Raw genomic sequence first — 143640 nt, 5'->3', positions numbered from 1 at the left:
GCAAGTGCCCTACCTGTAAAGATGTTGAGGTGTCTTTTTCTTTTTCTTTCTTTCTTTTTTAAAATTATCTCTTGGCAGATGGACTCAGCAGAAATAGTACTGGACCAAGAATAAAGAGTTTGGATTGCAGCTTTACCTTTCCTCTGACTCTGAGACTATCCATCTTGTCCTTCCTCTGGATCTTACCTTTCCCATTTTGAAAGCTAGAGGTGGCAGTGGCATTTTAGATGCTTACCAATTTGTCTTTTTTCTTTTCAGATGAATCACTGCAATTTGAAGTAAAACTAAAATAGTCACCTTTCTAGGATATGATTAGGGAGATGATTGCTTTCTCAACTTGTGATGACTTCCAACAATTTCATAAAAGAGAGAATTGAAATTTGGAAGGTTGAGACATCCATAGTGGTCCGATGTTTGTAAACAGACAAATCCTTTGGAAAAAGGAGTGGGAGGGGTCAGGTAGAAATACCGCTATGGTAGTGACAGAGCCTTTAGCGTAAGGGTTGCAAATAAACTCTGGGTGCTCTCAGTCATTGCTGGTGAAAGCATATATTGAGGCATCTTTCTGGAAGGCAGTTTGGCAACATGTACCAAAAAGACAGAAAATGTGTACATCCTTTCACAAAATAATTTTGTTTCAGCATTTACAGAAACAATCTGATGTTCACAAGGATTTGTTTATTCAAGTGTTCTTTGCTCTGTTACTGACATTTGCATGAAATAGAAATATTCTGACTGTAAAAAATAAAGGAAATAGTAAAAAAGTTATGTTATAGGCATATGTGTGGATATCATTAAACCACTAAAAGCCATGTTTTCAAAGAATATTTAGTGATCTCCTCACTAGATGCCAATGGCACCCTTCTTCCAGATGAGACGACCAAAAATGTCTCTAGACACTGGCAGATGTCCCCTTGGGGACTAAACCACACATCTCCTCCTCCAGTTTTGTGGTTAGCCAAGTTTGGTGATTATTCAACTCTTCTTGCCAGTGAGAGGTGGAAATTGAAGATACTTCCTGATTACCACCCCTTCCCCCAGCTGTCTCCCTGTCTCTCTCTCTCTGTCACACACACACACTCACATGCACCTTCTCTCTCACACACACCCCGCTCCAGCACATCCTTATATGCTCATATTCACACAAATAGTAATTCACTAAGACGGCTCCGTCTGTGTGCACACTTGGCATTTCCCTCCATGGAGCATTTCCAGCATGATCTCTTTCCACCATGAAAGTAGAGCACTCTTGGAGCACTCTTTGCTCTCTTGGTTCATCCTCTGGTTTCCAGAGTAAACAGAGAAACTCACGCTCCTAGAGCTCAGTGATCGGAAAGTGAAGCTGAGGCCCAAGGTGACTTTACCATTCGTCTCTGGAAATTCTTGTCCAAGCAGATAAAGCTGTAAACCAATAAATGACTTCATCATTAACCTCAGGCACCTCATTAAACCCATTTATCCTGCTCTGGACAATTGGATACTCATCTGGACAAACATCATCCTTCGCAGAATAATAGATTGCTCAGCTGGGCAAACCTTCTTGCTTATCAAACAGCTGTTTACTCATCAACATTTCGCTCAGGACACTAGACTTTCCATGTCCTCTAATCCTAAACTGTTAGGACAATCTACTTGAAACACTCAAATCTGGATCCCCAGACACTTTTATAAATGTTACCCTTGACCTCCCCTTTCGAGACACACAAATACTCCCTCAAGATGGCGTTCTCCCTTATGCAACCAGTAGAAACTGAGCTTTGCCCGATAAATGAAAGTCTCTTTGGGGGAAAAAGCAGTCCTCTGGGGCCTGTTTACTTTTAAAGAAGGGGGGGCCATCATAAAGCATGGACCCAATGATACTTACAAAAAGCCCAGGGGGAAATTTTGACCTAGCAGCTTCCCTGCAGCTTTGGTCAGATAAGATTCCTAAGCGATGGTGTTGCACTGCACTCCACGAGTAGAGAGAAGCCAACCGGAAGTTTATGGTCTTCCTGCCCATGGCATGTGAGTGCAAGTGGAACAGAGTGAGGGCCACAGGTTTCAGAAGCAGAGAAAAGAGAAAGCACAGAAACATACAGACATACCGTGGAATTACTGCTGATTTCATTTTTGTACTCTTCTGTATTTACAATTATGATCTTAATGAAGATGTCTTCCTGTTCATCAAAGTAATTACTCTTCTGATTTTATTTTATTCATTTATTTGTAAAGATTTTATTTATTTATTTGACAGAGAGAGAGAGAGACAGAGAGAGAGAGAGCACAAGCAGGGGGAGTGGCAGGCAGACGGGGAAGCAGGCTGCCCGCAGAGCAGGGAGCCCGATGCGGGGCTCGATCCCAGGGCCCTGGGGTCATGACCTGAGCCGAAGGCAGACGCTTAACCTACTGAGCCATCCAGGCGTCCTACTCTTCTGACTTTAGATAAAATAATAGGTTAATAGAATTCTCTCCTAGAATATTAAAGAGAGATACAGGATATTGGCTTCAAGGAGGGGCCAAAGAAGTCAGAGACTTAGTCCTGGAGATTTTCCTTTTTCTGCATGGTTCAGAAGAGCACTAGTAAAAATAACTATAGGCTTTGGGGGTGTGTCATTTGGACCAAGAATTACTTTGAAATACGAATGAAAAAGATTGCAATTACTTCCCCCCCCCCCCCCCATATTTCTCTAATCACATCATGGCTACTAGGAGATGCACTCAGCAGTGAGATGGGATAGGAAAGCCATGGGGCATATGACAGGATATAGTGACTAGGCACTAAAATAAATCCTACGGCCGATACCCAGGGACATGGACAGATGTATAAACTGAGAATGCCCTTGACCCAGTAAGTCCTTATAAAGAAGAAGCCTCTGGGATTGGCTTCACTCCTACTACTTAGTATTTTGTGACCATGAGCAAAATGCTTCACCTTTTGACAATAGTTCCTTCACCTGCAAAGGTAAGATACTGGACCTTGTCCAGGGAACCTCATGAGTTTGTTACAGAGATCAAGAGTGAGAACAGATATATAAATGTTTAGGAGACAGTTCAAATGCAAGGCATTATGAGAATATCTCTCAATGTTTCAAATGTCTCATTGATATTAACATAGATTAAGATATTCAGCCCACACTCAGTGTAAATGCCAAAGGTAGTTAGCTCTATGGGACTGCTTGAGGCAGAGATAGAGGCATTTGGGCATCTCCACCTTATCTCGGAGCCTGGCCTGGCATGGCACCAGAGACCTGGCTAGAGGCCCCCAACTTGGAGCCCGGTTCCCACAGGGGGCTGTGTGGGGACTGCGTATGCCCGTCAAGAGCAAACCTGGAGGAAGGCTTAAGTTCTTAGGAAAGCTGGCCACAGCTGCCGCCCATCCATCATTAACAATTCAGGCCTAGCATGTAATCCACAATTCAGATTTTCCAGGGTGGAGTCCAAGAAATGAGAGGAATGAGGAGGAGCAGAGGGGGAGGCACATCTCCTGCATCTGCAATTTATTTATTGTGTGTCTATCAAGGCTGAGTATGTGTTATCTCATAGAATACCCGGAACCAACATGCCGATAAAGTCCACGTGGTGCTTGTACTGATCACAATCTTCAAGAGTTTAAACAATTTGCCACAGGTCACAGAGCTCACCGAGAACTGAGCAAGAATTCACACCCAGCTGCATGAATCCCCTTCTGCCTAACTCCAGCTGAGCCACCGGAGGGTAGGACAGCGTCACCACTAGATTTCCTACTATAAATTCTCTCCATCACTTACACACAGCCAGAGGGCAGAGCGCAAAAGAAGGTATGAAGAAATGAGACCTCTAATGTTTAGCGCTCTTATTTCTCCTGCATAAGCAGAATTTATGCCTAACTATGCAAAATGCTTAACTATGCAAATCATCCCAGAAGTGGGTTAGGTTTTTATTGGGCAGGTCCTCGGGCTAAATGCTTTTGACTTTTTTTTCCTCTGCCACTCTCCACATTTTGATTTTAAGGATCAGATAATCCAAGAATGCCATAATCCAATGTTAACTGAATGACATATGCATGACATTTCACAAAAAGAGACTAAATACCTTTTTAAGAAAAAAACTTAATTTGGGGTGGGAATGACTTGAGGCAGTAACTTCCCACTTTCCTTTGGCTTTTGAAATACAAAGTGGGGAAAGTCTGTCAAAACGGAGTTTGATAGGTTGGGGGAAAGATTTTTCAAATCCTTCTGACATGCTCAGGATATGAATGAGGTCGTCACAGTCATCATTGCTTGTGAACCCACATGCCCACTAGAAGGAAATGTAGTATTTCTTTTTTTTTTTTTCAGACTCCCCGAATTCTCCAGATTTTCCAAGAACCTTAGATGCTTATGCAATTCCAATAGGATTAGTTCTTTTTCTAAATTCCAAGCCCTAAGGAACAGCTGGGTTCTCAGCCCCTGCTTCTCCCCATCTCACGGTGACACTGCGGTAGCTCAGCCGTGCAGAGCCTGGTGGCCCCTTTCCCTGTCCCCCATGAGGTGCTTGCTGGTCCAGCTCCTTGTCTGGGCTGCAGATCTTACGTGGTCTTCAGAAGGAATCGTTCTCTTCGGTGACATCCACAAGCCTATCGCTATGGTTTTCCCCAAGGGCTGTCCTCCTGTTAACTGCGACTGTGGTCTAGCTTGTGTCTCACTGTTCTACGGAGAGCTTTATTTCTGGTGCCTGTTGCTTGTCTCCGAACCTCTGATGAGGTTCCTGGCCTTACCTCCCTCCTTTTCGAGTTCTTTCTCACTTCAGATCTCAGTCCGCATACCCCCCCACTCCCAGGAGACCTGCTCTGTACTCCTCAGATGAACTGACCCCTCTCGTTCTTAGTGAGCCGCTCTGTGGACAATTAGCCTCCATAAGGAGCAGCTCTGATGCAGTAATACAAGATTCTGTCCCGATGCCCCTTACCCCGCAGTATCGTCTACATTTATGAAACTCAGGGAGCCCAGAACACATTTCTTAAGTGATTCCTTTTTCCATATCTAAATAGAAGAGTGACTCATTTTAAATCCATCCCTTCTGATGGATTCAATCCATCTTATACCCTGTGTGATGTCCTGACAGCACTATATTGGTGATGTATTATTCCATGACACTGTGAAAAAGCGTGGCGTTTGCAGTCCAAGCGGTCCACCTTTGCAGGCCGGGTCTCCGTCATCACTTAGGTGACTGAGTCATTGTTACCTCAAAATGTTGTTATCTCAAGGATTCCTTCCCTTGCCTCCTGTTTCCCCATCACGGATCCAACCTCCACGCTGCAGCCAGATTGATTTGTCTAAATTACTGCTCTGTGTGACAGGCTTTAAAAAAAAAAAAAAAAAAAATCCCTTCCCTCTATTTCAAGTTTTCTGCACTGATCGTGCATTCCTTTTGTGCTTTAGAAAATAAAGCAGGGAATGCATAAATAAACCATGAGGGCATACATATGGCAGTTAAAATGGAGCGAACTAGATGTAAATGCAACATCAAGGATAAGTCTCCAGATCTTTTGGATGAGTGAAAAAAGCATGGTGCAGAGACATTCTGAATGGTTCTGTGTATGTTCCGTTTTAGACACACAGAGAGTACAATGAGTTGAGATTTGAAGGGTCCAGGAAATAGCACCACCCTTCCCTGCCAGAGTTCAAAACCATCCCGCTGCAGGGGCCACAGGTCAAGCTCTCTGTGTAGCCTCTTGAAGGGCTCTTTTTTGGGGCCGAGGTGGGGGAAAGGGCATCCTCTGCCCCTTCCCTATGATGGGGTAAGTGTGAAGAAAAGCAGAGCACCCTGGCAAATTCTTTCTCAAAAAAGTCCCTAATTGTTTGATTTCTTTTTCCCTCAGGAGAATTATGAGCTCTTTCATAAAGCCTGCAAGTGAGTCATGGGCCTTCCTGGCCAACTGTCCTCAAGTCTTAATATAGAATTGCTACGCTTCAGAATACGGGGCATTTAATAGGCTTGACAGGTTATTGCATTATAGGTGGTCTTTCGGATAGGTATTGCATTATAGGTGGTTTCTGCACAAAGTCCCAGGTAGTAGGAGACAATCTTGTTAACCTTAGAAACTGCATTAAGGCCCAAAGTTTTCCCACCGGCGTTCATTCAGTACCCAGCTCTTCTGGGTCCAGCCCTATGCTGGGTGCTCAGACATGAACAAGATCAGACTCCCAGCTTTGGGGCCTTCAAAGCTGGTTGGAATTACCTCCCTGGTCAGTTCTCTGCAACTGGCCTCTACACACAAACTAAGCCCCCCAGGTGTGCTGGCACCTGTGTGGAAGGCACGGCATATGTCTCCACCTCCAGGCCTTTGCTAGCGGTTTCCCTCTGCTTGCAGTGACCTTTCTTCCCCCAGCGAGCATATGCTCACCCCAAAGGCCAGGGAACCTTTGCCAATGCCTGGTGCACGGCATTTCTCCCATCCTGACTCAAATCTCTCCTCTGTGCATGGCGAACCCTTCTCCTAGTTGGCCCGGGGTCATCCGTGTCTCCCCCATCAGACTAGGAGCTCCGTGACGGCACAGCCCTTGGCTTTTTTATTTCTGTGTTTTCTAAGATGCCAGATGCAGTGACTGGCCCTGGTCGGCTGGATGAACATCTAAGTGTGTCTTCTGGGCCACGAGCTGCTTGGCCCTTAGTCCACACAACTACCTCCCCTCCTTCCTGAGGGTGTCCCTTACCCTGAAGGCCCTGGATTCTCAAGGGGTCTCAGGAGGGGTGGCTGTCTGGACGTGTGGAAATAGCACTGGGCAGAGCATTAGGAGGCTTGGATTTTCATCCCTGCCCTGTGAGCTTCCTGCTCCAGGGACCATCACTTTCCATGTCTGGGCCTTGGTCTCTGCCTGCAGAGGGCCTGTGGCTCAGAACTCTGAACACGTCTCTTGCTATGTGCTGTGCTGCTTTCGGATCAAAGCTCCCCTGTGTCTCTGTCTCTCTTTCCCCTCTGTCCTTCCTCTTAGGTGCGTAATAAACCAAGAGTTTACAGTAAAAGCACAGGAAGAGCCGAATGATGTGTTCTCTTCAGGAAAGTACCTGGTCCCCCAGGGAGCTAAAGGCTGTCTCAGGAGCCCCATGCCTCCCGAGCTGTGGCTCCTGAGGGCTTTCAGTGTAGACCTGCCAACCCAACTCTAGCCTTTGATGTGGCTTTGACTGTGCATGATACACCAGCTGGCCTGATTCAGAGCTGCGGAAAGGCGTGCCACTCTCTGCCACCAATCCCAGGGATCGAGCGGTGGCAGTGGTGGTGGGGGAGGGGCGGGGTACAGACAGAAGGGCCACCCGGGAGACGGCAGAGATCCTGACTCTCAGCAATCACACCCCACCCGATCCCCAGACTCCACGCAGGACCAACCTCTTGTCCACCGAAGCTCTCAAGAGGAACACAGACATGCTCTTAGAATCTCTGTGCACTTTGAGAAGCCAGGCAGTGCTCAGAGGAAATCCCTGGAGACACAACACATTGAATAATCAGCCCCCAAATCTTCAGAAGTGTCTGTGCTCTTGTGAAGAACGGAGGAATCCCCAGTTTGTTTATTCATGTCTTGTTCTTAGTAGAAATGAAGGTGGTGGAGCAGCCTGAAGATATGGTTTCAACTCATGGCTTTCATTCAACTCATTCATTCATTCACTCATTCACTTCTTAGCAAAGATGCGAGGCCCTCTGTTATACACGGCACTGTGCTGGGTATCGGGGGTACAAGGGTTTTAGAGAGATGCTAGATAGAGAGAGAGATAGATGAATACGGACACAAATAACAGACATAGATCCACAGACACGGATATAACGGGGCCCTTGCCAAGCTCAGAATCTGGTAAAGGACACAGCATTCTACAAACAGGCACAAATAATTGTGGTAATTGCCCAGAGGGAACAGACTGGTGAACCACAAACCTATAAAATGGGGGAATTGTGATTTATCTCGGGGGTCAGGCAAGGTTTTCTGCATCATCATTTGCTTGCTGAGCTCCAAAGAAAGGAGGCGGCCAGCTTCCCACCCCCTACTACAAACACCTGTCAAACTAATTGTCCTGTGGCTTCTGAAGTCAGACTGCTTGAGTTTCTCATTCTGTTTCCACGCCAAAGTAAGTAGTTTAACAGAGTCATGGACCGGGAGTTCCTTCGTTCTCCCTTCCCAGCTACAGCCCTGGAGCACTGCTTTGTTTCAGGTGAAGGGAATGTTGCTTCTCCAGGTGTCACGACTGTTTTGGGGTGCAAAGAACAGAAGGACCAGATCCAAAAGGGGGCATTTCCTTTCCAAGAGGCTACCCAGGGGCTCCAGCCACTGGATTCTGCCTACATCTCAGTGGCCAGAACTGGACCTTACCACTACTCCTAGGGGAAGCGATGTCTAGGGGGAGGCAGGAGGATTTTACAGTGGACGCTTTGCCTCTTTGAGCCAAATCAGAGGAGACTGGGGGGGACACCAACTGTGTCTGCCTGAGCTTGGACTTCTTTTTTGGTAATCTGTATCTTTTCTGCTCTTTTGGCAACACTGACCAGATTTTCTTTCTGGAAATGAACCTCCTCCCAGGATAGAAGTTCCTGATGTTCTGCCTTCTTGAAACCAAAGAAGGGACGAGCCCAAGATGGAAAAGAGTTGTATGTTTATTCTAAGGCCTGGTCAAAATGACTGGTTATCTCCTGCTACTCAGAACCCTGGAATTGCCCAATTTCTGTTCTTTTTACATTGGGTTTTCCAGTCTTCTCCTAGATTCAGTGAGCCAAAGCCTCTGCTCCCTCTTCCTGGAGCAGAAGCGCCCTTTCCCCCACCCCCGCCTCCTCTCCACCTCCCCCCACCCCGACCCCCAGCCCCCAGCTCTCCAGCTCTTCACTCGAAGCTCATCCTAGCAGTCAAGTAGGTTGGCACTTTAGGTCATTGCCTGTATGTCTGTACCCTCCCCTGCCTCCACTCTTTTGACTGTAAGCTACTTGAGGGCAGGGATGGGTTGAATTCACTTTCAGGTCTAACACCTAGCACGGTGATTAGCGTGTGGGGTCTCTTGATACGTGCTTATTATAGCCGCAGCAACGTACTGGGAACTATTACAGAACAGACAAAGCAGGAGGCAAGAGTCTTGGCTATGGAGAGATTCCTGACCGTGTCTCCAGAACTTTTCCAGAATCCTACTAGCTGTACAGACTTAGTGACTCCTTATTCTTCAGTAAGTTTTTTTTTTTTTTAGAGATTTTATTAATTTATTTGATAGAGAGAGACACAGCAAGAGAGGGAACACTAGCGGAAGGAGTGGGAGAGGGAGAGGGAGAAGCAGGCTTCCCGCAGAGCAGGGAGCCCGATGCGGGGCTCGATCCCAGGACCCTGGGATCATGACCTGAGCCGAAGGCAGACGCTTAACGACTGAGCCACCCAGGCGCCCTCTTCAGTAAGTTTGACTCCTGGAGTCACCCTCCCCTCTGTATCACAACAAATTCTCCTCCCGCTCCTCCCCTCCTTTGTTGTCATCTTTACCTTCATCATCATCATCATCATCATCATCGTAGACTTATATTAAACATTTACTATGTGCCAGGCCTGTTCTAAGTGTGAGGTAAGAGGATGCGCCTCTTGCCCAAGATTATAGCTAAATCAGGGCAGGGTTAGGACGCAAACTCAAGTCAGTTTGACCCAAAACCTGTGTTTTTGACTCCTCCTTCTCTCAGCTGCAAAGGAGCGTCTCTAACTTCTCTAGCCATGCTCCACTTTAAAATCCTCCCATGAGCTCTGCAGGGCCAGCTGGGTGGTGCACACAGACCCGTGAGCCCGAGGACGGCGCTCCCGCCCCTCAGCGCAGAGCCATCCTTCACCCCGCCCTGCCTCTGTTCCACGTGACTCGCCTGAGGTTCTGACCCAACCACCTGCCCCGCGCACCAGGCATGCGCTGGGTGTGCGCGCCGCGTTCTCGCTGCCCACAAACGCCCTCCCCCGATGTGCTTATAGAAATCATACCCTTCACTTAAGATCTCTGTCAAGTGGTAGAGGCACGTGAAATCCTCCTGGATTCATGCTCCCTTTCAAAGTTAGGCTTCTCTCTTTTCTAACCCTGCACAGAACGTCTTGCTTTCCTCTTGGGTCTAAGGAAGCCATGCAGGGGAGGGACCAGGGCCTGGGGAACAGACACGCTGTTGGAACCCCTTACTAGCTTGGTGAATTTGGGCAAGTTACTTGGCCTGAGTCTCTTGGTATCTGTAAAAAGGAGATAATAGTATATACTTTGAGACTATGAGACACTTTTCATAAAAGGTCTCATGCCCTTGCCCACCTCACCCCTTCTGCTACCTCTGCCACCCACCCTCTCTCTGAGGCCAACTTCCTAAGCAGCCCCCAGTCCTGACTTTCTCTTATCTTCCAGAGAATAGATCATCTTGATGATAATGGCATTAAGAAATGACACCCCCGACTGTTAATCACTTCTGTCTCCTTTGCGAGGGCACTCATTGACCTCAGAGTAATTTCCTGGCCTCCTGATATCTTGGTGTCTCAGTGGCTGGTGAGAAGCACCCTGGACATGATTGTCTGCCCCACTGAGGGTGGAAATCCTATCTTGATGGCCTTGCCACTGGTTTATCGGTAAGTCTGATAAAGGGCATTACAGACCCTATGTGGAGGGGGGGGGATGACCTGGGTTTAGTTATGGGGCTTTCCCTGATTCACTGTGTGCTTACATCAAAGTTCTGCCCCCTCTGGCCTCAGTTTCCCATCTGTACAAGGGGACGGAGGGACTCAATTCCTAAGCAGTGTCTACCTTGATCAACTCATTAGGGTCTGTCCATCCGTTTCAGGGCACAATGCCTGGCTTTAGAGGCCCCATGGCTTTGGAGGAGGGGTGATGATTGGTGGTGGAGGGGTGATGAACTAGAGGAGTCCAGGATGTGTGTGGGGGTGGGTGGGGGGACTATGACCAATTCGGGGGTCTGCTAAGGGACATCTACTTAATGACAGTTCCTGGGAATTCAGTACCACTTTGAATTCTTGAAGATACTCTAGATAGCCTTTGTATATCACTCTAAAGGCAAGCAGTTGATATTCATTGAGTATCTACTGTGTACCTATGTGATACTGATAGGAACTTTACATTTACATTTATATTTTTTATATGGATAGTTGAGTTACTCAAATATTTTATCTCAGCACAGAATGATCTTTGGTCCAAACAGCCTTTCTTATTTTAATTTTTATATTATCAATATTATTTTTCTTCCCTGCACCCTCACTCCACTCTCCCATCCTCCCCACACCCATCCTAAAAATGTGTGTATATTTTTGAACATGTGTAGGGTTTATGAATGGGTAAGCTTTTAATTTTTATATATGGTGCTGTGATAGGTATCTCAGACAGTTTCTTCTTCCTTCACTCAACATTTTAAGAGTCTATCCAAGTCATTGGGTAGCCTTCTAAGTTGACATTTCTCACCGCTACATGAGATCTCAGTGTGGAACACCACTTTGTAGTCTTCATTCCCCTAGGGACTGCAAATATATCATCCCTAATTTCCCTAAATTCCCAGAAGCAGTGATGCAAGTCTTTCCTGCTAGGGTACTCAGCCTTTTCCCAATGCTTTCTAAAGGCGGACACTTGTTGCTGATGGACATAGTTTTAGGGGCCTGCATAGTGTGGCTATTCATCACATGGGATTATGTACTACATTGTATCATGAAGATCGTATCAGTTTGGTGCTAGTAAGTTATTGGTGACCCTCTTACGCTTGCTAAATTTCCCCTTTTTTAATAGATCAGGAGCAGACCTCAGGCTAACATATTTTCAGGCGGCACACTCTAGCTGAAATTTAATTAAAATGTAATTTAAAAAATGTATTTATTTAAATGGCTTCTTCTATTTTTAATAAGCAACTCTGGTTTTCTACTTAAAGAAATGACATTCCGTATTTAATAGAATCTAAAATGTGGCTGATTATAAAAACAACATTATTATATATTCCATTAAGAAAGGAAAATAGGGGGTCCTGGGTGGCTCAGACGGTTGAGCGTCTGCCTTCGGCTCGGGTCATGGTCCCGGGGTCCTGGGATCGAGCCCCCACATGGGGTTCCCTGCTGAGCAGGGAGGCTTCTTCTCCCTTTCCCTCTGCCTGCCGCTCCCCTTGCTTGTGCTCTCTCCCTGTCTAATAAAAAAATAAAAAATCTTAAAAAAAAAAAGAAAGGAAAATCATTCTACTAATTAAACCATCATATATCACTCAGGGTAAGAAATATGCCTGCTTTCAAAGATGTTAAAATGTGAACAAACGTGCATCCACTTTTGTTTCCTTTAGCAAATAAAGTTATTTAAGCAAAGAAGAGAATTGATTGAATGAAAAAAATAGTTAATAAGTGACAATAGCCATGGTAAGTGAATTTTGTAGAAAGGAGGATGCAGATGCAGGAGTGACTGGAGTCTGGGAAACAATGAATTGTTAATCCCCAAGCAGACTCTCTGCTGAGTGCTGAGCCTGACGCGGGGCTGGATCCCAGGATCCTGAGATCATGACTTGAACCGATGTTAAGAGCTGGTCACTTAACCAGCTGAGCCACCCAGGCGCCCCTCTTTCTCTCTCTTTTTAAATTTTTTTAATTAAAAAATTTTTTTTAAATATTTTTTATTTATTTAAGAGAGAGAGCATAAGCAGGGTGAGGGGCAGAGGGAGAAGCCGGCTCCCTGCTGAGCAGGGAGCCCGATGTGGGGCTCCATCCCAGGACCTGGGGATCATGACCTGAGTGAGCCGAAGGCAGATGCTTAACCAACTGAGCCACCCAGGCGCCCTGCTTTCTCTCTCTCTTTTTAAAATTAAACTTCTATTTTGAGATAATTATAAATTCACTATTGTAAGAAATGCTGATATAGAGAGATCCAGGAGATGTGCCGCATTACTGGATTTACCACTTTCTGCCATTAGTAACACCTTGTAAAACCGAAGTCCTGAATCACAACCAGGACGCTGACATTGATACAATCAAGATGCAGGACATTTCCATAATCTGTTGCCCGCCTGTGTTGCCCTTTTAATAGACACCCCCACCTCCTTCTCCTGCCCCACTCACCTCCCCATCCCATTCCTGACTCCTGGCAACTCCTGGCGAAACTTCTGTTTTGCATTTCCATAATTGTGTTGTTTCAAAAACGTTGCATAAGTGGAATCATACAGTATGTAACATTTTGAGTTTTTTTTTTTTTTTTCCACTCAGCTTAATTCTCTGGAGATTCCTGCAAGTTGTTCAATGGATCAGTAGTCTGTCCCTCTCTGTTACTGAGTTCCATGGTCTGGATGGACCACAGTTTAACCATTCACCTAGTGAAGGACATCTGCATTCTTCCCAGTTTCTGGCTATGACAAAGCTTCTCTGAAGAACCTTGCAGGTTTTTGTGTGAACATAGTCTTCATTTTTTTTTAAGATTTTATTTATTTATTTGACAGAGAGAGACACAGCGAGAGAGGGAGCATAAGCAGGGGGAGTGGGAGAGGGAGAAGCAGGCTTCCCGCCGAGCAGGGAGCCTGATGCGGGGCTCGATCCCAGGACCCTGGGATCATGACCTGAGCCGAAGGCAGATGCTTAACGACTGAGCCACCCAGGCGCCCCATCTTCATTTTTTTTTTTTTAAAGATTTTATTTATTTATTTATTTTGAGAGAGATTGTGTGCAAGCATGAGCCGGGGGAGCAGCAGAGGGAGAGGAAGAGGGAGAGAAGCAGACTCCTGAGCAGGACCCTGATATTAGGACCTGAGCTGAAATCAAGAGTCAGACTCTTAACCAACTGAGCCACCCAGGCGCCCTCATAAGTCTTCATTTTTGAGGGATAAATGCCCAAGAGAGCAATTGCTGGGTTGTATGGCAGTTGCATGTTTATTTCGTAAAAGAAACTGCCAAACTGTTTTCCCTGACCACCAATGTCCACCTGACCCAAATTCTCTGCATCCTCACTAACATTTGGTTTTGTCACTAATTTTTATTTTGACCAGTTTGATAGATGTGTAGATATATCTCACTGTGGTTTTAATTTACTTTTCCCTAATGGCTAATGATGTTGAGCATCCTTTTCATATGCTTGGTTGTTGTCTGTATAACCCTCTTTGGTGAAATTCTGCCTTTTTTAAGAAAAAATTCTTGAATTGTCTTTCATTCTTCCCCAGTATCCTTTCTTTTAAAAAGATAAAATTGTCCTGAAATAATTGTAGATTCATGTGCAATTGCAAGAACTGATACAGAGATCAGCAATAAAAAGATGAATAATGCAAGCCGTGGGCAAAAGATTTGAATAGGCATTTCTCCTAAGAGAATACACAAAATAAATGGGCAAGATGCACATGAAAAGATGTGCAACTTCATTAACCATCAGGGAAATACAAATTGAATCCACAATGAAATAGCACTTCACACGTCCTAGGGTGGTTATAATAAAGAAAAAGACACAAGATAGCAAGTGTTGGTGAGGATGTGGAGAAATCGAAACCCTCGTACACTGCTGGTGGGAATGTAAAATGGTGCAGCTGTTTTGGAAAACAGTCTGGCAGTTTGTCAAAAGGTTAAACATAGAGTTACCATATGATTCAGCAATTCCATTCCTAGGTATATACTCAAGAGAATTGAAAACATTTGTCCACACAAAAACCTGTACATGAATATTCCCACTAGCATTATCCCTACTAGCCCCAAAATGGAAACAACCCCAAATGTCCATCAACGGATGAACAGATAAAGAAAATGTAGTCTATCCATGCAATAGAATCTTGTTCATCAAAAAAAAAGGAAATGAAATATTGATGCATAAATGCTAAGTGAAAGAAGCCAGTCACAAAGGACCACCTACAGTTGATTTCAATTACAAGAAATATCCAAAACGGGCCGCTCTATAGAGAAAAGAAAGTAGATTAGTAGTTGCCTAGAGCTTGGGTCATGGGGGTATTAAGAGATGACCGATAAAGGGAGCAGAGTTTCTTGTTTGGGATAATTAAAATGTTTTAAAAATATTGTGACAAATGTACAAGTTTGTCCCATGGAACGGTACACTTTACGCGAAGAAATTGTGTGGTCTGTGAATTGTATCTCAATAAACTTGTTTCTGTTCTTTTTAAAAAAATTTTTTTAAAGATTTTATTTATTTGAGAGAGAGAGCCCATGAGAGAGGGGAGGATCAGAGGGAAAAGCAGACTCCCCGCCGAGCAGGGACCCCGATGCGGGACTCGATCCTGGGACTCCGGGATCATGACCTGAGTTGAAGGCAGTCGCTTAACCAACTGAGCCACCCAGGCGCCCCAAGTTCTTTTTTTTTTTTAAGTTTTTGTTTATTTATTTTAGAGCTAGAGAGAGCACACACAAGCAGGGGGAGCGGCAGGGGAAGGGGAGATGCAGACTCCCCACTCAGCAGGAAGCCAGATGCAGGACTCGATCCCAGCACCCTGAGATCATGACCTGAGCCCGAGTCAGACATTTAATGGACTGAGCCACCCAGGCGCCCCAAACCGGTTTTTTATTTTTTCTTAAAAGAAATAATACAGAGATTCTGTGTACTCTCTACCCAGTTTCCCCCAGTGGTGATATTTTGCAAAGCTATAATATGATAGGCCACTGAGACCAAGATGTTGAGATTGATACAATCCACGGATGTTATTTATTTATTATTATTATTTTTTAATATTTTATTTATTTGTTTGACAGCGAGAGAGGGAACACAAGCAGGGGGAGTGGGAGAGGGAGAAGCAGGCTTCCTGCAGAGCAGGGAGCCCGATGCTGGGCTTGATCCCAGGACGCTGGGATCATGACCTGAGCTGAAGGCAGATGCTTAACGACTGAGCCACCCAGGCGCCCCACCACGGATGTTATTTAGATTTCCCCAATTTTACTTGTACTCATCTGTGTGTGTGTGTGTGTGTGTGTGTTCTACACATTTTATCACATGTGTAGATTTGTGTATCCACTGTCACGGTCAAGACACCGAAGGGAATATTGCCTTTAAAGCCGGGGTCACCCTAGATTCTGTCTGAAGTTGTGCTCCAAAGACCTTTAGTTTGCCCTCCCTGTTACTAACCCAAAGCAAGGAAGCTTGCCTCCAAGCATCTCCTCCTTGCTTGTCAAAGGACAAGAGTCACAGAAGGCCATGAATTCTCACCCACACTGGAAGAATGGAAGGTTGGGATCACGGGCACCATTCATCTAGATTCTAGAATCACCCACACTTCTGAAAGAGTAGGAAATGATCTTACCAAAAGGAAGAATGTGAATTCTGGAAGGGGGGTACGCCTCCGTGTCTTCACTCCCCGCTTTCTCCTCCCACCAATTTCAAAAGCCATCTACCTCCCAGGCCTGGTGGGTAACTTGTCAGCGCTTTCGGAGATCCGGTATTTATCGGCTTGCCCCTAGCAAACGCTGTCAGGGAGAGGACTGGCAATGATTCATCTGTACTAATCCCTGTGTTTTCATCAGCCTTGGGCTGCTCGAGGGGACAGCCCCGGACGCTCTTCCACATCATCATCACTTTGGTTTCTCTCAAAATGTTTGCTCAGAAAAAGCCCAGAGTTTGGCCTCGGTTCTTTCTGGGCTTCCAGGGGGATTTCCCGTCCTTCTCGGACTCCAAGGGTGAATTTGCTAGAAGGTTTGCTTCTTACCTGGCAGGGCAGAAGGTGAAGTCTGGCTTCTGCATGGATTGTTGTTACTGTTGCTTTTAATCAAAGACAAGCTTGTTATGATCACATCAGTTGGGACAAAGAGCTGTGGGAAGACGTAGCTGGTAACTGCTCTCTGTCAACTGTGGTCCCACTGCCCCCAAATCGCCGGGCCTGTCACGGCTGACCACCTGCTAGTTCCAGCTCTCCCCTCCACCTGGATTTTATGACTCAGCCATGATTTGACATCTAGAACGTAGCTTATGCAGATCTGCTCCGTACAACCCTAACTGTGGCCCGCGAACACGGACTTCATTATCTGACCTCCACCCTTGCAAAGCCCCAAACTCTGACACTCACAATCTCTGTTAAACTTCACACTGTGACTGGATGTATCTCCAAAACTGAGTACTACTACTAATTATAATATCTTGATTAGTTGAGCAACTTTGTGAGACAGATAGAAGCTCAGAGATGCCAAAAACTTGTCCAAGATCACACACTGTAATGGCGATAAAAATTTATAAAAACAAAGGTAAATTTCTCCCCTTTAGCCATGGTTTCCTTGCAACCCCCTACTTCCTTCCAGTTCATTATCCCAGAGGACAGGTACTTGACCTCCTCAGTAAGACCACAGCCTTGCAAACTGGACCTTATGGAGAAGAAAAGGATGACCAGCAGGCTGGAGATTCAAGGAGGAGTTGACATTGAAGCTTGAGACTGAAGGTAGTCTGCTGATAGAATTCCCTCTTCCCTGAGGGAGGTCAGTCTTTGCCTTAAGGCCTTCACCTGATTAGATGCAGCTCACCCACATTACGGAGAGCAATCTGCTTCAGTGAAAGTCTAAATGTTAATCTTACCTGAAAAGTACCTTCACAGCAACATCTGGACTTGTTTGATCAAATATCTGAGTACTGTGGTCAAGCCACATTGACACATACAATTAACCATCACAGCAGCCAAGGGTTTTATGGAAAGAAGACTGGGAGGGAAGGAGAGAGGACTGAAACATCCTATGGGGGTATTTGGCCAAGAAAAGAAAAGCACTTTCGATAAATGAAAGAAACATCCAGAACAGAAGGTCGTTCTTGCTTCCACTCTCTGCTTGGGGAGCTACCCAGCAGAGCCACCTTGCAGGACATGATACCATCAGGGCAGCCATCTCAAAATAATCATGGCAGTGTAGTGCCTGTGAGGCCCGGGGAGGCTTATAGGGTTAGCCCTCTCCAGCTGCCTTTGGTTCCCGTGTGCTGCAGACAGCTGGGTGCCAGTTAGAAGGTCCATTGTATCAGGACCTTCTAACCAGTTCTGTACAGAAGGCTGCAGAGATAACAAACCATGTGGGCTAAAGCTGAATTGGATTCACTGCCAGGCCTCAGAAAGGTCTAGAGGAGGTGGCCCTGAATTAGCCAGGGAGCACCCAGACTTTGCCCAAGCAGAAAGAGACACAGACACACACACACACACACACACACACACACACACACACACACACACACACACAGCAGACCTCAAGTTTCACTGGTTGCAGACTGGAGATGCAAGCTCTAGGAGGTCAGTCTGCATTTAGGTGGATCAAGGGTGTTGCTTCTGAAACCAGCATTGAACTGGCTTTGTGCCTGCAGCCCCAGGGTTGCCCTTCCATCGTGAGGTTGCATAAGCCACGCCCAGGCGCCATCTTGGAGAGGAGTGAGGGATGGCAGGCAGAGAAGCATGACTTAGAGATTGGATCTGTTTCCCCCAGAGAGTCTGAGAAGTTCCTAAAGAGTCTACTTAAACTATTGGCTGAAATGAAGTATAAATTACATAGAATTTAAAGTCCACCTTATACCTGTTAGCTAGCATGAGGAACTAGCTTCATGAGAGACAGCAGTAGATTTCAGAATTGATGTGTGATTACAATTGTGAGCTTGTTATATCAGTAAGTGGTAAATCCAGGCATGAGGACCAGCTCTTCATTTCTCCAAACCAGAGTTTCATGCTGACTCCCAAACAGTGTCACCATGATCAACTGACCCTCTCCATGAACCTCTGCGACCACGGGCCAACTCCTGCCAGGCTTGATCTTGTCTCCTGGCCACCCCCTTCTAGCGTGGACTTACTCTGAGGTCAGCTTAGACTAACTGAGGGAAGGACATTTTCATCATGCTTAGTATAACCCACTGCTATATTCTGGTTACTTTTATTTTGATAAATTTAAAAAAATACAGAAAGGTATAAAGAATAATATCACACATATTAACACTATCCAAAGCAACAAATAAATGCTAAGGTTTATCATATTTGTTTCTAGTTTTGTTTTTTTTAATGTGAGTAAACCATTACAGATGAAATTACTGTCCCCTTTGACCTTTACCCCTAGACCCATTTCCTTCCTACCTTCCCCAGAAGCTACCAGGTTCATGAGTTTGATGTGGATTCTTCTAGTCCGTTAAAAAAAACAAAAAAAAAAAACCAAAAAAACTTTTATACATACAATTGCACACATCTGTGAAAAATACAGAATATTTGGTGTGTGGTTTTAAAATCCAACCAAAGGGTACCCAAATTATATATAATCTGATAACTACATTTTCCACTCAATCTGAATGAGACTCCATGGTATTGATTTATGTGCTGCATTTTATTTGCTCTTTTATTGATGGACATTTAATTTTTTTTTCTACTTTTTAAATTTGTAACCAAAATTTCAGTGGGCCTCTCTGTACATGTTTCCATGGGCACCCATGGATGTCTCTCTAGGGCATGTTCTAGAAGGGGTGGTGCTGGCTTTCTTATACATGTGTGAGGTAGTTATCACATTAGGGGATCAGTAACTTGTGTATGCATCTGTCTTTCCACCCAGACGTTGAACTCCTTGAGGTCAAAGGCTATGTTTTATTCATCTCAGCGCCTGACATGCCGTGTTGAGAGAAATGATTAGATGCATGAATGAAAGAAATGCTTCCATCCCTCCCCCTGCTTTCCCAAACCAGCTTCCCCCTCACCCTAGCATGATGACGATAAAGGGAACTCCCTGCCACAGCTTACAATGTCTGTTGCTTGCATTGTCTCATTTAATTACCACAACTTTGTGAGAAATGCCGCTTCACCGGTGATAACACGGAGACTTGGAGAAGTGAGCTCCTGCCAACGCACAGTCATTAGGAGTAAAGGCAAGATTTGAAACAAGGTCTTTCCAAATCAGAGCCTGTGGCCTCTCCATTCCCTCTGGCTACCTCTCAAACAATGGGATGGGCTCATAATGGAAAGAGTCTGATGTTTTGCCTTCACAAACATGATATCTGCCTCAACAATTCTCTCCTTTTTCACAAAATCTTTGTTCCCTTAGAGTCTGGGGAAATCACTGTCATTAATTATCCCACAGCTTTGAGTAATTAACCCCCATCTTTCTCTCTCGGGCCTTGAATGCACGTTAGAATCCTGAAGTGTGAGCGGTTGCTTTGGTATCTCTGAGGGCAACCCCACAGCTGAGGTCAGTACCAGGTTTTCTGTGACTGGGTCTGGTGCCCTTTGATCTGGCTTTTGGATTATCTGATGAGGCTGGCTCTTCTCCACCAGGGAGGAGACCTGGGTGGTGCTCAGCTCTGCTGCCTCGCTGATTTCAAGGGCACTGGGCAAGGACTGGGGCCAGGAACAGACATCACGTAAACCAAAGAATGTTCGGTCAGTGAAGTCCAGCTTGGAAAGCACCAGATGGAAGCTCCAAATGATGCTGAATCCACCGGACTGAGGTCAGAGGAGAAAACCGCCTTGACCGCAGAGGGACTCTATGAGCCAAGGTTAGCTGACTGCTGTCTCCATGAGCTCCCTGGCAGAATGCTATAAAAATGCATTGCTTGCTCACGTCATGGAACACTGCCACGGGTGGATTTGATCTCTGCTCTGTGTGGTTGTTCAGGGAATCAGGTTCCTTCCACCTTTGGACTCTTTCCTCTTCAACACACAGCCTGCAAAGGCAGTGTCCAAGGTGACTAGGGAACCAGGGGGGAGGCAGGGCCACTCAGGAGCAGAGCTCTGGCTGGAGCAGGCATTCCTGACCCGAGGCCAGTGGCTGGTATTTCCACCACACTGTCCTGTCTCTCAACGTCTCTGATCCTGTTTGCTCCTCTCTGGAATCGGAGTCATATGGCCTGCTCTCCCCATCCTTGGTATCGTGATTTCAAAGGAGTGGAGTATGTTTTATAAATGGGAGCGTGGCCGGTAGAGGTAAGCATGGCTCTAAGTTCTTTTCTAAATGACAGAAAACTAAGCATTCTGCCCACCTCAACCTGGAGTCCTTTCCCTTTGGGCCCTGAAAGTAGGTGACATGCCTAAGAAACGCTGTACACGAATGGAAGGGCAGCTACAGTGTGACCCCAGAGGACACGGTCACTGTCACTATGAGTCTGAGGCACAGGGGGCATCTCTCCCCAGGCAGTGCTGGTGAACCCAGGCTATGCGTGCGTTCTGACGCCTCTCCCAGCTCCTCCAGCCTGCAGTCCTCAGGCTTACATCTGCAAGGTCAGTTGTTGACCTTGAGCCTGGACTGCAGCACCGTTGGATCTCCGCAGGGTAGTTGGTTGGCCGAGGCCTGCAATTTGGAATCCAAGAACTCTGGATTCAAGTCTTGGTTCGAGTGCCCAGTGAGCTCACTTTCCTCATCTATAAAATGGGGAGAATGACTTATATGGTTGTTTTAAGAACGAAATGAGCTCATTATGAAAGCTGCTTAGCAGGTTGAAAATAGGCAGCACTCAGGAAAGCTGCGGTTATTTTCATGCCAAATCCAATGTGCTAGTGATGCGTTCTGGGCACTGGCAGAAGGGTTGAATCAGACCTTCACCTCGTGGCCTCCCTGGTGGCCCCATTTTGGTGAGCGGCCTTTTGCATCAGTGTCCCTGCCCATCCCAATCCTTTCCCTGAATCTTCGCTGGCTTAGCGGAGGCCCAAAGACTCCATCTAGCCCTGGTGAGGCCAGATCCCCGGCCACCACTGCCACCCCAAGGCCTGTTGGCAGGATTCCCGGGCTAGGCTCCACCATCTTGACTGTGCAGACAATGGAGTCTGAAATCTAAAGCTTTTCCGTGGCCTGTTCACCCTCTGGCTCATACTAACCTCACTGAGATGATCTTATACCGCACTCCCGATTCTCACTGTAACTATGATGCGTTTCTGTCTCGGCCCGATGCGTTTCTGTCTCGGCCCATCAGGCCTAAAGCGGAGCCTGAGGCAAGAGCTTGGGAGATGACCCCCGGATGCAGGAGTGCGGGGCGAGAGCAGGGTGAGACAGGGAGGAGGGATGCCCAACGTGGGCTTTGCTGCTCGGTTCCCGCTGTGGACAACCGTGGCTTAGTCCCGCTGGGGCCCCTGTGAGAAGGCATGCCAAACGTGCGTCCTTCTGTGAAAGGAGAGGGTCCTGGGGCATTCATCTGGTCATTCATTCCTGTCCTTCTTCGGTGGAGGGTCCCCAGGCCTGCCCCACCTCCCACTTGGAAAATGTCCTTGTGTGAGATGGGAGTGGCTTCCCAGGCTCTGAGGAAAGGCCCGAGTCAGAGAAGGGGAGATGCTGAGAGGCTTGCTTGCAGGAGAGCCCGTGGCCTGCAGCTGCGCTGACGTCAGGGACCAGGGAAGGCCCTGGAATGTCTGCTGAGGCCATGTCCCTTAGCAAGAGGTTTCCCATGCCCGGGCTTTTTGCACTAACAGTCACCCTGTGCCATCCCGAAGGGCGAGGTGCCAATGTCACCTTCCTAGCTGAAGGAGCCTCCCTGTGGTCCCTCCTTCCCAAGACCCCATGATATGTTTCTTTCCATGAACCTTCTCTGGCAGCCTGGCCAGTGTAGCGTAAAGCCTCCCAGCTCGTGCATGTGTCCTGGTGTTGGGATCAGTTCAAACAAGACCCGTACGGGACCCGGGCGGGGCTCATTACAGAGAAAGCGGGTCAAGTGTCCACGCCAGGCCAGGAAGCGGGCACCGAAGGCGTGCTAAAGCTTTGGTTGCTTGTCAGGTGTCGGGGTCGAAGGTGTCGGGGTCAGACACAGCAGGCAAGGCAGGCAACGAGCCGAGCGAACCAGGCCGCGAGACGGGGGCACTTCGGGGGAGTCAGCAGGTCCCTTGATTTCCGCAAACAGCATCAGGCAGGCGGGAGACTCTTCTGGGAACGGACGAGGTTCCCCTCCTGGTCCTGCTGGGCCATTTCAAGGGCGCTGCCGTGTATGTGGGTTCCACTCTTGCGGTGGCCACGTCGATGACGTCATTGAAGTTTGGGAGAAGGGGTGACTTCCCTGCACACCCCCCCGAGGATGCATTTCCACCGGCTGCCGCTCACTCCAAAACCCTGGTGGCAATGGGATTCTGGGACTTGGAAAGAGGTTCTTTTTGGGGTTTGGTGCAAAGGCAGTGCAGCCTGCCATGACCCCTGGTATTCTGGAGACTCCGGAGTGCGGAGTGGCTGGGCAGTACTTCTGCGGACCACGGTTTTCCAAGCCACAGGTGAGAGCAGCCACTTCTCTCTGAGACCAGCTCAGCAGGACCGGCTGGGCTGCACACAGTGTGAGTCACCCTCCAGCCCGTGGGCAGGACCTGGGGCTGCAGGTTTTCCCTCCTCACGATCCCCGTCTCCATTCTCCACACTGGGGGCGAGGCGTTAGGTCGGAGGGAGCCGGGGGAGTGATGTGTCTGCCTTGCAGGCAGAGAAAACATTAGGGTGCTTGCCCTTTTACCCTAATGGGTCTTTTCTCCTTCCAACCCAGTTACAGCAATAAGTAACCTCTTGGCTTGCTTTGTTTCTACCGTCAGGTTCTGCCCCTCTTGAGAGTGGAATGTGAAAGGTGGAAGGAACATCGGATTTACTCCTGATCATGATAGTTGGTGCCGGCGCTGTGTGGGCTGACTCCATCACCAGGATCTGTAGTGTAGTCATTAGATTCCGTCTGTCTTCCTGGCTCCCAGATTACGAGGTTCTGAATTAAATGTTCCATTTTCATTCTGATCACCTTCAATAAAGCACAACAGTGTGGTTTTGAAGTTCCCTAGCCTTCCCGTGCCTCAGTTTCCTCCTCTGTGTAACGGGTACACCGATATCACTTACTTCATGGGATTTCAGGTACTGTTTTCAGACTAGGAAAGTCCAAATTGGGAATCTGTGTCCCATTTTATATCTTTGATATTCTTCTCGCTTACCCTTTTTTGTTTGTTTGTTTTTTTCAGAAAGACGTGTGGATTAAACAGAAAGCAAAATCAGACCGTTGGGACAAAAAAGAGAACAGAAACCAGTGGAAGAAACTAGAAGGAATAGATTCGCCACAGACCTGAGCCACGATGATTGGAGTAAGTGGGCAATGAGTTTGCCCTTACTGTCCTGGCAGCTAAGGCAGTGAGGGGACACACTGGGTGACATGCATTTCACTTCCTGATTGCAGCGTCAAATACACATTCATTTGCAGAAATAAATTCTTGGGTGCAGTGAGGGGGACTAGATGCAGTAAGAATTTCTTATGTGGTCCTCTAAGGATAAATGGCTTTGAGTACACTTTACCATGTCTGTATGTTCAGTTTTACTAACGAGAAGCTGCTAAAGGTGTGAATCTTCTGTGAATCCTCTGGAAGGTCCGGGGACTTTGCCTTTAGCAGCTGAATGTCTAAGAGGAAATCATGGTGAAAATGAAAGACAAATGCGAGTGTTAGCTCTCTCTCCCAATTAGCAGAGATACACTTAATTTTGGATTTCCTTCTCTCCTTCTGCCCCAAACTCTTCCATGGGGCAGTCACCTGACCCAAGGCACATGACCTCACCTGTCTATGCCTCCTCCTCAATTAACTGAGTTCATTCATATTAGTTCCAAGTATTGATCAGCCAGGCAAATGTTTACTGATTATTTCCTTTGTGTGAAGGTGGGTCCTAGGGAGTAGAAGGGGCATGCGATTTTGCTGAGCACCTACTATATGCCAGACACTTTCTGGGACACTCTATTCCTTTATTTTATTTTACCTTTTATTATTTTTTAATTTAAATTCCATTAGCCAACATATAGTACCTCATTAGTTTCTGGTGTAGTGTTCAGTGATTCATCAGTTGTGCATAACACCCAGTGCTCATCACATCATGTGCCCTCCTTAATGCCCATCACCCGGCTCCCCCATGCCCTCACCCACCTCCCCTTCTGCAACCCTCAGTTTGTTTTCTGGGACATGTTATACGCATCATGGCATTTATTGAAACCATACAAGGTAGTTACTATCATTTCTGATTTATAGATGAAAACATTTCAAGCTCCGAGAAGTTCTACAGCTCCACCAAGGTCACAGTACTAGTTCTGTAACAGAGCCAAAGATTGAAACCACCAATCAATTGATTGATTCATTCATCGATTTAGCATAGCGCTATCTTCCTTGCCGGGGGCTGCAGCTCCAGAGCTGGCTAAGAGCTGATTCTGGTTCCAGCACACCCAGAGTCTGGTTGGGGAGGCACTCTCCCGCCTCCGTGTCTAGTGGTCTTGTTATAATCAATCTCCAGCCTCACCATGAAATGCATGAATCATACGATGTACATGAAGTCACTTACATCCCCCTTGAATGCTCTCAGCATTTAGATTAAGTGGGAAGAAATGGTTAAGCGGGAGTGATATTGGGGGCCAAATGATAACATGAGATCCCTGTTTGCACTTAAAATCTCCTTCCCAGAGACTGCTGCTTTGCGCGAGCCTCCTGGAACTTCCTAAGCGAAGTTAGGAAGGGGAATCTGACCCCCAGCAATCTCCTGCAGTCAATATCCCTGCCAAGGAGGCGCTGAGATTCTCCGGCAGTGGGTCATGGTTGCAGCTGCAGGTTTCTCTTTCTGTAAGGAGCTTGCTTCCAAGAAACTCTTTAAACCTTGAATTTTTAGGAGATTTAGGGTTTTGCCAACTTTCAAGTGTGGCTCCTCCCCGGCGCGTTCCCCAGAGGAAGGGCTTTGAGAACAGTGAATACTGTGTTTATCTCCTGTCTCCCCGAGGGGCTGCCTTCTTTCAATAAATCTGTGTTTTGTGGTCTCTTAACTTTGTCATAATGGGCATTCCTTTTGCTGCATTTGAGACTCAGGCCGGAGGCTGAAAACCTGGAGCAGAAGCTTTCGACAGCTTGGATGAGACAACTAACTGAGCCAGAGGGGAGAATAAGTCCATTTTGGGGCTGGAAGGGACCTTACAATGCTACTTTATTGAATATGTGAACCTCAAGACCTAGGACCCCTCCAGGGTCAGGAGCTTGCTGCTTCTCCGATGGCTTGTCTGTTCCCTGGATGGTTTTGGTCGCGACAAGCTCTTTTCTTACTTGGGTGCCTTTTGTCCCCGTGTAGATTTCACCAGGGGACCCTAGTTCTTCCTTCTGTCACCCAATAGGATGAGTCTGCTATCTCTCATCCAGGACGTGCCTGCAGAGATTCTGAGACCAAGGAGATGTCCCTGCTCATTATCCCATGTTTTCTCTTGAAAGACACGGTGTTTTCAGTCTCTTCACAATCCGATTGTCTAAGTGAGCGCCATTCTAAGGATAGAATAAGACGAATTAGACATCTATTAAGTGAGGGCAACTCTCTTTCATCCTGGGCCTGGTTGTGACCTGAGAGCCATTCCTAAGAACTTGCAGGCAGTTATTGTGAGTTGATATCTCAATAAAGAGGTCTTGATTGTGCAGCTACTATGCTCCCGCGCTTTGCGCTGCGGATGCGGTGTTGGACACAGCAGAACAAGCCAGGCTCTCGTGCAGCTTAAAGCCTGCTCTGGATCCAGCCCTGTGCTGCACTCAGATGAGAGTGCTGCCTTAGGACTGGGCTTTTGGGGGGAGACAGATGTTTTTTCCAACCCAAACTCTGATGCTCCCCTGCAGGGTATCCAGGTGGAGTGCGGTCCTCAACCTCTGCTGAGCTGGGTCTACTGTGTAGACCAGACCCCTCTTACCCACCTGGGGCCTGCTCCACCCTCTCCTCTGCTCACTGCTTAGAAGGCGTTTATTGTCAGGAGATAGAGATACTTCTTTTTGGAGAAGCTCTTGAACCCACAACTAGGTGAATTTCATTTATGATGCTTCTACCATCCCTGGAAAACTACTCTGTCTCTGTCTTTGTCTCTGCCTCTGCCTCTGTCTCTGTCTCTTTCTGTCTCTGTCTCTCTATCTCTGTCTCTCTCTCCCTTTTTCTCTCTGTCTCTGTCTCTCTCCCTATTATTTCAGTAAATCTTTAAACTCATGTAAATAAAAGGGTCGACAGGTCGCTAATTTTACATACTTCCCATCAACCCTTGTGAAATGATGGTTCTCAGTGTGGTGGTGGTGAGGAGGGCGCAGAGCCTCTGTCCAAAGTTGAGAGGATACCCTCCAAGGGACCACATGTGTGGAAAGTTCCTGGACAAGCAACTTTGGTTGGATACGCACGATGCTCTGCTTTTCAAATGCCTGATATTTTTGGTGATTTCCATTTAAATATCCTGCTGGATTTCTCCCTCCTTGGCTGTGAGACAGTCTCAGCCCCTAGCCTGTCCCTCCCTAGGAGAGGCTGCTGCCTGGGGCTCTCAACAGAGCAATTCCTCTGCTGTTTCTTTAAACCACATGCCAGGTTCTGACCTACTGTGGTAATGATGTGGGTGAGCAGGAACTGGATTTGAATCCATACTGGTTGCATGACAACTTAGAGAAAAATCACTTATCTGAGTTTGTTTCCTCTTAAAATGATGATCTGGGGACAGAGCGGACCCTCCATGAGTTAAACAGAAAATAAGGTGAGGTGGATACAGCCTGCTTGCCTCTCTTCCTAGGTCTGGTCATGTATTCGGTTGACACATAAGGACCGGGAGACCACAGAACGGGCTCTGTGCGAGGTGCTGGAGATACAGCAGGGGGCAAACACATATAAAGTCCCTATTGTCACGGAGCTTAATTTCTAGAAATCATACAACTAAGTAAGTAAAGCAGCAGTGAGTCAGGTGGAAATATGAGCTCTGGAGAAAGAGAAGAGTATGGGGGATGGGGGGGCTTGTGTGTGTATGCAGAGGTTTGCACATGTGGAGGGCATGTGTGTGTGTTCAGGTGGGGTGTTGAGGGAGAGTCTCATGGAGCGGACGACATTGGGAAGTTGCCTGAAGGAAGTGAGAAAGCCGGCTGTGTGCGTGTGTACCTGTGTGTGTGTGTGCTCGTGTGCAAGAGCATTCCAGGGAAAGGCTCTGCAGTCGGAGAGCGCTGGGTTTGAAGAACGGCCGGCGGGCGGCGCACCTGGATCGTCATGAAATGGGGCTGGTGTTCGGAGCAGTATTGATGGACAGATAGATCACTCCGGGCTTCCAAGGCCACTGTCACGTCTCGGGCTTTGCTCTAAGCCAGAAGGCAAGCTTGGAGGGTTTGCGACAGCGGAATGAAATGACGTGACTCAGCATTTTAAGAGGATCGCTCTACACCTCTTTGGGGGTATAGACTGACTCAAGGAGCTAAGCGTTGGGGATGCAGGATCACCGTCTGAGCCAGGCTTTTGAGGAGAGAAAGCCAAACAGTAGCAATGATAATAGGAAGTAGGTCCCATTTCCAGAGGGGCCTTGCTCTGTGCTGGAACGTTAAGCGGTAACAAAGGAGAAGTCCTGAGGCTGAAGGGCCAGGGACAAGCCAGAGGAACCAGCACAGGACAGTAGAAATTGTGGGGGCTTGCCCTTCACTCCCAACGATAAGGGATTCATAATGGAAAGTAAGTTAGTGAGGAGACATCACTACAGTGGAGCTGTTGAACGTTCCGGAGAAGGGTGGTGGTCCTGCAGAATCTGTGTGGGGACTGGACATGTGGGCCCGAAGCCTTGCTTCCCTGCCCCCCACGTTCCTATTCCCCGCACCCTGGTGTACATTTGCAAGAGGTGATAAGCAAGAGGGTTTGTGGTTGCTGACATAAGGTTTTGTGCAGCCGAGGGGGAGACAAGAACAGAAGAGACAGCCTGCCATGCCCTGCTGCCTGTGCGCAGGATTTGAACCTCTTATGGAGCAGGGGATTGGAGTGAAGGTGGAGGTTTCCTTGGAGGTTTCTAGGAGCCTGCGTCTCCAGCCACCTGAAACATCGCTGGGAGCGCCTCATTGAGTGCCCTCCTAAAGCCGGGGGAGACTGCCATCTGCTGGCTGACGTGAGTATTTTACCCTGATGCTCAGCTTTGAACCACTGTCTTATCTGCTTCAGAGAGAAATGCATGGTTGGCACTTTCTCCAGGCCAGGTGCTGTCCATTTTTCTCTTTCAGATCATCACGACTTCTCATCAGGGTATATCTTCTTATTTCTAATGTTTAGGGATACTCAGAAAAATGAAGCTGCTCGACCAAGATCAGTCGGTAATTGGAAAACGGGATTCAAGCTCAGCTCTGACTGCAAAGACGATTACTTTAAAGAAGTTATAATCACATCGGCTTTGCAAACTGTAAAGTGTTATGAGTGAACCAGCTTATGGCGTGTGTTCCTCGTGTACCGAATGGAAGGATGGATAAAAGGAGTAAATATGCCGAGAGAGGCTCCTCCAGGCACTTGGCCTAAGGGGTCAGAAGATCTAAGGTATCAGTCCTAGCTCTGGCACTTCAAGGTCAAGTGAACCTCAGAGAAGTCATTTCACTGCTCTCAAACAGTTCCTTTACCTGCAGCTGCAAAGGTACTGGGCTAACGTGGGAGCTGCTCATTTTGACTGAGTGTGTGTGCGTGCTTCTTTCTGTAACACACTGGAATCTATTTTCCAGTCTTGGTGAGGCTGGAGTGATTCTCAAGAGGAGAGCCTTTTCCTACTTCCTTCCTGAGCTTTAAATTCACTTGCGGTGCTGGCCGCGGAGGAAGGAGGACAAGGGGAGGGAGCCCTCTGCTGGCCACGAGTATACCACACGCCCCCCGAATCCTGGCGGCGGGCACCTGTGAAGAGGTACAGCATCCCACTGAGGACAGAGGACACGCTAGCAGGAGCAAATACCTTTCTAGTATGGGAGTGAGCCTTCCAAAGAGTAACGCTGATTTTGTCACTCCTGCCCTAAACACCATCAGCACCTCTCAGCTGCACTTACAGGACATAAAGCCTTCAGGGCAAGGCCCCCACCACCTTCACCCTTTGCCTTCTGCCACAGCCTCGCCTTGGCATTGATCCCATTCTAACCACAGTAACCTCCAAGGAGCTTCCCTGATTGCCACCCCCCCCCATCCAAAGTCCAAGGAGCGATGCCTAGTACTATGGGACCCTGCAGCCATCCGGGTTCCTGGGGCTCATGGAGCCTTGACTCCAGCTCCGCACACCCCTACTGAGACTATGGAGCCGCATCTAGAAGACACCCCTGCAGGAGCTGAGAGCAGTTCCGGAACTGGGGTGCGGACGTGGAGCAGCTCTCTGGGACCCCAAGTCCTATGGGTTTTTCCTTCTAAACCTTTCTCAGAACTGTATGCCCCATCTCCGTGACAACATACCTACTCAAACCCCATCACCTTTCCCCTGGGGCCCCCGAGGCACCTCCTGTCTTGCAGGCTGCAACACAAAGATGGTTTAGAGAAAAGATAGGATCATAATCCTTCCCTGCTTAGAATTCCTTAGCAGCTTCCCATTGCATTTAGGGAAAAAGATCAAAATCCTTATCCTGGACCAAAAGAACTGTCAAGACGGGATTCCTGGCTGGCTTTCTGCACAGCCGGGCCATTTCAGGGCCTCTAGAGATACTCTGCCCTCTGCTTCCCCTGCCTTCTTCCCTGATTAACGCTTACTTATCGTTTAGGTCACGATTCAGATGTTCTTTCTCAGGGAACCCTTCCCGGTCAGGGTCAGGTCCTCATTAGATATTCTTGTAGTGTCTCGGCTTTGCTTCCCAAGCATACCCTCAGGTGGCTTGTCCGATGTAGTGGCTGTCGCCAGCCTGCCCCTGGCATGGAAGCTGCTCGAGGGACCAGGGCCCATGGTTATCTTGTTCACCTAGTGCTGGGCCTATGGGGGGCATTCAGTACTGACTTTTAAACAGAAAGCGAAAAGAGAATCTTGGGGGAGAAGAGAGCCAATCAGCACAGCCCACAGGGGCCCCCACCCTGTTATGTGGAGTTGGCAAGGAATGGTGGGAAGAAGAATGGCGTGAGAGGGGCAGGCTGAGAAAGGGAGAAGGTGGGATGGATTGTCCCGAAGGACGGGGCTGTGTGGGCAGACACTGTGGTGGCCGTGGGGAAGCCAGTCTCTTAGGCTCTTGGATTTGCATTCCTTGTTCAAGGCTAGAAGTCCCTCTGCAGGTATCCAGTGGGCAGGGTTCGAGGTGTGTGCCCTGGCTCCCACGGGGAGGAGGAGGGAGTATTTTCCCCTGTGGCTTCCATGGTGGGAGGCCCGAGTGGAAAGAATGGGGTAAGGGCCAGCAGGCAGCGACAACAGGGGCGCCCGGAGAGTGGGCCTGTCTGTCAGGGTCCCCGGGAGAGGCAGGGGAGGAGAAACTGTTTCCAAAGGTGCAGGCAGGGAGGAGGAGAGCCTGAAGGGCTCGAGGGGGGGACAGTTACCTGACACCTGGATAGAGAGCTGAGTGGGCACGGTCAATGGACAGGTGCTGTGCCTCTGCTGGGAGGCAAACTGTCAGCCCCCCGTGATGCTACAGAGGTAGGGCTGGGGAATAAGGACCCTGACCCCCCCACCCCATCCCCCACTATCCCAGCACTTCCCATTCTGATAGCCAACCAGAAGCCTGAGGGCTTGGGGGTCCATTGGTATAATCCATGCAGGGTGGCCTTGAAGGGTACAAGCAGCGGGGAAGGGAGGGGAGCAGACGGAGGAAGGGCAAAGGGAAGACCAGACTCCCTGGAAATTCACTCTCAGTGGAGAGCTTCCCGGGAGAATGCAGTGGAGTAGAATTTCCAGGAGCCCTTTCAGGAGGGAGGAGGTTGTTTGAACAAAGCCAGAGCCAGCGACTGAAGGACATGTTTGAGGAACGTGAGCTCATGCTTTGACCAGGATGGGGGCAGCTTTGAGCGTCTCGGTGCGGGCCCTTCCGCCTGCCCATCCCCACATGGGGGCATCTGCAACCTTCCCAGCGCCCCGGGTTAAGGACTCCTGTTTGATGGGGAATTTGATTCTGGTGTGGCTTCTGGGAAGAACCTCACCCGCTTAGTTATAACTGCATTTGTGGGGAGGGGACAGCAGCGGGCCTCAGGGCCTCCCAGGGGAACCATCAGCAGCCAGATAAGCCTCCCACTTGAGGCTTGGTTGTTGCAGGAGCCCGTTTGCTCAGGTTTACACAGCAAGGCGAGTGTTGCTGTGGCGGAGGTGCAGAGGGTGAGTCTTATGATCTGGAACAGCCAATTGTGTATATGACGTGACAGCATTTATTAAAGCAAGATAAACTCAGCAGTGAAGGATCTGGCCCCAGCCGTAAATTCTTCTTGTCCTCATGTCTGAGCCATCACATTCCATTTGAATGAGGCCTATCAGTCCAAACATTTTCATTAAATAAGTCCCTTTGCTGAAAATCCCCTAGAGAATTAATTGGGAATTGCTCTCCCCCCACCCTCAACCCACCCTGTTTTCAAAGACAAATGTGTAGTGTGTGGTTCTAACTCAATATTTGCCAAGTACGAGCAGATCTGCTGTGCTGGGCAGTGAGGTCCCTCCACCACTAGATGCATTCAGGCCGAGGCTGGGGGACACGACAGGGGGGCTTCGAGTGGGGGAGGGGGAGAGCTTCCTAACAGACATTCTTTCTAGTTCTAAGATCTTGGGGTTGTAAGAAGCATCCAGCAGGACTTCCCCACACTCCATCATTTTGCAACTCACACATTTCCTCAGGGAAGGAGGGATTTTCATCGGGGTCCCGAGGGAGAGCAAGAACACTCGGGTTGAAATCAACACTTGAGTTGAAATCCTAGTTCTATGATTAATTGGGTGGGTAGCCTGCGGGCAAGTCATTCAATTCTGTGAACCCCAGTCTGTCATATATAAAGTGATCGTAGAGACAGCTAACACTTATTGGCACTTACTCTACACCAGGAGCCGTGTTAAGGGCCTTATCTGGAAGATATTTATTTTTTTCTGCAGAAATGCTATGCAGTTAAGCAGTGCGAGTATCCCCACTTTATTGATTGGGAAACTGAGGTACAGAGAGATTAGGGCATAAAGGGATGGTGGAGTCAAGATTTGAACTCAGGTAGTCTGCCTCTGGGCATGTTAATCTTTGCTGGATAACAACTGTCTCCTCACCTATATCATGGAATTTCTAGAAGATGGGTATAAAAGCATCTTTGAAACCACACACTGTTAGTCTTGAAAATATTGAGCAAGAAGCTGAATCTCAAGTGGTAACCTTTTCCCAACCTCGTTTAGCTTTGTTCAAAAAAGTTCTTTCTTCTCTCCCAACTTGTAGGCCCCCTCCCTTCTTCCCTTCCTCCTCACTGTGCCTTCCGTTCCTTTCCAGCATTCCTCCCTCTGTTCAAATACGTTGCCTTTGGTGGAATTCAGGCTCAACAATGAAAGGCAAAAACAACAGACGGATTTAAAAGTACTTGTGCTTTTATTAAAAAAAAACAAAACAAAACATACAATCAGGTACTGTCCAGATGTGTTTCGGAAAGGAAGATCTCTTTAAAAATTCTTAGTTTTCATTGTCATTATTATTATATTAATAATATTAATCGTATCCTTAACATCGAAACAGTATTGCTTTTCTGGTTTTTGTTGCATGAAATGTAAAAAAAAGGGGCGGGGGACGGCCTCCCATGACGCACACCGAATCATTGCAGACAATAATAATGATACTTATACAGCTTTGTGTAAAATACAGCTGGTTCTAACACAAACTACCACTGTACAGCCTACCCCTCTCCCATTCCCAGAGCCACCCAAGAGAAGGACAACCACCGTGATACCATCACTGGAAGATGTGTGCTGATTCAAACAACAAGCAGACATCTGTGGAGACTGTTGTCTTTGGTGCGAAGGAAGTACTCGCAGAGTAGGTGGGGCCAGCGCTCCTGCCATCGGCCTGATGGTCCACGGTCAGCTTTAGCTCCTGCCAAATGCCCGGGTGTGGCTTGATGGTTGGATGGGTTTGTACTGAGACTTTGGTAAAATCTGCTTCTTCCTCTGGGCCCTACTCCTCTCCCACCCAGTTAGTCGTTCCTGGAATTTATGCTCGCTTGCGCCTGCCTTCGAGATTTCGGAAGTTGCTGGGTCTCAACTTCATCTCAGCAAACTGGATGGAATATTCGTGGCCCTTCCAATGGAACCAGTTAACGCCCTGTGAAAAAGAGAAGACCTCAGATAGGTTCCCACTAGGCAAGGTGCTCACTGACTGCTGCTTGGTCAACAGGAACAAAGGGAGTTCTGTTTGAACCTGACCATTTGGGTAGCTCACAGCTGTCTCTTGCCTATCTGTCTGTTGATCTGTGTAGTGAGAACTTGGAAAGAAGCTGGCTGAATCTGACTCGATTTTTTAAATTTCAGTCAGAAGCCACCTGTCCTTGCTTTGAGCTTTGAGCTGCCATCGTGAAACAACATGGTGGCTTGTGAAACTTGCCATCGGTAGGAACAGGTGCTGAATGAATTCAGGTCATGATTGGAGGTTACAGAACGGACTCGCTAGATGCAGGGGAGTCTCTAATTCCCACGGTTCCTATGGAGTATTTTAATAAGGGTTTGTCTGGAATGGCAGGAGGAACGCAGGCGGAACACAAATCTTACAACCTGACATATAGGATTAAATCTTAAGGCTCTTATACTTGAGACATAAATGGTCTTGAACCATTTGAACCAAAGGTCATCAAACCTTTGTGGGCCTCAGTTTCACCATCTTCCACCTCCCCCTTCGGGGTCTGATAGTGCCAACCTTGAAAGGATGCTGTGAGGATTAAATGAGTTTGTAAAGGAGTGATCATAGTGCTGGGCACATTGTAGGTGCGAAGTAAATACGACTCCCCTCATCTCCAATAGGGAAAAGTATCCTTGGAAATTTGGCCAACGATTTTTTTTTTTTTCTCAAGAAAAGATTATATTTGGGTCTGGGTCCCCTAATTCCCTGTTTGACTCTCCCACAGAGTCTACAGATGGTAGAGTCTGCTGTCGAAACCCACAAGGCCCCTTGCTCCACCAGGGCCTCAAGGGGGGGCCACTTCTGCAAGAGCTCCTAGGAGGCCACCACCTCATTCTCTGACCCCTCCTCTCTTCAAGCGGCGTGGGGCTGTGAGGGGACATGGAGGAGTTAGTGGCTGATAAAATGAGGCAAGAAAATAGAGACACTTTATAGGATTCTAATTGTCTGGCGTGCACCGATAGCGGGCAGTCTCCGAATGTGACGGGCAGCTGAGGTGTGAGAATGGCTGGCTCACCCCATGGGCAAATGTGTCTGTAACTACTCAGTGCTGGTGAAGTACTTGGTCCCTGCGCTGCCTTCCTCTGTCCCCCTGTCCTCCCTCGGACAGAGGCGCCCAGTGGGATGCAAGCCCTTCTCGTTCTATGCTGGGGACGGAGGCCAGAGAGGAAAAGTGACATCACTAAGTCCACACGGTTGCCGGAGCAGAGCCAGAGCTCAGATGGGCTCCCATAACTCCTCCATGGCCTTTCACGTCAGCCCACATTGGAGGGGAGGGGAATGGAAAAAGAAGTTTCCTGCTGGGCATGCGCTTTTGTTTTTGTTTGTTTGTTTTCCAGAAGGACTTTATGTCACTCTGGTGGCAGGGGACGAGGAAAGAGAGGTGGTACAATAATGCTAGAGTGAAAGTGTCCTGGGGGCAACATCATAAGACACCCCACTTATGCCCCTGCGTCACCTAGACACCTCCACTTGAATCTGCTTTCCTTCTGGAGTTCAGACAAAGGCTCTGTCTGAGGAGAGCTTTCTGTGTTTGGAATCCACCTGACCAGTGGTCTCCCTGGGACATTCACGGGTTAGCATGTGCTGTCTCGAGGATTTCACCTGACCTGCAGTGTCCCCGAGGTTCCTCCTTGCCAGGAACAGATGTGACACCAGGTTCCGGAGGCTGCTGCCCCCTAGTCTCAGCCAGAACCAACGGGCTGGGGTGCCCGCCTGTCACCCGCGACTGGCTTCCCGAGCCCTGCCCCCGACCCTCGCACTTGGCTCACCTGACTGTGGTTGTTGTCCCCATACCTCCCCATCAGGTTGACACGATGACAGTTCTTGTACCAGAAAGCCCCCTTGTAGGACAGGGCGCAGTTGGTGATGGCTGAGTCCGTGTCCTTATCGAAGGTGGAGAAGGATCTGCCATTGTGGTAAGCCATGGAGTCACCTGCGGAGAAGAGATACAGATCTGAAGAGTCCCAGCGTGGGGAGGGGGGGTTTCCTTGTGGGCTTGGGAGGGCAGAACTGGGGTGGCGACTGAAAGATCCTGGGGGGTGGGCTGCCCTTGAACCCTGGACCCAGGATTAGTATCGAACACAGGACTGGAGTGGTCATGAGAGCTCCCCCAGCCCCCGAAGGCTCATTTCTGCTGGAAACAGTACAATGTGGAAGAAAGAGGCTTGTGGGTGGCTTTGAGGGTCCAGCTTTCACTCCCTAGCATGACCTGGCCCACGTCAGGCCTCTTGCTGAGCCTCAGTGTTCTCTTCTAGAAAATGGAACTAGCACACTGATCCCATCCACCTCAGTGTGCTGTTGGGACAATCAATGGATATGAAGGTAGAGGGGTATGCTATATAATAGCTGTGATTGTTGTTACTTTTATCATTTTCTTTTACATTCCTTTACATAACGGGGCACAGAGACGGAAAGGCAGGACTGATATTTTGAAGCAGGGTACAAAGGGTCTCAGATGCCTTTTTAACGACGAAGTGACCAAGAGCAGGTAGGGATGGATGAAACAAGATGCCCTCCTGTGGAGAGCTGGCTACCACCAGAGGATGCATCTCTACCAGGGTTACCTTAGTAAGGGGGCTTTGGAAATCAGTGCAGAGAGGCGGGTGGAGGCCACATTCCCACTGCTCAGTGACTGACTCCCCCTGGATCCCCACCCCCCTCCGGTAACAATATCCTTCTTGCCTGAAGCCACTTCACTCAAACAGATATTTATTGCCAGGTAATAAAATGTCAGAATTCTTTGAGGGACACAAGAATGAAAACAATTTTGGCCCCTGGTTCTCTCTCTTCACCACCGCCACACTGATCTCCAAAGAGCCTGATCTCTGCTTAGATGGCCAATCTTTCTTTGGAGACTCCCCATTATGGTTGTTTCCTCTCGGGGCTCAGAGAGGCTGGGAACGTACCATAGCTTCTGTCTTTCCTGTTTTCATAGACATAACTGGACGCCACCCCAAAGCAGGGAAGGGTAGTCATACCCTGCCACCAGAGTGACATAAAGTCTGATCTGATAAGCGGATGGATTCGAGAAGGAAGGAATGAGGAAGGAAGGAGCTAAAAACCCAAGGAAGGCTTTTGTGGTTTCAGAGGCGGGGTAGTGTGGCTGTCCCCTACCTGCGGTCCCGCTGTAACCCTCCACCTTCAGCTTGTAGCGGGTCTTGGCGTCCCCCACGCTGAACTTGTCATAGACGGCATACGCGGTCTTCCCGTGGTCGCGCAGGTCCACCCGGAGCTCGTACTGCCCTTGCGCTGTGATTTTGTGCAGGTTGTCCAGCCCTGTGGAGGACAGGCGAGGGTTACAGAAGAAGCACAAGTGACTGAGGCCGTTGCTTCTACTGCATCCACCCTGCAGGAGCAGCGGCTGGGCTCTTTAAAGAGGTTCCTCTCGCATAGACCGCGTCTGGAGGCCTGCGCTCCTCGTTGGCACAGACGTTTCTGAGCCTCAGGTAAAATCAGGGTGACACCACCTCCTAGGGCATTGTGAAGATCAAAGGAGATAAGGTGGAGAAAGCACTTTTAACCTCCAAAGCTCCTTGCAGGAGAGAGGCAGTGGATGCTAATGGGGTGGACATTCCCCAGCACAGGCACCGGAGCGCGGAACAGTGCCCCCTGCAGGGAGACTGTGGGAAAGTGCGAGCTACAGGGATGGACGGACAGATGGACGGACGGATGGATGGATGGATGGATGGTTGGATGATGGCTTTGTGGTGTTGTTTGGGGAGATTTCAAGTGGCAGCTCTACTGCTTACTGGCTAGATTGTTGTGAGCACGTGACTTCATCCCTCTTTTCCCATGTGCAAGGTGGGAATTTTGTACCTTGCATAGGTGCTGGGGGTCTCAAGGTTATGGTTATAAGGCCCATCTCAGCACCTGGAGCCCAGGACGGAAATAGTTAATAATATCAGTGAGGATGAGTCTGTAAGTAGTTCAGTGAATGACTTCAGGCTAGGCTCATTCTTCAGGTCTGGTTGTGGGCTCTCTCTGAACCAGATTTTTATTTTTAACGACCTAGGGACTTTAAAGTCTTTTCTGTGGAAGACTTGATATTCCATGTCTACTACCAGAGCTACTGTTTCCTCTTAGGCCTTCTCTCCCATGGGTTGCTGTGGGTTAGGAACGATGACAAGGAGGGCAGAAGTGGGCACTTGGGACACACACAGGCAAGGCTGCATTACCAAGCCAGAATTCTTCTCTGCGGTCCCCAAACCCAGCAGCATAGGCTTTCCAGTTGCGATAGAAATCTTCACGTCCATTCTTGCGTCTCAGGAACACCTGGAACATAACCAATGAATCAGGGCGCGCTTTAGCTATCGGAAGAAAGAGAATGCATCTTTCTGAGAGGAAGAACATCAGAACTGTGGGAAAAGCACCAGTCCCCAGCTCTGTCCATCACTAATTTGCTATGTATCTCTGGGCAGGCCACCTCCACCTGAAAAACAGGGATTAAAAATACCACCCAGCTTTGGGTGATTATGATGTGTCAAGGTCGGCTCATCACTTGTTCTAAATGCACCACTGTGGTATAGATGTTGATAGGGGGAGAGGCCATGCACGTGGGACAGGGGGTATGTGGGCACTCTCTGCACTTTATGCTCACTTTGGCTGTGAACCTAAAACTGCTCTAAAAAATAAAGTTTATGGGGCGCCTGGGTGGCCTAGTCAGTTAAGCATCTGCCTTCAGCTCAGGTCATGATCCCAGCGTCCTGGGATCGAGCCCCGCATTGGGCTTCTTGCTCAGTAGGGAGTCTGCTTCTGCTTCTCCCTCTCCCTCTGCCCTCCTCCCTGCTCTTGCTCTCTCTTTCTCTCCAAAAAAAAAAAAAAAAAAAGGTTTATTAATTAAAAAGAAATACTACCCAGCTCGGACAGTATTGGGATTGAAATAATTCACATAAAACTCTTAGCACAGTGTGTGGTAGATAGCAAATGCTAATTAATCCACATAACGGGCTCCACGACCACCATCATTTTTATGCATCACAGAGTTGTTTGAGGATCAGATCAGATAAATTACAAGAAAATTATTTTCTCTGGTTTTTATCCCCGGCTTCTTCCCCATTCCTTTGTTTCAGAGATGGTTCTTGAGTACCTCTGGATGACAGGCACTATCTTGCAAAACCTCCAAACATTGGTGTGTGAGTGCATGGGGAGGACGTGCCCACCTCCCTACCCCTGCTGTGCCCTCTGCCCCTAGGCCCCAGGCCTGAGAGCTCACGATACTCACGATCCATCCACCCCCATCAGAGGTCATGTCGCAGAAGACTTCCAGAGCCTGGGTCTTATCACCATTCAGGTAAATGGTGTAGAGGCCAGAGGCTGTGTCTCCGTTCAGCATTGCTTGGGAGCAGTCCCTGGGGAATGGGTACAGGAGTCCAACTGCGGGATAAGAAGGAAGAGTGGCCCTCTTAGAGCAGGAACACTGGTAGGTGCTTTCAGATTGCAGCTCCATTGCGTCCTGGCCGCATGCCAATGAGCAAGCAACTTAACCTTTCTGCAGCTCTGTTCTCTTGTGTGCAAGATGGGGGTAAAGCCTATTTTGCAGGGGTGCAATGAGGCTTTTGAGGTTATGGATATAAGGCACCCAGCTCAGTCTCTTACATTCATGGAAGTCGCCAATGATATCGGCGGGAGAAGAGCTGAGCTGCTGTGAGGAGCGAGTATCAGGCTGACCTTGATCTACCTCGAGCAGCCAGGCAGCACCTGGTGAAGACCCAGGTACTGGCAGGATGGCCAGGTCTCTAGCACCAGTCGGTGGCTCACTGTGGATCAGGGCACTCTATGGGGCATCTAAAAACCATGCGTCCTGACTTCTTCAGAGGATTTGGGAGCCAAAGACAAGAATTCTAGTCTTGAATTTGCAATCTCTTGCCTCGGGACACTGGAGAAGTCATTTAACTGCTCTGAGCCTGGGAGTCTTAGAGGGACCAAACAGAATGTCTGGAGAATCTCCAAGTGCACTAATATGATGTAAAAACAATGTAAAACTTGACAGAAATGGATGGTCTTGGGGCTGTGCTGAGCAGGTGGGACAGGGAGCTGGTAGTTCTGACCTGACCCCCTTCACCTGAGGCTGCGTCATGAGCTGTGCCCTTGTTTATGTCCCGGCTCTGGTCTGGGAGCATCTTTAGGGCACATTCATGTGTTTGTGCTCCCAGCATTGGCTGTGAGGTCTGGCAAAGGGCTTTGGCTTCTGCAGCTCCCTCAGCAGGGAGAGTGACTGGAGAGTACGCAGTGACTGGAGCCAAACGCAAAGGGCAGGAGGCGGTCAGGGATGCACGCCGGGTATCCTGTGCTCAGGGCTTTCCAGAGGCCCACTCCCCCCCTTCCTCAGGAATGCGTGCGTCCTCTTAGTTCACGAGAGAAACACCTCGCACGTTTGCCACCTGCGGACGACACCCTGTGGCAGGGCGCAGGGCTGCTTCCCAGGGCCTGGAACCCCTGAGCCCAGATCTGCCTCTCACTCATGCTAGAGCCTGGAGTTACTCAGTCTCTGGGAGCCTCTGCTTCCCCCGCAGACAATGGGGCCCAATGACCCTACCAGCTCGGTGGGAGGACCGGTTTTGATTTCAACTTCGGACAGGCTTTGTTAACAGGACCTGGCTTACAATGAGCCCGGTCCATGGGCCACACACCGGGGCTAGGAGTTCAGACACAGCACAGAGTCCTTGTGAGGAAGGGCTACTGTGAGTCCCACTGTATAGATGAAGAAACGGAAGCTTGCAGGGTGGCATTAACTTTCCTAAATCACTCAGAGCAAGTGGTGGAGATGGGGCTTGTATCCAGAGGTCTCACTACTGGTTCTCCTTTCCTTTCACCACGAGGCTCTTAACCTCTTGCACCCACATTCCTCGGGCTCTCAGGGAGTGGCAGGCACTGATCATTTTAAGAGATTTGAGGGAAAAATTCAGTCATGGTCAGAGAAGTGGAGGGTCGGTCTTGTCTCACAAAGTTCGAGCTCAAGGCCCCGCTGCACCCTGAGCCCCTTACTTGTGGTAAAGACTGTCTGGACCAGCTTGCTCCTCAGGGGCCCATTCAATGCCTGGATCTTGGCCGTGTAGTGGGTGGAGGGGCTCAGCTCCGCCAGGCTATAGGAGGTGGTTTCTGGACCCAGAATGACTTCCTAAGGGCAGAAGAAAGAATGTAATATATTTTTTTTTGCCACACAAATCCTCAGGGTACAGATGATACATTCATTCATTCACCCATCCATTCATTTCTTCATTCAAAAGAATCCACTGAGCCTCACTCTATGTCACGCTCCATGGTCATTTCTGGGACACCAGAGATGGGGGGAACGCAGCCTAAGCAAAGGTACCGAGGTCAGGAGGGGCAGAAGAGGAGGTAATGACCTACCTGAGCCACACTTGGTTTTGGGTGCTGGAATGGCGGAAGAAGTAGGCAAAAACCAGATTACAAAGGGCCTTAAGTGCCAAACTATGGAATCTGAAGTTTATCGTGATAAGGAAGGCAGATTCCCAAAAGGTTTTTGAACAAGTGAATGAAGTGAACCCAGCTTAACATGGTAGCAAGATGAACCACACAAAGGACAAAAGGTTTAGATTTTCAGACCAGTTGTATCAGCCACCTAATATGGCTCTTTTTCACAGGCCTCTGGGAAGCTTTAAGATAATACAATGCCTGGGCACCATCCCAGATGGGCTGCATCGTAAGAGCCAGAAGTGGGGCTCCGCCTGGTGCATATCAAAGAAGCTCCCCAAATGATCCGGATGCAGTCAGTGTGGGGATCTCGAGTCAGGGGATGACTGCAGTAACTCAGCAGGCACGGCGGAAGCCTGAGCTGACCTGGCTTATCTCTTTCTAGAACAGAGATGTCCAGGAGAGGCGTGCGTGTGTCTCTGCTGCCAGATCTCCTCTAACCCCCCCTGTAGTTTGTGAGTGCTCACTGTGTTACTGTCCCCAGAACATTCGTTTCAGCTTCCGGGAGGTCTTCCTCCCTTCCAAATCCTCTTTCTAGCTTCCAATGCCTGCAAATTCACCTTATAGCAGGTGACCTGGGTGTCTGGGATTGGAATTCAACCTACACTACTAGCAAACCCAACCCAACGGTGCCTGCAACCTGCAAACACGGCTGACAAGCTGTGGGCAATAGTGGGTCAGTGCGGAGGCCCCTGCAATGCTCTCTCGCATCCTCATGCTGGGCAGGTGAGGTTACCGTGATGCTTCCCATGAGGGGTGGGGGGCTGACTTCCAGAGAAGCTGAGGGACTCATGCTCATTCCATAATGTGTTGGTGGTAGAGGCTGGTCCTACCTCCTATCTCCCCACATCTTGTCCAGGACTCTTTCCTCCTACATCAGGTTATTTTCTTGAGTGAAACATACACAGCTGGGGACTGGACATGCAGGAAGGCAAGTCAGTAGGCTGACACCGGTGACCCGGTGACCTTTATGTGGCTCCCAGGTCTGGTCCCTGGGGAAGGATCAGGTATAAAGCTGGGTTCGTTGAATTACTTGGGGATACAATTACCGATCAGCTCTCTAGGCTGCTGGGCAAAGTCCTTTTCTAGGTAATCAGAGTAGACTGAAACGAGGCTCAGGACTCATGTAAACTCAGTCCTAGAATGCCTGCTGGGAAGCGACTTGTAAGGCTGGTGAGTCCAATGCACTCATTTTACAGGTGGGAACACGACACCCAGAGAAAGTAAAGGACGTGCCTCCATGCATACAGTGAGTTAGTTCGTTGTTATGCCAACTCAAAGAAGGGCCACGGGAGTAACTAGAAATGTGTGTCCACTTCTAGCTAAACACGGTGGATTAGACATGCCAGTTTAGCTCTACTTTCTTCTGAAACCCCCTGCAATGAGAGCGAAGGGATAGAAAGCACAAGTCCATGAGGATGAAGCGGATGACAGACGAGACAGACAGAGGCATGCAATGTCCACAGAATCCTGATGGATGGGAAGGGGTTGCGGTGGGGTGACAAGCGAGGGGGCAGGCTGGGAGATAGCTGGCTGAGTGGGTGGGGCCATTCCAAAGCTGGCTGATGAATGCTGCAGGGCCTAGCAAGTTCAGGAATGGAATGTGTACAAAAGCAAAGATGCCTTTGAAGGCCAGTGTGGGACATGGCTGAACAAAAGTTTGTTTAACAGCTTAAATAAGGAACAGATTCCAAGCTCTCCCCATCCCCGCCCTCCCCCCCGCCCCCCACCAAGTCTGGATGATTGTCCTTCCCAGTCCAGATGAAAGACTGAGGTGTACTCTCTGGAGACACTGAGCCAGAGAGAAGACTCTGGATTCAAATCCACCAGGCCCCACGGAGCTACACTGGAAACAGAAGGGAAGATGTGTACACAGCGGGGGCCCAGGCTCTTCCTTGGGCTACAATCCTGGCAGCTTGGTTTGAAGGGGTTGGAGGACCCTCTAGGGAGGTGGATTAGCTCAAGAGAAAAGGCTTACAGAACTACTACTTATGAGTCCCCAACAAAATTGCTGGGCACTTGCTTACTCTACGGTGAGCCTCATTAGTTGACAAGCCCCGTGTCTGTCATCGGAACTCCCAATAAGCTGTTTCATTCTTGGCTCGAGTACAAAAGGACCATCAGACATTGGGTGGAAGTCTCCAATATGAAAGATAAAGACCCAAACCAAACAATAGCAGTGAAACAGAAAGAAAGAAAGAAAAAAAAAGGAACTTGGAAGAGACACTATGCAGGTTGTAGAATAAAATACTGGTAACATATATTCTTAGAGATAAAGAGAAGTCGCGGAATACAAACAATACGCTAGAGAAAGGTGGATGAGCAGGGAATAAGGAAAAGTTCTTAGAAATGTAGAGTGCGATGACCAAAATGAAAAGTTCAATAACAAGTTCAGAAAATAAAGTTTAGAGATCAAGTTCACTTGTGTGAAAGGAAGGGTTAAGGTTATTTCAACTTGGAAAGTAAAAGAAAAGATGTTCACGGGTAGAGAATATCAGTAACAATTGCTGTAAATAGCATTAACAGTTGTTGTCATAGGAGCGTGGTGATGTATGTTTCAATATATAATGGAATGATGCCATCTGCGAGATTGTATATATGGCAAAGATGCTAAAGAAGCTTTTGGCTTTTGCTCAATAAAACATTAAAAGACCATGCATCCAGCTCCTAAAATGTCCTCAAATCTTGTGAGCAGTGGTTCTTGACCTTGGCAGGTGATCAAAACTGGAGTCTGGTTAAAATGAGACAGGGAGGCTGGAGCATATGATTCAGAAGGTCTGGCATGGCAACCCATCCCTGTTAATTTTTTTTATTTTCAGCTCCCTAGCTGCACTGAGATGGAGAAACAGCCCCGGGGTGATTCTTCTCTCCGCTGAGGATCATGTACATGTTTCAAACAGCAGTGGGGAGTTTATATACTTCAAGATACCTTGACTGGGCGCCTGGGTGGCTCAGTTGGTTAAGCGACTACCTTCGTTCGGCTCAGGTCATGATCCTGGAGTCCCGGGATCGAGTCCCATATCAGGCTCCCTGCTCAGCGGGGAGTCTGCCTCTCCCTCTGACCCTGTTTCCTCTTGTGCCCTCTGTCTCTCATTCTCTCTCTCTCAAGTAAAAAAAAAAAAAAAGATACCTTGACTGTACCATCGATGGATTCATACACCAATAGGTAGCCGGTGACAGATGCCCGGGGGGGTCTCCAGGTGAGGAGGGCAGTTTCTGACTGAACCTCAGTAGCAGTCAAGTCTCTTGGAGAATCAAGGTCTGCAGAAGATAAGTCATTTGTTAGCAAATACGTCAGCAACTCTAGGACAAAACTCCCTTGGCTGGGTTATCAGGAAGCCTGGCTTCAAGTCCTTCCCTACCATTGACCTATATGACCTTGGGCAGAACCTTCCCCATCTGTAGATGAGGGCGTTGAATCATGCGATCCCCAAAGACAGAATTCTCTGTGGTTCGTTTCATCCTAAGGGCCAGATTTTCCTGAGCCCAACACAGTCTTGATTGGCCTTGGGTGAATTTGGGGAGAAAGACACAGCTGTGAACACAATTCCCAACCCCTCTTGCTCCTCAATAAGGGGACAGATGAATGCTGATATTGGCATTCATCCCTACTGAGAGGATGCTTCTTCTCTTTCCCTGCCTGCTGCAGTTTGTAAAAAGATCTCAATGTATAAAAACCCAATGAACATCTGGGAAAACGTGCCTGAAAAATCCTTCTCTTAAAAATATTTCCCTGCCTAGAACAGGGATCATTAAATACTGGGTTGAGGGCCAATGGGGACTGGTTTTCCACTTTAAAAAAGCCCTCCTCTTAAAACCGTTTCCTAGTCCGGGGGGAGAACAAGGTCATTTCAGTTCAAAAGGAAATGGTGTGTTTCTTAAGGTCCCAATTGAGTGGGTACTGGTGAATTTAGCTGATGCTGATGTCATCACATTGCAAGGATCTGACTTAAGAAAGAAAGGGTTGGAGTTTAAGATGGAGGCTGTGGGTGGGCGTCTTCCAGCTCCTGGTGTCTTTGTACCTGTTGTGAACTTGGTAGTGATGACTGAGCTCTTCTGGGGTCCTTTCTCTGCAAAGATCCTCAGTGTGTACTCCGTGGCAGGCTCAAGGTTGGTCAGAGCATATTCCACCGTGTTCCCGGACACTGTGCGTGTGATTTCTGGCACTAAACATGAAACACACCGAGCAGTTACCGCTCCCCGTGTGAGCCATCAGCACACTTGGCACACGGCGCACACACCTACTTCTAGCAGCAACTTTCAGTGATCCTGTAGAAAAGCAGGTCTGATTTCTGAAATGACTCACACCCTGTTCTCTCTCTTGAGCACTCACCTCATACACAAAGGATTTATCATATGGAGACTGGATTTTTCCAGGCACCAAATCAGGAGGAAGGGGGCCTGGGGGTCAGGAGGTGTTTCCACATGGTGCTGGCTGGGGGGAGCTTTGCAGCGGAGGTGCAGGAACGAGCTGGAGGACAGCTGCAGCTAACGTCTCCAAGCCTCAGGCTGCCCAGATTTAATGTGTCTCGTTACTTGCTTTCCCCTCTTTTTCACTTACTCTCATGTCCTTTTATAATCTGACAAATGTTGTTAAATCACGAGGCTGGAGAACCACAAAAATTGGGCAGCTGCAGATGCACTAGAGCCTGGTTAGTGCCTCTCAGACCCATTGGGTCAAGTCCAGTGGTGGAAACCAAACCATGGCACCAGGTGGGTGTGTTTATTTCCTGATCACAGGTGACTGACCACCTTGGCTGGCTGGGGACTGAGAGATTTCCCAGGGTGTGGGACTTTCAGTGCTGGAATTGGGAAAGTCCTGGGTATCCTGGGATCAGTTTATTGTCCTGTTTATCATCCATGAAACCCCATCTCCTGCACCAGACCCCTTTCTAGGTCTGTATCTACTGATCCCATAATCCCTGTGAACTATGCTCTGGTTTACTGTAGATACAACACCACCAGCTTCCCTGACTCGGAGGAGTTTGGGGAATATTTAAGAACTGAAGAGATGAATGAATGAATGAATGAATGAATAGAAGAGTAAAAAGAATAAACCCCCAAATCTCTCTTCCCTCACCCTCCAACTTGCTCTATGCTCATAAAGAACTGTTTTAGGTAGTGGCCTGGGGGGGAATGCAGATTTTCAGAGGCCCCAGGCATCGGTATGGCATCCCTTCATGTTGTCACTGCAAGTAAAATAATCCTGAACCGCAAAATAGGAAACTTACACGTGCTTTGGGATTCAGATAGTAAAGTCTTTTTCTAGGGTAGCTCATTACAAAAGCATGAATTCATTCCCTGAAAAACAAATCTCTTTCTCCTCTCTCTTACTTGTACTTGATCTTACGTTTTGGTGGCCGTGATGTGTTGGTGCCCCAAACAAGTGTTTAATCGGCCAACTAAGTATATTAATTAGCACAGATGTCTGCAAAGACAAGGAGAAATAATTTCTGATTTCTCAATTGCATCTGTTACCTCCTCTGTAGCCTCTAAGAGGCCCAACCTCCCCAGTGCCTCCTGAAATAGCCTGTTTAAGACTCTAGATTCTGAACTCATTCTTTGTAAGAGATGGGAGCTGCTGCCTAGAGAGGGAAGCTCACGGTGAAAGGCAGGGAGACTAGCGGCGGGGCGGGGGGGGGCACAAGCTGGGGAAACGCATGCAGGCTGGAAATGTGCCCTTTGTTTTCCTTTAAATGGCCTACCGGCCTTCCTTGGTATAACCACAACATTGATGCTCTTCACTTGTCAACAAGCAGAGGAGGATGGGTGAGGCCTCCCTTGCCACCCTCCGGCCAGGCCCTCCGCACCGACCTACCCAGGCCCGGCTTCAGCCCATGAGTCTATTCTGAGAGCCCCAAGGACATCACTGGCCTTTCCAAGCTACCTGTGTATTTTTGCCGTCCTGGTCCAAAAGTGACAGGGAGGAGGGAGTACGGCATGACAGACACTCCGCCTGGTGGGGAGGGTCTTAGACATGGCCTTACCTTTCTCCCCTGTGTAGGAGATGACATAACTATCCACGGGGGCAATGGCTGGCTGCCACATGGCCAAGGCTTCTGTGTCGCTGATGTTGGCTGTCACCAGGCCAGATGGGCCATCCAGAGCTGCAAAGAAAGATGATGATATATTGGAGAGATAGGCAGTGGTGGGGTCAGACATCAGCCCACAGCTGTCTCACTGCTCCTGGACTCCTGGTGTTGGGCCACGGCGCCTGGTGCGCACACAGTTCCACGTCCTGGGTCTGGAGCCAGGGCGTCCTGGGTTTGAGTCATGGTTTCTTCCCTTGCTGGCTGGGTTCTCTTGGGTCTCTGTTTCCTCACTTGTACAATGGGGATCCTCATTCTGCCTGGCTTTATCCTCAGGGTTATTCTGATGCTCACATAATAGTATAGGTGGAAAGGAGCTATATAAACTGGAAAGGGCTGAACATATGATGAGGGTTATCATTGTAGTTCATCACTGTTCCCAGGGAAAGAACTTACAGAAACAGGGAGCCTCCCAGAGTCAAGGCTGCCCGAGGCTCTTCTGGGCTTTGAACGATAGCTCTGGTTAGGGGGCTGGTGGGCAACACGGAGCCAGGCCCCAGAGGCTGGCGGGCCCTGGTTCTATCGTGGCTTCTCTGCCTAGCGTCTGTGTGCTCTTCTCCAAACCTCATTTCTTCAGGTGTCAGAGGTCGGCTGCTAGAAGGATGAACGAGACCTCGCGTGCGTGAGATGTGCTGGGGCAGCGCTCACTCACGGTGGCTGCTATTAGTAACATGACTATTAACATTACTGGAGTCTTCGATATGATTGCCAAATGACTTGTACTGACAAAGGGCGCTGGCCCGTTTAGCCGACCCCTGTGACGACCCAGCAGCCCCTTCTCAGAAACTAACCTAAAGAGGACTATTATCCTCTTGCATTTGCACTTATGACTCAATTACTCCAGAACAATGGCCCTGGGAGGCTGGAGGTCAGCTGTCATCAGCTCATTTCAAAGATGAGGCTCCTGAGCCCCAAGAGATGTGATGACCGGCCAGAGAAGCAGAAGGAGGCAGAGTACTTTTGGGAGCCCACATGGTCAACTCCAAGCTCCTTCCTGCTTCAGCCTGTCTGTACAGAATCTCCTTTAAATGCCCAGGACAACAGGCCTCGGGAGGGAGTGCATCCAGCGTTTGCAACCGGAGAGTCCATGAATGAAAGGTTTCTATGGGGGAAATAAGGGCCTGTGTGGCAGGGCGGACAGGACTCTGGGTTCAGATGGGATGTTATAATTGCATATAATCAACTTTTTTCGACTATTAGGATATTTTTAAAATTTCCTATGAGGCCCATTCTTTGGATCCCTTAATGGATTAGACTGGATAATTGCTCGCCTATCAAAGGATAAATTGTTCAGAGACATGGCTGCCTGAAGAGAAATTTTCCACTTCATTCTCCTTCAATGAAATTCATGATTTCCCCCTCCTTACAGTATACTGTACAAATCAGGTTATAATAGGAAAACAATCCTCTATTTTAGAAGAACACAGGGTTTGGAGTGAGACTGACCTAAGTTCAAATTTGCTTCAGCATTTACTAGTTAGGTGGCCTTGGCCAAGGTATTTCATTTCCCTGGATCTCAGTTGTTTCCTCTGTAAAATGGGAACGATGTAGGCATTTGCATGGTTTAAATGCAAAGGGTTTCGGAACAGTGCCTGGAAGGCAGGAGCAGCCTAGTCAGGAGTAGCTACCTGATAGCTATCACCATTACACGTCTGTGTGCTGAGCATGCTTGAAAGTGTTTCCTCCGTACGCTGGGAGGGAAGGAGGTGGATTAACGTGCACAGTCATTTACATTTACAGATGTTTTACGTAAATCATGTCATGTGATTCTTATGGCACCCTGCAAAGAAAGCAGAATTGTACCCATTTTACAGAGAAGGAAACTAGGTCCTAAAGAAATTAACTGACAGCTCATGTATCTAAAAGTGGTAGACTTGGCATTTCAATTCAGGGCAGCATGACTCCCAAACGTGTGTTCTTTCTTCCACACTAACCCAAGAAATGAAGGCCCAGGGCAGTTAAGGATGAAATCAAGGGTTCCTGCCTATAAGAGGCCAGGGACGGGCCAGAAATGAGGTCTCTGGTGCTCCAAATTCAGTCCATTTTCCACTAGGATTTCCCAAATAAAGAAATTTTTTCCAGCTGCTGAGTCATGAGCAATAATGCGGAAGGTGAGAAAAACACCTGTGCTGAATGAGCCTGAGACTGGTTCGCTTTCCTCGAAGCCCTTCATGGCGATGACGTTGACAAGGTACTCTGCTCCAGGTAAGAGCCTCACCAGCCTGGACTGAGTCTTGGTTCCATCCACAGTTACCACTGACGGTGTTCCTGGAACATGGCAAAAGCAAGATCGGGAATGGTGAACCTCACTGAAACTTACTGTTGCCCCAAGAATGGGTGTATCCGATTTGGAAATGAAATTATATCTTGATCCAGTACCATTTTCTTGACTTCCTTTCATTTGCTCCTACCCTCTGGCATAAGAGAAGAGGTCTTACTTTTTGTATAATGCTTTTTTTCCATCCATGCAGATGCCAAAAACCAAGGAGGGGAAGAAACATGAAGTCACAATGTGCTAAAAACGGCAAGTTTCCGTTCAGTAGAGAGCTGGCATGTTTTTATTTATTTATTTTTCCCACAAAGAATATGAAAAGCTCACTATGTAATGGATATCTGGTCTATTTAACCCATTGTCTTAGGTTTGGGTTAAGCTAAGACAGAGATCCTTCCTAGCAAATATCCTACCCTTTAAGGAAAGAAGACGGTCATAGTCAAGATTGTACTCTTATATTTATTAAAAAGGCCACAATTTATATTTCCTAGAATTCCAGGGCTGGTGAGGAGCTTATATACCAGCTGGCCAAACTTCCGTAGAGCTGCTACAGCATCCCTCTGAAGAGGAATATACTTCCACCTGCCAGAATGTCTTTGGGCAGATCTGACGGTGCATCCCCCCTGCCCCCACCACGGTCTTTGCTGTGGCCCCTGTGCATTGAACTAGAGCTCCCACTTCTACTAGCAAAGTCACAACTCCCCATCTCTACTGAGACAGACGGATTTGAAGACCAAAGGATAAAACCTCACATACATCCAGGTCAGGATCAGCTTTTCAGATGAGTGTGCTCAAAGAGAAAAGCACCAGTGTATTTAGAGTCTCTGCCATTGTGTGAAAACAACACTGGGGTCCATTTCTCATAGGAGTCGAGGGTTTCAAGGCTGGAAGAGGGTCTTCATAAAATGACCCTTCGCAAGGCAGTTCTTCCAAGGATCCTACAGCACTTTACAAACGAAACCTACAGATATGGTCTCCGACAGAAGGAAGTAATTTTCTTTGGTCATATTTGGAAGGATGGGAATTATCAGAGTCTCTTCACTACCCCACTCAAACCCTCTAGGCTGCTCCTTCCAACGCCCCCTTCCAGTGCCCTACCTCCTGCAATGGGCACGTAGGTAATCCGGAAGCTCTCCACCTGGGCAGAGGGCGCCATCCAGCTGACAGTGGCCGAATCTTCAGTGATGTCTGAGAAACTGATCTCCTTTGGAGAGCCCATGGCTGTCAAGGAGAAAGCACAGGAGAAACCCAGAAATAGTCAACTATCTTGCTCATCAGTGATTCTTCCTGGATTCCTTATCTAGGAAAACTCAGCCTCTAGAGTTCGTGTCTGAGCCAAGCCTTTAGGATGGAGAATGTGGTGATCTGTGGTCAAGTTGTGACTTGATAGAGACAATTGTTCTCTCATTCAGGTACAGGGCCCAGGGCCATAGAGCTGCCATTAGGTTTCATTCAAGTAGAATGTTAACACCACAGCTGATATCTGAGGAAGTGAGGCTGGTGGTTTCATAGCTTGGAATATGCCATCCTATAATTTCTCAGTTTTAGCATTTTTTCCAAACCTTTGCTTTCTAGTTCCTTTTATTCAATGATACCAAGACTTGACCATTGTACGGTTCTTTGTAACTGGTAAGGATTAATCCTCATTTAGAAACCCCTGAGAAGAAAGTGTGGTTGTAGCCATTTTATAGAGGAGGAAACTGAGGCTTGGTTCTCCAAGGCACATTGTTGTGGGGTGACCTTTCTGGGCCCAGGACGGGGCAGCAGAGCCGGCCCAGCCGAGGGATCCTGGAAATAACATTGACATGGAAACTGACCTCGATGAACCCATTTCCAGAACTGGATGGAGGTCCAGAGCCGGGACAGCAAGAAAAGTGAACACGTCCTGTGCACTGGGTCTACCTGCGGGGAGACCCATGCCCACGGGACAGTTCCTGCTACATAAATACCATCCCCCCAAACCCAGGTTCCATTGGCTTTTCTCTGTGTATTTTTTGGCTTCACTCTTTGCCCTCTTCAGCTGACTATGTTTAACCAGTGAGATCAGGAAACAATTTTCAGGTCTCCAGGGAGCTCATTTCCTCATCTTTTCCCTCTCCAACCCACGCTGATCATTAAGTTTTAAAACCCACAGCCCACTTGGGGGAGATGTTTTTCCCTCTCTCCATTTCTGTCTCTCTCCTCTTTTGGCTTTCTCCTGTAGTCTTTCCTCCTGGTAGTCAGATTCTCTGGCTGACGGGGGTTCTGCCCTCTCCTTAGAACCAAGCTTTGGAAACCACAAGGGCTCTAGAGCCTGGAAGATCCCTTCACTTCTGTGAGCCCCAGTGGGAAAAGTGATGCCCACCTACAGGAATATTTTCAGGATTAGCAGAGCTAGTGGGTGTAAAACCCTTAACAGAATCTGGCAGATAGTAAGAATTCAGTAAACGTGATTGTTATCTCTTTATTTCCTTCCCCATATAACTCTTTTTACCATGGGCTACCCTGGATTTTGAAGTAACTCCCGGGAAAGAGCTAGATAAGGTTGGCTGAAAATAAAACCCAGTGAGGTGTGTAAATGCAGGCACTGTGGCTCTCCTGTGGCTAGCCTGGTCCACGCCGCCCTTCACTCTGACTGCAGACCTCAGCACATTTTAGATGTATCTTTGTGGCCACAGCTTTTTTCTCTAGATGCCAGATTTTCTCATCTACAAAACGGCAATATTATCTGCCCTGTCTTAGAGGCCGTAAGAATTAGTAGCGTCATACATCGTGTGCACCTGAGGGCCGTGCTTGATCAGAATGGCAGCAGGGAAATAGCTATGCATAATAACCTGACGGAATGGCCCAGTAGTGATGGGAGTCCAGGCTTAGTGGTGTGCTATTTTTGGACGATAGGCTTTCCTCCGTGTAGAAGACTATTTATTATTTTAGCGTATCTCCTTCTGTCATAAATATAGTGCCCATAAGTCTCTAGCACCACAGTAGAGGAGATGGTCAACGGGAACCTGAAGATAGAGCCTCACAAAGCAACTAAATCATACTATTGAAAAGTTGAGAGACACAAGCAAGGCGATGCCTCTATCTCTTTTCCCAAGTGGACACCTGGTTTTCAATAGACTCCATTAGGGAAACAATTGGATTTGCTAATAACTCCCAAGGAGGTTGAAGAGGGCTTTGATCAGCAATTTGCATAAAAAGTTGCCACCCCAAATCTGGACCAAATGTCCATGGCTTTAATTATATGGCCATGGACAGTCATTTTAAAAAATGTATTCTCCCTTCAACGTGTTTTTATTGAATACTTCTTATGTCCCAGGTCCAGTATGAAGCTCCAGGGACAGCTACTGGAGCCAGTATGGTTTAAGAGCAAGGATTCTGGGCTTAGACTGACCTGGGTTTGGATTCCATTCTGGCCTTCCTAACTAAAAACACCTTACCCCCTTAGGTCTCAGTTTCCACATCTGTGAAATGGGGCTGAATGCGGCGCTCCCTTGATCTGGCTGTGTCACGGTGACCGACGGAGATAAAAGGGTGTCAGTTGCCCTGCTCATGCTGCATGGAGCTCATGCTTTATAAATGGTGGTTACTGTCTTTATGCCTCATGGGAGTCGGAGCCAGAGGAACCGAGCATAAAGGGCCTGGTTCATATAGAAGGGAAGACTGCCAAGCAAGGTCTCTGCAGACCTGCACCAGACACAATGCCATTGCAACTTGGTGGTGTGTGGTTTCAAGTGCATTCTGAACTAGAACCGGGCAGGGGAGTTGCGAGGTCGTCTGGCTGGGAAAGGATTGGTGGGATGGGAGGGGGGCACCTTCTGGGAATTGGGAGGAGGGGCACTGACTACCCCCACTAGCCTCCGGGGTGGAAAGGAGTACCCAGGGTGTGTGTCTGGGGGCGGTGATGGGGACAGGTTAAGGAAGCATTTCAGGCTCCTCACTAAGCACTATAACTCCAGAAGAGAAAGACAAAGTCATCATTCTCTGTGGCTGGATTTTTAACTATTTTCTGTCTATTTCGGGGCCCCTCCATTTGGTGCACAGAGGCACACTGGCGTTTAGCTCCCCGGAGGCAAAAGATGCTCCTGGCAACTCTGGGCTTTCCAAAGAGGGACCACGACTATTGGGAAGTGGCTCAGACCACAGAAGGGAAGAGGAGCCATTGCAAAAACAGGGATCAACCTAAGTGTCCATCAGTAGGGGACTGGTGAAGTAAATAAGGCATATGGGATTATCTCTCAGATTTAATAAGCAAGAAACACACATACACCAGAGTGTGGAAGAGTGCTCCCCGCAAAAAAATTTAAAAAGAGTATAGATTTAAGTCTAATTTTGTCTATTTGTACAGACAAGAAACTGGTAATATTGACTACCTGTATACAGAGCAACTAGGGAGCAGGGAGAGAGTTGAATAGAGACTTTGCTCTATGTCTTTTTTTAATTTTTGAATTTTGAACCAAGTGGCCCACTAAAAAATAAAATTGACATGAAATCACCCAAACATAATAACAGTTAATATTGTTACAATGGGCAAGGAAACAAAGTACTTGACATTGATGATCTTATTTAAACCTCGCGGCTGAATTCTGAGTTAAATTCTACTTGCCAGATGAGGAAACTGAGGCTCAGAGAGGAAAGGAGATTTGCCCAAGGCCACTCAGCTGGTAGAACAAGGCTTAGACTCCCAGGAATCTACCCAGAGGCTCCAGACCAACTAGGTGCACTGCGCTTAACTGCCCTCTCTGCCCTGGGCACCTCAGGGCAGGCAGCCTGTGCTCAGGGAGTGAAGCAGACCCTACAGCAGCTTTTATGAGGTTAAAGAGGAACAGAACATCTCAGAGAAGGGTTTACAACTGTGCAAGGAAGGAAAGAGGAGGAAGGTTGGAAAAACAAGAGGGAAACTTTATAAGACTGACGAGGTGACGGTGGAATTAGACGTATGCTGTCTAATGGAGTCACCTGTCCTGTCCTCTCCAAGTACCGGAGCAAGGGGTGCAGGCACACATGTGCACACGCATGTGCACATACATGCACCTGCGCACATGCACGCGCGCGCACACGCGCGCACACACACACACACACACTCTTGCTCCTCTCTGGCTGTGAAATACAAAGCCCCAAAATAAGAAATCAAAGAAAAGGTTTTCTGAAAGAGCAGGGTCTTTCTTTCTTATCTTTCCTTTCTCTTTTTCTTTCTTTTCTTTCTTTCTTTCTTTCTTTCTTTTTCTTCTTTCTTTCTGTTTTTACAAAAAAAAAAGCTCTTGATTATTCATTGTTTTTTTGCTTCAGAACTGCAAGGCCTCTGGCAAAAAAGATTGGCAAAACAAAATCAGTAATCAGAAGTAAACTTTGAAGGGCAATGTTTATAAACCAAGGTCAAAATCAGGCTCTGTCTGTGATCTGAAGTTGTTTATGCCTCCTCCACAGGGAGGAGGAGACAAGGACCCGCATCCCAGGGGTAGGGTGTCCAAGTTAGTAAGAAACAGGGTTTTTCCTCTGACTGGACTGCCCTCTGCACTTCAGCGTTTCCTCCACGCCCACAGATACTGATTACAGTTTCTGTAGGTGGCTTCTCTGAGCTCAGTGTCCTGCAACTTGACATGATCTAATATAGCCATCTCTGCACAAAGAGGTGGTTTTGGCTAACGTGCGCTATGCCCGTCAGAGATGGCAAGTATGCACATTCGCTGGTTATCTGTCATCCAGCCTGCTTACATTTCATAGTATTAAAATAAGTATTAAAATAAAATAATAAAATAGTATTAAAATAACCACATTTGGGTTCTATACCAAACCTGGCCGTGCGACATGAGGCAAATCACATCTTTCTGGACCTGACCTCAGCTTCTTCCTGCGGGAGCAGAGGAGGCTGGGCTACACCCTTTCTTAATCCCTTTTACCTCTCTCTCTCTGTGCCTTTGATTCTTTCTTCTGCTTCCTCTTTGAAGCAGTCTGTCTCTAGGGAATGCTGTGTTTCTCCCTGTCCCTTAGTTTCAGGAAGGAATTCACCACACCTGTTAGAGGTCTTTGCCTCTAAAGAGTCCTATTACCAATTTTTTTTTCTCCTTGAAACAACTCATATGGAAAAGGGTTTGCACTTCCCCCTCCAGTGCTTTTTGGAGTCGCTATGAGTGTCTATCGTAGAAAATCATGAACTTTATGAAGAGCAGCCCTTGACCTTGCCAGCCCCCTCCTTCGATCCTTCCTGAGCGTGGTACTGATTATTCACACGTAGCAGCTGATATATATTCATCTTTCTAGGTGGAGGTGCCACTTCTCCATTATCCCCTGCACACTGTAAGGTCAAACACTTGCCCAGAGGTACTTCTGGATAAAAAAAAAAAAATGATAAGATAATAGGCCGAAAGAAGGGTCTTTGGAATTTAAAAATTGCACTAACTGTAATGATGATCATGTATTAATGAAAATAATGCAACTCTAAATAGCTTTAATTTGCCCAGCCCTTGCTATGCACCGGAGCCTCTGCTATGGGCTTGCCATGAATTATCTCATTCAATCCTCACAACTCCATCAACTAAATGGCATCAGGGTCCTCTGGCATAAAGACTCAGCCAAATCATCCACACTCACACTGTCTATAATTGAAAGAGCTTGGCTGCACCCAAAGCTCTTGCAATTTCCCAGCCCTGTGAAAGAAGACCCCCGAGTCAACGACTTTTCTTGCTTCTCTCCTGTTTATGTACGGTACCTGTGGTTGCTAGGGCTCGGACTGGTTGGGATCGCCTTCCACTGCTTATTCCATAGAGTTCAATTTCATACTCAGTGGCCTCTCTGAGACCAGTTATGTCCCTGGTTCGTTCGGGGGCAAGCAGGGTTATTTCCAGTGGCTCAGACTGCTTTTTGGTATCTCTGATTTTGAGAACAAAATTGTCGAAGACCCCTTCATCAGCTGTCCAGGACAGACGGAAACCATCTGGGGTGGCATCTGAAACCAGAAGGTTGTCCACCTCTGGCTCGGCTTCTAGAGGAGGAGAACATGGTGGGAGGAGGAGAGAGAACATCATTTCCCAGCCCGTGCAGTCTTCTTCTGCAGGGGGGGTTATCAGTATGCAGTGGCCCTGGCTCTCAGGGACAGAAGTGTCCTGAGATCCCGAAAATAAAATCATTCAACATAAACAAGTAGGTCCAGGAGAAGGGAAAGATGGAATTCACACATCCAATACAAGCCAAGTGGATGCTTGCATATGTGAGTTTTGTCTAAAAGCAATTCTATAAATCCACATCTGGACTCTGCTTTGGCCCCTCCCATGCATTATTAAACAAGTTCAAAGCCAGTAACTTGTTTACATTTGCTCTCTGTCTTCCAATGGCTGAGTGCCCATCCTCTGTGAGACCTTTTTCTTTTCCTTTTGAAAAGACAAATAAACCAGTATTAACGATCTGTAGAGTTGCCCATGATGATACTACTGATTATATTTCCCTTGATCCTGAGCAAAATGGCTTTTAAAATGTTACAAATGTTATGGTCTTTTTGCGTTTTTCTTGGAACTGTTGTACTCAAAGAAGGCTCCTACTCTTGACTTTGTTGCTTGCTTTTTAAACCATTAGACAAGAGTCCAGAGGGTAGAACTGAGGCTTGGAACCTCTTATACTCCATTCTTTGGACTCAAGGTATATGATTTTGGATTGCCTTCACTAGACAAAACTCATTGTCAAGGTAAATTTAGAGCTGAGTTTCCCAAAGTGTACTCAGAGCAAACTATTCCTGTTTGTTCTTCTTCCTTAAAAGGTATCCGGTGTCAAATAAGTTTGGGAAATACTGCCTGGGTAAGTCCCTCTCAGGAGGGACACATGCACGTTGGGATATTCTGTAAAGCCTTGTTGTCAAGGATCCTATTAAACTATGTTTCCAAACTTATTTGAACATGGAACTTCTTCACCAAGCAGGACCTTTGAATATCCTATAGAACTAGTAAAATCTGGAAAGACTTTGGGAAACACAGATTTTTGACTGTTAAAGTTGTTAATGCTATATGTCTGAAGGAATTATTATTAGTCTTGAGAAAATTATGGATTTAGTCTGTGTCAAGGAATCTCTATGACATTAGTGTTGACCAATATAATAAGTTTGCAGTTGGGTTTCCAATAACGAGCCCACCTGGTAAGTTTATCAAGGTCACTGTTGAGATGTTGAGATGGCAAATGTAAAAAATAAGTTTTTGAAATATACTCATTGGTATATTTCTTTTGAGAAGGCTGAAACATCGCTGAGGACCAGCCAGGATGTACACAGAAGAGAATGATGTGGAGTAAGCACACAACAACTATGGACAAGACATGGTCTAAAAGATTTGGGATGCTAAGAGGCAAACATTTCGACCTTCTCGTTTCTGCAGTGGGAGAAGAGGAGTGCTCAGTAGAGACACAAGACAAGGGAGAGTGTGGGGGGAAACATAAAAGAGCAGGCCACATCTATGGATTATGTAGAGAAAATGGACAAGGATGTTAAAACCATGGTGATGTGGTAGATGGATTACACGGAAGAGAACCAAGGAGGTGAGAAAATGGCTCACTTGAATCTAAGTACCTGTAACAATCTCAGCCCTCAAGGGCTTGGTTTGGTGCCCTTGGGTGAAACCAGAGACCACAACCTCATAGCCAATGCCAGTTATGAGGCCTCTAAGCTCCAGCTTCCTCTGGGTTCCTGAAAGTGTGAATTCCTGGGGGTCCAGCAGCTTCCCAGAATCCACCACCGTTACTAGGAAGCTGTCAAAGGCATTCTCCGATGCCATCCAGGAAACTGTGAACCCGTAGGGATTAATGTCGGAAATGGTTAGGTTTTCCAGAAGGGGCAGGGCCTCTGAAAGAAGGGAGGAGTGAAAATAACTCAGGTTAGCAGCTCTGACCCTGCTGAGATAGCACACGTCTCCACGAATACCAACAGATACCCAATCAACCACTAAATGTGTTAAATTCTGAGAAAATGAATATTTAGTAAAAGGTTATTGGGGGCCAGATGATGTTATCTCATGTCAATCTCTCAACAGGCCTATGTGATAGACATTATTCCCAATGTGCAGGCAAAACACCCTGAGTTTCAAAGAGGTTGACTGGCTTGGCCAAAGTCATCACAGAGCTAGGATGTGACAGAGCAAGGTTTTTAGCTGGGTCTTACTGCAAAGGCCATGAATTTTTCCCTATGAAATTGGATAGCTTTTGTTGGTTTTGGATTCCTTTCTCTGCCTCCCACTTTCTTCTGAAGGTCTTGAAGGAAATCAACTTTTTTCCTCCCAAATATACTCATATACTTCCTTTTTGGTACACTTCATATGTGTATCCCACTTCTAGTTTGCATTTTGAATCAAGTTGATGAGGCGCATTAGTGACATATATCCTCATAAGCTGAACTAGAGGGAGAGGGTAAGTTTTTTTTATGTGTCAGAATTAACAAATCATGGTTGCGGCCCAGTAAGGAATACTAAGATTCGTTAATTCTTTGACTGTTTGTTTTCCTGGATAAAGTCAGGAGATAAAGACATGTCCGGATCTTTAGCAAGTTCTGTTGTCATCTATTCAATCATTTACCAAACATCTGTGTTCCAGGGACCCTTATTTCTTAGGTGTCAAGGGGTCTTCACACACTGGGATTTCCAAAAGGACTGAGCTTATATCACTCAAGTTTCTAAGTGCCATTATTTCCCAACTGATCAGGCTTCGCATCCGTTTTCCTATTTAAATGACACGTGAAATAGCTATTGTTACCTGTCCCCTCGCCCCCATGACATCTAAGGAAATGGAGGTCAATAACTTATCCAGAATCACACATCTACTGGATGGCTAAGCTGGCCTCCCACCCAGGCCATCTGATTCCAAGCTCAATGCTCTTTCCACACCCTGAGCCAACGTCTAATTAGTCGACTCCATCAGGGCTGGCAAGTCTGGAGGTGTAAGTAGGATCGGTGGAGAAGGTCCAGTGCCTCTAGCAAAACAAAACGTGGTATTGGTGAATGTGATTTTCATTGGAGGGGGCATGGGGCTGGAAACTCCATAACCAAGGCTGCTTTAGCCCCACCTCATTTAGAGGCACCTTTTCCATTACTTCTCAATAGAAACGTTCAAAGAGATAAATGACCTTACACTAATACCCAGAGCCTAATCCACGGGATGTAAAGAAAAATGTTTAAAAAAAAGATTTTGGTGATTCAATGAACAAGTGAATGAATGCCCTCATTCTTGAAGCAGAGATTTAAATTTTGTTGCAGCTTGGACCTGTACTTACTTAACACACTTGCTGTTTGTTTTGAGGCTTTTTTTTTTTTTTTTTTACCATGCAAGGATCTCTCCCAGATCATAACTCTATCAAAGGCAGAGATGAAATCGCATATCCTGTGCAAAGAGGCCTCCGTCTGCAAGACAAGGGTCTCAAGTTCTGTTGCTGAGTTTTGTTTAGATAAATGGCACCTCTCTTGATAGCTAGCCCTTTTGCACCTCCGCCCCATCAAAGCGGCGGATTCTAATGAAAAGGAGAGCGTTCAGGCTAATTAGTCAATCAAGGGCTTGTTATTTATAGTCATTCATGTTCAGCTTTTTTTTTCCTTTTTCTTTTTAAAAAATATGCTTCTTTTAAAACTCAGGGTCTTTTCACTTCAGGGATTAGCTGAGACAATGCTGTAACCAGATCTAGGATTCCCAACACCAGCACTCCCAGCCTGCCTTTCTTCTCTCTGTTCTGTGGGAGGTCCTGCGGGACGTAAGGCAGGCGACAAGTAAGGGCCTGACTGACCAGGAGCCATTCCTCCCCTCCTGCTCATCTCATGGCTTTGGGACACGAGAGAATGGAAGTCCCCACCGCTCCCTCCCCCGCCCCACTCAGAAATGAGCATGTTGTGTATTTGAAGACTTGTCTGAACGACTGAATTCACAGTAGGCAACGGGACAGAAAATATAACCACTTTCTGATCTCCCATTAAAACATGTACGTGTTCTCTTAAAAACCATAAGAAAGTCAGGGTTTCATAACAATAGTTGCTGAGTTTCTGTCTAGACTTGTGGCTTATTTTTCAGAACACTGCTCCCCTCCTATTGCTAGGAAATGGAAAGAACCTAGCATCTGTAAGATGCCTGCTGGATGCCAGGACATTAAAGTTCATTGTATCCATTTAATTCCCGAGACAAGGGCTGCCCCCAAGTAGCTGTGGGTGTCCTTTCTTCATTCATAAGGAAATTGGAATTCAGAGCAGTTAAACACCAGCCAAGGTTATGCAGCTAAAAAGATGTGGGAGAAGATCAGAAACCACTCAGGCCTGATATCAAAACCCTCACGCTTCGAGGTCATCACGGCTGCCTCCAATTAAATATTTAATTGAACGTATTAACATATCTTATGGGCAGCAATTTAGATGCTGGGAGAGGCCTGGTTTAATGTGAGAATCAGTAGGCAAAGTCAGTCTCCTGAAAATTATCATTAGTGGAAGGCAAGAGACTTCTAAATATTTCCTGAGGTTTGTCAGGCTAGAGATTTGGTAAATCGACACCATTTGCAGTCTTTGCCATTGATTTGGGATAATCTCAGGCAAGAGAATGGAAGGCCATATCTTTATGCAGTTCTTACATAATTCAAAGAGAGGTTAGAGGTCACATTCAATAAATGCGTAAACTTTAATTAAGTTTGGATTTATCTGCTATCCTAGGTCAAACATTCAGTAATCTGTTATAGATGTTGATTTAAGACAAAGTATTTTTTTTTTAAAGAAAAAGATAAATTATTGCATTTCTGGGGCAGGTGTTTTATAAACTGCCTTACATAGCATGATTTATGGACAAAATTCCTGCTCTTAGCTGTTATTTAGAACTCACTCTTCAGCCAGAATCGCTAAAATATGGATCAGCCCATAAAGCTAGGCAGGGAAATCCCTGGAAACTTTATGCAGCTGTCGAATACATGGTCTCCATTTCCCACAAATGGCTGTGAAATACCCATCTTTGCCATAGGCTCTGCTCTCTCTTCACTTAGACATTTACATCCGGGGTGAAGACTGTATTTGGGGTTGAATTTCCCCTTAGAATGTCTGTCACCTTTCCCCTGCTCCCCATCTCAGAATTCTAAACAGACAAGCAAGAACCTCTGAATGAGTACCTGTCATGACAAAGGCAGTGAGGGGCCTGGTGGGGTCCCCAGCCCAGGTGGTCCCTGCCACACTAACGTCATAGCCAGTGTTCTCCACCAAGCCCGTGACGTGAGCGTGCTGTGTGTCTCCTGAGACCGTGAATTGCTGGGGCTCATACAGCGAGTGAGAATCGCTAACATTGACAACAATCTTTGCAAAAGGCCCGGCTCGAGCGGTCCAGGTCACGTTGAAGCTGTCAGGAGTAACATTGCTAAGGATTAGCATGCCCAACTGTGGCTCTGGCTCTGAAGGGAAAGGGACACGGGCGAAAGAGAAAGAGAGAGACATGATTAGATGAAGCAGTGGATTTTTCCAGAATGTAGCCATAGGACACGAAAGTGCCAATCCCTCCAAATATTTGCAGAAACGTAGTGTATCAGGCTGTGGCTACACCTGCTTGACTATAATGCTAGAGAATACATTGCTTTTTCTGCAGGCATGGATGTGCATTCTTTGTAAGGACAGACATGACCATTTGCTGGCCATGTATGAAGACAAGTGAACAATCCATTAGAATGGTAGATAGGAGTAACACAGAATATTAAGGGTGCATTTCTAAGGTTTGCAGTGGGCCATTAGCTCCGTAAGACGTTCTAAGAAAAACAGCTTTATAGTGAAGTATTTATGGATATTCTGTCTCACCCTAGAGGTTTACAAAGCATGTTAGCATTTTATAGCCTCTGAAATGCTGGTTCTATAAAGAAACCTACTTAATTTTGTGTAGCCAGAATTTCACAAACTTACTGATCAATGGATACCCGTTCTGAGAAATATTCTTTGAACATCTCAAGGAGTTGGTGCTCCACTGAGCACAGCTTAGAAAATGCTACTTTGAAGTTTCCTTGTTTAGTCTTCTTTTGATCTGTTTGGATTGTACAAATTAAAGGCTAATATCCATACAAGAGAAATTCTCCATAGTATTTAGAAATCTAAAGGTTTCCTATATGCCATAGGGAAATCTGCATCCTACCCTAAATGAAGCAAAGGTAAAATAGCTTTCATGAAATCATTCCTGGTGTATGCAGAAGTTAAAAGAAAATTTATCTAGGTGTTGCATTTTCTGCCTAGGAAATTCACTTACTGGATAATTTGCAAAGATAGCTGGTTCCCCTGGAGGTTAAGTTTCTCTTCTCCCTTAAGGACTAGGAGATCAGTGATGAAGGGAACTCATTTTTAATGTAGGGGGCCTGCACTGCTAGTTTCAGCTGGAATGTAGATGGTCTGACCTCCTCAATGCACACTTATCAAGTCATACTACCACTAAAATAAGTTCAACTCCAACTGTATTTTAGAAAGAGGCAGCAGTCCTGGAGGCTTGAGGTACCAGGGCCAGCCTTTAGGGTTAGGAAGAGAAGCAGACTATTTCCTCCAGGGACTTGGGAGCTGTGTGCCTGGAGCTCTAGGGTTAGGGGGAAAGAAGGGGCTCACCTGGAGAAACTTTAACTGGACAATTGCACAGTATAATTCGATGCCACAAAGTCTCCAAGGGCAACAAGGATCTGGCTCAGAAGCAGAATATAGCTGTAAGGGACAGCCCGGGATCTCCTCCTTAGCAACTCATTTGAGAAGCTAATGATGCTGTAATTTTTAGCCACAACGTTGGCAAATTACTTCAACCACACTAAAGGTAGAACCCTCCAAATAGGCCTCTGTTTGCTCTTTCCCTGTATTTTGCTGTGGGAGCAATCTCTCCAAGTAAGGATGCATGTTAGGACTCTTCTCATGCTCCCGGACAGAGACTGGCAGTGGGAACACATTCACCATGCAGAGTAAGACCTGGATTCTCATGGCCAGCTTGACCTCCAGCTCTCTCCCAAAGGGTGAGGCCAAGCTGAAAAGTGAGGAGCAAGAAGAACCTGAGAGAGACAGAGAGGGAAGGTAGGAGCAGTGTTCCATGCAAGCTGGGACATCTTTCCCTCCCCAGTTCTGACCCTTCAAAACAATTCCTGGACATGCTGTCTACTTCCAGGAAACACAGATCTTTTCAGAGATTTAATGCTCTGAACAATGCTCAGTTCACCACATGCACCAAGATTTGGACAAGATGACAGATGAAAGAAGACTGACATTTCGTGACAGGTGTCAGTAGATGACAAAGCATGCTTCATAGGGTAAATGTCAAAAGAGAACAGTCGGTTTGTAGGGAAGGCAAGCAAATAGAAGTCTCAAGAACACGATGAGACCACTGGGTCCTCTCACGTGTGTTAGGGTCTTTTCTCTGCATGCTACTGGCACTGCTTTTTAGAATCTTGGGGGAGAGAAGAGGGAGAGAAAGGGGTAGAACATTCTGATCAGGGGACCAAAACTGGCATGCATGCACCTCTTTGAATATGACATAGGCAAACTCTGATTAGACCACAGGCAGATGATAATGGGTGGAACTGGAAACGATTATTCAAGATCAGATGGAAGGATGATTTAAAATTCAACCAAAGCAAGTCAGGTTAACTCTATACAAACACACAGAGCAACTCCAGATGTGAGTGCCTATTTAGGAAAAAGAGGTTGACGGTGAAGTTCCGTAATTTGGGGTGAGAGCTTTTTTTTTTAAGTTTTAAGGCTCTGATTTGGGTGGCTCTATCAAATTTGAGAACGATCTGGAGGAACTAGGAGGATGAAAAATGGGTAGCGAGTGATTTTTCTTTTTTTTTTTTTGAATGATCCTCAGAGAAAGTTTAATGGAGAGAGAAGAAGCCGTCGTGGGAAATACCTGTGGTTGCCTGGGCCATCAGAGTCTGAACACGGTGCCCGCCAATCAGCCCGTGAAGGTGGGCAGTGTAATTAGAAGAAGCTTTGAGGTTGGTGATGACAGAGCTGCGAGATGCTGCAGGCACAGAATGCACCACCGTCTCCTGGTGGGGGTCAGAATTCCTAACTTCTATAAGAAAGCTATCAAAGGTAGCCTCCTGGGCTTTCCACGAGAGGGACACACTGGCCCAGGTCACATTTGAGATAGTGAGGTGGCTAAGGAGAGGTTCGGCTACTAAAGCAAGCAGAAAAAAAAAAAATAATGAAAGCGCATCAGTTTAAAACATGGTTACAGAGTCAAAACCCAAAACACGTAAGACTAAATCCATAAAGTTTTTAGACTTCATCCTTTGATAAAGGCACTGGTCCTTTGTTGAAGCCCAGTTTGAGCCATGAGAAATGAATGGCTGGGGTTGGGTGGTTTTCTTCCCTAGGTCTCAGTGTACTTGAATCTGGTGGGGCCGACCGCTCCATCACCCTGCTGACAATTTGTAGTCTCACGTAGAATGAGGACAGACCCTCCCTCTGCCATGGGTGGCTAAGTGATAGATGATTTTGATGCTATGATGTGAACTCTTTTCTTGGATTCACTGATTCACTGTCCAAAATGTGCTAAGAATGCTCTTTTGAATGGATAAGCTTCTCCTTTCTAAATTCAGTTAGAGAATTCTCTTTTGCTGCATGCCGGAGAGCATCTCGTGTAGTATGTATTACCACAGACACTACAAATTTAAGTAAGAGCAGCTTATGCTTTGGTTGACCAACTTCCTTATTTAAACATGACTACTTCCACTTTTGAAATCAACCATTCACTCTCTGGGGGCAAGACAGCATGCTCAGGTCTTTGCTCCCAGAGGTCGTGATGGAATCCAGGCGTTCCGGATGGTACCACTTCCTTGTGCACCCATCTGATTAGTAATCTGCTTTTTTTTTTTTTTTAACATTTTTGCAGTTGAAAAAAAAATACCACCAACACAATTTCATTAAATCATTGGGATACTTGGGTATTTAGAGGCCAAAGATACTAGGGTAACACAAAATATAATTTTTAAGACCTCTTTGACTGATGCAGACATCTTTCCAAATCAAGGACAACTCTGGCTTTTTAGGTACGGAAGGGCAGAATTTTTTTCTCCAGATTCCATATGGCAATCTGGACCAGACTACATTTAAGGCTGCACATGTCCTGGTCAGTAATAGATCAGGCAAGGGGCTTCATGGAAATCCACCATTTGGGCTGCTGTTGGAAGAGAGTTATGTTAAGCAGTGCTCCAGTCTCGCATCCTGGAGGGGTTCAATGCGTTATGGTTTGTGCCTCAGTGGGCAAGAAGGAGCGGCTTCACCTTGCAAAGAAGATTCTGGAAACCTGGAGAGAGGGTGTCAGACACGGGAGAAAGCAGATGTACCTGTGGTGGCCGTGGCACTGATGACTTGGGTCCGGATGCTGGGAGCAAGTCCCGAGAGGTAGATAACAAAATGATTATTAGGGTGTAGCCCTGAGATGTGGGCAGTTCGTTCAGCACCAGAGATATTATATTCCATCGTCTCCAAGAACCTATTGGAATCAACAATTTCAATGGTAAAGGTCTCGAAGGCCCCATCGGTGGCTGTCCAGGAGAGATTGAAGCTCTCAGGAGTTATGTCAGAAACAGTTAAGTTTCCAATTTCAGGTCCTGTGGCTGAAAAGGGAGGTAGGAGAGAAGAAAAAAAATCAGGGGTTAATGATTTGGCTTGTGTTTTAAGACTGAGGTTGTTAATAGAACCACAGCTAGGTAGAAGGATCTGCCGGTTCAGTGTTATGGTGAAATGCAGCAGGTGTTACCCAGCAGTGCTGATGAGAAAGAAAGAGGGGGGGTTTGTTAACAGGAGAAGACCAAAAGGAAGATTGGGCAGTTGGATTTCCCTGCTCTGGAGCTGCCTTACGTGATCAGGCTGGCTGAGATCCTGCATGTGAGAAGCCGTCTAAATGATGTCAGCAGGAACTGTGGTGCCTAAGCTCAGATGCTCCAGGGGAGCCCCACCGCAGGGATGCTGGCCATTGCTCAAAAGATGGGCACGCCGGCAGCTCCCAGTCTCTTGAATTGCACTCAGGAGACCCCAAGTTGGCTCCCTCCTGGGGTCATCCTTTGCTTCCAGGGAGCTCCCATCTATTTAAATGAAGACTAAGTAATTCTGATGCCATTACCCTCCCAAGGTGGTACCTTGAGGCTTCTGCTTTTGTGACTTAAAGGAAACTGGCAACTCGTCAGTGTGGTTCTTGGTATTGTCTTCATATTCCTGACAAGGGCCGGCTGTTTTCATATTCTGTTGGAATAGCTCGTTCTCTCTTAACTGCTTCTCCGTGAGCCAAGAAAGCCACTACTGCATTGCCAACCAGGAGAGCTGAGCCGATGCAAGGCATTCAGGTCACCCTGTTCGGCCAAGAAATAGCATTCTGTCTGGGAGACGGTCCTACCAGTGCATAATCGCTTTATCATGCAGCAGGAATAAAACAGTCGGAAGGCAGGCAGAAGCAGGGTGGGAAGAGCTAGTATTGCTTCTCTAGCAGGGAAGGAGAAGGCCTTCCCATCCCATCAGATGTAGTGACACACAGATCAGATGGAATTACAACCCTTCTCCCCTCCTACCAATTCATCAGAAACAAGACTGTTGCTATCATTAAAAAGAAACACACACACACACACACACACACACACACACACACGAGTACTAAGGGCACCCAAACCATAAGATCTGCAGGAAAGATCAGAAATGGCAGGTGATTTCTCTTGCCTTCTGGGAAGGGGTGATTTATGATCCCTATGTCAGATCAAAGGGCCCTGGATCCATCCAGGGCACCTCAGTTGCAATTTCTGGGCATTTCAAGGTCATCATTCATACAGTGGCTGTCTGTATTATGTTTATCTCGGCCAGAATGATTGAAATGATCGAGGCTAAAATGCAGAGCTATGCTTTTGCTAGGATCAAGGAGGTTGCATGGGTTTGTATGGAAGTTTAGTGGTAGTAATTATCTAAAAGTGGGGCAGGTCCCCGCAGAACCAAACATGACAGCTCTGCTGAGCGTCCACCCAGTGGAGGCATGTCGGAAGGGGAGAAATGGGAAACAGCGTTGGGGAAGGCTGCTCACTGTTGCAGGCTCCTGGGGGCTTCTGAATGCCTTGCCACTGGAGCGGCGGGACAGGTCAAGTTTAACGCACGGTCCTGGGTGGGCGCTGGGAGTGAACCACGCCAAGGCCAAAACTCCAGGGAGCACCTCTTGATTAAGAGAGCAAAAAAGGGCATCAAAGATTTGACATTCATAGCCTGGGACATTCCTTGCTTCAAACGCCGCTGTGTGGACTTCTAATGAATGGTTTTTTCTTTGGTACTGTCTCCAGTCATAATTGTGTGATTTTTTTTTTTTTCCTTTTTGGTCTAGCTATTTGCTAATTTGGGGTTCTAACAATGACTCAGTATCTCTGAGGGAATTGCCCAGAGGAGGGTAATTCAGTTCTCTCATTATACTCAGCGCATTTTAAAGAAACATTTAAATTAAAACATTTCTTTTAAATGCAAGAACCACAGTGCCCATACCCTTGAGGGATTTGGGATAGTAAAGCACCATTTCCAACTAGCAAAAGGACTCTCTAAAGTAAATAATCTGTGCTCAACCGGAACTCACACATGGCAAGGGGTGGCTTTTAGTTATATTCCAGCCCTGGAGAAGAGAATTAAAACCATCCGGCTGTCTCCTGGAACAGAAAGTGGTAAGACTAGGTAAAGGCTGGGAGAGGCTGAAGGCTGGAGGTCAGAAAAGGCAACATCTGTATCATTCATTCTCGAAATGGCAGAGGCTTGTAGACGAAGGCACAGTTCACAGGGACGTCTCTGAGCATGCACGCCAGCCACTAAGCGACAGAAGGAAAGGACTCAGACATGGAGAAAAGCTGACTTTCTGCACAGTCTCTTCTGCACAGACATGGAGAAAAGCTGACTTTCTGCACAGTCTCAAGAGGAAGCAGGGCGGCTTGGGGAGGGGCATCAGCAGTGGGGAGGAAGGTACCTGTGGAGGCCTCGGCAGAGAGCACCGGTGTCCTATAGCCCCGGATCACCCCGTATATGGTGACTCTATAAGGGGTGGCAGCCTTGAGGCCCGGGACATCCACAGCCCGCAGGCTGCCGGGAACCGTGAGGTTCTGAGCTGCCTCCACCCAGTTGGCCTCCTGCACCTGAATGACAAAGTGCTCATAGGCCTGGTCAGTTGTGGTCCAGTTGAGTTTGAGGCCATCCCAGCCAGCCTCGGTCACGGTTAAGTCCCCCAGCTGGGGGAGCTCCTCTGAAGAAGGACAGAGAGGTATTTGTCAGTTCCGCAAACCACAAAAGGAGGAAACCAAACGTCCCACAGCCCAGCTCTAGGGAAGACAGAAGAGGAGTGAGAATTTTTGTGGGTATGTGTGGTCCTTCTTGGTCTCTGGGCGTTTATTTCCAGCTTGAACAGCTGTAACCTGGCCACAGCTTTCTTCAGGAGTTGAAAATGGTCAGAAAGGGGAAGATCCGCATGGTTCATCCTTGAGATGGCAATGCTATCCGGTGGACCACTGAATAAGCCCACCTGGGAGGTCCCTGGGCATGCATGGCCAGAACCTAAAGGGCAGCTGGAAAAGTGGGATTGTGGGTCAGGGTAAGGGGGGTAGGGAGGGTTAAAAGTGCAGGCTTTGCAGGCAGCTGAGCCTTGGTTGGAATTCCAACAATATTTATCCCCCGGGTAGTCTTGAACCTATCACTCAGCTTGTTCCTGAGTCTCACTCTCCTCACCTATATAGGGAGCTGACAGTGCCCTATCATTGGACCGTGTGATGGCTAAATACCATTTATAAAACCCCTGAGTGTCATACCTGACCCACAGTGAGTGCCCAGTAAGTGGCAGCCCAACAAATACACCATTGTTTAGATGCTTCCCCTTGGCACTTCTCAGCCATATTGGAGACAATTATCTGTCTCTTTCATGACTTCACGCTGGAGGGACTGTCTTATTGCTGGCCACCTACTATCGGACTGGCTTTATAAAGTGTACGCTGTCTCAGTCTGGACAAGTCTGCTGTTTTATCTCTGGACTCTACTCGGCTTTCAGGGATCAAATGTTCTGTGCTGGATTCTTGGCTCGGTTCTTTCCCTCCCACCTTCTGCGAGGACTCCGTGCCTGGATAAAGAATGTCTGCATCATGAAGCAAAGCCATTTGTGCAAGATGAGTGCCCACTTTTAGTTAAAAGTGATTATGTTTTGCTCGGTAAATGGTGCATAGCAGGGCCCACTATTTATCTTTCTACCACGTAGGAAGGAAATTCAACGTAGTTCTTTTTGCTGATTTAGGAAGTCTGGATTCTGAACATGGCAAAACCCACTGCTTAGTGGAACACCTCTCAGGATTAAATGCAATCTCTCAGACTTTTCTCTTTAACGGGCTGAAGGGGCCATGGATTCGAAGTTAGAAAAGGAAGTATCTGTAGGGACTTCAGCCACAAAAAAGGTGCGCCCGAGGTACTTATTCTCAGGTATTTCAGGACTCAGTGTACTGTGAGAGTCTGAGCAAACTCAGCCTGTTAGAGGGGCTGATTCAAGCTGTACCACATGACCTTGGTGCTTTTGGGGGGTATCAGTGCAGGAAGGCCCCTCTGCCTCCCTAGCTCACCGAGAAGAGCTGTCCATTTACCTGTCATGAAGTGGGGCAAAAGGAGTTCTGTTGCTCAAAACAAAAGTTTACATACTATAGGTAGAGACCGCTAGCATCCCGCATCCAGATCACATGGGCCTCAAAAACCCTTTTTGCTCATTTGGTCTGCCAACTTTGGTGGATTGTGACATCGCTTTTCTCAGTTTTGGAATTGTGTGTAGTTTCTAGCAAGGACCAAATTTACTTGGTATATGCGAGCAAGAAGAACAATTTATTTGAATTAGGTTATTTGGGTGGTATTATCAAAACACAGGATGTATAGAGAAGGGTATGGACGGAGGGCCCAGCATAAAAACCCTACCAAAAATTTGGCCCATTTGCTCTTTTTAAGGCTGTTTCTAAACACCTCATAAACAGCATAGCATTTCCTATAACAGATGGAACAGCATTATTTCCAGGGAACAAATTGAGATAAATTGTTTTTCCTCCCCAAACTGAATGAAAAACATTGAAGTCAAATGTGGCTGTTCTTTCTTGGAAATGTGCTTGCTGCCCTGAGTATCTGTTAAGGGGAGAGAGGCTCGGACAGTTTCGGCCACAGATGGCCAGATCACTTCAAAGCTTATTCCATAGTGATGTACTACAAGTTGGACGGCAGTCAGTGACTCTGAGGCCACTCGTGATAAGATTTCTCTAGAAAGTTCTGACCTTATTCTTGTGCCACAGCCCTACTGTTTCTGCTATTTTCATTAGGATACGTTGCTACCTGATATATTTACCTATTTGCTGTTCAGTATTTACCACAGGATGGGAACTTTGCTAAGCACTTTTGGTCATGGTTTCATTCACTGCTCAGGACAATGTTCTGAGGTGGGGTATGTTCTCCAAATTGAAGGTGAGAAGAGAAGGCTGAGAAATGTCAAACGACAGACCCAAGAACATCCAGCCAGGAAAGTGGAATTCCAACCCAGACCTCCCTGAGTTCGAACTTGCGTTCGCACTGCCTGTCAGGAATATTGAATAAAACTCTGATGCATGGGGAATGTTCTCGATTCCAAAGAGAGGTTGGCTCAGTCACGTCCCTGGTGTGGAAGGAGGGTCCTATACCTGTGACGGCCTCCACAACAAGGGGTGGAGTGCTGCGGCCTCTGACCTGCCCGTGCAGGGTGGCCGTGTAAGGAGTTCCGGCCCTGAGGCCTGGGATGTCCACGGAGCGCAGGCTGCCAGGAACCGTGAGACTGTGAGCTCCCTTGGCCTGGTCAGCCTCCTGGATCTCAATGATAAACTGCTCACAGATCCCATCGGGGGCAGTCCAGTCCAGACTGAGGCCATCCCAGTGGACCGCAGTCACTGTGAGGTTTCCCAGATCTGGAACCTCCTCTGCATGAGGACACAGAGTTGCTGAGTTACTAAAAAAAGGTAATTGCATGCCGGGGTTCAGGTAAGATGACACTTTGGTTGAGGTTGGGATGAGTTGTCTGGTTAGTGTTGATTACAGATGCATGACCTACAGCAGGTGTTGAGCACACTCTCTCTGACTATTGGCACTAAAGCCAGGGTTTTTCTCTTCAGTCTCTGGGAATGAAAGATAGTTCTAGGAATTGTTCATAACTTCCATTCTTAACATATAAATGGGGCTTTGGGGAATCTTGGTGTGTTCTTAAAATGAGCTCAGACCCCTTTTTTTCCACTTGCAAACTGTGCTTTCCAATTCCTTAGCTATTATGACTGAAACTTGCTTTGAAAGAAAAGCCACCTCTCACTTTTGTAAGGGAAGAGTAGGTGGAATTTTCCATGGAATTGGCTACCACGCTAGACTACGACTTGGCCAAATAAGGGATGTGACATTTGGAGGGAAGCAGGGATGATTCACCGGTATTCCCCAGTGGGGCTGGGGCTGAGCCCAGCTTACAGCAGGAAGAGTTCTGATCTGTCCCAAGCAGAGACACAGGGAGGAAGCAGAGTAATGAGCTAGTCTGGAATACCTGTCAAGACTTCAACAGAGAGAGGAGGCGTGCTGAAGTCCTGCGTGACCCCACGGATGGTGACGCTATAATGAGTGGCTGCTTTGAGCCCGGGCAGGTCCACGGACCTCAGTCCCCCTGGGACTGTGAGGTTCTGGGCTGCCTCTACCGTGTCAGTCTCCTGCACCTGAATGAAAAACTGTTCATAGGCTCCTTCCGGAGCAGTCCAGTTGAGTCTGAGGGCATCCCAGCCCACCTCGGACACCGTGACCTCTCCCAAACTGGGAGCTTCCCCTGGAGAAGGACAAAGAATGGAGTTTAATGATCAAATCACGCACAGCAAGATTCAGGGAATCTTGGACACCAGAGTAGGCTTTAGATTACTTAAAAATATAGGACTGTCTTTAGATAAACATGCATCATGCAGCTTCCTGAATTCGAGAAATAGAGCAAAGAACATGAGGTATAGAAAAATATTTGTCATCTTATTTTATTCAAGAATTGCCCCAACCTTCAGTGGGCAGGGAGATTAATTTTCTGATTTTTTCCTTTCCTTTTAAATATAATGCCTTCACATCCCTTACCAGGAGGGAGTCTGTTTGCGAAGCTAAAGATCCCTGCCACTGGGGCTGTGTGGATAGTCCCCAGGCAGGGCTCTGCACAACCCCAAAGGGTGTGGTTCACATAGGGTGCAGTGTCAAAGGTGCCCCTGGAGTCGTACAGCCTGACGGCTCCCCTTTATTAGACACCACAGTGCTATAACTTGGGGCAGAAGAAGTCCATTCAAAAGTGAGTTGTGTCTGATGATCCGTGGGTAGTTTCCTGTTAGGGACAACAGAAGCTAGAAACGGAAGAGTGAGAGAGAGGTACCTGTGGAGGCCTCGGCAGAGAGCACCGGTGTCCTATAGTCCCGGATCACCCCATAGATGGTGACTCTATAGGGGGTGGCCGCCTTGAGGCCCGGGACGTCCACAGCCCGCAGGCTGCCAGGAACCGTGAGGTTCTGAGCTGCCTCCATCCTGTGGGCCTCCTGCACCTGAATGACAAAGTGCTCATAGGCCTGGTCAGCTGCGGTCCAGTTGAGTTTGAGGCCATCCCAGCCAGCCTCGGTCACGGTGAGGTTTTCCAGTTCAGGGGCATGGCCTGAATAATGACAGAGATGGGTCAGTTAAACTGTTCCTCAAACCCCTTTCCTTCTGGGAACCCAGAAATGGCAAACCCATTACCAGTGCTGAAAGGTCTGTGGTGGGGGCTGGGGCGGGGCTGAGCGCCAGGTTTCTCTCACTGCATCCCCTAGTGCTGCTGTCGACATCAAAACATCAACAGAAAACTCAATATAATACTTATTTTGCCCTGTTGCCTCTTTGGGTGTGTCTTTTGGAAATGGTATTTTCCTACTGACCAGTGTCCTGTGGATCTAGAAAACTCTACACATCCATGTTAGTAGTGCTCTAGGCTTCAGTTTCCATTTTGGAAAGTGTCTGTCATCATAAGGATGACATCATAAGGAACAGCCTCTGGCTATTCTCAGGATTTTTGGTCTAAGCTGCTCAGCCTTCTGTATTTTGAGAAAATTGGCTCTTATTAATTCCCTTCCTTTTCATGCTTCCTCAATCTCGTCTGGGAGGTTTGTTTTGTAGTCTCTATGCTGAGATTTTTGTCAGTTTCCAGGGCGCAAGTCAGTTTACATAAAACCACTTCAGGAAGAGCAGAGATAAATTAACACGGTCCAAGTAAGGCTGTACTGAGGAAGGGGAGGAGTCTTTGCAAAACCGTCCCTTACTGGAGAGAAAGACTAAGGCCTGGGACAAACAGAGCTTATCAAGCTCAATTAAAACCAAAGGTGCCATCTTCATTCATCTCCTGAACACACAAAGTACAGCAATAACACCTGTCTGCATATGCCTTCCCGGTGATAATTTGCCCAGGGCTGAGTTTAAGTGGGCTTTGCGTGACCTCAGAAGAAAGGATTTTCTCTGGAAATGGATCCTGTAAACAGAGCAAGAACTGCCTCGAGCTCATTTAAAAGAACAAATGTTTCTCTATTTATGCCTCCCATTGGCTACTGGTTTCAAAAGAGCCCCATGTGCGCGTTAAAGCACGCTCCTAACCTGAAAATCCTAGCTTGATTGGATTGAAGATATCCTTTCTGAGGGAAAAATGTTTCTTTTCAAGAATCTATTTAATTCAGACTTTTCCAAGTTCTGGGAAAAGTTCTTCCTGGGGCGCCTGGGTGGCTCAGTTGGTTGGGCGACTGCCTTCAGCTCAGGTCATGATCCCGGGGTCCTGGGATCGAGCCCCGCATCGGGCTCCCTGCTTGGCCAGAAGGCTGCTTCTCCCTCTCCCACTCCCCCTGCTTGTGTTCCCTCTCACGCTCTCTCTCTCTGTCAATTAAATAAATAAATAAAATCTTTTAAAAAAAAAAGTTCTTCCTTAATGTTTCATATTGACAAAGCTTGCACTCCTGCAAATCTTGTTTGATCTGGAACAGGGGTCTGCAAACTATGATCTGAGCGTCAAATCTGGCCTGCTCCCTATTTTGGTAAGGAACTGCTAACAACAGTTTTTATATTTTTTAATGGTTGGGGCAAAAATCCAAAAAGAAGAATGTTTCATGATATATGAAAATACAAATGAAATCCAAATTTTGGTGTGTAAATAAAGTTTTATTGGAGGGGCGCCTGGGTGGCTCAGTCATTAAGCGTCTGCCTTCGGCTCGGGTCATGATCCCTGGGATCGAGCCCCGCGTCGGGCTCCCTGCTCGGCCAGAAGCCTGCTTCTCCCTCTCCCACTCCCCCTGCTTGTGTTCCCTCTCTCACTGTGTCTCTCTCTGTCAAATAAATAAATAAAATCTTTTTTTTTTTTAAAAGAAAGTTTTATTGGAACATAGCCCATGCTTGTTCATTCATGTGTTATTGATGGCTGCTTTTATGCTAAAGGCACCCTTGAATAGTTGTGACAGAAAGCTTATGGCCTGAAAAGTCTAAAATATTTACTATCTGGCCCTTTACAGAAAATGCTGGCCATACCTCATCTTGAACTACATTCTACGGGCTCCTCATATAACCCAAATTCATGCCCTGAAGCTCACCCGAAGCAGTTCTTAACCATACAAATGTGATTGTGATGAGAAAGAGAGGACTCAATACATCTCATTTGGGGAAAAGAAGGGGAGAGTCAGCCATCCTTAAACCCACTGGCCCTTGTGAGGCCAAGAGCAGTGCTCCAGATGTAACAGTCATCATCCTTGACCTTAGTATTTAAGCACAACTAAAATCAGGAGTGTGTCCTTTTCAAATATTCTAGTAGTTCTCATGCATGATCTAGGACAAAAACCAATCTAGGCAACTCTTTAAGCTTAAGGAAATCAATCCTATCATCCACAAATGCCCCCTATGACTCATTCAACTTTTCTCTTTTTTTCTCCTCCCGCTGTCAGAACTGCTTGTCAGGAACTTGGATGGCATGGACAATTTTCCTCTTTATGTGAATTAAGTCCTTGTCTTTCCTTATCAGCTAACTGCTTTTTTAGCTGTCTCTCTAATTCAGACATAAAGCCTTTTTTTTTCCCCCTCATGAAAACAATGTCAAAAACCATTGTTGCAGGACAGGTGAGGAGAGTAACCTACCTGGGGCAGGGAGAAGTGGCTTATGGATGGTTTCTGAAAGCTCTTGCAGTAAAGATGGACAGAGAGAGAACAGGAGGGGATGCGCAGCGGGAACTATGTCTTCCTGAGGAGAACCATCTTTTCTCTTTGGATCGGCTTCTTTTTCTATGTCGCTGACACTATTATACGACACACCCCTCATGCCCTGCTTCTTCCGTTCTTTTCACAGAGTGATTTTCACATAACGTCATGTTGCTCAGTAAATAGTAATAATCAGGGTGATATTTCTACCAAAACCTTTGACTATTCTTCTATTTTTTTTTTTTTTTGATAAGCAGGTCAAGAAAGAGTATCAGTTTATCTTGAGTGAGCCGTGCTGTGACTGTTTCTTTCATGAGTGCTGCTGGTGCCCCCCCACCCCATCCTTTCACTAAACAAATGCTAGTCATTAAGTAAGAGGTGTAACTTAAATGAATGGAATTGATAGATAAATTGAAGGGAAAGAGATAATTATGAAATTAGAGGGAATGATATGAATAAAAATACAGTGGGCAATAGCAGAGGTGGGGACTAAGAAGTTTCACACAAATGCAGACTCTCCATTTCAACAGCAAATGACACACTGTTGGCCTTACCGTCCAGAAGCCCAGTGTTTCCGCTGTAGAGTTCCACGCTGCATTTCTTGGCATTTCTTTATGAAAAGGCTGTTGTCTTTTTCTTACAGCTGTGCACTGGCATCTACCCTCTGAACAATGTCAGTGGGCCTGGGAAATCAGAATTTGAAATCCCATTTCTATGCTCATGGGGGGTTGACCAGCTGGCCTGGAGGAATTTCTGGCTGTGCCAACTTTAAATCTTCAGATATGCCAACTTTAAATCTTCCACCATCTTGTAGATGGTAATTACCAAATGCTAGCTGATTAGGAATTCACTTTCAGTGTTCACTGATGGAAGAGAGTGATTCTCCGACAGCAGGTGGATGGCCAAATTCAAGCCTGAGGACCCCACAGGGTAGATTTAATTGCTTTGATCTCATCTTGTAAAGTCAAGATAATTAAAATTAAAAGCCTTGCCTGCCTGAAAACTTTTCAGTGACTCTTTATCACTGTCAAGAATGGAGTCCAAGCCCCTTAGCACGATATTCACTGCCCTCTGATGATGTCTCCAACCCCACACCTTGCTGTTCTCTCGCTCCATCACAGAGCAGGACTGGACAGCTTGTGTTTCACTAATACGAAGTTGCTCATGCCTGGGAACTTCTCACATGCTGTTCCTCCTGCTGGAAACGTCATTACCCCCTTCTGTACTTCCTTTCTTCTTTTCCTCTTTGAGGACTCAGCCAAGTGTCATGTCTTCCAAAAAGCCTTCTCTTATATCCTTCTTTCCCTTTGCTCAGGTCTGGAATGGGTCCTTGTTTCTGCTCTCATCGCTTCCCAAACTTCCCTCTAAAACAGGCCAGTTATGTTCTTATAATTTTGGTTTTGGTTCTCTCTTTCTCATTGCAATGTGCATCATGTGCGCCTTCCTGTTCTATACAGACACCAGCACTGCCTGACCCATAGCAGTTAAGTAACGAATATATGTTGGATGGTTAAATATTTGAATAAATTCGGTTTGCTCCATGAATAAATCAAAATGGCATCACAGCAGAATGTTCCCCATTACCTGCAGCTGTGACTATAAGCAAAATTACACCTCTCTGCTTCCCAAACTCATGAGAATTACTGGGGTATCACTGTTGAGTCTTATGCTGGTATGGAAAGATGCTTTATTGGCCTTGTGTTTTACATATTCTCTCTGCTTTATGTCCCTACTGCTCACAGCAAATTCATGGCCTCCACTTTAAGCAGGGTTTCATTGAGTTTATCAAAATACAAATGCAGGGGGTGGGGCATAGGGGAGATGCCTGGCACACACTAATTTTCCTCAACTTTAATGGGATTCTACCTTTCTCTCTCTTTCCTTCTCCCTCCCTCCCTCTCTTTATCTTCCCTTTCCTTTCTCCTTCCCTCCTTTCCTTCCTTCCTTTTCTATCTAGAGTAAGCTTAACTGAAGACAACAGAGTAACTTCCCTTCCCTTAGTCCTAAACAGAGAGAATTTGGGCTGTTAATGCAGAAGTAGAAGGAAAAGACCATGAGATTCAATGGAAACAATACCACTCTGGAGTAGCTGGGGTTCCCAAATCCTCATGAAGCACCTATCTTGTGCTTGGCTGTGTCTAAGGCACAGGGGATGACGCAGCACTGGATAAAGGAGAAAGAGTCTTTATATTCTGGTCAGTAGTAGGAGGCAGGTCATAGGTAAATAAATCAACTACTGAATAATATCAGGCCAGATAAGTGTCATGAGGAACTCTGCAGTAGCATGAAGGGGTAAATTGGGATGGAAACACCATTTCAGACTAGTGGCCAGAGAAGTCTACTGAGAAATCACTTGAGTGGAATAGAATGAGGGAGATGCCAATGAATAACTGGGAGAGAAGTGGTATTTAGATAGCAGGAATAGCATGTGCAAATGCCCTGAGGTAGGAGCAGGCTTGGCATACTCAAGGAACAGCAGGAAGGCCAGGGTGACCCGGGTGAAATGAACAAGGGGACAAATGGTGGGAGCGAGGTCAGAGAGATCGGAAGGGGCAGATTCTGTGGGGCCATGTAGGCTGTGGTAGGGTCTTTGGATTTTATTTCAGGTGTGATGGGCAGCTGGCTTACGCATACTTTTAATCTGATTCTGCGTCAAGGAAAAAGTTTGCCCGTTGGCTCAATTCCATGGCTAGAGCTCTGGAATTCCCTGGGGAGAAAATGCTTTGGGGGCAGCCAATTCCACATCTCTGTAAGACCCACGGATAATGAGCAGCACTTTGCAGACTTCTGCCATTAAGAATTTAGTGATGGGGGAGTGCCTGGGTGGCTCAGTTGGTTAAGCGACTGCCTTCGGCTCAGGTCATGATTAGGGAGTCCCGGGATCGAGTCCCGCATCGGGCTCCCTGCTCAGCAGGGAGTCTGCTTCTCCCTCTGACCCTCCCCTCTCTCATGTTCTCTCTCTCTCTCATTCTCTCTCTCAAGTAAATAAATAAAATCTTTAAAAAAAAAAAAAAGAATCTAGTGATGGGGCCACCTGGGTGGCACTGTCGACTGAGCATCTAACTCTTGGTTTTAGCTCAGGTCATGATCTCAAGATTGTGGGATCCAGCCCTGTGTCGGGCTCTGTGCTCAGCGTGGAGTCTCCTTGAGATTCTGTCTCCCTCTACCCCTCCTGCTCATACTCTCTCTCTCAAATAAATAAATAAATCTTTAAAGAAAAGAAATGATAAAAAAAAAGAATCTAGTGATACAGAACAGGGGAGTCCCTTTCTTCTGAGGTTTGAACATCTCAAACCTCAGGCCCTTTGGTTTGACATCTCGGGACTCAAAACCACATGGTACACTTGCCCAAGAGCTCCCATGGGATCTGTTTCTTTTTTCTTTCCATATGTACAAGGCCAAGTGCCTGTACTTGTACTTATTTCCATAATCCACAACACAGCCCTGTTTGCCTTTATGTGTTTGTGCAAAAGTTTCCACCCATTTTAAGCCTTTCCTGATGCTCAGAAATCATCCTGTGCTCCTGCTGCACCCTCTGTACCCCCAGCTCTGGCAAGCGGAGTGTAGTGTTGTTGTCTGTCAGTCTGTGTATCAGCAAGTTCCCTGGCAGCACAGATCTGTCCTAACTGATCTAGTGTCCACGGAACTTTGTGCACGGAGCTCAGCGGTAAGCATTACTGGTTAAGTAACGCAGAAGACTTGAAAAGATAGAATTCGAGAGACAGAAAGAGATGTCCACCTCACTTCTAATGAAATAAAACTGTCCTATGGAAAAAGCCCTAGGGAAAAATATTCTGGAGACTACGGGGGAAGAGCCAATTAAACGGAGTCTGCGTATTTCTCCTGAAATGAAGGACGTCTTTAAACAGACAACATGATTTTTTTGGAAACCGTATTAAGGATGTGTGGCTGGGGAAATGAAACCACTGAGTCTTTGGGATGCCAAAACTGGGCTCTTAGTCAGAGACAAAGTAATTCCAGCCTGTGGTTCACTTGAAAGCTTTCATCTTCCTGAGCCGCTGAGGCCTGGGGCTTCCCCACTGGAGATGGGAGATAACCTCGCTACAGCCAGAGGGTAAAATGAGTAGAAATAGGAAAGTCTTTGATATAGCATATGTCAAACTCAGGGAAAGGTGAAGAGAGAGAGAGAGAAGAGGAAGAGGAGAGGAAGTAGAAAGAAAGAAGAGAAAGAAATGTCTTCTGTCTTGTTTTTCAGATTCATGTGCTGTTCCTTGACACCTTGTGATAAACTTATGTTTATAAAGTGGAAACATTCAAATCTCTACCACAGACTTATTTCTTCTGGATTCTGTTTTGCCCCTCCCTTATCTAGGATTGAACTGTCCCTCCAGAACACCCTTGATGCTCATCTCATAGCCGGGTGGGAAGCAGTACATGCACAGAGGCCATCAAATTACCACTTGAACTCACTTTAGACTCCCTGAAGAGGCTGCTCTTTGTCTACCAAATATCCCTTCTCTCTCTCTTATAAACCACCACAATTTCATGTGGGCAGCAACAAGATGAGCCAGTAGACTACCTTTCCTAGACTTGCTTATAGTGTGGAGTGGCCCATGAAATATGAGTAGAAGTCAAAGGTGAGGTTTCCAGAAAGACTCATCTAGGAGGTACTCCTTCTTGGTTTTGGTTCTTCCTCCTTCAGGCTGCCTAGAATACAGATGTGAGGGCTGTACTGTGGCAGCCATATTGTGACAAGGAAGTGACTCTGGGAATGGAGCCGAGGACTAAGAATGGTGGAACAGAAAAAGAGAAGGAGCCCAAGTCCCTGATAACTTGAAACTGCTATGCCAGGCCTGGACCACCTGGCCTCAGATTTACCTTATGAGAAGAAACCAACTTCCATTTTGTTGAAGTGACTGTTTTTTGAGTTCTCTGTTATTTGCAGGGGAAGGTACTCATAAATGATAAAGAGTCTTCAAGGTCTCTCCAGATTTGCCCATCACCACAACCCCTTTTCTGCTTATTGAGATTGAGTTAGACTAACATCTCTGCCATGACACTTTCTCTGGCTGCCCTTGATTCTCCCAATCACCCCCTTTCCTTGATGGCGCTCCATCTAACATTCTGATATCTAGTCTTCCCCACGGACAGTGAGCAGGAGCACATGAGTGAAAATAACAATGCTAAGTACGTGACCCACTTTCCCCTCAAATACCAGCACACTATGTAGTCAGTGGGTTCTCAATAAAGACTAATTAAATTGAGACTAAAGACTATTACTTGTCAAGCCCTGAAGAAGTAACATTTTTCACCTATACCACTTGAATAGTTTGGGGCCACAATTCTATACACATATTTTTCATATTGGAAGAATGGATTTTTTTTTTTTTTGATTATTTTTTCAACTTAGCCACTGAGGAACTGGGGCAGCAGGTATGAGGAACAGGATATTTGGGCTAGAAGGAACACCGGAGATCAGAATTTAGCTGTCATGGAAAAACCACGTTCGCCTCTTAAAGTCTAGGAGAAAAGAGAAAATGAGGAGGGCGCTGTGCAAGCCTCAAAGGATCATGCAACTTTTCAGGCAACCTTAGAGGGAAGCAAAAGACCTGGAATAAAAACATTTAGTGGAATGGGTGCCTGGCTGGCTCAGTCGGTGGAACACGTGACTCTTGATCTTGGGGTCATGAGTTCAAGCCCCATGTTACGTGTAGAGATTACTAAATAATAATAATAATAACGATAAATAAACTTAAAAAACATTTAGTAGGAAATAACCAAAGAATTATTACCAACACATTGGTACTCTTGAAAAAAAAAAGAGGAAAGTAAATTGTTAGGCTAAAGAGGGAGGACAAAAAATAAACAATTTAAAAGACTCTGTAAAATGCACAAAATTAATTAAAAAAAAAAAAGAACCAAAGACAAATGCAAACCCTGATGCTTTAAGTTCTCCTAAGAAGAAATATTTTAAAAACGCTAGTGATTTCCCAAAAAAAGACTTTGCTGAATCAGTTGACAGAGGAAAAGAGAAGTAAGTAGCTCCTTCAAAGTGCTATGCAGAGAAAGTTGTGCGTATTCCCACCTGGCTTTCCCTCATGGAGACAGCCTGACTTACCGGTCTGCAAACCTCAGAATCAACAGAGAGTCTGGAGGGAGCTCAGAGGCTGACCTCACCTGTGGATGCCTTTACTCGTGCGGGTTTGCTCTTGTGCCTTCCCTTCTCCGCGGTGAGGAGGATGCTGTATTCCTTCCCGGGTTCCAGGCCTCTCAAGACATAGGAGGTGGTGTCTCTCGGAAGTTTCACCTCCACTGGCTGGCCCGAGGGCAGGCTGTAGTTGAGGCGGTAATGGTCAAACTTGGCCAAAGGCCTCCTCCAGAGCAGGGTCAGGTTGGTCTCCGTGGTTTCAGAAACCCGCAGGTCCTTGGGTGTGTCCATGTCTGGGAGGAAAGCAGAGAGATGAACAGGCCTCAGGCTGGGAGGCAGGGCTGCTTTTGGGGCTGAAAGGCAGCTCTGGACTAGCATCCCAGCTCTGCCCTACAGGGGCTGTGTGACTGCAGGTGACTTTCCCGTCTGGGTCTGTTTTCACCTCTCTAAGATGCCATGGGACAGTGCCTCATTGGAGTTTTGGAAGATTAAAAAGAATAGAGTGGTCTATATCCACACCATGAAATACTACTCAGTTAAAAGCATCTAAAAAGAACTGACTGTTGACACAGAAACAATCTGAGTAGACCTCAAGAGAATTATACTGAGTGAAAAATCCTATCTCTGCAGGTTGCATTCTCTGTATGATTCCTTATATGTAGCATTCTTGAAATAACATTACGGAGACAAAGATTAGGGATTGCCCAGGGTTAGGGAGAGGGGGAGGGAGGGAAGTGCCTGTGGCTATAAAAAAGGGGACAAAAGTGGCCTTAGTGATGGAACTATTCTGTGTCTTAACTGTACCAGTGGGTGAAAAAAGCTGCTTGGGGTAAAACGGCATAGGACTAAACACACACACACACAAACGAGTTGCATGTACCACTGGTGAAATGTGCATAAAGTTGATAGATTGCATCAATGTCAGTTTCCTGGTTGGGATATTGTTCAATGGTTACACAGTTGTTAACCATTGGAGGAAACTGGGCAAAGGGTTTAAGGGGGATCTCCCTGTATTATTTCTCACAACAGCACGTGAATTGACAATTACCTCAAAATAAAAAGATAAAAAAGGGTGTGTGGGGGGCGCCGGGGTGGCTCAGTTGGTTAAGCATCTGCCTTTGGCTCAGGTCATGATCTCAGGGTTCTGGGATCATGCCTGCGTTAGGCTCCCCGCTCGTTGGGAGTCTGCTTCTCCTTTTCCCTCTGCCTGCCGCTCTGCCTACTTGTGATCTCTCTCTCTCTCTATCAAATAAATAAATAAAATCTTAAAAAAAAAAGAGTGTGTGTGCAAGTGCTCAGCATTGGGTCCTGCATAATGAGGACCCATGAGGCATGATCTACATTCTCTTTGCACACCAGACCGCTTTTCTTCACGGTGCCTGGGGAAAGTAAGGAGGAGTTTGGTGGAGAAATAGAGGGAACAGTTTTCTTTTCTTTAACACATTTTCCAGGGAGGGGGAGAAACTTGAGGAAAGAATCAATGGCTTCAAATCAAACGGCTCCTCATCACTCTCATCCAGAGACTGGAGCTTCATGGGTAAGAGCAAAGTCTGTCTGAAACTGTTTCTGCTACTTATCCTCTGTAGGACAAGAGTACACTATAAAAGTCAGGTGTTTTCTAAAAGAAAACCTCCCAGATGTGTTTTGATTAGTCCAAGGTATGTGTGTATATATATATATATGTATATATATATAAAATGGAACTGATTACCAACTTAAGAAAAGTTTGCAGGTTTCTTATAAAATTTGGTTCCAATTTCTCCTAAAAAAAAAAATCTCATTCCCCTTGAGGATCATTTAGATGTGGCGTGCTTATGTTACTTTTGAATTAGACATCTGGGCTAGATGATCCTAGAGGCCCCTTTCTCCTCTGTGCATCTACTGTTTCTTTCAAAATAGGTTTTCTGCCTCCTGGGCCCCAGCACGTCTGTCAGCGCCAGCCCAGTGGTGGAGGGGATCCAGGGGTGTCTCACCTGTGGCCGCGTTGATGGTGGCTGGATCGCTCTCCTTGTCTGCCTTTACAGCAGACACTCCAATCCCATATTCAGTTCCTGGCCTCAGACCTAAGGGAAAACGTGCAGGTGGATATTTAGCCCCAAATTGGAAAGACGTTCAGAGGATCAACAAAATAGCCCTGAGCTGCCTGTTGCTGGAGGCTATGATTTCTCAGTGTCTGGTATGTTGTACAGACTGCCTTGCTGAAGTCCAAGTGAGAAGAATTGCTGGGAACTGCACTTTTTTCTCTACGTGGAGGGCTGCAAAATGGGGACACCCCGTCCCCGCCCCCCCCCGCGGGCGGGCTGGGTCTCGGATGCAGAGCTTACCTGTGAGTGTGGTTTTGGTGGTGGCTTGCTGGCTCCTTGGGACTTCGACCTCGGCATGGTCACCTCCAGAGATGGGTGCATACTTAATTCTGTAACTGTCAACGGCCGCCTTGCCGTTCTTCCATTCCAGGGTGATGCTGTTGTCTGTCTGGGAGATGCGACGGAGATTCCTAGGAGCATCCAGGCCTGTTTGGAAGAGGATGGGACATTTGCATCGAAAACACCAGGCACTAGGAGCCTGGGAGTCGGACAGTTCAAGCTGAGACATGAAAGGCACCTGCCATTGGAGAAACATGACAACATCTCCCCTGCCACCCACCTGAATACCTGATGCACAGATTTAAATAAATACTGCATATCGGGCACCTTTCCCCATTATTAATGTGTGTGCTATTCTAGTCATTCACACGCTCCTCAGATTTTATGCTTAAAAAAACTATACAGAAACTTACAAATAAGGTCTGTGAGTGTAAGAACTGGTCTGTTGTGCCCATCACTGTATTCCTAATAATTCATACGGTGCTTCATAAGGTGCTCTGAAAAAATATTCATTGACTCAAAGATTGATGGACACTTTGGGACTTTTAAGAGAATGCCACAGGGGTGCCTGGGTGGCTCAGTCAGTTAAGCATCCATTTTCAGCTCAGGTCATGATCTCAGGGTCCTGGGATGGAGCCCCATGTTGGGTTCTGAGCTCAGCAGGGAGTCAGCTTGAGGGCTCTCTCTCTCTCCCTCTCCCGCTGCCCCTACCCTCACTTGTACTCTTCTCTCTCAAATAAATAAATAAAATGTTAAAAAAAAAAAAAGAATGACACTGGCTAAGAGGTTATGGGCATCTTTGTCATCCATGCTTTCCATAAACTGTATTTTGTTATGAAAATATTTATTTGAATCTTATTTTAATCAGAACTTTTTTGTCTGAGATTATCAGACCAGCACCTTATGTTTTTGTTTTTTTTTAGAAGGTTATTCGGATATAGTTTTCTTTTTCTTTAAAAAGTTAATCAATTGCTACAATATATTTAAATAAACATTTAAAAGAATGAAATTTCCCTTTCTACTTTCCTACTGTCAAAGGAGCCTGGAAGATATCCCAGCATGGAGTGGGATGGAAGCCTCACAACCAATCTTTCCTGGCTGTCCACAGGAGATGGACATCTCCTGGACGGAGATCCAGGACATCTCCCTAATGGAGAAGGCCCATTACCCGTTGTGAAGGTCTCCTTGGCTGGGTTGCTGGACATGTCACCCCTGCGGGAGATGAGGGACACCTCATACTCGGTGTCCGGCTTCAGGTTCCCAATGGAGTACTGGTTCTCATCATGTGTGAGATCGATGGTGGTGCGGTCGCCGGGCACGTCTTTGATTCCATAGGAGAGCTCAATGCCATCAATCTCGGCCAGGGGCTTGAACCAAGTGATCAGGGCCGTGGTGTCCGTGACATCTTTCACCTCGATCTGGCTGGGGGCGTCCAAGCCTGTGACGGGCAGATGGTAGAGTGGTTTCAGAGATTGGGGCCGGGGCCAGGGGCTGAGCAGACAGGGGCTTGCAGCCATCCAGTTCCAGGTGTGGACAGTTCAGTGTCTACTAACCATCTGACCTTCTTTTGTCTCTCTGTGTCTCCATTTCCCATTTGACAAGCTCTAGATAGGGATGATGACAACTGCCTTGCAGGGTTTGTTGTTTTTTCGAACATGAAAGGAGAATGCTTGCAAAGCACCTAGAACAGAGCCTAGAGCATGGCAGTTACATGATAAATGATCATTGCCCTGTTATTATTATCACTACAGTTTTCATGAGTTGAAGAAAACATGCTTAGGGCCTTTTTCATTTAAAAAACATTGATTTACATCTGAAACTGATGATGTACTCTAAGTTGGCTAATTGAATTTAAATAAAAAAATAAAAAATAAAAAATATTGGTTTGGGCTCTCTGGCTTTTTATTAGGCAAAACTCCCTGGATGGATAACTTTTCCATCAGAATTATGGAGCCCAAAAGTGAGGCCACCCCTGGCTTGGCCAGGTATAGAGAGTTACTTGTGAGGAAAGAATTCAGGAAGAAAGTCATGGCTTGTCCCAAGCCTTGCCATCTTTGTGCCTCCGTCTCAGTTCTCCTCCTGCCCCACCCCCCCTTGTGTTGTCGTGTTGTGCATGTGTGTTGTCGTGTTGTGCGTGTGTGTTGTCGTGTTGTGCGTGTGTGTTGTCGTGTTGTGCGTGTGTGTTGTTGTGTTGTGCGTGTGTGTTGTCGTGTTGTGCGTGTGTGTTGTGTTGCTGTTTTGTGACAGGAAGCACGGCATGCTATTTCTCACCTCTTGGCCCCTGCACTTGCTCTTCCTTTGTGCCTTCTTCCCGAGATTGCCCCTCCCCCTCTAAAAGAAATCTCCTATTCATCCCTCAAAACCCCACTTACATATCACTTCCTAATGAGAGTCCTCTCTGACCCTTGTTATAATCAGGTGAACACATACACCCTCCCCAACAAGTAGGAAGTTTCAGTGTATGTAAGATGAGTAAGTTCTAGAGATGTGCTGGACAACACAGTGCCTGCAAGTAACTGTACTCACTGAAAGAGTAGATAGAATTTGTTCTAAGTGGTCTTTGCACAATCAAAAATAAGAGAATCCTTGCACTTTTTTCACTGTTCTGTAACATATTTCTCTACAGTTTGTGTTATTCAACTTAGATAAGGTCTCAATTCATTTATTTAGAGAGTGGGTCTTTGACCCCTTTTAATCTCCAGCATAGCGTCAGACTTTGTCATTGATGTCTGAATTCTTTTTTGCTAATTATAAAAACAATTTTAATGCAAACATTAAAACAGACCAAGAATTTGGCAAATGCCTAAAATTAAGAGATTAAGGCATTTAGCCAATGTTTATTTCTTCAATTTAAAAATAGCTAAGTTTGTGTTTTCAGCTTTGGCTGAGGAGACAATAACAAAGGAAAGGAACTTCAGTGTTACATACAGAACGGGAAGGAGGACGAAGTCCTCTCTGACTATGAGAAACCTGCAGAGTCTATTTTTTGAATTCTAAGTGTTGACCCATCAGTCTCAGCTTACAGACAATGAGCCCATAGAATTCACAATGAAAACAAAGCTAGAGTTCGACAGTGAAGCTGCCTGTCCCGTGTTCTTACAGGTGCCAGCAAGCACCCAAACCACATCTGCTACTGTCCTTAGCAACTCTTTCCTAAGAAGTTGGGATTGACTCAAGCTCACTGATTCTCCCCCCTCCCCAGATTTGGGACCCTTGAATAGAGGAGACAAGTGCTGCCGTGGCTTCCTAACATGCCAAGCACAGTGCTCTGTCATGTATGTCTTAACTCTCATGACAACCCGGCAAGGACACTATAAATCCATGTTCCTGATAGTAGGTCATAGGCTTAAAGAAGTAGAACTTCGCAAGGTGATGGTCAGTGGTGAAGCTGGAATTCACTCTCAGGTCTGTTTGGGTCCAAAACCCATACTCTTGCTCCATTAAATGTGAAAGCCTCTCAAAAGCATCCAGGTACCAGAAATGGTTAGTAATACAGCCTGATAGAGACAGATACCAGTGGGAAGGAGCCAAAAATGCTTTCTCACCCAAACTTTAAGGTCCTTTAAACCTGGATAAAGTTCGGCTATCAGCAAAAGGAGTATGTAAATGTCTGCCTTTCAGTGTTGATATGTATATGATTAGGGAACTTTAGGTGTTGGGATGTTTGTCCTGCAAGAAGAATAAAGCAGCTAATCCCCAGAATTAGATTAAAAAGCAAGGGGTAGATAAATTTTATTTTGTAGTTTTGGTGTGCCTTCTCTATAGCAGGTAAGCATTTGCTGGATCTTTTCTATGCCTTTCTGGTGATCTAATGATTTTTCTCCTGTCGATACCTGCTCTCTACCTACCACAGAGGGATAGTGTCAGAATGATGGAAACACTTGCCTATAGGGGAGACAGTCTAAGAGTTGGCTCTGAGCTAGGCAAAATGTGCAAATATTTAAATGCAAGATGTTCTTTCTTGTCATTAGTCAACAGATTGAACTTTTCCAACAATCTCCTGCCAAAAAGAATCAATTCCTTAAACAGTTGGCACAGATGCTATCTTGAAGAAGATAAAGAGGTTTTCCCAAATGGCAATGCAAAATAATTTTATTTATTTATTTATTGATGTTTAAAATTTTGCTTCTTGGTAGAACAACTCCAAATCCAGATTTTCTTTTTTCCCCCTCACCAAAGGATCCAGTAGGGCCAAATTCTACTCTACCCCCAAGAAGTTCTGACATCTTTATTATTGAATGACATTTAATTTATGTTCCTTTTGGAGATACAGGATGAACATTCTACATAGACCAGTTCCTCATCAATGCTAGTGGTAAAGGGGGTAAAAGTTATAAAACTGGATCCTCGCTGATAATTGTGACCCTGTGGAGGCCCAAGTGTTTACCATGTGATGTTTGTTAAACTGATTTCACTTCCCTGAGCCTCAGTTTTTACTCTTGGAAAAGTAATAACAATAGTATTTTCCCAACCTCTTTCACAAGACTGGTGTATCAGATTAGATGATATGGTAGGTTATTTCTAATGGTCTCTCTTATTGATCTTCCTGTATCTGTGCCCCTTTGAGATGTTACTTTGAGGCGCCTTTCATCAAGGGCTGGATCTGTTTCCCCACCCCTTAAATCTGGACTGGCCTTGAGATGCGCTTTGACAGAGTGATACAGTGCTCAGCTGCCATGTGATCAGGCCCAGGTTAGCATACTGAGGCCACCTGAGGCCAGCCAGCCCCCAGCCCACACAGATGCATCAGCAAGCCCACTCAAAAACAGAATTGCCCAGCTGAGCCCAACCCCAAATCACCAATGTGCAGAACTATAGTTTTAAGCCACTAACTTTGGGGCTTGTTTTTTACGTAGCAAAATCTAGTTGATGCAGAAGCGACAGAAGAGGAAATATTTTCAAGCAGAGGCGCTATGGGGTACAGTCAGCTTTATCACAGGGGCCGTGCTGTTAAAGGTGATACTCACGGGTGGTGGTCACCCTCTTCAGGCCCGGGCCGCGGGTATTGTTTTTCACGATGTGCAGCGAGATCTCATATTCTTGCCCAGGAGCAAGGCCAGTCTGCCGGTATGTGGTCTCTGGCCTCCTCAGGCTTTTGGTGATCTCTCCCTCATCCTCTTTATTCTGAAAGACAGGAGCACCTTGGTAAGACCTAAAGGAGGTTTCAGCCTCTTCTTCTCTGTGGCTCGCTCCTTCCACATCCACTCCTTCGCTAAGCTCTCCCTTGGCGGCAGATCAGCATGGCAGGTGCTGAGGACGCACAGAGGATCAGTACATTTCTTGAGTTGGCTTCTCCCTCTTGTAAACCTCTCTACTCACTCCTTGGACACTCAAGTCAAGTGCCAGAATGTGAGAGCTAAAGCAGTCTAGAGCCACAGATTCAATCCTTCCTTTGATAGACCAAGAAGTGAGCATCAGAGAGGTTGGGTGCCTGTCCCATTGGCACCCAGCTAGTTAGTGACAGTGCCTGGGCTCGGACTCAGGAATATACTTCCCTGCCTCTTATGAGCTCTAAGGCCCAGATAGAAGGGATACTCCATCTCAGATATGCCTGGAGGCATCTGGAGACAGAGCTTGTTTGTTCTATTCTGAGTAGAGATTTGCCAGACTATGAGGAACAAGGCGACGGCTCAGCATCTATTTGAGCTCACAGCCCTAAGGGCTATGCTTACGGACTTATTAAAATCACTTAGAATATATATGCAAACATGTAGGGGCTAACGATCCACAGCCGGGTTCCCCACCAGAAGCTACGGAAAGAAAGTTGATATAAAAGTCTGTAGAGCCCTCAGACCATCGTTCAGATCCTTGAGGTCAAATATGCCCACTCCTCTGTGCTCCTTACCATATTCCGGAAGATGATCTCCCATGTTTCAAAAGCGATGTCCAGAGGATCCCACTCCACTTCCACAGATGTCTCCTTGATGGACTTGAACTTTAGGCCTTCAGGCGCAGGCAAGTCTGTCAGGAAGAGCAGACGGAAGGATGGCTGCATGTTGCGGGGGGGCGGTGGACACAGAGGTGATTCCCCCTAAACCCCACTGGTGGGTGCCCCACCCCCGTCAGAGCTGGATTCTATTTCCGACTACTTGTGGGATGCTGTTTACTGCGAGGCAGTGTGACAATTAGCATTAGGACCCACCATATGATTAAATCCTGGCAATTTCATATGGTGAAGCCATATGAACCCAGGGTTTGGAATCAGATGGACCTTGGGCTCAAATCCAAGCTCCACATTACAAAAGTTTTGTGTGCATGGGCAAGTTGCACAAAGTGCCCCAAGCCTCAGCTTCTTCACTCGGGAGGAAGAGGTAAGTACGCCTGTTCCTAGGAATGTTTTGAGGACTGAGTGATACGTTGCATGTCGGCCGCTGGGCACGGGTCCTGGAGCACAGCACATTTCAATACGTGGGAGCCAGGGGTGCCTGGGTGGCTCAGTCGGTTAAGAGGCTCCCTTCGGCTCAGGTCATGATCCCAGGGTCCTGGGATTGGGCCCCGCATCGGGCTCCCTGCTCTGCGGAGGGTCTGCTTCTCTCTCTCCCTCTGCCTGCCACTCTGCCTATCTGTGCTCTCTATGTCTCTGTCAAATAAATAAATAAAATCTTTTTTAAAAAAAAATACGTGGCAGCCAATGTTATATTTGTTGAGCAAAAATAAGGACCAATTTCTAGCCACAACTTGCTTTTTTAGGTATGAAGGGAATTATACTGTTGTTGGATTCCTAAAGGAATAACTTGAACCCTAATGTTTCTACTTTTTTTTTTTTTTTTAATATGTGGACAATGAGCTCCATAGAAAGGAAGTAGTAGAATAGAATGAGCAAGAGCATAAACCTGCAACCAGACTTCCAGGGTTAAAATTCCATCTCCACAACTTATTAAGAGTCTGATTTGGGAGGAGCTGCTGACCATTTAGTCGCAGTTTTCTTATCTGTAAAATGGGTTAATAATTGTCCCTATCTCATAGGGTTATGGTGAGTTAAATGAATTACTAGATGAGGGGTTTCTTTTAAAAAAATTCAGTGGGCTTCACTGGATCCCAGGGTCTTAACTGGTGCAACGATGAAAGGACAGCTACGCAGCCATGGGGGCGAAGGTGAGGCGGTGACCCGTGGGGGCAGGTCATGAACTGGGCAAGCCGAGGGCAGTAGAGGCTGTGGGGGTGGGGATGGGTTCTGGGCACTCACACGTGGCCACCCTGGCGCTGACGGGGATGCTCTTCTTGTTTTCCAGGATGGCAAAGACACGGATAAAGTACTCCACACCAGGCTCCAGCTCCCGGATGGTGGTGGACGTCTGGTCCCCAGGCACGCGGAACTGCATTTCCAGGCCGTGCTCGTGGGTGGGTGTGTACATGACCAGGTACTCTGTGACCCGCATCTCGTTGTCCCAGGCCAGGTTTACGGTCTCTTCCGTCACTTCTGTCACGATGAGGTCTTTGGGAGGGGACACTGGCAGGAGAACGAAAGGACAGCTTGGGTCAGGTGGTGTCAGTAAGGTCCTCTATAAATTCTCTCTCTAGGCTGTTTCCCTTCACCTGTCCCCCTGTTACCAGTCACAGAGCCCTAAAATCGGGCTTCCATTTCCTAAAATAAAAGACTCGTCAAGGACCTTCTGCTTTGATCCAACTTGAAAACCTCTGGTGACCGTCAGGCTAAAGTGCTGAGTCTGCAGCGTGGCCGTTAGGCTTCTTTGTGACCTGACCCCTCCGACTTCTCTACTCTCTGGACCTTAGTTCAGATTCGGGCCATTTGCATGGGCACAGGCAGCCTGAACTTGGCTCCCTGCTCTGAACTTGAGGTCATACATCGTTAGTGCTGGAAAGGTATCTGGGGCTCATTTGGTCCCATTCTTTCATTTTCTAGATGTGAGAGAGGCAGAGGGACTGGCCCAACTTTGCTTATCTCATCAAATTTGGGACTCACACCTCCTCCCTGCCAGCCTGGTGTTCTTTCCAACCAGGCTTCCCTGCCTTGGGCCCATTAAACACATTTATTTATTCATATCAATGATACCTTCAATCGGGGCAGAAATTCTCTATTACAACAGATACAGTCTGGGTGGATGAGAGGAGTACAAAGAAGACCCTCAGTGAACATGAGCATTATCATTCTTTGTTGTATTTTCACTCAATCCATGTTTATTGAGCACTTACCATATACTGTGCCTCGTGCTGTCAGATTAGCGCTCCTTGAAGGAGCTCATAATCCCCGGGATCAAAGACAGTTACGAATAAATGAGTTAAGAGATGGGTCCACCTCGTATGTGATTAATTAGCATTTACTCTCTGAGTGTGCATGTAAAACTGTTTTATGTAATCTCACTGTCCATTCAATTGAGCTGAATTTTTGCTTCCCTTCAAATGGAGATTTAGGTTATTTTTGGTTCCGCGTCAGTGGGGAGGAGATGAGAGGGCTCATATTTAGCAAAAAGGCTGTCTTCATTTCATCTACCTCACCACAGGTGTTACACTGGGTGTAGACCAGATGGGTAGACTCAAATAACAGCTCTAGAATGTACGAGCTAAGTGTTCTTGGGACAATTCTATGACCCCCACTGAGCCTCCGAGCCTTCCAATAGTTAGCCCTGTGACAGCTGAATAACCAAGGGCCCCTGCTAAGGTGTGTGTGTGCGCCGTGCGCGGGCGCAGGTGTAATACGACACCTAGCTCTCCAACCCGCACCAGGGCCTGCTCCTGAACCAATGGTCAGTGGACTCACCCTCCGAGCAGTCGTCCCCGGAGTGGCCCTCGCTGCAGATGCAGCGGCCCTCCACGCACTGGCCCCAGCCACTGCAGTCGTTGAGGCAGGAGCGCCGCCCGCAGTCGGGGCCCGCGAAGCCCTCCTGGCAGATGCACTGCCCGTCCTCGCAGCGGCCCCGGCCGTGACAGTTGCCGGGACATCTCCGCTCCTTGCACGCGGCGCCCATGAAGCCCTCGTGGCACACGCACTGCCCGTTCACACAGCGGCCTTGACCATGGCAGTCGCCGGGGCACGCGAGTTCCGCGCAGTCGGGGCCGGTGAAGCCGTGCTCACACTCGCACCGGCCGCCCACGCAGCGGCCGCGGCTGCTGCAGTCCCCGGGGCAGCGCAGGTCTCGGCAGTCCTCCCCGGTGTAGCCGTCGTCACAGACGCACATGCCGTTCACGCAGCGGCCGTGCTGGTGGCAGTCGCTGGGGCAGCTCATGTCACTGCAGTCGTAGCCCTGGAAGCCCGGCTCGCACTCGCACTTGCCCTGGATGCAGCGGCCCCGGCTGTGACAGTCGTTGGGGCACCGCAGCTGGCCGCAGTCCTCTCCGGTGCGGCCCCCGTCGCACACGCACTGCCCGTTGACACAGCGGCCGTGGCCGCTGCAGCCGTTGGGACACTGGAGCTCGCCGCAGTCGGCTCCCGCGAAGCCGGCGTCGCACTCACACCGCCCGTCCACGCAGCGGCCGTGCTGGTGGCAGTCGGCGGGACACCTCTTCTCGCTGCAGTCGGGCCCAGCGAAGGCCGGCTCGCACACGCACTGGCCCTGCTGGCAGCGGCCGTGGCCGGAGCAGGCGTTCGGGCAGCTGAGCTCGCCGCAGTCTTCGCCCGTGAAGCCCTGCTCGCAGTAGCAGGTGCCGTTGACGCAGCGGCCGCGGTCGAAGCAGTCGTTGGGGCAGATGAGCTCGCCACAGTCGTCGCCCGTGAAGCCTGCATCGCACACACACTCGTTCTCCACGCACCGCCCGCGGCCGTGGCAGTTGTTGAGGCACAGCGGCTCGGCGCAGTCCTCGCCCGCGAAGCCGTCCTGGCACACGCAGCGGCCGTCCACACACCTACCGTGCTCCTCGCTGCAAGCCGCCGGGCACACCTCCCGGCTGCAGTCGGCCCCCGTGTAGCCTTCGAAACACACACAGACCCCGCTCACGCACTTGCCCTGGTCGTTGCAGTCGCCGGGGCAGGCCAGCTGGCCGCAGCCCTCCCCCGTGAAGCCCTCGTCGCAGACACACTGCCCATCCAGGCACTGGCCTCGCAGGTGACAGTTGCCAGGACATTCGGGCTCCGAGCAGTTGGGGCCTTTCCAGCCGGGTTCGCACACACAGCCGCATCCTTCCGCGCTGAAGTTCCCACGACCGCTGCAGAAGGGCCTGGTGTCCAGGCGGCCTGCAACGAGAGCGCAGAGGCTGACCCCTGAGCCTAAGCTGCTGCTTTCTCTGTTACCACCCGCCCGACCCACATTCCAATGCAACCGGAAGATGGTGGCACCCTCAGCTCCCATCTGGCTTGAAAACTAGTGGCTTCATGTGTGAAATCAGAGGGAACTGACACCCCATTAGAGTAGGTGCAAATTCTTAACCTGTCCTCTCAAATGTACAGAGTGTGTACTTACGTGTGTAGCTGTGTGTGTGTGTGTGTGTGTGTGTGTGTGTGTGTGTGTTTTCCACCGCCCCTCCACCCCCCTCCCGGGAGAGGATCCATAGTTTTTATCGAATTTTAAGTATTCCCATGACCCCGGTGATTACAAATCATTGCCTTGTGGAATGTATTATGCTGGGCTACGTAATTTCTCCTGTACCTTGCCAAGGTCAGGCACATAAGAGAATAATTGTTTCACACAAGAAATATTTGTTGAACTGAACTCATTCTTATTCTGGCTTAGTAGCCGTGCTGCATTTGGAAAGGGAGTTAGATGCTTTGGAGATCAGTTTCTTCATTGGTCAGGTGGGACCAATCACCTACTTCCCTGGGGTGTATCAGGGCTAAGTGAGGACATTACAGACCTACTGTTGTTCTCATTGTGACCTTCTCTTGCAGTTTTTTGGGTTGACTCAAGTCGGTATGTGGGTTTACGTGACCAAACTTTCTAATTTTCCATTACTGAAATGAGGCAGCATAGGAATGGCTTTCTAATTCTGTCGGTACAGCTTATAATGTGGCTCTACCCCCACAACGCTCATGTGCGTCTAGCTTTTTCCCTCTCCATCCTGAAGGCTGCAGGGGTGGGTGAATCTGAGGAAGACATGGTCAGGGCTGACATGACTCCATCTCTTTGAAGTCTACATCGTGTGTTGGCTCAGCTTGCAAGAGTGACTGGTGTAGTCTCCATGGAGCCAAGGAGAAGAAACAAAGCTCGCTCCATTTTCTCTGCACCCAAGTACAGTTGTATTACTATGTTTTATCTCCTTCCTAACAGCAGGGAAGAAGGCAATTAAAACAAATAGTCTGAAAGGTGAGAATCATACGTTTTCATGTAGGGTAGCCACTAGACACGTGTGGCTACTAAACAATTGGATCGTGGTTACTCTGAATTGAGATTTGCTATAAATGTCAAATACATACAGGATTTCAAAGATTTGTTTAAAGAAAGGAATATAAAATATCCATTAATAAGTTTTGTGTTGATCCCATGGTGAAAAGTGGATAATTTAGTTACACTAAGTTAAATAAAATAGTTGATTAAAACTATTTTCACCTGTTCCTTTTTTATTTCTTTAATGTGACTATTGGAAGTGTTAAGAATATATATCTGGCTCATGTTATATTTCTCCTGGACAGCACTGCATTAAACAATTATTTCAACCCATTCTTTAGCATTAATCCTATTGTGTAACTCCCATCTGCATTTTGCCAGGAAGTTGATGGAAATGGAAGATAAAGTAATTTGTGCCTAAAGAAAACATTTTCTCCCCCCTTGTACACCTAGAGCATGTCCTATAGTCCTCTCCACTTACAGTGATTAGGTCTACTCTTGAAATAACTTATCAAAGTGCTTTCTGGTCATTTTGTCAGGGTGGCAGAAATAAAGATGTTCAGCTCTGATTTGAAGCTAGCCCTGTCAAGTGTAGGCAGTGAAGATGAAGACAATTCTAAAGTGGCAAAATCCCTGAGAAAAAGATGCACAGGATACAGGTTATCGTGGGGGTGGGGGTAGGGAGTGTGAGCTCTGGAGACCACAGGCCCACTCAGAGATCCTTTCTCTTACTACTCTTGGTGTCTTTTTGTGCCAACTGGTTAACTTCTTTGAGTCTCAGCTGTTAGATCTGTAGAATGGGAGTATTAAACCTTATCTCAAAGGGTTGTCGGAAGGGTTCAATCAGGTAATGAATTATACAGTGCCTGATGCATGAAAGAGGGCTCAATGTATATTGTGATGATGGTTGTTGCTGTCATAAGCTGGAACATTTTTTCCAGTTCCCAGACTTTGTAATACCACAGGCAGCACTGTGTCTTTGTGAGAACACCAGGGTGTGAGATACTGTGGTTCAAGTCCTAACTCGATCACTTGTGGCAGGACCGTGAGGAATCCCACCCTCCTTCTGGGCCTTAGTTTTCCTGCCTGGACAGTGATGTGATGAGGCCATATTAGCACCTTTCAGAGAGTGATCTTGGGTCAGGAATTTCATGATATGGTTCATAGGTTTTGGGGTAGAGAATGTGTAGATCTCATGGTCAAATAAATGTTAGAAACCGGTCATTAAGGTGAAACAAGGTTTTTCCAAGCAAGACTTCTCGGAGGTCTAAAACTCCTCTGAGAAACATTTGTCACCATGACTCTCCAAGAGCAGAACAGAGATGGTTTACATTCTGCACATTTATTTGACCATAAAATCTCTTCTCAAATGAACACTTTGTGAGGTCAGTTCCCCAGGGAACCTGCTTTGGAAACAAAGTGACGGATCTGGCCGGGCTCATCATTTCTCCCATCTGGACAGTGAGGGGCTGGGCGTACCTTCGGCGGGCTGGAGACAACAGCCGGCTCCTGTGGTGCACTGCTCCCGCAGGGAAGACACCAGATTCTCCAGATCCTCCAGTCTGCTCAGAAGCTCCTTGATGTCAGGAGCTGCAGCACAACCACAGGCCCGGCGGGGGATGTTGATGCGGTGTGTGAAGACGATCTGGTTTTCCCCGTCGCCCGTGTGCTCCTGGAAGCTCTCGCTGGGCTCTGATGGCGGCGCCAGGTCCTTCTCCCCACTGGCTGATTCCAGATCCACGGAGCACTGGGACCCGATGGGCAGCTTAATGTTGTAGATGTGGTTAAACACCACCGGCTGCTGGTCCTCCGGCAGAGTGACATTGACCCCACTCTGTCGCTTGTGCCGGATGACTTTCTTGAGGACCCCACCTTCGGTAGTGAGGGTGAGCGAGGCTAGGAGGATGCCCGCCAACAGCCGGGTCACAGCCTCCATGGCGGAGGTGGGTCTGGCTGGGGCGTTTCTGCGCTCTCACTCCTAGGGTGTCTCGGTCTCAGGCAGGAGTGCAGATGTGGAAGCACAGAGGAGAATCCAGATGAGTGTGATCCTGATATTCCTGAAGGAATTCTCTTCTGCAAGGAAAGGAGGGAAAGCAAGCTTGTCAGTATCCACTGCTAATCGACTCTATTGAGTATCGTCATTCCAAGTGAATTTTGATGTTCTATCTCCTGCGTCTGAAGCTCTCCTGATACTCCTTCAGTATTCACTGTAGTGTTGATACCAACTAGTCTCTCAAAGAATATTGCCATCTTGAAGGAATGATTTCACTTACTTTTCAACTTCTGGAAATACAGGGAGATGGCAGGGAATAGAGAAACGGGCAAAACTTTGGAACAGTATAGACCAGACCTGGATTTGGATCTCAGCTCTAACTCTGTGCCTTTGGGTAAGTCATGTAACTCTTCTTTGTCCTATTTCTCTTTCTGTATAGTGAATGGCTAATGTTGGGGTTAAAATAATGATATAAGTAAAAACATAAGTAGAAATCTTTCACAGATTTATGAATCCCTTCAATATTTACTCCAGCCCACTGAGTGAGTCATTGTAATGTTATGAGACCACAGTCGCAGTAGGTGTGTTCAGTAACTCCTGCCTCTTATTATTGGTCCTCCAGTCCATATTTAGCAGCATCTGCTGGTTTCCCTCCACTCCTGGAGGCAGAGGTTCAAATGACGAATGTGCTAGAAGGCAAGGTGAGCTTTAATTCCAGCCCAGCTTCTTAACTGTTGTGTGGCCATTGGAACAATACTCTACCTCTTTGAGACCCAGTTTCTTTTCTCCTTGATTTATTTCTAAAACCTTAAAAAGTCAAGTTTTTTGGAGAATCTGACAATGTTTCTAAACCCCAGTTGTCCAAACTATGATCGAGGGCAGGGGATGGCTCAGAAAGAATGTCAGTGAGCCTCTGAGGTCTTCTCCAATCTACAAGTACTTACACTATTCTCACTGGGCGTTAGAGACTAAATCCTGTCTTCTCTTTCCCCCGAATTCATATATTGAAGCCCTAACCTCCCATGGGACTATATTTGGTGATAGGGCCTTTAGAGAGGTAATTAAGTTTAAATGAGGTCATAAGAGTGGGTCCCAAATCTGTTTGTGCTAGTGTCCTTAGAAGAAGAGGATCACCATGTGACAGAACTCTCCGTCTCCTTCTCTCTCTGCTCCTGCACAGAGGAGAGGTCATGTGAGGACACAGTGAGAAGGCAGCCGTCTGCAAGCTAAGGAGAGAGGCCTCATAAGAACTGAATTTTCCAGCACCTTGAGTTGGAATTCTACCCTGTAGAACATGTAAGAAAATAAGTTTTTGTTGTTTAAGCCAAAATAACAGTCTGTGATATGTTTCTATAATAGCCTGAACAGACTAATACATTGAGTTTTCCACAATAATCAGAGCTCTGTGGAGATAGAAATAAACATAAGACTAAGTGCCTACCCTCAGAGGCCTTAACAATAGAATTATAAATAAAATGGAATCACACATTTAATAATGAAGGGATAAAGCAGGAAGGAAGGCAAATTACTGATTTTGTGGTATGGAATTTCAAAAAAATGAAAAGGATTGTCAAAGAGTGGTAGTTGGAAAGGACAGAATTTAAGCTGAGCCTTAAAGAGTGAAAGGATTAGATACCAACAGTATATGGAGGAGATTATGCTATTGTGAGGCAGTTCTTACTTGGTTAAATTGTCTTAGTCATCTCTCTTATGACTATTTATCAGTATGGACAATCAAGGTAGCAAGAGGCAAGGGCTGTTGTCGAAGGTGGTTGACAAATTTTTTGAGTAGATAGGAAGACATGGCTAAACCTTAGATGATTATAATATTGACCTAAATATGCTCTGGATGCATGTGGCAATGATATATACAGGGAATGAAGTCATTCATACCACTCTTTAGTTAGAAAATACACCAGAATATAGTTCAAGAAAATAGTTGAGAGGTATTCGGTTTTTAATCAGTCACTTTGCAAATTGGCGTTTTTCTATGCCCATGCTATTCTTATACTTGCTCCTTCAGAGTTAGCTACGTATGTCAATTAGATTCAGTATTTGGAATACTTATCCTATAGAGGTGCTCTTTTTTTTTTTTCCAGAAAGATTTTAGCCCAACGATCAAATGCATCAACATGATCCCACGTGATTGCCTCCTGCATGAGAACAGAAAGTCGTTGCGAAATCTGGAGAGGGATTATGGCAGAAATGAGAAACATTTCTGTAGGACTGAGCACGGGTCTGGGGACCTAGAAAGCACTGGCTATGCATTTAATCAAGAACCTCCTACCCACACATCCCCACCACATCCTAATTATATTCATACTTGATATTTTACCAACTCTCCATGCAACAGCTACCTAGGGCATCTACTCCCTGGTTAGGCAAAAACAAACAAAACCCCAAAACAACAGCAACAACAAAAAAAGGAAACAAACACTTCTTTTGAGTATGCTTTCTTATTCAAATTAGTTTCCTAAATAAGAATGTGTGAATCTGCAATGTAGGCCAGCGCATTGAATAAAAATGATTATGAAGAAGAGAAACTTGGTAAGTTCTTTTCTTTTAAACCAGCACAGCCCATCTTATTTGTTTACTGGGCAAATATTCATTAATTGCACACTCTATTGCGATCACTTTAACTCTCTTTGCCTTCCACAAAGTCCTTCCTTCCACCCTCTTTCCATCAATTCTTAGCTTTTTCTTTTCTTTCTTTCTTTTTTATGAGGAAGGGCCATGGGCCAAGCTTGAAATGCTTTGGGACTTCTATCCAACACTTTTTTGTGTGTTGCTAAATGACTTAAATTTCCATCTAAAAGGCCATTAGAGTTGCTGGTTGAGATGCTGAGGCAATGAGTCTAGGGTAATAATGACCAGAGTATGGGTTGAGTGAGGATTTTGCATTGCCGTATATAAGAGACTTACATTGGCACAGCCAAATGCTGCATTGTTTGGTGGCAGGAAATGTGATTCTTGAGGGTGGTGTATTTCCCATTGGCTCATGGTGGTCGGAGGGCAGGTGGATATTTTTTGTACTTTGGAAAAGACCCATTACATCTTCAGTGTGGAGGAAAGTGCCCAGGCTTTAGAATTAGACATACCTGGGTTCAATGCCTTTGACAAGTGACTTATCTTGTCTAACCATGACCTTGTTTGTAAAATGTGAGTCAAAGTCTTTCCAAAGGGAATTGTGGATTAGAAATCATTATAGAAAGCACCCAGCACAGTGACAGGCCCATAGCAGGCACACATTAAAAAGCAGCTGCTATTTTGTTGCACTCCTAACAACAAAAGATAGCCATGAGTCCAGGCAGATAGCTTCCCTTTGCTTAAGCTTGAGCTTGACCTCTGCATTGAATCCTGTCTTAAACTCTGTAGCAACCTGGGTCTAGATGAAAGGGGCACTGTAGAAATTACTGATGGGGGAGGAGGTAAACCTTATGAAGATAAATTTTCTAGAACTGGAAATATTCATGCCAGAGAGGAAAAAGATAGGGAGCAAATAATAACCTTTAAAAATGTATTCTCATGCAGACAACTGGCTGGTTAATGTCTCCCTTGAGGATAGACCTAAGGATAATTATTTTAGATTGTAGTTTGTGATAATTTAGGTAAAACATGAAGGGTCATGTTCTGACAGTAGGGCTTTTAAAATTTCAGAATGAATGACTTATTCTATAGAGACTTCTTAAAAAGCACAAGCAGATTCTTATCTTTATAGGAAGTGATCAGGCAATAGAAGGTCTGGAAACTATCTTGTAGGAGGAATGAGTGTGGACCGTGTGTGTTTATCCTGTAGCTGAAAAAGCCAGGGTTGAGAGGGTTAGGATGACCACGTATAAATCCTAGGGAAGTGGGAGCTGGCTAGTCCCTTGTGTCCTCAAAGGACAGAACAAGGGCTGACGCATGTTTATGTTGGGGGTGGGGAGGAGGGTTGGTTAAGAAGGCAAATTTCAGCACAGGAGGAGAAATATTTTTCTACTTGGAACTCTCCAACATAAAGGGCTTCTTTGGGAATATAGCACGGTCCAAGGCACTGGAATGTAGACTAGTGTTGAAGAACACAGCTTCTGTAGACACCCTGTGTTGGGTTTGAGTCACTGTTCAACTTCCTCTTTCTTGGGTAAAATATTATCTACCATCCTAAACCAGAGTCACGTCATCATTAAAATGTGATGCAGGGGTTCTCAGAAAATTGTTGTGAAAAGTACATGAGATAATGTGGGTCGTAGGGACGGCACAGACTTAGCAGAAGGAGCTCATCAAAGGGAAGCTTTTGTAGTGATAAGTATGGCCTTCAATTAATATTTTTTTCTAGAATTTTCTTTCTCCCAACTCTTGAAATCTACCGTGGCATATACAGATCTGCTTTTTAAGCAAGGATGAAAGTTCTGCAGTGAAGTAGAGCGTTCTTTTTCAGAGTTCCCAGACAAATATGCTTTGGAAGATATGGATGTAGATTTAGATCCAGGTCTGCCTATGTTTTATGATAAGATTAAAGGATCTAGTTGAGTACCAGGGTTTGTAAAAGAGAAGAGCAGGAAGAGACATAGCCTTTGTATTGGCTCAACACATAGATTGCTGGGGTTACACGTTTAGGACAAAAGGGCTGTTTCCAAGCTTTGCATGTTGCCCTGCTCTTTATCCTGTCTCAGCATGTATTCTGGGTGCAGAAAAGTAGTGCAGAGCAGACTTTGCTTTGTATCTTTATCAAAAGCAATTTTTAGGTCCAAGTGAACTGCTGTGCGGTGTTTTTTTGTTTGTTTGTTTGTTTTTTGGTGAGCCTCTTTAGGTCCCTCCATTCCTGTTAGTTTTTCAAAACAAAATTAACCTGGAGAGAAAAAAAATACCGTAAACATTTCCCCATGAGGTAGAAGGCTGAAGAAGAGGTAGAAAACTTTGAATTCATGGTCTAGAGCTGCAGTGTCCAATATGGCAGCCACTAGTCACAAGTGGTTGCTAAAATGAAAATGAATTAAAATTGAAAACAATGAAAATTTCCATCCTCAGTTGTACTATTCAGAGTTCAAGTGTTTTATAGTGGCATGAGGCTAATGACTATAGTATCAGTGCAGCTAAAGGACAGTTCCACTGTTGCAGGAAGTTCTGTTGAGCAGGACTGGTTTAGAGGAGTGCTTAGTGATATTAAATCCATGGTACAGACGAGGAAACTGAAGCTCAGAGAGGTCAAAGAGAGTCCGTTTGATGTTGCTAAGTGTCCTGTCTCATGAAAATGAGGTGAGTACCTCAGGTACCTATGGCATGGGACTAGTGTAAGATGATGTTATGTGGTAACTCAGCGAAACATAAGCAAATGTGTGCGTGCAGGATACTTACTCTCTGTTACGTTTTTGGACCTTACATGTTCAAACATATCCAGGTACAAGTGAGAAATTATCTTTACGGCTATTGTCCTCCTCAACTCTGAAGGGACATCCACCTTGCCCCAGGCCAGCAGATGTCCCCCCCTGCGCCCCATCCTACCCTTGGGATAGGAAACGTTTTCTTCCCTTTCTTTCTTTCTTTTTCTTTTTCTTTTTCTTTCTTTTTTCTTTCTTTCTCTTTCCTTTCTTTTCTTTCTTTCTTTTCCTTCCTTCCTTTTGTTTTTCTCCCTTTCTTTTTCCCTTCCTTCCTTCCTTCTTTCCTTCCTTCCTTCTTTTCCCTCTTTCTCTCTTTTTCTTTCTTTCTTTCTTTTTCATTCTTCATACTTTAGAGCCCCAAGTTCTCCATGAGTTTCTTCTCCTCAAATCAAACCAAAGATAAGCTACTTCAGGGACCACTCTGGCCATGCCTAACATCTTGTCCTGCTCTGCTTCACCCTTCTCTTGGAAGCTGGTAGAACTTGTCAAAGATAACTTATGGCTCTCCTTCTGTTGACCCATACACTACTTTTCTCCAGAGTTTTTGAGAGGACTCAGTCTCTTCCCTTCAGCAGTATAAACTATTCTGTTGATGAAGCAGCTGGGTGTGAGAGAAAGAGCCTGATCATTGGAAAGAAATAGACCTATGTTAGAATCCAGCTTTTCCACTTAGTAGCTGCTTTTTATGGCCATTCATTCACCCCCTGAGTCTCACTTGCCTGGATCCCCTACATGGCTATACTAACCTCTATTTCATGGTGTTTCGGGAGAATGGAATGAAGTGAGGTATCTGTTAAGCTACTAGCATAGTGTCTGGCATACAGTAGGTGCTTTATATATGGTGGCTAATATTAATATAGAAGCAATAATAACACTGGTCAAATAGAGAATGGATCAGAAAGAAAACTTTGCATCCAGAAGGGATGGGAGAATCAGGGAGATACATCATGATTATAACAACAATATAACAGATAACAACAGAGACTGGTCAACCTAAGTCTATGCCATGTTTAAAGTGGAGGGAGGCTGCATTCTTCTCGGGGGGGGGGGGCGCTTAGGAAAAACACATTGAAAGAGGTACCCTCTGAGATGGACCTGAAGGATAGGTGGCAGTTTTGAGAAGTGGATGGATACAACTGAAGTAAGTGGGCAGAATTCGAAGCCTGTGGAAGACTAGAAAGGGAGCGGAGAAAAGGCAAGGGACTTGGGAGTGCAGGGTTGATAAGGAGAATAAAGAAGATGGCACATGCATCCCTTTGCAGCTCCCTGCTAGAGGCAGAGGTGGGGGTCACGTGGATGGAATACTGAAGGTTAGTTCTCCTGGGGTGTCAAAGGCATGCAGGGGAGCAGAAAGGAGCACACAGAGTTGGTAGAACCATGGTAAGGGATAGGAGGGGGACATGCAAGGTCAACTTGAAGAGCCAGCCCTGAGCCCAGGAAGAGCAACGTTGTATCTAAGAATAGGCGTCTAATTCCTCAGCGTCCTCTGTTGAGAGGACTGGGTAGAACATAGGCTTCTGTCTGTAGTCCCTGGTCTCCAAATACCTGGCATATTTAGGGTTCCCCCCTCCAAATTTAAAAAGATTAAAATAATGGTCCTGAAGCCTTTTTTTTTTTTTTTTTTTAAGTGGGGGAGGGCGTTAAACCTTTGTTGCAAGATAAAAATTAGTTCTTGGTTCACCTTCTCCAGTATTAGATGTTGCCAGCGTAGGATCATTTTCCAGATCTTGGCATTATAGATTTTTATTCAGAACATGACTCTGAGGTAACACTTCATTTAACAGGTGAGGAGAGTACGGTCGGTATCGTGGCAGCCATTTTCCAAGGGTTTTCTAGTTAATAATTTTATACTTTAAGGTGCCTCTTGTCCGGTTATCAGATCTGCCCCCACCCCATCTCCAAGAAGAGCTGTTTAGTAGCTAACCTTTTGGAAGCAGCATGACATAAACTATCCGTTATTTTTAGGCACCTCACCACAGGACAAAGACCATTGCTGGATGAAGGAATCAACAATCTTTGAATTTTTTCCTAGTCACAGCTGGAGAATAAACAATTTCATTTTTAGATAAAGATAAAACTTCCAACTGGCTAGAATCATATTTCAGAATTAGTTACTTATGACTTCATTTTTAGTGGCTCCCAGAATATATCTATCTTGTTGACTTAGGCAAGCACATGAAATATCCTAGGTTGGGGGCAGTGAGGAGGATTCCAACTGTTTAGAAATGCAGATGAATCCCTTTCCACTGCATTTTGGCAACACATGAGGCAGCTCACACCAAATTTTTCTTCTTGCTTACAGGCAAGAGAATTTTATTGAACACAGTCATTTACGCATGGAGCTGCTTACATGGGCGTTCTTAAAGGTTCTAGAAATTCTTCACCCCTTGTCCTTCCCAACATCCATAAATTCCTTCTTGGAATGTGTCAGGAAGAGACAGGAGCCAGGAAACAACCTTAAGTGTGGATTTTTTCCGAGGACATCTGATCCTTACAGTTAGTGGGGCCAGCACAACCTGTCTTGAAAGAATTAAGAGAACTCTTGACTGCCAAACCGAAGCACCTCCAAGCCCTAGGTGTTTGAAATCCAGCACTGAAAAGCATTTATCCATTCATGTAGCATGGTGACTTAACTGGTGCCCAATTTGGATGCTACTGGAGCCAGTAATCATCCATCCCAGAGGCCTGAGAATGAATTCATTTGAAAAATTACTCATTCTTGCATTCAACACAGATGAATTAAGTGAGTGCTAAGATAGCCCACGGGATAGTGAGGTGTTTCAGAGACCCGTGACGGATCATTCTTGTTCTCATTAAATTCATGGGCCAGTAGAGGAAACAGACATATCAACAGATAATTACAGGGAAGAATGATAAATGCTAAAATGGACAGTTATCCAGGGAGAGTCTGGGCAATGTCTGAGAATATTTGTTCTAGAATCAGGCAAGTACTATTGAACCCTGGTTCTGCCACTTGCTCTCAGTTTGACCTCTGTGGAATTGCCATTTTTGTAGGTCAAAAATGGTTGGATAGAAGGCAACTTCACATGGTTCCATCTAGGAGCCATGACCTTCGATATGTAACATTGCCTCTCTGAGCCTCACCTTTCTTGTTTGTAAAACGGTAATATTAGTATCAACCCCACAATAAAGTTCTTTCAACTGCAAGTGGGAGAAAATGAGATTAAATGAGATAATATATGAAAATATTTAGGATAGTGCCTAACAGGGCAGAGATCTCAGTAACCTGTGGGTGTTGTTACTGTGTGACGGTTTGTGTCCTTGGTTTAGAGAAGGCAGTTATTGGAAGGCTAGTCTCTGAAGGATGAGAAATTCATAAGGGAGGGCAGGGGAACCCCCTCTTGCTGCTTTTTCCTTGGAAGTGTGTCATTGTTAGTGCTTCAGTTTGTCAAGTGACAGGGATACTCTGCAATCCACAGGGGAGTGAGGAGGCTGAAGCTACAGCCCTGGTTTTCCTCCTGGTTTATCTATTTTCGTTCAGTAGCAAGAAAAGGCAAATCTGTGAGGCTAGGGTGGGGCTCTTTTCTGGGAGGTCAGTACCCTGGCCAAGAGGCAGTGCTCCTTTTGGGATGGATGTCCATGCTGCTCTGCCAGGGATTTCTCCAGAAGAGGCTGCTTGTGGTTTAGTCTTTTAAGACATTGCTCCTGACGGGAAACGTTTGGCTCAGCTTCTCGGCACTTTCCACAGACACAGACAGACATGAGATGATAGAGTGAAAATCAGAGTTGAGCAGGGCTTAGAAGCAACTGTAGAAAATCCCTGAGTTGGGGGGTGGCAAATCTGTGGCACCAGCACACATCCTTCTAGTATACGTGGCAGGCATTTCTAATCAGGACCTATACAATTCCACAGAGCCCCACTTCAGAACTGGTATGAATACATTGCTCCAGCAGCCACATCTGAATCAGGACAGGTAGTACATGCCTTGAAAGGGAATTACTGAACTGAAACATCAGAGAAGGTCGGTAGCTAGTTAGTGGTAAAGTTGATATTAAAACCCAGAGATCCTCCCTCTTGGTCAATGAATTTGATTGAGGTTTATCTCTCCCCCCGGGCTACTGAGAATCCTTCAAAAGTAACGGCATAGGAGAGGCTTCTGGTAATTCTTAGTCTGAGGTCATTGTAAAGGTCCCCAGAAAGACGTATCAGCAATAGGATCTTGGAGAGACTCTGTGTTAAGAGATTTCCAGGTTTCTTGGTCCTGTAAGGTTTCTGCAGTTTTCCAACCATCCACCCACCCATCCATCCACCCATCCATCCATCCACCCATCCATCCATCCATCCATCCACCCATCCACCCATCCATCCATCCATCCATCCATCCACCCACCCATCCATCCACCCATCCACCCATCCACCCATCCACCCACCCATCCACCCATCCACCCATCCACCCATCCACCCACCCATCCACCCATCCACCCATCCACCCACCCATCCACCCATCCACCCATCCACCCATCCACCCATCCACCCATCCATCCACCCATCCACCCATCCATCCATCCACCCATCCATCCATCCATCCATCCATCCATCCATCCATCCATCCTTCCACCCATCCAACTTTTCAGTACATATTTATTAAATACCTACCATCTGCCAAGCCTTGAGTTAACCATGAAGGATACAACAATGAAGAAGATCAGCATGTTCTAATCATAAAGCCTACAATTTCCTCCTAAAAGTTCACAAACGCAGTTTATTATTTTGTTATTTTTTATTTTAAAAGAGAGAGAGAGAGAGCATGTGAGGGGGCGGGCAGAGGGAGAGAGAGAATCTCAAGCAGGCTCCATGCCCATTGATGGACAGATGGGAGCCTGACTCCAGGCTCAATCTCACAATCCTGAGATCCTGATCCTAACCTGAGCTGAAATCAAGAGTCAGATGCTCTACCGACTGAGCCACCTAGGCGCCCACAAATGTATTTGACTTTAAGTCCATGTACTATGGATTTAATATCTGTGGTATTCTTTTATTTTTATTTTTATTTTGTGTGTGTGTGTGCGTGCGTGCACGTGTGTGTGTGTGTGTGTGTGTGTGTGTGTGTGTGTCACTGCAGATTGGGAACATGGCACAGACTCTCAGGCTGATAGCAAGAGTGTGAGTGTTAAGATTCTTTTAAGGGCTGCTTGCTCTTTACTTACTATGGGCTGCACAGTGTGCTGTGTGCTAGGGAGACTAGGCAGTGGAAGGACTTACTCTCTGTCTCCAGAAATCTCAGAAACTAGAATATACATAGCAAGGTTCAGTAGCAGTGCTGGTCTGAATGAAGGAATTGAAGAAAGTGTCAGTCTGAGCATGGAAGTTCCCAGAGGGCTTCCGGGAGGAGGAAATGCTTAGAACTACCAAATATTGATTGAAAAGGTCTTGGAAGATAAAGAAGAGGTTGAAATCATAACAGTGATAATAAAAGTAATAAAAATGTCATCTATGACCATTCCCTGTGTGCTTATTTTGCCGGTAAGCATCTTACGTTTCCGATTTTAAAATCCTCACAAAATGATATGAGGCAGTATCTTTTTTTTTTTTTTTTTGAGGCAGTATCTTTATTCTCATTTTGAAGATGAGGAAACTGAAGCAGAGAATAATTATGTGGCTTATGTAAGTTCAGATATTTATTAAGTAGTGGAGTCAGGATTTGAACACAAGTCCATCTGAGTCCAAAGTGAAGTGTCCTGAACCACGGTCTTCTACAGCTTTTGGGCTGGAGGGCCAAGGAAAAAATTTATGGTTCAAGACCAGTCCCACGCTCTATCTCCGTAAGTTTCAAACACCCGGCTCAAAGGGGAAAATCTTTGGAGATGCTGCCATATCTCAGTTGTCAATGAGAGAGGGTACCAGAAGCCTCAAAGGCTGCTCGAGAGCCCCTCTGCCATCTCTGAACGGACACATCTATTTGTGCTTCAAGATAGAGCTCAAAAAATCATCTATTATTAGAAGTTTTCTCAGGTAATTTTTTCCCTCTGAATTCTCCAGGTTCTTGATTTGATATGATTTCCATCATGTGTCATTCTAAAATTGATTTTGAGTGACTTTATTATGTATGTATACCTTCCCTTTTTAGAGCATAAGCCAATTCTATCTTGTATTTATATTGGACTGTAAGGAGTTAGATTGTATGGACTATGTCAGCTCCATGAAGGCAGGAACTACATCTGAGCCATTCACCTAATACCCAACACCAAGCTCAGCGTCTACAACATAGTGAAGGCACAATATGTTTATACTTACATGAAATAAAGCTGAATATATTTCTTGATTTGAACTTACACATAGCAGGGTCTCATAGGCATGGAATGACTGAATGAACAAATACTCTTATTTTCCTGATAGCTCTAAGGTAATTAGTTCTCCAGTGATCTCTTCTAAGACAAGATGTATCAAGGAATTCATCATAGCTGCACTCCCGGCATTAGTTCATTTTTATTCACTCAGCTATTCAGTGAGTACCTACTATGTGCCAGAGACCACACTAAGCCCAGGGGTTACAAGAGTGGCCAAGACACGCTGGGCTCCTTCCCATGAGATTCCAGGCAACACCTCAAGGGTTCTTGAGGGCCCAGTACTGTCTGCTTTGAGATACATCTTCCATAGCATCACAGTAAACTCAACTAGACCATTGGCAGGAGGTGAACTTGACCAGGCCTGTGATGTCCTCAGTGTAAAATTCTGGTTTCCATGTGAATGAGGCCTCCTGGGTTATTAGTCCTCCCATGTCACTGTGGCATTTGTTGTGGGTTAGAGTTAGGTCACTCTCTCTCCTTTTGAATTTTGACTTTTCACTACTTATTTCTCAGCTCCCAGAGATCTGAGGCTCTCCTGAGACCGTGCAGTGGGGAGTGCAGTAGATCAAAGGGCTAGAAGATGAGCTCTGAGGCACAGTCCTGCCAACCACTCTCTGTGGGACCTTGGGAGGTCCCACCAACTCTCCTGTCAAATAAGCAAGAGTGTGTGTCCCCAGTCCTTGACTCTTGGGTTCTAGGGACCCGTGATCCATTGCTAATTTGGCAATATTTCTGCTGAACTTAAATTTGGACTTCATTTTAGACCCATGTCAAGTAGCCAGTATTAAGGACAGCCCCCTGCCCCCCAGATTATGTTTCTTTCTTTAGTTGTTTGGCTGAAGGGCTGGTGGTGCTTTGTGGCTTCCTTCTTGCCATCCCCCAAACAGAAGTTTCCTTACCAACCCAATTAAGCTCACAAATCTTAATCCATAAAATATTTCCATTCAGACACAATAATGAGATTCATATTTGTGGTTTTGTATACCTAAGAAAAGCTCAGATGAAATATGACTAGATCCATTGATACATTCAGACCACAAACTGCCCTGGTGTGGTCTGGTTTCAATTTTTGAAATAAAAGTTCTGCAGAGCACTTGCTTTCTCTCTCCTCTTTCTTGCCTAGAGAGAAAGGAAAAGAAAAAGTGGCAACAATATAGGTTCGACCAAGTGGCAACAATATAGGTTCTTGTAATGTTCTGGAAAATTGTTTCAAATGTAAATTTCAGTTCATTTCTTAATGGAACAATGACCTCCTCTTACCTTCATCCAAATTCCAGGAAATCTAGTTGACTCTACTGCAAGTAGGTTCTTGAGCTCTTGAGCCAAAGTGAAGAGATCAGAGATTTGTCTAGGAAGGATGGGTTACAGACTGACTCATACCTCAATGTTAAATAAGAAACCTTTTAAAAAGGGCACTGGGACATGGTGACCCCTGTGAAGCTGTTGTAAGCTACCCAATGCCAGAGATATAGCCTTGAAAGACTGAAAATGTTTAAGGAGGCACTGTGATAGGATAGAGAACATAGCCTTTAGAGCAGGAGATCAAATTCTACAAAATTCTACAAATAAATTCTATAACTTTTCTAAATTGTGGCTCCTTCAGCTGTAAAATCAGGATATTTCCAGGGTTGCTGGAGACAGAGAATAGAATGATAGAGTTATATATACCCCCCCCCAAATGTTAGTATCTGTTCTGCTTTTCTCTCCTCTTTCTCTGTGGCTTCCCTTATTGGGGAGCTCCAAAACATCGGACATACTAACAAGTAGACAGTAATATTGTAGAGGTGGTTCAAACATTGACTGAGAGGTTGAACTGGTTTGGGACGGCAACGGAGTTTCAGCTTACGTGTCAACCTCAGTGAGCTGATACGGCCACCTGGCACCGTGGCCTCGTTTGGACTCAGGGGGAAAAAAGTGCTGTGATGGCTTAGCAATGAACACCATGGGTCCCAAAGTGAGAGAGTATTGCTATGTGTGCCAAATATTTGGCATAGCAAGACTAGATGGCTTTGGCAATCTTTTCCAAGCCAATGTGCTGATATTCGAATGAATGGAATGCCGTTTGAGGCCTGAGTCAGAGGGAACCAGATGGAGTCTCTGACAATATAAAAGCCTGTATGAATCAAGTGCAATAAAGTTTGAAGCATTTTGATAGAAGTTGACTCCTGAAATGAAACTATGCCTCTAAGATTGGAAGCAGGAAACCGGACTCTCAGGGAAAACTAACACGGCTCCAGCAATTAATTTGTGTGATACCCATGCAAGGAAACATACTTTCATTGTCGGCTCTCTCTTTCTCAAATGGGGCCATTTCAATGCTTCAATAGTAGCGAACACTGAGTGAACACACCTGTGCCAGGAATCGTGCTACGTGTCTTACTTGGGTTATTTTGTTGAATCCTCTCCAAGACCGATGAAGACCTTTATTTATTTATTTATTTATTTGTCTGTTTGCTTACTTATTTTTCAGTTTAGGGATGAGGAAACTTGAGGCTCACCCAGCTCCAGCTCACAGGGCTCGAAAGGGGCAGCAGGGATTTAATTCAGATGGACTGACTCACGTGTCAGAGAGCCCATTCCTACCCTCGGCTTTGGGGCCATCCTTGACTGTTGTCAAAGTGCGGTCAGGGTCCAGAGTAACTATTGACAAAGAAAGACCTTTACTTCCAGAGAGAGTAGGGGAAGCTGCACATGAGCCTGAAAAATAGAGAGATTTCCAATAGCTGCATAACGTGAGGGGGCATTTTGCACTTGACCTTAGCCAAAAGGCCGAGAAGAGATTGAGAGGGCATTTTGTAAAGTGTAATCTACAACATGTTGGCAGGTATTAATGCAAGGGGAAAAAAAAGTTTTCCTACTTAAACATGTTTGAAAAATGCTGTTTTAAACCAAATGCTGTTCTAAACCAAACAAATCATACAGCTTTGTTTACTTTGGGGTTTTCCAGGGTCTTTAATGGGTTTGTGTTCATCAGAAATCTCCAAGAGGGGGAGAGTTTATAGTTGTTTTCCAAACCTATGCGATTATTTTGTGTTTGAAGTATGTCACGGGATTCGGTTTGGTGGCACACGATGGGGAAAGTGCAGATTTGGAACAAATCTACACCCTCCTCCTTCCATGTGATTACACATTAGATGAGAGTAATGGTATATCCGAGCACGACCAGTCTCTGTGTGTGAGGCTCATGGATGAAGACTCTCCACCAATGTAAACCATGAGTGAGACAGATAGTGTCCCATGTATTCTGTGCCTGGAACTTTACAGATGCCCTTTTTATTTTAAGGTTTATTTATTTGAGAGACAGAGAGAGCATGAGCAGGAGGGTTACAGGGAGAGGGAGAGAGAATCTCAAGCAGACGCAGTACTGAGTGGGGCTCAATCTCATGAACCCGGGATCACAACCTGAGCCAAAACCAAGAGTCAGATGCTTAACTGACTGTGCCACCCAGGGGCCCCTGCAGATGCCCTTTAATTGTGATGGCCACCTCAGGAGTTAGGAAGTGCTGTTCCAATTTTACTGTTATGAGAGTTGAAGGTTTCAGAAGGTGACATAACTTGCCCAGCCAGCAATTATTTGATTCAAAATTAAGAACTCAGTCCTATAATTCTAAATCCTATGCTCTTTCTGCTATACCAAGTTATCGTTTAAGCAAGATTCATTTTTTCAGTTTAAACAATTAATATTTATGCAACAAATATCAGAGGGATACCCAATTATCACTCATGCAAGTAGAATTGTTGGATCCCTAAAATGGGGCCCCTTAGGAGGGTGGGGCTGGGGAGCTGGAGTGCACATAGCCATTTTATGTAGTTTTGAACTTGAGGGGAGGCACAGAGCCAAATGTGCTATAATATCTATGTCTCAGGCAAATCTTTAAAGCCCCTGGAAACAGCCTACTCTCTTTGAGTCTGGCCTGGAGAGAAAGTGAGTAAGTGAGAGGAAGATAAAGTGAGAAGCAGCAGACAGAGGAGCTTAACAAATCTCTCCTTTCTGGAAAACTGGCCCTCATGCTATGTACAACCAAAAAAAAAAAAAAAAAAAAAGAGTATTGTTTCCAAAAAATCAGTCAAGGCGTGAGAGTCTTTCAGAGAGTCTAGAAACTATAATTTTCATTTTTGAAAGAACGGACTTATATGAACAAATAAACAAATAAGGAAAATTGGGGGGTGGAATCCCTTCTGGACAACAACATTTAATTCAGCATATGGCAGGGAAGTCAAGAAATTCAGCCTGAGAGAGCTAAGAGGCAGAGGGGGTTCCAGGGGAAATTGAGGATGAATCATATAAATGAATAACTCTTCTGTCATTCTTCGAAGTTTCTTTCAGCATTATGTTTTTGGAGGGGGACTTATTAGATGAGCCTTTATTTCTGCTTCAATCTCTTTATATGTATAAGTATAATAATATATACCTTGCTAGGTTGTGGTGATTGGAAATTACGTATCTAAATTTAGCACACTGGCAGGGGTCATAAATTTATTTCTAAGTGACAGACAGTAAATATTTTAGGTTTTGCAGCTAGACGATCTATGTCACAAAGACTCAACTCTACAATTGCAGAGAAAGTAGCCATTGTCGTGGCATAAAGGAATGAGCATGGCTGTATTCCAATAAAACTTTATTTATAAAAATAGGCTGCCACCTGGGTTTCCTGACCCTTGCTGGAATACAGTAGTAAAACCAAATACAGATTGAACTGGACAAGAAGGAAACTTAATATTTTGTTGAGAGTCTACTATATATCATTTTGTGCCATGCCTTATGCTAGAAGCTGTTTATACATGCTACCATTTATCTTGTCATTTGTCATGACAACCTGGTGAGATAGTGTGCATTATTATACACACTTGGAAGTCAAATCGAGACTCAGGGAGATTCAGTGATGGGTTTAGAGGGACAGCCAGCATTTGGACCATAACTTGTAACTCTAAAATGTGTGCTCTCAACTACTACCTTGGGCTGATTCATCAAGCAACTTCCTGTAGTTCATTTTAAGGTGAAAATTTAAATCAGCGCTGCTCAATAAAGAGAGAGATCAGAGCCCGAGCAGACACCTTCACCTTCCATTTCCTAGATCTTTAGCAGCAATCTGGTGGCTGTCTGTGTGTAAGCGCCGAAATATTTGACCTCTGTCTCTCTCCCAGAGCCTCTGGCCGGACCTCAAGTTTTGTACACTTCCCCTCTGGAGAAAGCTTAAGCCAAGGTGTACTGTTTGCAAACACTGATTAGTTTTTAGGCAGATGTTGGCAAGTTTCCTTTGGCCTGAGATGGGATTCCAGAGTCTGCTGCAGCCTGGCTGTGCTCATCGATCATCTCAGCCAAAAAGAGTTCCTAATTAGGGTGACACCCTGCTTCTCTTTACCTCTAGAGCTAGGTCTTCTTGCTCTGGGCATGCCTGTTTCAGCCCGAGTGGTTTGCTGGGCTTTTTACCATAGGTCTAGATGAGTGAGAGCAAATTTATAGTCCTTTTAAAAATCTATGAAGCCTTGTGCTTTAGTGTAGAATTTACCAGATTACATTCCAAGATGTTTTTAGGTACATGGTCAAATAACTTAGGAGACACTGGATTAAACGAAGCTGGATTGGTTAACTGCTACAGGATTTCTTAGATCATGTACTCTTCTCCCCCAAATCTCCCACTGGCTTCTAATCACACTCAGAATAAAATCTTAAGTCCTAGCCACTACCTACAGAGCTCATTTTCTCTATTCAGATCTCTGCTTAAATGTCATCTCCATGTCTCACCCTATTTAAAAGAGCACCCCACTTACCACCATCTCATTGTCTGCTCTCTTACTGTGTTTTATGTTTCTTCTTAGCAAATACTTGCCCGAAATTGTACTCACAAGTTTATTTGATTCTTTGTTATCATCTCTCTTCTTCCACCATAATATAAGCTCCATGAGGAGCTTAAAAGGATCTTGCATGTCCTCTTATCTACACTATATCCACCCTTGGAATATGAGCTAAGAATTCCCAAGAACAGGACACAGTGCCAAGGGTCCCCTAAACCCCTTTGTCCACAGAACACTTTTACAGTTGCATCTCGCAAGAATGCTGCTCCACAGGCCATAGTTTTGGGAACTGCTTGTCTAATGGAGCCTTATTACCCATGACCATTTCAATAACAGGTAGCAACAATGACAGTAAAACATTTATACCCATATATACAATGCAATATTGTGCAGCCATCAAGAAATGAAATCTTGCCATTTGCAACGATGTGGATGGAACTAAAGGGTGTTATGCTAAGCGAAATAAGTCAATCAGAGAAAGACAATTATCAGATGATCTCACTGATATGTGGAGTTTGAGAAATAAGGCAGAGGATCATAGGGGAAGTGAGGGAAAAATGACACAAGATGAAACCAGAGAGGGAGACAAACCATAAGAGACTCTTAATCTCAGGAAACAAACTGAGGGTTGCTGGAGTGGAGGTGGGTGGGAGGGATGGGTGGCTGGGTGATGGACATTGGGGAGGGTATGTGCTATGGTGAGCGCTGTGAATTGTGTAAGACTCATGAATCACAGACCTGTACCCCCGAAACAAATAATACATTACATGTTAATAAAAAAATAATAAAATATGTTAAAACATTTATACCCAAGTGTCAGTCTTGTGCTAAACAATGCACTCACCCTTACACCATTTAATCATCACAATAACCTTCTGGAGTAGGTGCTACTATTTTGCCTTTACTATGGATGAAAATGAGGATTAGAGAAGTTGAGTAACTTGGCCAAGATCACATTGATAATAAAAGAGCAAGCACTTGAACCCAGAACTAATGCCAAAGCCATACTCTGAACCATTAGCCGATCCTTCCCCTGTGCTGTGAATTTCTCCATGTCCTAAGATAGAGAGCTCTTTGTCTCCAACCCTCCCTTGAGTCCTTACCTTTCTCCCACTGTTTGTAGACTGATCCTTGTTATAACCTTCAGATACTAGGATCTCTTGTGACTCAGCCTCAAATCCCTAGACAGGCCTCCTCTGTCCTTGGTACTGGTTTTTCCAAATCCCAGGCAGGGCATGCTTTGATCCCAGAAGCCTCCTCTGAAAGCAAGGGCATTCCTCGAAGTCTGTGTCCTGAGATGTTTTCCTGTCCCAGAACAGAGCTGGCTTCCTGCTGTCATAAGTCATGACATGACTCTGCACAGTTGAAAGCTCAGAGGGCAAGACATGAAAACAACTTCAAGTTCTGGGCTTTCTAAATAAACTCTAGTGAGGAAGGAGAAGTCCAAATCTGGGACACAGCAATAACTCCTGTCTGTGGTTAAAGATTAATTTTATTCCAATTGTGCTCAATTTTCAGATGAACCAGATACAAATTCTCTTTTCGAGAACTTCATTGGCAGGAGCGGTTGATCTATGAGCAGACAGGCAGTTCCAGAATGATAAGGGTGATGACACAAAAAGATACGGGGTAGAATGGGATGACAATAAAAGGACATTTCATCTACCCGGAGGAGGGAGGTGGTTCCTGAACTGAATTTTAAAAGGAGATTATGAGTGGAGGAAAAACACAGGGAAGGATATTCTAGGAAAGAGGGAGTGGCATTTGCCAGGGCATGAAAAGCATGAAATAGTTGTTGAGAGTATGGATTACAGCTGAAGTACAAGGTCTGTTTGGAGGCCGGAAGCCAGATCATGAAAGAAACTGAATTCCAGGTTGGAGATCTGAGTTTTTCCTGTGGCCAGAAGAGAATCATTTGGAAATCTTTAAGCCTGGGAATGTTTACCTATAACCCAGGTTAAGGGATAGATTGAAAGGAAAAGCTGGTGGGATGGGAGCCAGTGGGAAAACCATTGCTATGGTCCATCTGTGAGATGCACGACCTGAACTAGGATGATGAGGGAGGGGGTGGGGAGGCATTGAACTGATTGACTTGTTAAGGCAATAGAATCCACAAGTTTAGAGTATGATGGTGTAGTAAGGACAAACTAGAAAGGGAGAAAGAATTAATCCTAAATTTTAGTCTTCATTATATCTGCTAAGAGAGGAATAGGTTGGGGAGGGGAGACAATGGATGAGTTTCAGATTTTGTCACTTCGAATGTCTTGCCTTTGAATGAAATCTATTTGAAGCCACTGCCTTGGATGATTCTGTCCTGAGATAGTCAAGAGGAATTATGGCTCCCCAATGAACTAGGATATCTAATGCAAAACACCTGGCTCCACCTTATAAATGGACGGAAAGCTTAAATAAAACACAGCCCACTCTAGTGGCTGCCATAATTGTTGACTGCCCATCAACAGCAGTGCAGGTGTGGGTTGGGTGAACTTGTTATTGATAAGAAGTTGTCAGAAATAGGTGACATTGGAGTGCTGGAATGGCAGAGAAGCTCTGAGATGGGCCCCAATGATACTGCCCCTCCTATTCACATCTTTGTGCAATTCTCTTCCCTTGAGTGTGGGATGGCCTAGTGGCTTATTTCTAACCAACAAAATATGGCTAAGGTGATGGGTATATCACTTCCACAATTAAGCTGTACAAGATTGTGATGTCTGTTTGCTTGCAGGCTCTCTCTCTCTCTCTCTCTCTCTCTCTCTCTCGTTGACTTTGATGAAACAAATGGCCATGTTGGAGAAGTCTGTGTGGCAAGGAACTGAGGGTGGTCTTGGGCCAACAGACCTCAAGAAACTGAATGTAGCCAACAACCATGTAAGTGAGCCTGGAAGCTAATAATTCCCCAGTTGAACCTTCAGACGAGACCTCAATTCTGACCAACACTGTGAGTGTAGCCTCAAGAGAGACCATGACCTAAAACGTCCAACTAAGCTATGCTCAGATTCCTGACCTACAGAAATTGTAAGATAATAAATGGGTGTTATTTTAAACCACCAAATTTCATGGCAATTTGTTATGCAAGAGATAACAAATATAGTGGACGCTTGCCTCAACCCCTGTGTGCTAAAGGTGTTCAGAGAGTAAGACTCTGCTAATTTTCCCTTCTTAAATAATATATTAACTCTGTCATTTTTTTTATATTGTCCCTGGCTTTCAAGAGCAAGAGTCAGAAGACCTCGGGCTGAGACCTGACCCTCTTGCCAACTGGCGTGAGATCTTAGGAGTTTTCCCTCCTCTGAGTCTCAGTTTTACCATCTTCCAAATAAAGGGAGTTAAACCAGGCCAGCAATTTGCAAAAACTTTAATTTTTTTTTTTTTTTTTGGCCTCAGAACTCTTTCATCAAATGACATTTTGTGAGGAAGCTCTGTGCACAAAACAGATAAAAGTGAAGGGGCTTAAATTAAAATAAGATTGAATGGAGCCCCTGCTTGGCCTCCCCATCTCTCCACGGCAGCCCCCAAATCGCCTTGGAGGAGTCTTTTCAATCCGGTCTCCAAGCCCCTTGCCTAGAAGCTGCTGAAGAGCCCTTTCAATTTCAACATTCTATAGGTTCTCAGGAAAAAAATTTTTAACAAACTACCTATAAGTTAAAACACTCTACTGTGACATCTCTGCATCAAGCCACCTCTGTATGACCATCCCAGGACCCAGCGCACAAGTTTCTCAGAGAGCAGCCAGCTTCCCTCGGGGGCAGCACCAAAGGTGCAAGTGCCCAGCATGAGCTGATTTTTACTTCCCTGAGCTCCCCAGCAGGTGGGTTCTCTCCCGCTCCTTGTGTACTTGCCTCTCCCAGACTGTTTCTTCCCTAAGTGGAAAGTCATGGCTTTCTTGTCTGGATGCATTCCCATGCTTTACTGGTATCGCTGCTGTTGCTGTTGTATCTTGGTGCCTACACTGGATGCAGTGTTTGGGAGAGGTTCTGCCTGGCAGAGAGTCCAGGGCTGCTTTAGGCTTTCTTGTTCTGGCTCTGGTGTGTCACTTCTGCAGGGAGGCCATATGCATTGCTGCTGGACTGCATGCCTAGAAAGTTCCCCAGTGCACTGCTATGACCCAGGAGTGCCTTATGCTGCACATGTAGGCTTAGAGTTGTGAACAAAAATATACTGACCTGCACTCAATGTTCAGTCCCCACCATCTTTCTTTCTGTCAAGTATGGTTTTACCCCCGAACACATCCCTGGGTGATAAAATTTGAGTTCTCCTACTCCTCCCAAGGATCCCCTTGCCTGAAGTCCACCTTTGGCAATTCTCTTATCGGTTAGGCATTGCCCTCTCTACTGAGCTACCCTTTAAAAATGTAAATATTCCTCTGGAAAGTAGCCTGCTGTCTTCAACCTCCTTCTTATCTGAAAAATGGGAAGAAGACCTGAAGGGCTAAGTGGCACAGGAAAGAGGCGCGGTTGCGGGAGATGGGCGCGCCACCACTTGCCACTTTGTGCAAATGACAACCTTTCTAGGCCTCAGTTTACCCACTTGTAAGGTTACCTATAGTTGCTGGGACAATCTGTGAGGCATGGAAAAGTCATTTTATACGTTTACAAATTTCTGTGCATCCTACTTTGTTAAAAACTGACCCAGCAGAGGAAAATGCTTCACAAGCCGTGGAACACAGTCCCGAAGTAAGGCAGTGCTGTGCTATTGTTCCATTTCCTTTGGGGCAATTAGAGAGTTTCTTCAACAGTAACTTACTGAGGGCCTGGTACCTGTCAGCAGGTGGCTAGACTCTGGGGAAAATGAGCACCAGCGAGACACAGTTGCTGCCTCTCTGATTACCTTGACCTCAGGGGTGTGCAGCCGGGTGGGGCGGGGGAGGTGATCATCAAAGTATTTATGAAACACGGATGTCAGTGGGGGAAGCAGACAGTTCCGCGGGAACCCAGGAGAGGGGTATTTGAGCCAGCCTGCAGGCTAAGCATGGCTTCATGAGGGAAAACTTGCATCTGTGTGTGCACCTGCTTCAGGTCTCAGGCTGGTGAGGGGCCTCGGGCCGCTTAGAGTCCAGGAGAGGAAACACATTGTATTAGGAATTATACACTAATTATTTAATTACAGTTTCCACAGGAAACGAAACCAGAAGGAGGAAGTCAGAGATACCACCAGCGGCTGCCATGCTGAAGAGAAGAACACGGGGGTCTGAAAGACAAGCTTTTGATTCTTTCTTAGCTTTGTGGTATCCAGCCCTCTCTGTTGTCAGAAGATGAAATAGAATTAAGGTGCGGAGCGTGACCTGCGTATCCTAATGGTTATAACCACGTGTTCAGGACTTGGAGCTGGGTTTGAGTTCTGGCTCCGACATTTACTCTCTGTGTGGTCTGGGGGAAGCTACTTAAATGTTTTTAGCATCAGGTTCCCTGATGCTAAAATGGGGGGGCAGTTACACTGGCTGAATGGTTGATGATTCAAAGGCAAAATGCCTGTAGAGTTGTTGGGAAATGTTAGCTATTACAGTCACCCCAAAACTCCAGCTAGAAAACCTTTTTGGACCTGTTCATGTAGAAGTTCGTAGCAGCCAACTCACCTCCTCCAGGGCAAGAGTTAACCACTGGTTAGTTCTGAAGCAAAGCTCTCAACTTTCAGAGCTTACAAAATCTCTCTGGCTCCTGACACAGGGCGTTTGGGGGGTGGGGGTGGGTGTTAAAGGACCAACCAAAACTATTCGAGTTACCATGGCTACATAATTAAGAACCTGTGAATTTCACAAAATTTCAAAAAATCTGAGACAATCTGGCATGATATTTTTTTTCATTTCCGTTCACAAATAGACTAGAAATGCACATGAAAGGGCTTTTCCTCACACAGGGTGCTTTCAGTATGGGCATTTTGCTTTTATTCCTTGATGGAGGGTCAGAGGATGCAATGATAGTGCCGAACGAGGTTGCTGCTAAATAGAGGCCAGAAATATGAGACAAGGCAGAAGGAACGAGAAGAACAATTCTAGGCTTAAGGGCATTACTGAAAGAAAAGTCTGGTCACCAGGGTTAGAATCAGGTAGGCACACAGACTCTTCCCCTCTACCAAGAAGCCACACGGAGTGCACAGCCCCTTTCCGGTAGGCAAGGCTACTGCTGCCTTTTGTTTGGATGGGATTACGGCCTGGAGATGGCAGGAGTTTGATGGGGTTTTCCCCCTTGGAAGGGAGCCTTTGTTTCCTGTTTTCCCACATGCTGAAGATCTTCAAATTGGCCGGGTTTAGATGCACGGGAATCCCCTGTGATCTTCTCAAAGCAAGAAGTGATTGAACCATCACCTTCATCTCTAAGACTTCAGGGGAATTGGGGGCTTGGAGCCTACAAACCTTTATTTCCTGATCGTCCTGAGATTCACTGCCCCAGGGCCGGGCACACTGATCTCACTCTGTCCCCCCATCAGCCCTTTTACACCAGGTGCTCGGTTCACCTGGCTCCCGGAGAGGGTGCAGGTACAGGGACGGTGCTGCTTCTCCAAGCAGAGTTCCAGCTTGCAGAGCACAGCAAAGTCTGTGCCTCCTTTCCTGGGATGAAAACCAACAGTAATAACCTGACCGCTACCTTTAGTGTCATTCTTCTCTCTCTCTCTCTCTCGGCTGAAATTCGAACTTTCCTGTTTCCAGGCAGAGAACTGCACCACTATAAGCTGACTTTTTCTGAGCACCAGGGAAAATGATATATGCAGGGCTATTCTGTCAGGTCAACAGATACCAAGGCCAGTCGGGGGCATTCTACGGTCTGGCCAGTCACTGAAAGAGATCATTCAAGGTTCTACATGGGGTCAGCCCTGCCCGACTTCAGGAAGCAATGCAGCACAGTGGAAAGAACAGTAGAGTTTTAGTCAGAGAGTTTGGGTTCAAAGCCAACCCTGCTCCTCACTTATGGAAAGCCCTCATGTGAGCCACTTACCTTCTTGGGGCTTTCGCTCTCTGTCCATAAAATGGAGTGAGTGATTTATAATTTGCAGTGTTAGAGTGAGAATTAGATGAGGAACGAGAGACAAACCCTCCTATCATGCATGTGATACACAGTTAGCCCTCAATGTTTATTACTGTGTGTATGTGTTTTATCCTCACCACAAGGAATTGTGTATTTGGGGTGAGCTCAATGTCTGGTGCCTACTTTCTACTTTTCAAACTAAAGTGACTTCAGTGTGGAGGGCCTTGTGCTTTACACCAGCTAGATAGTTTTCCCTGTAAGAAAACATGGCTGTGTGTCTACAGAAACCCAGGGGAAGGAGGGAATAGGTGTTCTTAGTTCATTGTGAGCCTCAGAAAGGGTAGGATTAAGGGGGACGTGTTTTTCATTCTGTCAGCTTGAATTCCCTTTCCAAATTCCATTCTGGTTATATGATCAGGCTACTGCTGTATTTATGGGTGGCCACAGTCTGGCTGGAGGGGTAGATTTAGTCAGAAAGGAAGTTTTTTTTCCTTCTAAAGGCAGCGAGCGCAAGAAGCAGCAGCATTCAGAAGGAACACGGTGGAATGTGCTTTGGGGATCATCAGGACCTGGGTCTCAAAACTGGCTCCATCACCCTGTGTTCTAGGGCTCCAGAAACATTATTCATCTTCTCTACTCTTCAGCCTACGTCTTTGCCCAATCGGCATGGTCCGTTTCTCAGAGATGTCCTGTGGATGTTTAGTAGTTGATGTACACAAGAGTAGACTCTCCATATATTTTGGCTACAGGTATCATTAAAATTAATTGAAATAATTGTCCTTTGTTAAGCATTTTATACTTCCCACATTCGTGGCTACTGTCCCACTCGGGGAATAGTATTGATTCCTGTTCCAGGTGGGCCCCGGAGGGGCAAACATCCCCACTGAAGTGCAAGATTGCGGCCTGAATGTACTCTGCCTTGCTTCATGATTTTTAACTGCATTTGTGTCATTCAAGGTTCTGTGGAAATGTCCCAAGGGCTGAGAACCATGGGGTGAATTTCAGACCCTCCCCTCCCACTTCAACCAAAGTAGCCCCACATTTACCGGTCATATTGGAGTTCTGCCATCAATTTCATTTAATGAATATTTCCACGGCTAAATATAAGTTTGAAAACCACTGTCTGAGAACATGAATTTCAGATAAGTCCTTATAAATTGAGAAGCAAGAAAACTAAGAAAAAATCTCCATTTACTGAGCCCCTACTATGTGTCAGGTACTGAGTCTGCTATATATGATCTCATCTGGACGTCACAAGAGTCCTGAGAGATACAGATTGTCATTCTCTTTATATGGACAACAACACTGAGGGCTGGAAGATCAGTAACTTCCTTGGGGGGGAGGAGACAAGCAGCTAGAAGATGAGATAGGGAAGCTAGGTTTTTCAAACAAAGCACAGACAAGAAAAAAATCTTTAAAGACTGTAGAGTTGGCAATACCCCTTTTCATCCTCATCTGATGCACACTGTTCTGAGCAAACCAGAGATTATTCATATAGTGCATGAGTTTCTTCCCCAAAACGCCATCACTTACCTGAAACACGTATGGTCAAAGCACAATCACATCTACGGCAGTGGGCTCAGATGCACACGAAGCCAGCAAACTTCCCAGAGATTTCTTTAGTGCTGAACCTGAAATTCCTCTCCCCAGCTCTCAGTTGGGCTTACCATATTGAAGGACAAGGCAGAAAGCTGGCTGGGGTGGGCAGCAGGTTTTATTTCTAAAGCACATATGGGAAAGCTTCATAAAAAAGGGGGAAAGGTCCACAAGACATGAAAAAGAGGCATTCATTCTTCAGGTGGGGCTCCCTGTCCCGCTCTCACTCTGGATGGAAAGCATTTCCAAGGAGTTCCCCGGCAGCATCGTACTTCATAGCTGACAGCTTTAGAATCTGCAAACGCCCAAACTCAAAACCTTGTGCATTCTCGAGTCAGAACTCGACATTTACATCCAGCCCTGGGCTGCTCCCTTTCCCCTAACTTGTGCCAAAACAACCTCCTGCTTATAAAATACAGCCAAGTCTCCGACCTGTCAGCCCACTGAGACACCCTCAGACCAGTGCGAGAGAAAGAAGGGGATTTGGGGTAGAGGGTGAGGAACACATGAAAAACAATCCAAGATCGCCTCTTTTAACTTCCAAGGTGATGGCAGTGTTTGACAAATAACAGTGATTATCCCAGCTTCTGCTTACTGAGCACTCACTCTCCCAAATGCGTTATGCCCCGTTTCCTCCTCATAATGACAACAGAAGTTATTGTCCCCATTTTAGATGAGTGGACACTGAGGCTCATAGAGGCTGCAGATTCTCATCTTTGATGGTGGTGGTGGGGACACCAAAATGACTGACCCTTGCTTTCAAAACCCGAGCTCTGAATCCCCTTACAACACCGAAGAAAGAGAGGAGCCCCTGTGCCCTTCTCAGAGTCTGCCAGGTAGAGCTTCCCAACCCTGGGGCAAGGGGTTTCTCAGGGCTTTCTGTGATGAGAGATGAGGAGGGGGAGGTGATTCTAGAAAGATTCGTGGTACTGCTGGCTCTAAGCACACCCAGACATGCACAGGTACCCAAGCCCAAGGATCAGTGAATCGGGAGATACCCACAGGGAGTCCCCCTGCCCTTCAGAATGGAAGCTGGTGTCCACCCCTCCCACCTCGTAGTCTGGCCCTAGGAGCCCCCTCCTCCCTTCTGTCCTCCAGCCCTCATCCCTTTCTGTGTCTTACCACAGGGAGGATGTGGTGGGATGAGGGATGGATACAAAACTTTTGTAAACTGCTAGGTGAGTGCTGTTTAGATATACAGTTTTATTGTTCTCTCTATCATCCTCTATCAACTTTCCCTTGACCTATCCCAGAGTAAGGCCATGAATGATCTCCACCTTCAAATTCTACTTCTCTCCCCGTCAAACAAAAATATTCACAGGTGAATCAGCCAGGCAGGGAGTTAAGAGAAGATTCTTACTTTTCCTCTGGAGAATGCAGAGATAAAAACTTTACAGAAAGTTCCTTCCACATGCGACTGTTCGCAGAACTCAAACAAACACCCCAAATCTACAAGACTGGAAGGGGTAAGTAGAAGACAGTCAACGTGCATCTGATCGTCACAAATACCCCATTTTGCCAGCAGCGAAGACACAGCAAAAGTTCAACAATTATGAACCCACAGCTCCTTTGGTACCAGGAATGCAAACAGTGTGCCATAATGATCTTTGGCGATGGGGTGAAACCCACTTACCTTTCCGGAGTTGGGAAGGACCTAGATCCTTGAATGAACCGGCTGCATGGAGTACCTGGCTGTGAGCCGCGGGGCTCCCACATGCGCTGCCCCCAGCGTCACCCCCAGCCGCGCAGTCTTTGTGCGGAAGAGAGGCCGGCCGGTGCGTGTCTGTGCTCGGCTCGCGGGACAGCGTGTGACAGTAGGCAGGCTGCGACCAGCGCAGCCAGCTTTGGCTGGCTTATATAGCAGCTCCTTCCTCTGTAATGGGACGCCTCGCCTCCAGACATCCTTTCCTACTTTTTCAGTTGGTGAATTAAAGGAACAGCCCTCCCAGCGGAACAGGGTTAGCTCATGAAAGACGCACTCACTCCCTGCTGCCTGCCAGGAAAGGAACCCATTTGCATACAATTTGTGGCAAAAGTAGGAATTCCAGCTCCCCCCCCCCCCCCCCCCCCCCCCGCTTCTGCCTCCTCCCTTTCTCCACCCCCAACCCAGACCCAGAGCAGCTGTTAGCTAGGTGTGATTTTTGCTTTGCTCCCCAAGTGGATTTTCTAACTGTGAGACAGAAGCCCAGGGAGTGAAGGGGGAGCAGGATCGGCAGCCCTGGCTCTGCTACTCAGGCGGGCTGGAAATGCGACCTGGGGCTCGCCTGGGCTCTGGGCAGCAGCTGCCCAGTGGCACCACCGAAAGGAAAGGGGCCGAGCCCAGTTCCTGGAAAGAGGAGATAAAGCCCCTCAGAAGCCTGGGGCTTTTGGGTTTCGCTGGGAGGGTGGAGAGATAACCCAGGATTAGTTCTCAGCAGGTGGGGCAGTGCGGGGAGCACAGATGTGGCCGGTTTGGTCTTCTGGGGGAGGGAGCCATGCCCAGCTGCCCAGAGGCTTCACCATCCCTGCCCCAGTGCCCTACCAGGGGCAGCTTTTTGGACAATGTCCATGCCCTGTGAGTGGGCCTGTCTTGTAAGTAGCACCTCCTGGGGAAAGCTCTCTCAAGTTTTCTTCTCGGTGCTCAGTGCGGAAAGGTGTCCAGCACAAAGCGAAAACAAACAAACAAAAAAAGGTAACAACTTAATCTTTGAGACATGAGCAGCGCCTTTGCTCTCCAGCCTGCTGAGGATTCTTTCCAAGCTCTGAGTCATCCATTCGTTTGGTGGTTAGCATGCACTGAGGATCTGCAGGGCACACACAGGCATCTGAGGCAGTGGGGAAGCAGCAAGGGCACGGCACCCGTGTTTCAGCTTGTCACAACACACAGTAGTTTGGGGATAGTGGAGGGAAATGACGAATCATGTAACCTGTGGCTATCGTTGGACCCACCCTTCTTAAGTCTATAGTAGGTGCTCCACGAGGTACTTGATGGATATTATTTCATTACAGGCTTACTCACACCAAGCAGGTGTCGAGCCCTTTTGACAGGCGAAGAAATGGGAGGTTCAGAGAAGTAATGTAAGTCCACTTAGGGAATACACCTGGGAAGGGTTTAGATGACACCACCGGACTCCATAGTTCTTTCTACTGTGCACCACTGTCCAGGAACATTGTCAGATGATGTTGAAATGTTTTATGCCCTACTGAATTATAACACTGCTTGTACAAAAATCACTGCCATATTTAAATATGGGAAATATATTTCTTTGTTCCATAAGAGCTAAAGGGGAGATCCTTGTGTTTTTTTTTTTTTTTTTTGGTTCATTACTAATAATGGTGGCTTCAATCATCTGCCTGTTTTTAATAATGAATGATATAATTCCCATACTTGTTATTATTATTGCTGTGGGCCTCAGTTTAACCATCTGGAAAAAGTGGCACGAGGTTAAGTCATCCCCATGGTTGCTATAGCTCTGGCATTCTAGGTTTCTCTGCTTAAGTGACCTTCCCAGACAGCAAGAAAGCCCATAAATAGTCATGTCATAAAACAGCTCATTTGAACTTTTGAACATTTTGGCTGATTCAAATGTTGGTTGTTTTAGAAGTTTTTAATTCTGTGTTTTAGCCAAAGTATGTTGCAGTAGCACGAGACTGTGTCTTTCAACTTGTAGTGAATGCTTCCTTGCCTCTTGGTTTCCCAGATTCGACTAAGTTTATCTTCCGGGTTAGGGAATAAAACATTAGAACAGTATGTAATACATTTCACATGGCATATAGGCTATATTTACATACAGCATGTAATCAATATATGTTTGCGATTATGTGCGTATTTAACTGCGATAAGAAAGCATGCTAGAAAACTGGGTAATAAATATGACTTCTGGGAATGTCCAAAACCTGACCCACCCCCCCCCACTATTCCACAGCCATTGACTAGGGGTCAACTACAGGTGGCTTAGACAATCAGAGGAAAAACAAAGCCAAATATCACCAGACTGGTCCTCAAGGCAGGAATAGGCCATTGGAGCAAACACATAAGAATATGACTACGCATTAAGTTACCATCATGGAAGTATATTCTGACAACATAGAAAAGAGATGGCTAGCTTTATTTATGTATCTTTAGAAGAGATAGGAATTTTAGGAAGTTTCTCCAAAATCCATGTGGCATCTTGAGCCACATCTTGGCTTTTGAGTAAGGGGGCGGGCAGACAAGGACTCCTTTCCGTTATCCATCCCTGGGCCTTTTGCTGCCTCCGTTCCAGGCAAATGGGTCTGCATACGCTCTCCCAGAGTTGAACCTTGGCTAATTCTGTACTCTACCTAGAATCCTCACCTCCACCTCCTCACATAGGCTTATCATCCAATTCTGATCCAACTTCACCATAGAGCTTTCTAGATTTCGTCCACAAGAAGTGCTTCTAAGCACCGTAGTATGTGGGACGTTAGGACATTCATTATCTGTACATGGTAGATGGAGGTCTAGCTTTTTCCGCCTTATACTCTAGGCTTCCAGAGGATGCGGATCACGCCTGCTTTTTCTGCGGTTAGCACAGAGCCTTGGGTATTGCAGACACTCAGGAAATACAGTTTATTGAATGATTACAGTAATGGAGGAACAAGTGAATGTTTGACATGCTGTGTTTCAGCATTTTAAAATTGTCCTTTTTCATTCCTAGAACATGAGAGGGAAACTAGATGATCATGTTCAATATACCCATTGCACAGATGAGGAAAGGGGACTCCAGAAATGACTTGCCCAAATGACTTGCTTTCCACCCTAGACATCACAGCAGAGGGTGTTTCTAGAATTAATACCCACTCATCCTCCTGTTGGGCAGAGCCACACCTCTTGGCATCCAGCTCTTATGGTCTTGTCCTTCTCGGTACTGTAAGCACTTTCTTCCCCGGGAGAGGGTGAAGTGAGAGCTTGTAAACACCTCTGCATGGAGTTCTCCGCCAAAGACTGATGCTGTTGTTGCTTGTTTGTAATCCTCCCTCACCGGCTGCTGGTGGAGGCTGTGGTCTGGAGGCCAGAGGGAGCATAAGGGTTTGCCTCAGGTGAGATCATTCTCATTTCTTTGAAGGTCTGTGAAATGTAATTTTTTTTTCCCCCAGATAGATCAGCCAGTGAGTGCAATGTTGGCCAGGACTAGCACTATCTGAGGCACTCAGGCATCTATTTCCTTGAGAAGTCTGGCACCCCCTTCCCACAGGACCCTTTGCTTCCCACCTGCTTAGCCACTCCGTCACTGTTTCCAACCTTCTCCTCTTCTTGGGATTCATCTAGTGTGCTAACTCCTGTCCAGAAATCCCACGTGACTCTACAATTGCCAGAAATCTCTCCCAAAGCAACGAAAGAGCTCTGAGCCAACACAATGGGCTAGTCATTCAATTAGATTCATTTGTTTAGAGTCAAGGTTCCCCAACTTGCTGTCTGCAAGTCTTTGTTCAGTGATCTTCGCCATCTCTTCTCATTTTTCCTGAGACAACAAAGGACAAAAAAGCTCAAAGACATCATTGAATGAGTCTCAAGCTAGAGCAGAGCGTTCCTGCTTGATGGGATAGGGCAAATCAGCTGCATAATCAACCAGTAGGTAGACTGTCTGGTCAGCATTGCAGAGGGGATGAAGCTTTGGTTTAGAATGGGTTTCGAGTCCTGATGCACATCAACTTACTGTGTGACTTTGGGCAAATCCCTTCCTTGCCTTAGCTCTCAGTGTCCTGGTTACCAAACGAGCCACGCCTAAGGATCTTAGCAACTCAAAAATTTTTAGTAAAATACTCAAAGAAATAATTTAGAGGGCTCTGAGACTTTGCACATTCAATTCCCTGTCCCTAAAACAATCTTCCTCCCACTTTGTCCACATGGCAAATTCCTCTATTATTTCTCAAGATTTACTCTGTAGTACTTCCAAGAACATTTCCATGACCTTCCATTAAGAGAGAAGGGCCCCTCTCTATTCTCACCCAGACTTTCATTTTTCATTTTTAGCACATTATATACTTTACCCCATTAAGACCATGAACACTTTGAGGGTACGCACCATGTCTTTCCTCTGCTTATTAACAGATCTGTTCATGGTTGGTTCTTATGCCATGTCACTTGCTAATTATTGTGAATATCATTCCTGCACATCATGGTTCTTAGAATGGCACAGACCCACAGTAGATTTAGGAGGTATACAACAAAAAAACCCAAGTTTCTTGGAATGATTTACTTGATGATTGGAGACTTTATTACTATCACTGATTTACTCATCTATTCCCCCACTGAGACTGTGAGAGCTCCTTCGGGACAAGAACTCGGCTTTCCATCCCAAAGCACTGGGAAGTCAGTTAATGTTCCCATGAAATGACTGACTAACTGATTGACTAGATGATGGAAAAGGCATAAGACTGGTAGTTCGGGGTTTCATCAGTTTGACCATTTACAAGGTGAATTACCTTGAGGAAATCATGTCCCTTCTTTGAAATTCAGATTCCCCATTAGTGAGACAGATAAAAATTCCTATTCCTGGTACCTCCCAGTGTTGGTTTAAAGATGAAGGAAAAAGTGAAAGAGAAACTGTGATGATTTAGACAGATTTGGGGGATAATGAATGATTTTTTCCCCCTAAAATCCCCATCAAAAGCTCACACTTTGCATCACTGAATTGCACTTATGGAAGCATGAATTCCACGTTCTATCTGAAGTATTTCTCCAGGGTTAACAGGGGAGAAAAGGGAGTTAAAGCCACCTGGTGCTGTCTTGTCTTCTAACACTTTCTAAAGATGGCTTCTTAGCTGGAGGCCCAAGGGGAAGAGGGAGGGTTCAAAAGATTAGCATTGACCCATGCTAAGTTGGAAGGTCTAAAGTTGTAGATTCCTTAAAAGGGATGGCATGGATTTGGTGTCCATCCTAATTCAACCACTAACCAGCTATGAAAAGAAGTGGGGCCTGGGCCATACTACTTAACTTGTGTGTTATAGGTCCCTCATTTGGGTACAATAAGAACCGATACTTCTTAGAGTCGCTCTCAGGATTAAAGGAAATACACTTGGTCAAATGTTCATGCTTGCTACACTCTGAGTAATCTCAAAATGATGGTCATCGGTTATTACAGACAAGTCATTTATTCTACTCTGGGCCTTTACTTTCTCATCTTTAAATGATAGAAAAGATCATCTCAGAGCCATGTTCTAAAATAAAAGTTTTCACCAGAAGAATGTATAGAGATTGGGATACACCTTGAAACTCCTGGGTTGACCAAACTGAGTGCACTGGTTACTTTATTTACTCAAACAGCCCACATAGGTTTCCCCTCCATCCTGCTATGCATATGCAACACACACACACACACACACACACACACACACACACACACACACACAGGAGTTCACGGAGTATTTTCCGAAGAGATGCTTAGTGTTGGTTTGAGAGATTATTTATCTGGAAGAAACAGTGTTAACTTCCTTTAGGAGTGGAACTACATTTGCCTATCCCTTCTGTAGTGGGCTTTAAGGCCCCTGTTCTGCCATGGCTTTCCAAGTCTTTGCGCATTCTGTTTCCTCAGTGATACTGGAAAATTCTCCCCTATTTGGAGTCAGCTAGATGGTATCACTTGCGTCAGAGCTGGAAGCTCTGAGGCAGGGCCTAGAGGTTGATGGACTAGTATGGGGTATGGGGTCACTCTCCTCTGTGGGGAGCACCTGTGGGCTGGCCTTTGTCCTGCCTGGGCAGTCTCACCTCTAGTCCTTCCCTATGCCACAGCCTCCCAACAGCAGGAGCAGTGGCAAATACACCCACTTATATTTGCTAATAACATTACAAAGCATTAATGTTACTTCTGTTCTCACACCTATGTTCCCCCCATTATGGGGGGGGATTGAGGTGAGGAGAGGTCAAGAGACTTGCTTAAAGTCACATAACCAGTGCGTGGGTTGACAGAGGTTCTCCCCAGGCACAACACTGGGCTCCTTGGTTTCCACTGGAAACCATCTATATGGAGTATTATTTTATCACTTGTATGAGGTACAGTGGCATAACAGAAGAAGCCCATCAGTTGACCAGTTGGACAGACTTGGGTTTAATCCCAGTTCTGCCATTTATTAGTGTGTGAAGTGTTTCAAATGCCTTCACTGCTGTGAGCCCCATCTGGGTTGTTGACTGTAAAACGAGGGGTGAGAATACTTACTTCATCCAGTGGACAGGAGGACTATGGTGGGTTGATTCTCCCACCCCCCCCCAAGATGGCCACAACCTAATTTCCCAGAACCTATAAATGTTACCTTATGTGGCAAAAGGTACTTTGCAGATGTGATTAAATTAAGGATGGTGTCATAAGGAGATTATCCTAGATGCAATCACAAGTGACCTTATAAAAGGGACGCAGAGGGAGATTTGACTGCAGAACAGGAGAAGGCCGAGTGACCAGGAACAGAGATTGAAGTGATGTGGCCACATGCCAAGGAATGCTGGCCCCTACCAGAAGTTGAAAGAAGCAAGGAACAGATTCTCCCCTGGAGCCTCCAGAAGGAACCAGCCCTGCGGACAACTTGATTTTAGCCCAGTAAAACTCATTTTAGACTCTGCCCTCCAAAACTATAAGAGAATAAATTCTTGTTCTTTTAAGCCGCTAAACTGGTGCTGATTTGTTATAGTAGCCATAGGAAACGAATACAAGGGCTCAATGGGATGATGTCTCTGCCTGGTGCACAGCAGGGCCTTAAAAATGGTCACTCCAGGATAAAGAAGAGGTGGTATATATACACAGTGGAATATTATGCAGCCATCAAAAGGAATGAGCTCTTGCCATTTGCAACGACGTGGATGGAACTGGAGGGTGTTATGCTGAGTGAAATAAGTCAATCAGAGAAAGACATGTATCATATGACCTCACTGATATGAGGAATTCTTAATTTCAGACAACAAACTGAGGGTTGCTGGAGTGGTGGGGGGTGGGAGGGATGGGGTGGCTGGGTGATAGACATTGGGGAGGGCATGTGCTATAGTGAGCGCTGTGAATTGTGCAAGACTGTTGAATCACAGATCTGTACTTCTGAAACAAATAATACGATATATGTTAAGAAAAAAAAAGAAGAAGAAGATAGCAGGAGGGGAAGAATGAAGGGGAGTAAATCGGAGGGGGAGATGAACCATGAGAGACGATGGACTCTGAAAAACAAACTGAGGGTTCTAGAGGGGAGGGGGGGTGGGGGGATGGGTTAGCCTGGTGGTGGGTATTAAAGAGGCCACGTTCTGCGTGCGGCACTGGGTGTTATGCACAAACAATGAATCATGGAACACTACATCAAAAACTAATGATGTAATGTATGGTGATTAACATAACAATAAAAAATTTAAAGGAAAAAAATGGTCATTCCATATCACTGGATTTTCAAATATCTTCTTATTGCAGCTCCTTGGATATGACTTTTTAGGTACTGTCTGGAAGATGGGGAAAGCAATGGAAGCTGGAGGGAGCTCAACCTCCCCCATTAGCCTGACATTTTTGAAGTGGCCTCTTGATGTGGGAGTTTTGCAGTGTTGAGTGATTTAGTCCAGACACAGGGGTAAAACTGGACTGACACATCACATCCTTATCATTCCAGAGTCAGCCTGACCCTCATAAGTGTCAGGCTTATCTAGGTAGCTGCTCATCTATAACTCCGAGGACTCATCTGCAGCATACTTTGTCAAGCTGAAAGAGCTAAGAGATCAGCGTACTCAAAGAAGAGATAAGAAAAGGAGGCTCCGAGCAGTGGTCTGCTTTGCCCACACACTGTGAATTGTGTCAGCTGAGGCTAAAATCCAGCTCTGCTGATTCTCAGAGCAATGTTTCATATGGAGGAAGCAACTTGTCCAGATTTCTCTAAGACTCACAGAAACCAGGGGAATTTATTTCTTAGAAAACCCTTCACACAGAGCTTCTTCTTAAAAAAAAAAAGAAAAAAGATTTTATTTATTTATTTGAGAGAGAGCATGAGAGCGAGCATGAGAGAGCAAGAGAGCACACAAGAAGGGGGAGTGGCACGCAAAGGCTGAGGGAGAAGTAGACTCCCCGCCGAGCAGGGAGCCCGATGCAGGGCTTGATCCCAGGACTCTGGGATCATGACCTGAGCCGAAGGCAGACGCTTCACTAACTGAGCCACCCAGGCGCCCACACAGAGCTTCTTCTACTTAGAAATAAAAGAGGTAAGAATGTGGCTGAGAAGAGCAAGGGTCACTGGCCAGGCACAGCTCTGCTTCCCTGCTTTTGTGCACAGTCCACAAGTCCTCTCTCATCTGATTCCCTCAGGCTTCCAATTCACTCAGTGACCATATCAGATGTAGCTGTGGTATCTGGGGACCAAAGGAGCCCCATAGTGAGATGCCAAGCCAGTCTCTCGGACACCATCTCAGAGACCCGCCTCTGTTGGGGAAGTTCAAAGGCTTTCTAAATTCTTCAGAACACCTGCCCAGGCCAGGAACGATCCTGACTAACAGAAGGATGGCACACAGGGAGTGCGCTAGGGTAAGTACAGATACATGACTCACTGTTTGAAGTAGATGATAGAAGACTTCCTCTCTGGAAATACTTTATAAGGAAATTATGGCGAAGCCTTGATAATCCCCATGGACAGGAGGGGGTGGGGGCCAGAATGAATCAGTGCGACAGCTGCATTGTAGAAGACCAGCAGAGGGGGGCTTACTTTGAAGTATGTTCTGCCAGTAGCTCGTAGGGAGTTAGTATAGTGTTGCCAATGAGAGATCTTCTGGGAGCCTGGTTTAATGAGCAGAAATCAGTAGTGAATGGATGCTTGTAAAGGAAGTACTTTGGGTCTTCAGCAAGTTGCAGTCTTGTTTGCACACAGTGAATCTAACGGATGATTTATGTCAAACTGCTGGTACTCGACTACCTTTGACCTACAAAGATGGCACTTACATATTAGTACAACTAGTGCTTTCTCTTCAGCCTACTCGTTATATGCCTTAAAATGTACCACCCCTTAGGGGTTAATTATGTGCTACCTCATGCTGATCTTTGCTAAGATCCCAGCACCACAGCTTGGTGTGCACAGAGCACAGCCACTCACTTCTAGGGATGCAGGCTTGCCCAGTGAGGATATCTGCCATGGCCAGAGCCAAAGGAGGTGTGCAGTGGTTCCCAGATAATCTGGGACATGTAAGACCCCTGGACGCTTGAATGAGCCAGGAACAACTCCCCACCAGAGTTGAGACTGAATTTTACCAGATACTTGGTGACTTTTATTATTATTATTATTATTATTTTCATTTTACCAGTTACTTGGGTGAGGACATAGAGCAGAAAGGCAGAGTTGAGAGAATTGAAGAGAAATAAAGAAATGCCGTGTTTTTATGCACCAATGCTGCAGAGTATTAGATCTACTCCAGGGCTATAGACATAAAGCTACCAGCTTATGGTCAGCCACAGAAAATGCCAATTGCCTTCTTCCTTCCCATGGAGAACAATCACAAATGAAGTAATGAAGGAAGCTGATTTTCAGCGGAGTTACATGATGGCTGGAGAGATGAGACCTAGAAGTCTGCCAGACTTCCCAATGCCCAGACACCTGCTTTGGAGGCTACCTTCTGGTTAGGAAGTATCTGTGGCTTAATAACTATTTTCTTTGTGCATGAGCTGTTCCCTTCTCCAAAGGTGCTGAGGTCAGAGGATGGACAGTTTGTCTCTCAGACTTCTGAGTCCTTTTGTTCTCTCTAACCCAAACATCTGGTTTCCTTTGGGTAGCTGAGAAGAATGCCTAACAGCAAAATCATTCTCTAGGTCTCAAATGATCCAGTTAGATTTAACCAGCACCTTGAACAGTGACTGGCCCACAGTAAGCACTCTGTAGATATTTGTTTTATGAATACTTGAATCTAATTATCTTTGAAACACAAGCTTGGATGTGAAAAATCTGGCTCGTGCTTTTGCTTTATAAAAACAGCCAATTTAATTTAGTACAGAATTATTGATTGTCTATGTTTTTCTGTAGCAATAAAAATAATGACTGCAATCTTTTGTTCCTGACTGTTGGATGTTGCATGAACAGAGTTGGCAGCCGTTAGAACTGCTGAAGCCTAGAATTGATGAGTTGACTAGGAAGATATCAGACTGGTAATTTTGTTTGAGTTGTAGTTTGGTGGACGATGCCCTCCCTCTAAGATGTCAATGTCTTCATTTTACAGATTTTATCTATTAGACTCAGACATGTATCTCACCTTGGGTACCTACCCATAATGGGACCATGTCACAGGGATTAAAAGGTGATCCATCCAGCCCCAGGGGAGAAGACAGACAGAGAAACAGGTAACTGCAGAACAATGTGATATGTGTTGTAGTGAAAGTCCCTGTATGAGGCTATGACAGGGACACAGAGTATAGAGAACTTAATTTTTTTCTATTGCTAGAATGCCTCCAGTATCAGGAGATTCATTATCTTATAAGAAAATGCAGAGAGAAAGAGTGCATTGACCTTTTCTATTCACTCAGCTTTTTTTTAAAATAAGTATATATTATGTGCCATGTACTAAATCAGGTGCTGGAGAGGCAGTGAGAAAAAGGCACAGTCCCCACTCTCACTGAACTTTCAGATTCACGGTGAGATGACTATTAAACACATAAATACACAAAAAAGCATATACTCATAAACAAAACAGTGATGAGTGTGGTAAAACAAGAACCAAGTGACTTTGAGATGCTCTACATTGGTCCCCATTTCCTGGACTTAGTTCAATCTTGAGGAGTGAGTATTTTTTAAAATTTGTATTTTTTAAAAAATAATTTAGTCACTCTTTGTAGACAAAAGTAATTTCTGCAGAAAATACTTAGCCATTTAAAAATATCTTGCTATTGATAGAAAAAAATAACATAAGCTACTTTTTTCTTTATCAGTGATACTGGTTTCCTTTGCAATTTGCACAATGGGGATGTGAATTTTTACTTTACTCATTTAAAACATATTTATATAATATTTATTTTGTGCTATGGACTTAAGTGCGTCACAGGTAGTAAACTCATTTAATCCTCATAACCTAGCGGAGAGGTTATTATTATCATCACAATTATTCCCACTACAGTTAAGGAAATAGGTCAGGAACCCAGAGAGGTTAGATAACATGTCTAAGGTGGTACAACCAATAAATGGCGGAGCCAGGACTCAAATCCACCCTCTCTGGCCCCCAGAATCCCTGTTTATAACCACTACACTGCTGCACCTTGAGGAGTTACCATAGCAAATGAACTATGACATGTGCCCGTCTAAATGGCATGAGAACTGAGTATTTTAATCTCTATTTTGCTGAGGAGTTAGCTGAGGCTCCCTGTTGTAAAGTGCTTTGCCCAAAGCCACGCAGCTGATAACTGTCATAGCTGGAATTAGATCCTGGCACCATCCAATGCCAAGTACAAGCCTTCAGGTCCATGTCATCACTTAGGAGCCTCACGGCATATGGGCCACCCCATTCAGGGACAGAATCTTAGAAACACAGCCACTGAATCATGCTTTCTCTTCAGCCTACTCTTTACTTTATATGCCTTAAAATGCACCACCCCTTAGGGGTTAATTATGTGCTATCTCATGTTGATTTATAAACGTGAGTTTGTTAGTCTTGTCTCAGCAAGAGCACAGGAAGTCTGATTTCCACTCAAATCCACCCACCTCTGTCTAGGCTGATGCTGAATGTAGAAGTTCTCATTAAATACTCACTGGTTTAAATCATAGACTTTGAAATTTTTATGATGTTGCATACACACTCCAAAACAACGCACTAAGATAACCCAAAGGTTCTGAGTTTGGGTTTTAAATCATGTGGACCCGGATTCAAATCCCAGCTCTGTTATTTTCCTGCTGCATGCTCCTGGGCAAGACTGGTACCTCCCCGAGCCTCTGTGTTTTCATCCATGAAACGCAGGCAAGAACCGCTACATTCAGGACCGTTGTTAAAAGTCAGTGAGATAAAGCTCTCAGTACTATGCTTAGGACACAGGGAGTGCTAAACAGTTGGTACTTATTATTGCTTCCAGATTTTCTCTTTACTGAACAAATATCATCTGAACAAAACTTCCTTATAGCTTTTACTTCATCTCTAAAACTAGATAAGGAGCTGGGACTTACTGTATTTTATTTTCCTCTTGAATTCTTTCCCCTGCTTTGATATAAAGGGGTCCGATTTGTTTCACTCTGGTTTATGGCAGTGGTTCTGACCTGGGAGGGAAGGGATTTTCCTCCCCAGGGGGCATTTGGAAATGACTGGAGATATTTTTGGCTGTCACAGCTTGGGTGGGAGCGCTACTGGCAACTAGCGGATAGAGTCCAGGGATGCTGTTGAACATCCTGTAATGCATGGGATGGCCCCCCACCCCCAAACCAAAGGCTTAGGCAGTAAAACACATCAATAGTGCTGAGATTGAGGAGCACTGGTTTATCCCCTCTAGCACCTCACACACATGCACGTACACACGCACACCACACACTGCACACAGACATGCTCACACTCACGCACACCCCAAGTCCCCTGTGCACATGGAAGGAACAGTGTGTGTGGATCTGAGTCCTGGTGAGCTCCAGGATGATGTCATACTGGGGGAGACCCACACAGGCCTGCGGTGAGACACATAACACATGGGGGATCTCACCACTTCCGCACAGACCCCTCACCTCGGGATCGCTGCTGCGGCCACCTCATATCCTGCTCTGGTCCCTCCTGGGAACATGGGAAGCCTTGTAGCAGATGGGGTTTCACTTAGTCACATTCTCTGTGGTCAGATCGGGTTACATCCACAGCAGCTCTGGCTCTGAGAGACCCACAGTTGCCTGGTGCTCTCTGGGCTGGCCTATGACCTTCCAAATGCAAACATATCCCAAGACAGGCAAGGAGAGGAGTTTGTTTGCAGCTCTATCTACCAAAGGAGAGAAAGGTGGGAAACAGAAAAAAGCCAAAGGATGCTGGTATCCTTTTTTGAGGGCAGGGACTGGATGTTTCTCTGTGTGTATTTCTTGTGCTTACCACACCAAGTGGCAAGTAGTCTGTAATTTAAAAAAAAGAAAAACATGTAAGTGATAGATATCTTGCAGGAGTTTGTATTTCATAGGAAAGAGTAAGAATGGGTGCTAATTCTTGAGTGGTTATAATATTCCAGATACTGTTATGTGTTTAACAACTATTATTTCATGTAACTCTGAAACAGTGATGTATAGATTAGCATCTCCACTTGACAGCTGTTAGAATACAGGGCAAGTGAAGCTGGCTGACCCATAGGCACAGAGCTGCTAAGTGACAAAACCAGGATTCCAACCTAGATCTCACTTCCTTCAAGGCCTGAGTCTTCACCATCAAGCTAGATGCCCCTCACTAGTGCAGAAAGCCTGGCTAACCCAAGAGGAGTTACACGAGGAGTGGCGGAAGGGTCCCAGCCACTGAGGGGCGGCGGTAGGGTCCCAGCCACTGAGGGGCGGCGGAAGGGTCCCAGCCACTGAGGGGCGGCGGAAGGGTCCCAGCCACTGAGGGGCGGCGGTAGGGTCCCAGCCACTGAGGGGCGGCGGAAGGGTCCCAGCCACTGAGGAGTGATGGAAAGATCTAGGACTCCTCTTGGCACTGCCCTCTAGCAAACAGGTAGAACAGGTGCAGTTGAGTGCTATGTCTCCCCGGGCACACATTTCTCACCTGGCCATGCTGCTGCTGCCTTCTGTCTCAAGCTTTGGATGTTTTCTGTCCTCTTTGTAGCCCATGCTCCCAGATTCCTTGTTCTTATATTTATCTGATGAATAGCATCATAGGCTCAATGATGACACATCTGCAGGTAGAAGTAAAAGAGTTGTTGTAACAGAAACAACAACAACAACTTGCACAATTTCTGTGGCTTCACACAATGGAAATTTGTATCTTGCTCAGGCAGAGCCCTGCTAGGGGGCTGACACTCCACCAAGCAGCCAGAGCAGAATGTTTCCCATCCATGGCTGTACAACCTTGTCTTCCATGGAGATCGTGCTTACTCGCAGTAAGCCAGCAGAAGTGGAAAGAACAAGGAGGACGGCATGGGTGGGGTTATGGAACAGACACAGTAGTGACATTCCATTGGCTAGAACCTAATCGCAGGACTGCACTTAACTGCAAGTTTATCTAGGGGTCTTAGGAAAGCGAGGAAACAAATTTTATGAAGAGCTAGACCATCCCTGCCACGGTAGGGATCAATGAACTTGTTCCTGAATTTGGAAGAGATGGTCGGGGGTTTAGAAGAAATTCTGGTAGCTAACAGATCTGGCCATGCCCCTCAGATCTCACCTTTCAGTTGATGCCTAATTCTTTCTACGTATAGACCTTCCTCCTGGGCGGTGACAGGGACAAGGCGGTGAGCAATACTCCCCTGGGGGTCGGACCAATTTATAGGATGAAAATAGAACTCTCTGGGAAGAAGGATCAGTGGGGCCCCCTTATCTCTCTGTTCCATGTGAGTCTACCCATATTGTAATTAATTCGCTGACTCATTTATTCCACAAACATTCATTTGAGCATATTATGTACGATGCTAGGCAGTGGGGACTTAAACATCCAGCCTCTGCTACTGGGGAGCTTACATTCAAGTGTGGAAAAGATGAGGAATGGGGCTGCTACAATCTAGCAGCATGAGTCCTGTGGCAGATATAGGTACAAGCTAGACGCGGATCATCTAACCCAGGCTGGATAGAGCATTAGCTGATTTACCTCTACACCGAGTCTTAACACTTCTTCAGAGCAAAGCAACTGGGGAAGGATGTTTTGGTAGAAGACGGGTAGAAGACACAGTATGTGCAAAGGTAAGGAGGCACAGAAGAACATTCCGGAGCAGTGACTAGTTCAGGAGGTATGGATCCAGGATCCACGAGGAAGAGGTACGGCTGGACTAGATCATGATAAGTACCATGAGCCCAGCAGAGGAGGATGCATTTATTCAGCTTTCCTACCTTCTGGAAAGGACAGTGCCCACTGGGGAATAGGGAGTTTCATGGAACACAATGGAACTGCCCATGGCTGGCTCTGGTGAGAACCTGCTGCTTGTCCATAATGACTTGGGCACCACCAGCATACCATGCGCACCTCACTAGGTTAGGGACTTCCTCTTGTCATGTCCCCTTGCAGCTGTAGTCCACACACAATCTCTGCTACACCTTCTAGCCTCTTACAGCAATTATGTGTGCCAGAGAGGGCACTGATTCTCTACCCACTTGGTTACCACTCTTGGTTTTCCCAAGCACTTGCCAATAAAATGATGTCCTTCCTCCCTCCAGCCCCAGGGAGTTGACTGATGGCTGTTTCCAGTCTCCAGAGAAAAAGATTGAGTCATCATATCATCACTCTGCAGCGACTTAACACCCTGTAGTCACTGGCATTCATGAAAGAGACAAATTATGAGGATGCGCTGGGAACTAGAATCTCAGTTTCTCGTTTGTAATCTATTTTTGGATAGGAAGCAGAAACACATGGAAAAGATTTGATAATGTTAACAAATGACACAATAGTAACTAGCTGAGCCAGGAAATGTTTCTTTCCTCACTCAAGTGATGTGCTTCAGTTACACAGACTTCTGGGAAGACAGCCTTGTCATCTTATCTAAAATGCCATTTCATCTTCCAATGCTCAGCCCGAGTGCCACCTGCTCTGTAAGTCATTCCTCGATATTCAGCTCAGAACGCCTCTCTATATTTTACTTGTGTCTCTGTTCCTTGACTACTCCCTTTGCCAGGATCATAAATAATTCCTTCCATATGTGCCTCTCTCATGAGATTATAAAATAAGGTAACATTTATTATAAGCCTGCATGTGCCAGGCACTGGGATAATTGTTTTACACATTTTTTTTTCATGGAACCTTCTCAAATTGATGGTGGGCAGATGTTACTAGTTCCATATTAAAAGTGAGTAGATGGAAGTTCCTAGATGGTAAGCCCTGGAGGGTTTAAAAATGTACGCCTTTAAAGGCACATACTGCATGGAGCACTGGGTGTTATACGAAAACAATGAATTGTGGATCACTACATCAAAAACTAATGATGTATTGTATGGTGACTAACATAATAAAATAAAAAAATGTACGCCTTTATCTTGTTCTGCATGCCACATTGGTATGTCATAACAACAGGTCTGAAAGTGGTAGGAACAAATATCCTTGGAATTCTTCTTTTCCCTACCCAAGTAATGCAATATCCATCCAAGGCTTGTTTTATATTAGAAAACAAATACTAGGAAAGCTCAACAGTGGTGTAATCAAGGAGTCAAAGCACTAAATTTGGGCTTCAGCCACAGGCATTTACCATAGGACATGTATTGTTCTGTGCTTCATCATGATACAAGGAATGTTCAGTGATGTCACAATATATTTTAGGATCAGATTTGCAAAATTTCTCCCAAACAGCTGTGTGTCACAGTGTGGAAAGGGCTTTGGCATCTGGACTGCCCTGTGTCCTGCTCTTTTTCATCTTCTTTCTTGACCTTTAGTAAGCCCAGGGTGCCTTTCCCTTGAAAGAGCTTGTGAGACACAAGCCTTCCTTGGGTCAATCCCTGGTTAAGGGAAATCTTCAAACACCTGCTTCAGTCTCTCTCTTTCTGTGTGTGTGTGTGTGTGTGTGTGTGCGTGTGCACGTGCACACGTGGGTGTGTGTTGGGAAGGAGGCAAAAGTGAGGAAGTGGTTTCCACTCAGTAGTCTGGGGCCCACAGTAACGGAATGTTTCCCCAAAAAAGGAAATGTTATGAGAGTTCTTCTTTTGCAGAGCTTGGAGTGGATTCCTTTCTGTTTTTGGAAGAGCAGGTGTGAAACATCCATTATGTTCTCATCCATGGTCCCAGAAGGTCTGCTCAGACTTTTAAAATTGTGGAGAAAGCATTTGTTAGCCTCTGTTTTCAATTAGCTGGATGAGTTGGTTCCCCTGCGAAGGGAACACGGTCTCACGGAGATGACGAAGCCATCTTAACCAACCCCAGGAGAGGGAGGCTGGGGGTAGCCCTAATGAGCTAATGACAAAGTTCAAGCTCATTTAACTTTTGCAATCACCCTGTTTGCAAACACAGCATCTACCATGAGAATGTATAGTATCCATTATGAGGTGAAGATAAAAATGAGTATATTTGTTTACCTAATACATATATTCTGATCACTTGTTCTGTATTTAGCATTGTTCTGGGCAGTGAGGAATTTAGATGAACCACAGGGTTTGCCCTGAAGAGGCTTATAGCCCAGGGAGAAGACAGACAAGTAAAGGGACAGTTGTGACCTGATGTGATGAGTGCCTTGGTAGAGTGGGTAGAAGAATTTGTGGGTGGGAGTGGGGGCGGGGGAAGCTTGCTGGAGAGCGTTACACCCGAACAGAGTCTTGGACATGATTTAGAGTTACAGAGGAGGGGGAAGGAAAGAAGGAAGGGAGCTGGGAAGGGGCAGAGGGATCTGCCTTTTCAGTGTGTGGAGATGAAAAACAGCATTGTATATGCTAGAAATGCTGGCAGGGGGGCAGAGGGATCACTGGGGTTGGGCTGGTGAGAAGGGCAAGGCTCGTAGGTTCTCATGCAGGCCTTGAAAGCCATGTGAAGGATTTCGATCTCTCCTATAGCTAGGTGATGGGAGGCCATTTCAGGATGTCAACAAGGCAGGGACAAGAATAGATTCATGCTGTAGAAATATTCTGGCTGCAGAATGAAGTAGAGTTAAGAAGAAGGCAAATTAGAGTCAGGGAGACCACTGAGAGGCCATCAGAGTCATTTTAGCAAGAAAGGATGGTGGTTTGGGCCAGGGTTGGAGCTGTGGGGATGGAAGGAAGTGGAAGGTTTTCGTATTAAAGACAAGCTTGCCAGGGTTTGGTGATCGATCAGATATGGGGAATGAAATAGAGAGAAGCAGCATCCTGGAGGTGGGGGCCCAGCAGATGGTGATGCTATTTACTGAAGTGGGAGAGAAGAATGAGAATGACCACCACCATTTGGACCTGGAAGTTCCAGCTCAGGAACAGAAACCATAGCTGTGAAAAGACTTCTCTGCGACCCTGGCCTCAGCAGGACGTAGTGCCCATGTTCTATGCATCTCCAGACTTGGCCTGTGAGCTCATATACGTAGAACCCCCCTCACTTGCAATGGAGCCAAGGGTAGGCCAAATTCATCCCTCGAAGGGCTCTCCTCACTGGTTTGATGTGTTTTTATTGTTCCAGTCCAGCACAGTGAAATAGTTCA

General features: G+C 46.2%; 1 protein-coding gene and 1 long non-coding RNA gene across 22 annotated transcripts; one reads left to right on the top strand and one right to left on the bottom strand.

Annotated features, from left to right (window-relative positions):
• Positions 1 to 33294: 33294 nt before the first annotated feature.
• Positions 33295 to 125395, bottom strand: TNC (tenascin C). Of its 16 annotated transcripts, none has more exons than XM_035723435.1 (30): positions 125118 to 125395; positions 123422 to 123608; positions 96954 to 97547; positions 92978 to 94387; positions 91445 to 91708; positions 90104 to 90219; positions 89226 to 89382; positions 85427 to 85696; positions 84220 to 84405; positions 83869 to 83958; positions 81925 to 82188; positions 72968 to 73240; positions 72119 to 72391; positions 71241 to 71513; positions 68525 to 68797; positions 65889 to 66161; positions 61704 to 61979; positions 58155 to 58427; positions 56316 to 56588; positions 50726 to 50848; positions 49480 to 49623; positions 47254 to 47373; positions 45289 to 45432; positions 44397 to 44527; positions 40817 to 40949; positions 39054 to 39205; positions 38008 to 38104; positions 36947 to 37108; positions 35602 to 35765; positions 33295 to 33760 (listed from the first exon to the last, which is right to left on the bottom strand). In XM_035723435.1, exons 3-30 carry the CDS (start codon positions 97408 to 97410, stop codon positions 33650 to 33652), a joined length of 6882 nt encoding a protein of 2293 aa, XP_035579328.1. In that variant the 5' UTR covers positions 97411 to 97547; positions 123422 to 123608; positions 125118 to 125395; the 3' UTR covers positions 33295 to 33649. The 16 variants fall into 16 exon arrangements, with proteins under 16 accessions (XP_035579328.1, XP_035579326.1, XP_035579327.1 ...); XM_035723433.1 differs by lacking the exon at positions 123422 to 123608 and adding an exon at positions 110119 to 110252; XM_035723434.1 differs by lacking the exons at positions 123422 to 123608; positions 125118 to 125395 and adding exons at positions 110119 to 110252; positions 110394 to 110410.
• Positions 94396 to 99999, top strand: LOC118356170. Of its 6 annotated transcripts, none has more exons than XR_004819503.1 (4): positions 94396 to 94561; positions 97770 to 97861; positions 98648 to 98763; positions 99567 to 99999. It is a non-coding gene; the product is annotated as an uncharacterized LOC118356170 (long non-coding RNA). The 6 variants fall into 6 exon arrangements; XR_004819501.1 differs by having other exon boundaries at positions 98579 to 98763; XR_004819500.1 differs by lacking the exon at positions 94396 to 94561 and adding an exon at positions 98090 to 98168 and having other exon boundaries at positions 97554 to 97861; positions 98579 to 98763.
• Positions 125396 to 143640: the final 18245 nt, after the last annotated feature.

Source organism: Zalophus californianus, chromosome 13 (genome assembly GCF_009762305.2).
Source record: "Zalophus californianus isolate mZalCal1 chromosome 13, mZalCal1.pri.v2, whole genome shotgun sequence".
Classification (NCBI taxonomy): domain Eukaryota; kingdom Metazoa; phylum Chordata; class Mammalia; order Carnivora; family Otariidae; genus Zalophus; species Zalophus californianus.
This window is presented reverse-complemented; position numbering and strand designations above follow the sequence as displayed.

Coding starts and splice junctions, on each gene's coding strand:
- TNC (XM_035723435.1), bottom strand. CDS start 97,410: ATGGAGGCTGTGACCCGGCTGTTGGCGGGCATCCTCCTAGCCTCGCTC. Junction 72,392..72,967: donor CTCTGCCGAGGCCTCCACAG/GTACCTCTCTCT, acceptor GTCCTTCTCCAG/GGGAAGCTCCCAGTTTGGGA. Junction 44,528..45,288: donor CACTACCAAGTTCACAACAG/GTACAAAGACAC, acceptor TATCTTCTGCAG/ACCTTGATTCTCCAAGAGAC.